The sequence below is a fragment of the Macaca nemestrina genome, chromosome 20 (assembly GCF_043159975.1).
Source record: "Macaca nemestrina isolate mMacNem1 chromosome 20, mMacNem.hap1, whole genome shotgun sequence".
Classification (NCBI taxonomy): domain Eukaryota; kingdom Metazoa; phylum Chordata; class Mammalia; order Primates; family Cercopithecidae; genus Macaca; species Macaca nemestrina.
In genome coordinates, this window is record NC_092144.1 from 59,280,918 (window position 1) to 59,419,273 (window position 138,356).

At 51.6% G+C, this 138,356-nt stretch overlaps 5 protein-coding genes and 1 long non-coding RNA gene across 12 annotated transcripts; 3 read left to right on the top strand and 3 right to left on the bottom strand.

The window, feature by feature from the left end:
• The first annotated feature begins 8,735 nt into the window (after nt 1–8,735).
• On the top strand, nt 8,736–12,804 carry LOC105497218 (lin-7 homolog B, crumbs cell polarity complex component). Of its 2 annotated transcripts, XM_011768167.2 has the most exons (6): nt 8,736–8,819; nt 9,214–9,332; nt 9,625–9,696; nt 10,611–10,820; nt 12,200–12,363; nt 12,696–12,804. In XM_011768167.2, the coding sequence occupies exons 1-6, from the start codon at nt 8,783–8,785 to the stop codon at nt 12,715–12,717; spliced, it is 624 nt and encodes a 207-aa protein (XP_011766469.1). In that variant the 5' UTR covers nt 8,736–8,782; the 3' UTR covers nt 12,718–12,804. The 2 variants fall into 2 exon arrangements, with proteins under 2 accessions (XP_011766469.1, XP_070943521.1); XM_071087420.1 differs by lacking the exon at nt 9,625–9,696.
• C20H19orf73 (chromosome 20 C19orf73 homolog) lies at nt 12,798–13,451 on the bottom strand. Its single transcript, XM_011768169.2, has one exon. It carries the CDS (start codon nt 13,357–13,359, stop codon nt 12,802–12,804), a length of 558 nt encoding a protein of 185 aa, XP_011766471.1. The 5' UTR covers nt 13,360–13,451; the 3' UTR covers nt 12,798–12,801.
• A 427-nt stretch (nt 13,452–13,878) lies between these two features.
• LOC105497217 (PTPRF interacting protein alpha 3) lies at nt 13,879–44,760 on the top strand. 2 transcript variants are annotated; one of them, XM_071087417.1, is made up of 30 exons: nt 13,879–14,058; nt 21,070–21,324; nt 21,561–21,662; nt 22,045–22,209; nt 22,579–22,653; nt 23,188–23,262; nt 23,572–23,793; nt 25,948–26,094; nt 26,184–26,318; nt 26,744–26,827; nt 26,981–27,112; nt 27,586–27,648; nt 27,783–27,862; nt 28,682–28,826; nt 29,634–29,821; nt 31,127–31,349; nt 32,231–32,394; nt 32,524–32,651; nt 33,976–34,069; nt 34,818–34,899; nt 35,604–35,804; nt 39,384–39,446; nt 39,607–39,633; nt 41,824–41,999; nt 42,405–42,502; nt 42,731–42,906; nt 42,995–43,063; nt 43,292–43,463; nt 43,814–43,885; nt 43,970–44,760. In XM_071087417.1, exons 2-29 carry the CDS (start codon nt 21,085–21,087, stop codon nt 43,870–43,872), a joined length of 3,585 nt encoding a protein of 1,194 aa, XP_070943518.1. In that variant the 5' UTR covers nt 13,879–14,058; nt 21,070–21,084; the 3' UTR covers nt 43,873–43,885; nt 43,970–44,760. The 2 variants fall into 2 exon arrangements, with proteins under 2 accessions (XP_070943518.1, XP_070943519.1); XM_071087418.1 differs by lacking the exon at nt 39,607–39,633 and having other exon boundaries at nt 13,882–14,058.
• LOC139360413 (uncharacterized) lies at nt 28,821–29,740 on the bottom strand. The gene is made up of 3 exons (XR_011617771.1): nt 29,603–29,740; nt 29,413–29,482; nt 28,821–29,324 (listed from the first exon to the last, which is right to left on the bottom strand). It is a non-coding gene; the product is annotated as an uncharacterized lncRNA (long non-coding RNA).
• A 161-nt stretch (nt 44,761–44,921) lies between the features above and the next one.
• Nucleotides 44,922–49,593, bottom strand: LOC105497216 (histidine rich calcium binding protein). The gene is made up of 6 exons (XM_011768164.2): nt 47,114–49,593; nt 46,968–47,038; nt 46,062–46,130; nt 45,755–45,809; nt 45,248–45,284; nt 44,922–45,061 (listed from the first exon to the last, which is right to left on the bottom strand). The coding sequence occupies exons 1-6, from the start codon at nt 49,407–49,409 to the stop codon at nt 45,025–45,027; spliced, it is 2,565 nt and encodes an 854-aa protein (XP_011766466.2). The 5' UTR covers nt 49,410–49,593; the 3' UTR covers nt 44,922–45,024.
• A 2,146-nt stretch (nt 49,594–51,739) lies between these two features.
• LOC105497347 (transient receptor potential cation channel subfamily M member 4) lies at nt 51,740–101,664 on the top strand. 5 transcript variants are annotated; one of them, XM_071087413.1, is made up of 25 exons: nt 51,740–51,885; nt 52,177–52,244; nt 60,504–60,678; nt 61,562–61,742; nt 61,908–62,071; nt 62,518–62,701; nt 67,928–67,989; nt 68,142–68,333; nt 68,573–68,672; nt 74,818–74,930; nt 75,567–75,911; nt 76,087–76,221; nt 82,565–82,694; nt 82,868–83,013; nt 84,143–84,255; nt 84,629–84,706; nt 87,174–87,608; nt 91,094–91,226; nt 91,392–91,566; nt 92,662–92,839; nt 100,002–100,198; nt 100,495–100,627; nt 100,793–100,865; nt 100,960–101,065; nt 101,290–101,664. In XM_071087413.1, the coding sequence occupies exons 1-25, from the start codon at nt 51,862–51,864 to the stop codon at nt 101,292–101,294; spliced, it is 3,645 nt and encodes a 1,214-aa protein (XP_070943514.1). In that variant the 5' UTR covers nt 51,740–51,861; the 3' UTR covers nt 101,295–101,664. The 5 variants fall into 5 exon arrangements, 4 of the variants coding, with proteins under 4 accessions (XP_070943514.1, XP_070943516.1, XP_070943515.1 ...); XR_011617770.1 differs by lacking the exon at nt 100,793–100,865; XM_071087416.1 differs by lacking the exon at nt 61,562–61,742 and having other exon boundaries at nt 51,753–51,885; nt 75,567–75,856; nt 101,290–101,663.
• The last annotated feature ends 36,692 nt before the right edge of the window (nt 101,665–138,356 follow it).

The following is a 138,356-nucleotide window of genomic DNA, read 5'->3' on the forward strand; positions in this document are numbered from 1 at the left end:
GGGAGAGCGGCATACATGGTGAAGAAAGGCAGAATGAACGCACTGGGCATGGGTGAGATGGGGCAGAGCAGGAAGGATGAACTCACATCATACTTAGTAGTGACAGGTGTAACGAGCAGAAACACAGAAGAGGTCCTACCAGCAATTGAGATTTCAAGCAAATTCCTGGACAAAAGATTAAAGCCATCGGTGGTGAGAACACTTCAGTCTGGTGAGTGCAGAGAAGGAAGCCAGTCAGCCTTGCAGAACCCTAGAGGGTCAAGGCTGCAGCTCCAGGAGAGCGAGGGTGGGAGGCCAAAGGCAGAGCTTGGTATAGAACAGTTGGCCTCCTTGTTGGCACTCAGGATGCCTGGGAGATGGGCTGGGGGGTGCCTAGGCAAACCAGCTTGTGTTCAGACCTGCTTGTGTCTTTTAGAAGCATCTCAGCCTGAAGGCAAACTTGGCCTGGTAACTCAGAGGGTCTGTGACTGACACTCAGGATTTTGGTCTGCTTTTTAATGGTTTCAGTTTAACCAACTAAGGATACCCAGATATTTGAGGAAAAGCAGACCACAAGATAAACAGAAAATCTGACCCTGGAAGAAATGACTTAGGATTAAAAGAATTTCTTACCTCTAATTAGTATATTTCATAGATACCCCAGATACTGCAACTATAGACTTCTAGTATTGGCTACAAAAAGCCCATTTTGGACTCACATGGCACAAACTGGTTATATAAACGCTGGACAATAGGCAAAAACTTAGGAAAGGCGCCAGAGAGAGGCCAGCTTTGATGAGGCTTGAGGGGGTGTGATCCCTTAAAAGAACACTTACAGGTGTGTTTCGTGCTTAACCTTGCCTTTTCCTTGAGGATGTTTTGCCATTTAGCATGGGGAAGAGACTATCAGGCGGGACTGACTTCCACTGGGCCAAGTTCACAGAGGTTCAGCCAGGCAGCTGGGACTTGACAAAATAGGAGAGGAGGGCACTGAGCTCCCAAATCTATGTGCACCCTCCCTTAGAAGCATCCGCCAATTCAAGCTGCTCACTGTCTATGCAAGACCCCCAAGAAACTCATCAGAATGCAGTAACTGTGAGGCTAAGGAACTGGTGGCCTGGAGACTGCAGCAGCCATGCTGTTTTGGGGCAGAGAGGTGATGGTTCAAGGCCCACCATGGTGGATTGACCCTGCTTGAGATGGCCAGGGTGCCTCAATGTCAGAGTAAGGCCATAACAGAAGAAATCAGACTAAGAGGCTGAGCGCGGTAGCTCACGCCTGTAATCCCAGCGCTTCAGGAAGCGGAGGTGGGTGGATTACTTGAGGTCAGGAGTTCAAGACCACCCTGGCCAACTTGGCAAAACCCCATCTCTACCAAAAATACGAAAAATTAGTCGGGCATGGTAGTGAGCGCCTGTAATCCCAGCTACTTGGGAGGCTGAGGCAGGAGAATCGTTTGAACCTGGGAGGTGGAGGTTGCAGTGAGCCGAGATGGTGCCATTGCACTCCAGCCTGGGCAACAGAGTGAGATTGCATCTCAGAAAGAATAAATAATAATCAGGCTAAGAAAGCCTAAAACCAGACTTTTTCAGGATTTAGGCAATCTTCTAGCCAGAAGAAAAGTCTGAAAGAAGATAACGTTCCGAGTCTCCACATGTACCATTTTTAGTACCCATTACTCAGCATCTACTCAATAGTTACCAGCCTTGCTAGAAAGGACTTAATTTGCTGAAAACCAAGAGGGAAACAAAATAGACAATAGAAAGAGACCCAGGCAGGGGTGATTCAGATGTTGGAGTTATAACTATGAGATATATTCACAAAGGAAGGAAAAGATGGAGAATGTTGAGATATCTGGAATCTAGCTACTTCAGAGGCAGAGGTAGGAGGATTCCTTAAGCCAAGGAGTTTGAAATTACAGTGAGCTATGATCACACCACTGCACTACAGCCTGGGTGACGGGAAGACCCTGCCTCAAAAAAAAAAAAAAAAAAAAATCTGGAATCTAACCAAAAATGGCAATTCTAGAACTAGAAAACAATTGAAATTAAGAATTAAGTAGGTGGTGGCCAGGCATGGTGGCTCTGTAAATGCAACATTTTGGGAGGCCAAGGTAGGAGGACCACCTGAGCCCAGGAGATAGAGACAAGCCTAGGCAACATGGCAAAACCCTTTTCTCTAAAAAAAATACAAAAATTAGCCAGATGGTGGTGGTGTGTGCCTATGGTCCCAGATACTCAGGAGGCAGAGGTGGAAGGATTACCTGAGCCCAGGGAGGTCAAGGCTGCAGTGAGCCCTGATTCCACAACTGCACTTCAGCCTGGGCAACAAAGTGAGACCCTGTAACAACAAGAACAACAAAAAGTACCACACACACACATAAACACCACACACAAACACCACACACATGCCACACACACAACACACATAAAACACCACACATACACAAACACCACACACAACCACACACACACAAACACACAAACCACACACACAAACACCACACACACACCACACAAAAACACACAAACACCACACACACCCCACACACGAACACCAAAACACAAACACCACACACACACACACAAACACACAAGTTTAGTAGACAACCGGGCACAATGGCTCACGCCTGTAATCCCAGCACTTTGGGAGGCCAAGGCAGGTGGATCACCTGAGGTTGGGAGTTCGAGACCAGCCTGGCCAATATGGTGAAACCCCATCTCTACTAAAAATATGAAAGTTAGCTGGGCATGGTAGCGGGTGCCTGTAGTCTCAGCTTCTCAGGAGGCTGAGGCAGGAGAGTTGCTTGAACCTGGGAGGCAGAGGTTGCAATGAGCCGAGATTGTGTCACTGCACTCCAGCCTAGGGGACAGAGCAAGATTCTGTCTCAAAAAAAAAAAAAAAAGTAGTTGGTGAGACACTAGATAATGTGGAGTCCTCCTTATGAATGCTAGAAATACTAGGAAAAATTGACTTGAACAAACTTTTTTTTATTTTTTTGGGGGTGGGCGGACGGAGTCTTGCTTTGTCACCCAGGCTGGAGTGCAGTGGCGTGATCTCAGCTCACTGCAAGCTCCGCCTCCCAGGTTCACGCCATTCTCCTGGCTCAGCACACGAATAGCTGGGACTATGGGCACCCGCCACCATGCCTGGCTAATTGTTTTTTTTTTTTTTTTGAGACGGAGTCTGGCTCTGTCGCCCGGGCTGGAGTGCAGTGGCGTGATCTCAGCTCACTGCAAGCTCCGCCTCCCAGGTTCACGCCATTCTCCTGGCTCAGCACACGAATAGCTGGGACTATGGGCACCCGCCACCATGCCTGGCTAATTGTTTTTTTTTTTTTTTTTTTTTTTTTTTTTTTTTTTGAGACGGAGTCTGGCTCTGTCGCCCGGGCTGGAGTGCAGTGGCCGGATCTCAGCTCACTGCAAGCTCCGCCCCCCGGGTTTACGCCATTCTCCTGCCTCAGCCTCCCGAGTAGCTGGGACTACAGGCGCCCGCCGCCTCGCCCGGCTAGTTTTTTGTATTTTTTAGTAGAGATGGGGTTTCACCGTGTTCACCAGGATGGTCTCGATCTCCTGACCTAGTGATCCGCCCGTCTCGGCCTCCCAAAGTGCTGGGATTACAGGCTTGAGCCACCGCGCCCGGCCTGTTTTTTGTATTTTTAGTAAAGACGGGTTTTCACCATGTTAGCCAGGATGGTCTCGATCTCCTGACCTTGTGATCCGCCCGCCTTGGCCTCCCAAAGTGCTAGGATTACAGGCGTGAGCCACTGCGCCTGGCCACAAACTTTTTTTTTTTTTTTTTTTTTTTTTTTTTTTTTTTGAGAAGGAGTTTCACTCTTGTCCCTCAGGCTGGAGTGTAATGGGCGATCTTGGCTCACTGCAGCCTCCGCCTCCTGGGTTCAAGTGATTCTCCTGCCTCAGCTTCCTGAGTAACTGGGGTTGCACCACCACGCCTGGCTAATTTTTGTGTTTTTAGTAGAGACGGGTTTCACCATGTTGGCCAGGCTGGTCTTGAACTCCTGACCTCAGGTGATCCTCCCGCCTCAGCCTCCCAAAGTGCTGGGATTACAGGCAAGAGCCACCGCGCCCAGCCTCAAACTTTCTTGAAAGAGACATCTGACTACCTCTTTAGGAATAACTGAAGTCATACTTCACTAAAATGAAGGATTTACAAGAGGAAACTGGGTCTAATTCAGGAGATCGGTGGAGGGAAGTTCTAGGATGGCAGTTTCTAGACAGCAATTTGGTTCAGAGTCAGGTAAGAGGACTGAAGTTTCCCAAAAGTTTAGGGAGAAGATGGTAAGAGCAGAAAATCAATCTGTAATCTATTACATCTAAATTGATAAATCAAGGGCCAGGTGCAGTGACTGATGCCTATAATCTCAGCACTTTGGGAGGCTGAAGTGGGCAGATCACTACTAAAAATACACAAATTAGCCAGGTGTGGTGGGGGGCACCTGTAATCCCAGCCACTCAGGAGGCTGGGGTAGGAGAATCGCTTGAACCTGGGAGGCAGAAGTTGCAGTGAGCTGAGATCGTGCCACTGTACTCCAGCCGAGGCAACAGAGCGAGACTTCATCTTAAAAAAAATTAAAAAATAGCCAGGCACGGTGGCTCACGCCTGTAATCCCAGCACTTTGGGAGGCCGAGGAGGGTGGATCACAAGGTCAGGAGTTCAAGACCAGTCTGGCCAATATGGTGAAACCCCGTTTCTACTAAAAATATAAAAAAGTAGCTGGGTGTGGTGGCGCACGCCTGTAGTCCCAGCTGCTTGGGAGGCTAAGACAGAAGAATCACTTGAACCCAGGAGGCAGAGGTTGCAGTGAGTGGAGATCGCAGCCACTGCACTCCAGCCTGGGTGACAGAGAGAGACTCCACCTCAAATAGATAGATGACAGATATATATATAGAGAGAGATAAATAGCATGTTACTTAGACACAGAAGCAGCTCTCAGACTAAACATCTGTAAGTTCCCTCTCGCAGTGAGTAGAGTTAGGAGAGGTACAGAGGCTGGTGCTTTTCACTATTAGCCTGTCTGTGTTATTCGATTTTGTTTTTAATCCCATAAAGACATTACTTTTTGCTAAAGAGAGAACTACAGTAAAGGAGCCAGACCAACCTACTTTAGTCCTCCCACTTGGAACAAGCCTTTTTCTGGACTCCATATCGCCACCCAGCGGAAACAGAAGAGCAGCAGCCAGACTTCTCGAAAGAAAGTCTTGTCCACATCTCAGCCTCTCTAGAGCATGATACCACTGACCACTTCCTTTTATTATTATTTATTTATTTATTTAATTTTCTGAGACGGAGTTTCACTCTTATTTCCCAGGCTGGAGTGTAATGGCGCAATCTCAGCTCACTGCAACCTCCACTCTTGGGTTCAAGCGATTCTCCTGCCTCAGCCTCCCAAGTAGCTGGGATTACAGGCACCCGCCACCATGCCCAGCTAATTTTTTCAGTTTTCAGTAGAGACGGGATTTCATCATGTTGACCAGGCTGGCCTCAAACTCCTGCCTCAAGTGATCCACCCGCTTCAGCCTCCCAAAATGCTTACAGGCGTGAGCACCACGCCTAGCCTTACGTTTTTTTTTATTTTATTTTATTTTATTTTATTTTATTTTTTTTGAGACGGAGTCTCACGCTGTTGCCCAGGCTGGAGTGCAATGGCGCGATCTCGGCTCACTGCAAGCTCCGCCTCCTGGGTTCACGCCATTCTCCTGCCTCAGCCTCCTGAGTAGCTAGGACTACAGGCGCCCGCCACCGCGCCCGGCTAATTTTTTGTATTTTTAGTAGAGACGGGGTTTCACTGTGGTCTCGATCTCCTGACCTTGTGATCCGCCCGCCTCGGCCTCCCAAAGTGCTGGGATTACAGGCTTGAGCCACCGCGCCCGGCTTTTTTTTATTTTTGAGAGGGAGTTTCACTCTTGTTGCCCCAGCTGGAGTGCAATTGCACGATCTCGGCTCACCGCAACCTCCGCCTCCTGGGTTCAAGCAGTTCTCCTGCCTCAGCCTCCCCAGTAGTTGGGATTACAGGCACGCGCCACCACGCCTGGCTAACTTTGTATTTTTAGCAAAGACGGGGTTTCTCCATGTTGGTCAGGCTAGTCTTGAACTCCTGACCTCAGGTGATCCACCCACCTGGGTCCCCCAAAGTGCTGGGATTACAGGCATGAGCCACCACGCCCAGCTACACTTCTTTTTCAGAACGCTCTCAGGCAGGCACAGTGGTTCATGCCTGTAAACTCAACACTTTGGGAGGCTGAGGCAGGAGGATTGTTTGAGCCCAGGAGTTCAAGACCAGCCTGAGCAACAAAGACCCCTCCATCTAAAACAAACAAAAAGATAAAATTTAAAAACCTCTCTTCTCATGGTTTCTCCCACCTGGCTTTCTGCCTACATTTCAGGCCGTTCTCTGCTGTCCTCCTGACTTTTAAGTGTTAGAGAGGTTTGGGGACCAGTCCTAGGCCCTCTTAATATTCGCTTGCCCCTGACATTCTTATCCACTCCTGTGGTTTTATTTACCACCTATGCCCCAATACTCAAACATGCCTGCAGACCAGGTTGCTCTTTTGAGCCCTAGACCTAGATCGATAGTTTCTCCCCATGGATTCTGCATAGGCTCCTCAAATTCAAAATATCCAGTATCGGTCAGGCAAGGTGGCTCACGCCTGTAATCCCAGCACTTTGGGAGGCTGAGGTGGGTGGATCACTTGAGGTCAGGAGTTCGAGACCAGCCTGGCCATCATGGTGAAACCCCGTCTCTACGAAAAATACAAAAATTTGGCAGGCGTGGAGGTGCGCGTCTGTAATCCCAGCTACTCAGGAGGCTGAGGCAGGAGAATCACTTGAACCCGGGAGGCAGAGGTTGCAATGAGCTGAGCTTGCGCCACTGCACTTGAGTCTGGGCAACAGAGGGAAGACTCTGTCTCTGAAAACAGACAAAATATCCAGTATCTCTCCTTCAGTGTAGACCATCTTAAAAATGGCACCAAAGCACCTCAATACTGTCTTCTCCTGCACCTCCCAATCCCCATATATAGCCAAGCACCAAGGCTTGTCCAGACATTTTCCACATCTGCCCACCCATCTTCTATGCCTTGGCCCTGGTGCCAGCTGCCACTGGGATGGCTGTGGTACCCTCCTAAGCTGCCCCGCTGCTTCTCGTCTTGTTCTTGTCCAAACCAGTCTCCATAGTGGCTACAGTGATTTTTTTTTTTTCCAGTAGATATGCAGTCTCACTATATTGCCCATGCTGGTCTTGAATTCCTGGGCTCAAACAGTCCTCTCGCTGCATGCAGCCTCCCAAAGTGCTAGGATTACAGGTGTGAACCACTGCGTTCAGCCCAGTGATTTTATTTTATTTTATTTTTTTTTGAGACAGGGACTCACTCTTTCACCCAGGTATAGTGCAGTGGTGTGATCATAGCTCACTCCTGCCTCGACCTCCTGGGCCCAAGCGATCCTCTCACCTCAGTCTCCAGAGCAGCTAGGACTACAGGCACACGTCACCAGGCCCAGCTAATTTTTGTATTTTTTTGTAGAGATGGGGTTTCATCATGTTGTCCACGCTGGTCTTAAACTCCTGGGCTCAAGTGATCCTCCCACCTCAACCTCCCAAAGTGTTGGGATTATGTGCTGGGATTACAGGCCTGAGACACAGCGCCCGCTCTGCCCAGAGCTCCTTTTTTTTTTTTTTTTTTTTTAAGCGATGGAGTCTCGTTCTGTCAGGCTGGAGTGCAGTTGCCATCTCGGCTCACTGCAACCTCCGCCTCCTGGGCTCAAGCAATTCTCCTGCCTCAGACTCTCGTGTGGCTGGGAGTACCGGCGCACACCACCATGCCGGCTATTTTTTTTGTATTTTCGTAGAGACGGGGTTTCACCATGTTGCCCAAGCTGGTCTCGAACTTCTGAGCTCAGGCTATCCGCCCCCCTCAGCCTCCCAAAGTGCTAGGATTACAGGCGTGAGCCACCGCGTCCAGCCCCAGTGATCTTAAAATACAAATCTGAGACCCAACCTAGGCGACAGAGCGAGGCTCCGTCTCAATAATAATAATAATAATAATAATAATAATAATAATACAAATTTGAGTGTCATATTTTACTCTTAGGAGTTTGCATGAAGCCCCAAATCCTCAAGGCGCATATGCCAACGCAGGAGCCCAGGCATAAACTGTATCCTGCCGGCCTTTTCACCTCATCATCAACCAATCCTAACTCTGCTTCCAGCCCTGTGGACTCTTTCTGCGTGGTGGGGGTGACCCAAGCTCCACCTCTTGTTCATCTTACCTCCCAGGACTGTATGTCAATGTCCCTGCTCTAGGATCTCCTTCGTCTTCTAGATCCTTACCTCCCCACTCTCAGCTCTCATTACAGCCGTGGCTGGTGGTCTACCTCTCCCATAGACTGGAAGCTCCATTCGGGCCGTGGGCTTGGCTGCCCTGCTCACCACAGTGTCCATGCCTTGGGCCCAGATGTTTCACAGGAGTTTGTTGAATGAATGTGGGAAAAGAATGGACAGGGGATAGACAGGTGTGGAGGGCAGGCAGACACTGATCCTGAAAGAGAAACACAGACCGAACCTACAACGGGAGGAGTCGCCAACAGGACCGACTGGCCGGGACGGAGGGCAGGGCCGCGGGTGGCGCGCGGCAGGGGGGTCGGGACAGTCCGGCGCGGGGGAGCTGGGCGCTCTCCAGGCTGCGCCTCCGCAGGGGGCGCCCGTGGCCCGGGGCGTGGCCTCGCGCAGCCCCGCCCTCCTCGCCCGCGCCGGGGCAGGCGGGCCGCTGGCAGCTGTGGCGCCGACATGGCTGCGCTGGTGGAGCCGCTGGGGCTGGAGCGGGGTAAGCGCGCGCCAGGGGGCCCTGCCCACCCGGGCCGCGGCCTGCATACCCAGCCCCCGGTCCCCGCCCTTCCCAGGCCAGGCCAGTGCGGGTGGGCCAGCGGACCCGGCGGGGTGGGCGGGGCGGGCGCCGGGGCCGGGCGGTCGCGGGGTGTGGGAGGCTCCCTGAGCCCAGGCCGGGGCGGGGGGCGTCCGCCTTACACCCCGGCCTGTGGAGGGGTCCTGGGGCTGCAGGGCGCCCGGCTGGTGGCGGTCTCTCCTGCGCCACCCTGGACTCTGCGGGGTGTCCGACTGGGCTTCGGCGGTCCTCCCTGGACTGTGCGCTCGGCCTCACTCCGCCGCTCTCCTTGCTTCTCTGCGTCTCGGGGTCTCTGCGCCCCGCCCCCGCCCCGCAGACGTGTCCCGGGCGGTTGAGCTCCTCGAGCGGCTCCAGCGCAGCGGGGAGCTGCCCCCGCAGAAGCTGCAGGCCCTCCAGCGAGTCCTGCAGAGCCGCTTCTGCTCCGCTATTCGAGAGGTGAGCGGCGCGCGGCGCAAGGGCGCGAGCTGGTGGCCGCCGTCCTCTTCCTCCTCCTCCTGCTAGTCCCGAGCCCGGGGACTACGCCTCCCGGCAGCTCCCGAGGCGGCCAGCCTTGGGGTGCCCACGCTTCAGCTCAGTGGTTCTTCGGGAGTTGTAGTTTCCTCCGGCTCCGGTTGCGGGGGCGGGGCGGATCCTTGCGTGGCAGCGGGAGAGGGTCTAGGGGCCCGGACTCCTGCGTCTAGGGCTGGAGGAACTGGCAGCTCCCTGATGCCGCTGCCTCCTCACCCAGGTGTATGAGCAGCTTTATGACACGCTGGACATCACTGGCAGCGCCGAAATCCGAGCCCATGCCACAGCCAAGGTGGGCCCCGCACCTCATTGCTCCTGGTGTCTATTTAACTGCCTGGTCGAGCTCAGTATCTCCTTCATGCCAGTCATTTCTGTTTCCTCCCTCATGATTTTTGCTAAATCTATGTGCCACTCTTACCATTATTAAATAATCGCACATTTTTAACTTAAAATGTCATACGAAGGCGTCTTTAGCAACTGCAAATGGAAACCAGTGTGGCATGACTGGCTAGAAGATAACCTTCAACATCTGTACAGTGCAAACCAGGGAAGTCATGGCGCTCTGATCTCTCACCGCACAATAGTGAGATGCTACCTCTTGCTGCTGCCCAGAGGCTCGGATCTCCCTCCAAGCCTGGCTTTCCTCTGTTTAAAAGTAAGATTGCGGCCAGGCACGGTGACTCACGCCTATAATCCCAACACCTTGGGAGGCCGAGTCAGGTGGCTCACTTGAGGTCAGGAGTTCGAGACCAGCCTGGCCAACATGGTGAAACCCCATCTCTATAGAAATACAAAAAAAAAAAAAAAAAAGCCGATCGTGGTGGCAGGTGCCTGTAATCCCAGCTACTCGGGAGGCTGAGACAGGAGAATCGCTTGAACTCAGGAGGCCGAGGTTGCAGTGAGCCAAGATCATGCCACTGCACTCCAGCCTGGGCAACAGAGCGAGACTTCATCTCAAAAAAAAAAAAAAAAGATTGGCAAGTATGGGGTATTCAAGACACACACCAAATGGACACTTTCTCTTGCAAGTGAACAGAAAGGGACGCACAGTCATTACAGGGGGATCTTGCATTGTGCCATGGCACGTGTCCCATGTTTGGGGATAGTAACCCAGGCTAAATCGCTGTCCTCGGTTCAGATCCCCCACCCCAGCCTTCCTGCCCACCTGGCAGGGGCCCTCATCTTCAGTCGCTTTCTCTCTCCCAGGCCACAGTGGCTGCCTTCACAGCCAGCGAGGGCCACGCACATCCCAGGGTAGTGGAGCTACCCAAGACGGATGAGGGCCTGGGCTTCAACATCATGGGTGGCAAAGAGCAGAACTCGCCCATCTACATCTCCCGGGTCATCCCGGGGGGTGTGGCTGACCGCCATGGAGGCCTCAAGCGTGGGGACCAACTGTTGTCGGTGAACGGTGTGGTGAGTGGAGGGCTGAGGCAGGACTGCGGGACACAGTCTGTCTAAGGTAGCATAGCCCCTGCTTTTGACATTCACTCAACACACACTGACTGAGCTCTGCCTCTATGGCTAGCCCTGTGCTGGCCAGTGTTACAGACCCTGAGAGATGTTGGTCTCAGCTCCTACACTCAACCTTCCCTCTCTGGGGAGAGCAGTAGGCCTCGGCTGAAATAGTCCTAAGCCAGAGACATAATAATGAGGAACTGCAAAGTACTGTGACAGCCCAGATGTGGCACCAGGCCAACATACATACAGGAAAGTTTTGCAGAGTAAGGAACATTTGGGTTGGGTGTTGAAGGATGAGTAGGAGTTCTCCAGGCAAACAAGGTAAAGGGTGTTCCTGCTGAGGGTACTGTAGATAAGGATAATGACTTGGCATACCTCTGAGCTGAAAAGAAAGGGCTTAGTTCTGAGGGAGATCTGGGGCATGCAGGTAATTAAAATCACTGTGGTTAGGCAGGCTGTGGTGCCTCACACCTGTAATCCCAGCAATTTGGGAGGCCGAGGCAGGTGGATCACTTGAGGTCAGCAGTTCAAGACCAGCCTGGCCAACATCGTGAAACCCCGTCTCTACTAAAAGTACAAAAAATCAGCCGGGCGTGGTGGCAGTCATCTGTAATCCCTGCTACTTGGGAGGCTGAGGCAGGGGAATCACTTGAAACTGGGAGGCAGAGGTTGCAGTGAGCCGAGATAGTGCCACTGCATTCCAGCAAGGGTGACAAGAGTAAGACTCCCTCTCAAAAAAAAAAAAAAAAAAAAAAAAATCACTGTAGTTAGAGTTGAGGAAGGCATAACTGGAGAGGTGGCTGGGGTCAGCCATACAGGACCTGAGTGCCAGCCTGAGAAGCTGGGACTTTGTCCCATGGGTGCTGGGGAGCTATGGGAGGGGTGAGCCAGGGATAAGCTCAGCTTGCAGGTACAGAAGGACCCCTCTGGGACCCTATGGAGATGAACTGAGGGGAGAGACTAGAAGCCAGAAGGCTGGGCTAAGAGTCCAAGGAAAGGGGACAAGGCCTGAGCTGGCCCAGGGCTGTGGGGACAAAGAAGAGAGAGTCAAAGCAGGCAGGCATTAGTGGGCTGTGGGCAGGGAAGCCACAAAGATGGGTCTAGATGTTTGACCAGGGACTGAGGGAACATGGGGCTGTCCCTGACATGGGAAACCTGGGAGGTTTTGGAGGAGGACACTGAACCAGGAGTTAATGACTCTCCCACGAGGAGGACATGAGGTGTTGGCATCTCAGGGCTGGCACCAGGCTCACCAGCAGTGGGTCCCATCTCCCAGTGGGGGCTGGGTGAGGGCAGTGGGCCTCAGGCCCAGCTGTCTGTGTTGGGCCCTGCAGAGCGTTGAGGGTGAGCAGCATGAGAAGGCGGTGGAGCTGCTGAAGGCGGCCCAGGGCTCGGTGAAGCTGGTCGTCCGTTACACGCCGCGAGTGCTGGAGGAGATGGAGGCGCGGTTCGAGAAGATGCGCTCTGCCCGCCGGCGCCAGCAGCACCAAAGCTACTCGTGAGTCCCTGGGTCACCACATCTCTGGGGCCTCCACTGGCTCCCTTTAACCCCAGGCTCCCAAACCAGGCCAATTCTTCCTGGACCTTCCGGCCCTGGCCCCTTCTCTGGGATGCTGACCCTTGACCCCTGGCCCAGCCTCTCACCCCAGGCTATTCTGGCCAAATCCCCTGGGGACCCCTTAGCTTCCTTCCATCCCAAGATATGGAACCTACTGTGGCTGGGATCCCTCAGCCCACTTCCCCGGGCCCTTGACTCTGCAACCCCAGTCCTGCCTCTCTCATGACCCGGAGCCCCCCTGATCCTGGGTCCCTTCTCCACCCTCCTTGCAGGTCCTTGGAGTCTCGAGGCTGAAACCACAGATCTGGACGCTCACACGCATTCTCTCCCTGTACAGTATTTATTGTCCCTAGCACTTTATTTAAAGGTCTTTTACCCTCACTGAGTGTCTGTGTGTCTGTCCTGCATCCCTGGGTTGGTGTCTTGAGATGTGGAGGGAATGCGAGGAGCTGAGGTCAGGCCAAGCCCTTGAGAAGCCCTTTTCAGAGTCTGAGGACAGAGGTTGAGACCTCTCCCTAGGTCTGAAGGCGGAGATAGGCCGGCTTCCAAGGGACTAGTCCGAGGGCGGAGGCCGGGACCCAGTCTGGGTCTGAGTGCAGGGGCAGAACTGAGGACAACGCCGCCTACCCTTAAGAGCGTCTGAGGGTGAAGGCCAAGTCCCTTCCTCCAGAGTCCTGAAACGCAGCCGGAGCCAGTGGGCGGCCTCTGTGTGGGCGGGGCGGAGCGAACCATTAGCCTCGTCCGCCGGGGGAACCCTGCAGGCCGCACTACCGTCTGCGTGGGAGTCGCGGATGGGGGTGCCGCGTGCAGTTCCCGAGGCGGGCGCAGGGGTGCAGAATGAGGTGCCCTCGCCCACCGGGCGCTCACTCCACCTTCCAACCAGAGCGCGTCTTTCCGGAAGCTGCCCCCGCCTTGAAATCCAACCTTTAGCCCCATCCCGCTGCCCGCCCAGCCCTCGTGTCCCGTGCGGCGCCAGGGCTAAGGCGCGCCACAGCCGGGAGCCGAGGTCGCGACTCGCGTTCCACGCCGCGCGCTACTCGCTCCAGGTGACATCATCCCCCTGCCGGGCTCCGCCCCCCGCCCCAGCCGCCGCACGCCGCGCGCCTATTGGTCGACGCGCCTTATGCCCCGCCTCTCGCTCTCCGCCCGCGCGACCCCTCCCGGCCGGTGTGGAGGCGGGGTCTAGTCGCCGGCCGGCGCCGACGCTGCCTCCCATTGGCCGCTCATCGCCGTCTGTCAGTCTCCTGTTAAAGGGGCCACGACCGCCTGGGAGCCGTAGGGGGGAGGGGGAGGGAGGAGGAATTTTTTTGGGGGGAAGGTGGGATTTGGGGGGCGCTGGTGGGCACCCCTGGATCTGGCGGCTGCGGCCTCGCAGGGGGAGGCTGATCAGTGACAGGGGCAGGGGGCTATTTTGGGGGTAGAAGGCAGTGAGACCGTGAGGGGGAGGGGGGTCCCCAGCGCCCGAGCCGGAGCCAGAGACGCGGAGCCCGCGCGAGCGTCGGAGACAGGGCTCCAGGGCTCCGAAGCGACAGAGCCGGGCCCCGGCCGCTGCCAGGGGCCCCGCCCGGCCCCTCCACTCCACCCCACGTCCCTCCTGCAGCCCAGCTCCGCCCGCAGCCGCCGCGGACCAGGCAGGTAAGATCCCGGCCCGGCCCTCCTGGCAGCGCCCACCCCGGGGACCCCTTGGCGAGCCTCCCCCGCCTCCCCGAGATCCCGGATTCCCTTCCTCATCCCAGGGGACCCCCGAGCCCAGATTTCACAGCCCAACCCCGGGGACTCAGGCGTGCCCCTCCCGGCGCCCAGAGTCCGCGACCGAACCCTAGAATCCCGGGCGCACCGCCGCCTCGCGCCTCCTCCAGGGCCCAGGAGCTTGGATTTCCCGGTCCGGCCCCGGGACCCCTCTCGAGCCTAGATCCCCCTTCCTGACCCTGTCCTGGGAGCTCCAGACACCCGCCGCGGCGGTCCCAGACTCCCCAGGCGCGTCCGCATAGTCCCCGCTTCGCGCACCCAGTCTCCCGTCGCCAGCCTCGGGCTTGCACAGCCGGCCACTTCCCTCGGTCCAGGCAGGCTCGGCGGCCGCCCTGGACACAGGCCCGCTCTGGAGCTGTCCATGGTCAGCGCGCTCGGCAGCCTCGCCTCCCCCCACCGCCCGCCGCCGCCACCAGGGAGGGGGTGCAGGCGGCGCGGGGATCTCCCCCGCCGCGCCTTTGACCCGGGAATACCCGGGCCCTCCCCGACCCGGGCGCCCCGGCCTCAGGGTTCCGCCGGCCAGGCTCGTGGCCCGGTCCTCGGCACCCCAGGTTCCTGGGACTCCAGCTGCTCCCTGAGGAGCCAGGGCTTCTGAATTTTTCTGTTCTGGTCGCCGTGGGGACCATGGCACCCGGGCATGCAGCTCCCACCTGTTCGTGCCTACACCTCTGCTGGCCCCAGGTGGTAGCCCTCACCCCGTCAGAACCTAGGAATTCTGTTCCCCAGCGTTTGCTCTGCTTCTCAGCCCCTGTGCCCTGCAGACACACAGACTCAACCTCCTGGCACCCAGCATCTGCTCCCTGAGGGACTCAGGCGCCATGACTCGCTTCCTTTGGGGGACCCGGAATGTGATTCTTAATGCAGTTCTCTGACTTCTGACTTCTGTTCACACTCCCCGCTTGGGGACCTAAATGTCCTGGTCCCAGTCTTGTATACCCTCAGGGTCCCAGGAGTTCAGACCCCAGCTTCTGTACTGCCCACCAGCTTTTGCCGAGGCTGTCTGCCTCAACCCTCTCTCCAAACAAGACCTCAGGCTCTCAGCTTCCAATCCCCCATCATTTACCTCCACATGGATTCAGGAGTTTAGGCTCCCAGCTCTGTCCACTGCCCTCCCCAGCAGTTATCTGGTTCTTCAGCTCTCACTTTTAGGAACCAAGTCTTCACAGCCTCATCACTCTGCCCCATCAACTTCACATCTCCCGTGGCCTTAACAAACCCCTGTCTCATCCTCATGTCACCCCAAGTGGTGGGCTTCAGGACTCTCTCCCCTAAGACGCAGCTTCTTGAGATGTTTCTAGCACTCCATTGCCCCCTGAGGCTCAGATGAGTTCCCATTCTCCAAGTACACTCTCCCAGGCCAATAAGCCGAACACACATCACTTCCTCCAGATATATTCTGTGGCCTGGGCTCATAGAAGTTACCTGCTGCCATACAAATTTCTTTCTTTCTTTTCTTTTTTCTTTTTTTTTTTTTTTTTTTTTTTTTTTGAGACAAGGTCTCCGTTGCCCAGGCTGGAGTGCTGTGGCACAATCACAGCTCACTGCAGCCTCCACCTGCTGGGCTCAGGTGATCCTCCCACCTTAGCCTCCTGAGTAGCTGGGACCGCAGGCATGCACCACCAGGCCTGGCTAATTAAAAAAAAATATTTTTGGCCAGGTGTGGTGGCTCATGCCGGTAATCCCAGCACTTCGGGAGGCTGAAGTGGGCGGATCACCTGAGGTCAGGATTTTGAGACCAGCCTGGACAACATAGAGAAACCCTGTCTCTACCAAAAATACAAAATTAGCCAGGTGTGGTGGCACATGCCTGTAATCCTAGCTACTCAGGAGGCTGAGGCAGGAGAGAGTCGCTTGAACCCAGGGGCTGGAGGTTGCATTGAGCTGAGATCGAGTCATTGCACTCCAGCCTGAGCAACAAGAGTGAAACTCCATCTCATTTTTTTTTTTTTTTTTTGGTAGAGATGGGGGTTTCACCATGTTGCCCAGACTGGTCTGAAACTCCTAGGCTCAAGCGATCCTTCTCCCTCGGCTCCCCAAAGTGCTGGGATTACAGGCATGGCCACCGCGCCCAGCCCGGTCACATTTCTTGTTGCACATGTGCTCTTGCTTTGCTCCATGTTCTAGATTCCTTCTAAACACAAGAACACTCCTGGTTGATGTCTGTTCTGTTCTGTGTTCCATTTTCATTCCAGGCATGGTCTGAGTTCTAGGCCAGATGCCAAATTCTAGGCATGTCTTTTCTTTTTTTTTCTTTTTTTTTTGAGACGGAGTTTTGTTCTTGTCGCCCAGGCTGGAGTGCAATGGCACAATCTTGACTCACCACAACCCCCCCCCTCCCCGTTTCAAGTGATTCTCCTGCTTCAGCCTCCTGAGTAGCTGGGATTACAGGGGCCCGCCACCAAGCCCGGCTAATTTTTTGTATTTTTAGTAGAGACGGGGTTTCTCCATGTTGGTCAGACTGGTCTCAAACTCCCAACCTCAGGTGATCGCCCGCCTCGGCCTCCCGAAGTGCTGGGATTATAGGCGTGAGCCACTGTGCCCAGCCTTTGTTTTTTCAAATGTTTAGATAAGACCCCGAGCCAGATTCTGATCCCACCGTATCCTCAGACCTGCTCCAAAGTTTTAGCAATCAGTCCTTCCTTCTTTGCTAAATGTTCATTTCAAGTGTGTTCCCAGTTTCAGCCACATTGTTCTAGATTCCATTCTCTTCCCAGGGACAATCTAACTTCTAAAATGTGTGTGTTCCAAGTATGTGCTCTAGGCTTCCTAATTCGTGCTATTGATTCTAGAATGCCCTCCCCTGTTTCCCTGTTTTAGGTTCTAAGTTCTATCTAATTGCACATTCTTTTTTGTTGTTGTTTAGCTTTTTTTTTTTTTTTTTTTTTTTGAGACGGAGTCTCGCTCTGTGGCTCAGGCTGGAGTGCAGTGGCTCCATCTCAGCTCACTGCAAGCTCTGCCTCCCAGGTTCACGCCATTCTCCTGCCTCAGCCTCCCGAGTAGCTGGGGCTACAGGCGCCCGCCACCTTGCCCGGCTAATTTTTCATATTTTTAGTAGAGATGGAGTTTCACCGTGTTAGCCAGGATGGTCTCGATCTCCTTATCTCGTGATCCACTGGCCTCAGCCTCCCAAAGTGCTAGGATTACACGCGTAAGCCACTGTGCCCGGCCTGTTGTTTAGTTTTTATTTTATTTTTGAGATGGTGTCTTGCTCTGTGACCCAGGCTGGAGTGCAGTGGTGTGATCTCAGCTCACTGCAACCTCTGCCTCATGGTTCAAGCAATTCTCCTGCCTCAGCCTCCCAAGTAGCTGGGACTACAGGCACATGCCACCACGCCTGGCTAGTTATTTTTGTATTTTTAGTAGAGATAGGGTTTCACTATGTTGGCCAGGCTGGTCTCAAACTCCTGACCTCAAGTGATCCCTCTCCTGCCTCCCAAAGTGCTAGGATTACAGGCGTGAACCACCGTGCCTGGCCTGTTATTGTTGTTTAGACATTGGGTCTCATGTTACTGAGGCTCATCTCGAGTGAAGCGATCCTCCCACCTTGGCCTTCCAAAGTGCTGGAATTACAAGCATGAGCCACTGTGCCTGACCCTAAATTCACTTTTTTTTCTTTTGAGACTGAGTCTCACTTTGTCGCCCAGGCTGGAGTGCAGTGGCGCAATCTCGGCTCACTGCAACCTCCGCCTCCCAGGTTCAAGCAAGTTCTCCTGCCTCAGCCCCCTGAGTAGCTGGGATTACAGGTGTGTACCACCATGTGGTGGTGCACGCCTGGCTAATATTTGTGTTTTTGGTAGAGACGGGGTTTCACCATGTTGGCGAGGCTGGTCTCGAAATCCTGACCTCAAATGATCCACCTGGCTCAGCCTCCCAAAATGCTGGGATTACAGGAGTGAACCACCGCACCCGGCCTCATATTCTTAAATGTAAAAGATTCCCAATGAAATGTTCTACATAATGTTTTCCTTCCCCTGGTTCTAGGTTCTAGGCCCATTCATTTTCTGTCATTTTTTCCCCAGTGCAGCCTTAGTTTAGAACTTGTCCCCTGGTGGATCGTGGGTTTTATCCTCCATCTGCCACTTTGGAATTCTAAGCTTGTTCTAGGCTCTCTCTTATTCTGGAGCCTTCAGCCTGGAAATGTCCTTATTTCCAGAACAACCCCCCTCCTTTGCCAGCTCAGTCTTTATTCCAGGAAATGCTCAATTCTCAACATGCATCCTTTTGATCCCTCCCCCTCCCCACCCCATAGACACTTCTAAGCTCCAAGCAAACTCTTAGACACATGACAAAACCAAGGATGTGACTCCTGCTGCTATATTATTTTTTAAAAATGTAATTAAATTTTAAAAATCCATTTATTTATTTATTTCAAGACCGGGTTATGAGACTGGTTAATTTTTGTATTTTTTTTTTTTTTTTTTTTTTTGTACAAATGGGGTTTCACCATGTTTCCCAGGCTGGTCTCAAACCCCTGGGCTCAAGTGATCCTCCCACCTCGGCCTCCCAAAGTGCTGGGATTACAGCTGTGAACCACTGCGCCCGGGCCCCTGCTGTATTCTGTGTTATACCTTCATCCCTAGCAGGTTCTGAGTTCTAGATTTTATCTGCTGACTATGTTTGCTATGTATTGCATAAGGTATATTCATGGATGCCATTATGTATGTGGGGTTCCGGGGTGACCTGGACACTAAGTTATTGGGTTGCTCTTGGCTGGTTCTAGATTGTAGGTTTCAGAACATAGTTCCAGATTACTCTGCTTAGTCCTATGAGCAGTTCTTACTCCAAGCCAATGAAAGCGTGGAAGCATACTTCTATTCCCCACCCTGTACTGTGTGTAGTAACTTTCTAGGTTCTATGTCCAGCCTTGCTGTGTTTTTTATTTCCTTCTCGGTGAATTTAAGGCTCTGGAACAGCCTCCCTAAAACATCTGTGTTGCATCGTCTGAGTGGGTTGCTGGTTTTAGATACCATATTGGGGCTGCGTGAGGTGGCTCATGCCTTTAATCCCAGCACTTTGGGAGGCCGAGGCAGGCAGGATCACGAGGTCAGGAGATTTAGCCTATCCTGGCTAACACGGTGAAACCCCGTCTCTACTAAAAATAATAATAATAATAATTAGCCGAGCGTGGCAGCACGAGCCTGTAGTCCCAGTTACTCGGGAAGCTGAGGCAGGAGAATCGCTTGAACCCGGGAGGCGGAGGTTGCAGTGAGCCGAGATCGCGCCAGTGCACTCCAGCCTGGGCGATAGAGTGAGACTCCGTCTCAAAAAAAAAAAAAAAAGAACATGTTGGTTTTTGGCCTACGGCTGGCTTGCCCTCTTAGAATCGTTTTCCTGAATCTTTCCTCTGAGTGTGGGATTCGCCTGCCTAGATTCTCAGATGCACCACTTCAAACATCCAAGGAGACAGGAACCCAGCTGCCTCCTCTCCCAGGGCCCACGGCCCTCAGGCCCTCCTCTCCTCACAGGAGTCCAAGGCCCCAGTCCCAGGCTTTGGACATAGTCCGCATACTGGGCGGGGCTGGGAATTATCCACGGTCAGAACCGGTTATGCGCTGCCCGCAGGGGGAGAAGGAAAAGAAGGAACTGAGTGAAAGTCCCTCCTGCTTTCGGCCGGGCCAGCTGGACCCGTCGGACCTGATGTGTGTGGTGGGAGCGGTTCAGTGGGCCTGGCTTCATCTCCGCCCTATCCCAAGTTCCAGGCACCCAAGTCCCGCCTTCCTGCCCCAGAAACCCCGCCCCTTCCTTGTCCCCCGCCCTTGGGTATAGCCCCAAGAGGGCTGGGGCTGGAGTTGGGGGAAGCATCCCGGAACTCCTGGGTCCTGGCGGAGGAGCTGTGCACCCAGGGGCCTGGGGGAGGAGGGGCCTGAAGGAAATTGAAGTAGGCGGAGTTGGGCTGGCTAGTAGGTGAGACCAACTCTGTGACATTATACAGGTAACCACATCCTAGTGACCTAATCCTGGGTCCCTGGCCCTTTGGCATTCTGAAGGCATGGTTCTGGTCTGGGCCTCAGTTTTCCTACCCGTGCAGTGGGTTGAGGGGGATACTTAGTAGAGCCAGACTAGATAGAAACTGATGTTCTCCACATTCACTCACACGACGCCAGGGTCACCCAGCTTTGGTACCTTTGAGTGGGCTAGGCTTAGGTTTACTGCCAATGTCTGATGGAGTCTGACCTCAGTTTTCCCAAATCCTCACCCAGGTAGCCAGGACTGTTTTCCTAAGAGCAATGGCACAGGCATGATGGCATACTTTGGGATGCCGAGGCAGGAGGATCCCTTGAGTCCTGGGCAACATAGTGAGACCTTGTCTCTACCAAAAAAAAAAAAAAAAAAAAAAAAAAGGTCAGGCACGGTGGCTTACGCCTGTTATCCCAGCACTTTGGGAGGCCAAGGCGGGCAGATCACGAGGTCAGGAGTTCAAGACCAGCCTGGCCAACCTGGTGAAACCCTGTCTCTACTAAAAATACAAAAATTAGCTGGGCGTGGTGGCGCGTTCCTGTAATCCCAGCTACTCGGCTACTCGGGAGGCTGAGGGAGAATTGCTTGAACCGGGACCCGGGAGGTGGAGGTTGCAGTGAGCCGAGATCGCATCACCGCACTCCAGTTCAACAACAACAACAACAAAAAAAAAAAAGGAAAAGAAAAAAGAAGAAGAATAGGCCTCAGTTTCCTCTGGCAGCACCTCCCGGCCAATCTTTGGTTTCTCTGGTGGGGTGACAGGGTGACAGTGCCTGTTTCCCTGTGTCATGATCAGAGTGCCTGGGCCTCAGTTTCTTCTGTGCAGTGCTTGGTTTGCCCCAACTGTTTCTCCTACATGGTATCCGAGTGGCCTTGCCTCAGTTTCTCTGTTGTGCCTTGACAAGGCCGGTCTATTCCTTGCCCCTCCCCGCCCCGCAGGCCCGCACCGCCGCCATGATGTGCGAGGTGATGCCCACCATCAGCGAGGATGGCCGGCGGGGCTCGGCGCTGGGCCCGGACGAGGCGGGCGGGGAGCTGGAGCGCCTCATGGTCACGATGCTCACGGAGCGCGAGCGCCTGCTGGAGACGCTGCGCGAGGCACAGGACGGGCTGGCTACAGCGCAGCTGCGGTTGCGCGAGCTTGGCCACGAGAAGGACTCGCTGCAGCGTCAGCTCAGCATCGCGCTGCCCCAGGTCTGGGCGGGGCAGGGGCGGGGCCTCGGGGAAGAAGGCTGTCCGGAAGGGGCCGGGCTTGGCGCCTGGAAGGGAGGAGTCTGGGCGAGGCTTGCTATTAATGGGCGGGGCCTGAGTGGCAAGGGAGAGCGGGACTTAGCAGGGAGGGCGGGACCTTCAAACTTCCAGTCCCAGGGAATGAAGGAGCTAGGGAAAGGATTGAGCTGAATGTCCAGATCCTGCCAATGTCTGGACAGGAGTTTGCAGCTCTGACAAAGGAGCTGAACTTATGTCGGGAGCAGCTGCTGGAGAGGGAGGAAGAGATTGCAGAGCTGAAGGCGGAACGGAACAACACGCGGGTGAGCAGTGTTGAGGGCGGGGCCTAAGTGGGGCGGGGCCTCGTTGTGTTGAAGTGGGGGGCGGGGCCTCGCAGTGTTGCAGCCTGACCTATTTTTTTCCATCTCGCCTTTCTGCCTTCTCCTCTTCCCTGCTCCCACTTCCTGGCTGGTCTCCCACTCTGGTCCCACTCCTTCCTCCCTGTCTCTATAATTTTTCTCCTCTCTTCTGTACCACCCCTTCCTTGACCCCGACCTTCTCTCTTTTCCTGACCTGTCTCTCTCCGTGCTCCTTTATTTGGCTCCATCTTTTCCTCCATGTGTCCGCCCTACCTGTCACCCTTTTTCTCAACTTTGCCCCTTTTCCCTTGCCTCTTTTCCTTGACCCCATGCCGTGTGCCTGTAGCTGCTCCTGGAACACCTGGAGTGCCTGGTGTCCAGGCACGAGAGGTCACTGCGCATGACCGTGGTGAAGCGCCAGGCCCAGTCCCCGGGTGGGGTCTCCTCGGAGGTAGAAGTACTCAAGGCTCTAAAGTCTCTCTTCGAGCACCACAAGGCCCTGGATGAGAAGGTATGAGAATTAGAAGAGCAGGGGTGGAGAATGGAAACCCATAGTTGACTGGGGCTGTTCTGAGTGGGAGAGATTCTGGCCGTGATTGGTTGGGGATGTTCTGAGTTGGAAGAATGTTGACTGTGATTGATTGGGACAGGCTACATAGACTGGGACCTGACTGGCTGATAGCAGAAAAATAAACCAGGATGGGGGCTACCAGTGGATGGGGCAGACTGGATAGCTGGTTGCGGCTGCATACCCGTTATGGAGACAGGAGCCCCAAGGCTGCCCTATCGGATCCGTCCCAGGGGTGTTCTGGGCCAGGGGCAATTGTCCTCAACTCCAGCTGACTATCTCCAGCTGACTATTGCCCTGCCCCATCCCCAGGTCCGGGAGCGGCTGCGGATGGCGCTGGAGCGCGTGGCAGTGCTCGAGGAGGAACTGGAACTGAGCAATCAGGAGGTGTGGGTGTGGCCAAGAAGGGGAGGTTGAATCCAAGCGGAGGGGCTAAGGGGCTGCACATGGGGCGGAGCCGGTTGGGTGGGTTCCAGAAAGAATCTATTGGGGCAGGACTACGGCGGACAACCAATGGGGATGGACTATGGAGAGAAACCAGTGGGGTTCCTAAGTGGGCACACAGCAGTGCTACGGAGGGAACCTCCCAGTGAGAGTGAGATTAAGGGTAGAACCAGGGACTGGGGCTCAGGCTGGGACTAAGGAGGAAGTGATTGGATGGGGAAAGGCGGGGCTAAAGCGGAAACTTTGCCCAGGAGGCTAAGGGGAAGAGTAAGGGTAGACGCCCTCCGTGGTGGCAGCTAAGGAGGGATATAAAGAGGGACGGGGCCTAAGGGTAAACCGTGGGGTAGGCATGGCCGCAGCACGACCGGAGGCATCTCAGATGGGGCCGCCTATCCGCTTAGAGGGCCAGTGCCAGTGAGAAGTAGAGCTGGGGGTTCAGGGAGCCCCTGTGCTCTGATTCCCCTTTCACACTTCCAGACTCTGAACCTTCGAGAGCAGCTGTCTAGGCGGCGGTCAGGGCTGGAAGAGCCGGGCAAGGATGGGGATGGGCAGGTGAGACATGGAAGTCCCTCCCTGTGACCTCCATTCAACTCTCTGACTTTGTTATGGTGTCTGTCATGTTTGGCATAATCCTCATGGACCCTAAGATGGATGCACCTCTAAGACTGTCACAGAGCTTTGACCTCTGATTCAGGTCACCTAGCTAACTTCTGTGACCTCCTTCACTGACCCCTGTGGACTCTGACCAGCATGGTCCATATTGATCTTTGATCTCCTTTCAGCTGATTGACTTTCCCCTTGGATTTCCTCTGTGTCTTCGGAGACACTCTGAGATCTTGTCCCTTGCTTCCCTCACTCCAGACTCTTGCCAATGGCCTGGGTCCTAGCGGGGATTCCAACCGGCGCACAGCAGAGCTGGAGGAGGCCCTGGAGCGGCAACGCGCCGAGGTGTGCCAGTTGCGGGAGCGCCTGGCGGTGCTGTGCCGTCAGATGAGCCAGCTGGAGGAGGAGTTGGGCACTGCGCACCGCGAGCTGGGCAAGGCGGAGGAAGCCAACTCCAAGCTGCAGCGCGACCTCAAGGAGGTGAGGCCCCAGGGAGGTGGGCTGCCCTCCGCCCCTCACCTTTCCGTAGCGCTCTCCCTCGCGCATTGCTCATGAATGGCAGAACCTCGATTCAGTCCACAGGCTGGGTGACTCCTCCTCTCTGAGATTCAGTTTCCTTACCTGTGAAAGGAGATGTATGATTCTCATCAGAGGGTGAGCCTGTGGCGCAGAGTACACACTCCATAACTGTTCGTAATTACTTTGTTACCTAACTTTGGGTCCTTCTCTGGTGCCTCTAAATGGATTTTTTTTTTTTTCCTTTTGTGAGACAGAGTCTGGCTGTGTCGTCCAGGCTGGAGTGCAGTGGCATGATCTCGGCTCACTGCCACCTCTGCTTCCCGGGTTCAAGTGGTTCTCCTGCCTCAGGCTCCCAAGTAGCTAGAACTACAGGTGCCCGCCACCACGCCTGGCTAATTTATTTTTTATTTTTTATTTTTAGTAGAGATGGGGTTTCACTATGTTGGCCAGGCTGGTCTTGAACTCCTGACCTCAGGTGATCCACCGGCCTCGGCCTCCCAAAGTGTTGGGATTACAGGTGTGAGCCACCACACCCAGCCTTTTTTTTTTTTTTTTTTTTTTTTTTTGAGATGGAATCTCGCTCTGTCACCCAGGCTGGAGTGCAGTGGTGCAATCTCGGCTCACTGCAACCTCTGCCTCCTGGTTCAAGCGATTCTCTTGCCTCAGTCTCCCGAGTAGCTGGGACTACAGACGTGCGCTGCCATACCTGGCTTTTTTTTTTTTTTTAATCTTTAGTAGAAATGGGGTTTCACCATATTGGCCAGGCTAGTCTCGAACCCCTGACCTCAAGTGATCCGCTCACCTTGGCTTCCCAAAGTGCTGGGATTATGAGCGTGAGCCACTGCGCCGAGCCTCTAAATGGCATCTTTTGTGGGTATTTCACCCCTTCCTGGCTTAGGCCACTTTATCCTAATCCCGGTGACCCCAGGGTGCTGCTGGGAAATGTGGACCTGGATTCTTGAAGGCAGTGGATGAGAAAGAAGAGTGAGCACTAGGATTAGCCTGGGCAACATAGTGACACCCCGTCTCTACTTTAAAAAATAAATAGCCGGGAGTGGTGGCGGGTGCCTTTAGTCCCAGCTACCAGAAAGGCTGAGGCATAAGAATCACTTGAGCTTGGGAGGTGGAGGTTGCAGTAAGCCGAGATCCGTACCACTGTACTCCAGCCAGGGTGCTAGAGTGAAACTCCGCCAAAAAAAGAAAAAGAAAAAAATAGAAAAAGAAAAAGAGACCGGGCGCGGTTGCTCATGCCTGTAATCTCAGCACTTTGGGAGGCTGAGGCAGGCAGATTACCTGAGGTCAGGAGTTCAAGACTAGCCTGGCCAACATGGTGAAATTCCCATCTCTCCTGAAAATACAAAAATTAGCCAGGCGTGGTAGCGGGTGCCTGTAATCCCAGCTACTCGAGAGGCGGAGGCAGGAGAATCGCTTGAACCCAGGAGGTGGAGGTTGCAGTGAGCCGAGATCACACCACTGCACTCCAGCCTGGGTGACAGAGCAAGACTCTCTCTCAAAAAAAAAAAAAAAAAAAAAAAAAGGAAAGAGAGAGAGAGTCTTCATCTGGGATTTTTTTTTAAAGCCTGAATAGCCACGGGGGCTACTGGGAAATGTAGCCCCACCACGTGGGCTACCAGAGGGTCCATCTCCCATGAGACCTTGGAGCACCTCTTTTGGGGTTCTAAGCCTCTGGTACCGTGGTAGTTCTTGGGAGGTGTTGTCTTCTAGGTAGAAGGGATCCTTATTTCCCATGAGACCACAGGACACTTGCTCTTTGATTCTAAGTCTGCTCTATGCCAGAAATTAGTGAAAAATCCAAGCCCTGGGTTTTGAGGAAAGGGCTGGAGTGGAGACTTCACATCCCACAGGCCTCAGATCCTCTGCACCTAGAGGATCTGAGCCTGCAGCGGCCTAGAAGCTCATGGGAGGTGTAGCACCACCATTTTAACTCGCAGGTGGCAGGGACTTAAGATGGGCTAGTCCTGGGAGCTCTTAGCAGGTGTGATACCACCATTCTGACTCCTGTGTCAGGGCACTTTGTTTACCAGGAAACAAGGGGATGCCCCATCGGCTCCCCCAGGGGCTCGCAGTCCACGGGGCCCTTTGCCACCTCCGCAGGCACTGGCGCAGCGGGAAGATATGGAGGAGCGGATTACGACGCTGGAGAAGCGCTACCTGAGCGCCCAGCGCGAGGCCACGTCTCTGCACGACGCCAACGACAAACTGGAGAACGAGTTAGCTAGCAAGGAGTCACTGTATCGGCAGGTGGGGGCGCAGCCCGGGAGGGGCGATGGGGCGGCGCCGGGGCCCAGGTGACGCAGCCGGTCCCCTCCGCTTGCCTCTCCCTCCCCCAGAGTGAAGAGAAGAGCCGTCAGCTGGCCGAGTGGTTGGACGACGCCAAGCAGAAGCTGCAGCAGACGCTGCAGAAGGCGGAGACTTTGCCCGAGATAGAGGCGCAGCTAGCGCAGCGCGTGGCGGCACTCAACAAGGTGCGGGGAGGACTTGGGTCGCGACCTTGTGTGGGGGAAGGAGTGGGGCCTAGAAGAGGCAGGGTCGCGAATCTGGAGGGGTAGGAGCGAGGTCAGAACCCTGGATTTGGGGGAAAGTGTGGGGCCTAGGGGCTGGGAAAGGGTCAGGACTTGGAATGAGGAGGGCCTGGAGGTTTGCACGCGGGACGGATGGGAGCGGGGTTCTCTAGCCTGGACTGAAAGGCCGGGTGGCCTGGAACCTGAGAGGGAAGGAATAGGTCCTGAAAAAGTGGACTAGGCGCAGGGGCGGGGCCTGACTCATAGCTGCAGGGGAGGAGCCTGGCGCTGTGGGGGCGGGACCTGGCGCTCCACCTTGGAGGAGGTGGGGCTCGGAGCCTGACTGATCCTGGAAGGGTAAGTCACACGCCCTGAGTTCCATCCTTTAGGCTGAGGAACGTCATGGGAATTTCGAGGAGCGGCTTCGGCAGCTGGAGGCCCAACTGGAAGAGAAGAATCAAGAGCTGCAACGGGTGAGAGGGCGGAAGACAGCGCAGAGGGTGGGGCTTCGAGGCAGGGGCGGAGCTTAATGAGGAGGCTGGGGACCCGGGGGCGGGGCTTAGAGCAAGGGCGGTGGTCTGGGCAGGGTGGGCTTGAGCACGCCCGCCCCGCTCTGCTTTGCACAGGCCCGGCAGCGGGAGAAGATGAACGATGACCACAATAAGCGGCTGTCCGAGACGGTGGACAAGCTGCTGAGCGAGTCCAACGAGCGCTTACAGCTTCACCTCAAGGAGCGCATGGGGGCGCTGGAGGAGAAGGTGCGCCCCCCATCCAGGACTGCGGGACGGGGAAATCTGGGACTACCTCTTGCTGGAATCCTGAGGCCCCAGGCCTTTCTCTCAGATCTGTTATCGGAGGCCTCCCTAAATCCCGGCATCCTGAGTTGGGCAGCCTTCTCTGCTGTATTGCCCAGACCCGCTTTTTCACCTATTCTAGACGTTCCAAGAGCCGAATTCTGGGGCACCCATGCCTCAAGTCCTTGACTTTTCCCAAAGCCTCCAACCCCATGGACCCCCAAACCCTGAACCCTCTGAGATTGCACAGGGTGTTGCATCCCGGGGCTTCTATCCCCAGAAACATCGTTGTCCCTGCTCCCCCGAAACTCACCATTTGTCCATCTCAGTCCTCCTGGGTCCCCTCAGGCCTGTCTGTGTGCATTGGGAGCTGCCTGCAGCCCCAGGGGCGTGCCCCTCTCAGGTCCCACTCCCTCACTTCACCTCTGTCTCCACAGAACTCCCTGAGCGAGGAGATAGCCAACATGAAGAAGCTTCAGGATGAGCTGCTGCTAAACAAGGTAGGGGGCCCTGAGGGGACAGGAGGAGGAAGTTGGGGCAGTGTTTGCCGAGGCTAGGGTCTGCAAGTCTGGCAGGGGCTGTGCCTCCTGGGCGGAGCAGATTCTAACCCGACACCTCCAACACCGGCCCCCAGGAGCAGCTCTTGGCCGAAATGGAGCGAATGCAGATGGAGATCGACCAGCTGCGGGGGAGGCCACCATCCTCCTACTCCAGGTGACAGCAGCCCTCCTGCCCTGCCTCCACCTAATCCCCACTTCCTATCCTCCCGAGATTTCTACTGATCCCTCTGGGTTTTTTTTTTTTTTTTTTTTTTTGAGACAGAGTCTTACTCTGTTGCCCAGGCTGGAATGCAGTGGCACGATTCCGGCTCACTGCAACCTCCACCTCCTGAGTTCAAGCGATTCTCGTCCCTCAACCACCCGAGTAGCTGGGACTACAGGCGAGCACCACCCCAGCCGGCTAATTTTTGTAGTTTTAGTGGAGACGGGGTTTTGCCATGTTGGCCAGGCTGGTCTGGAACCCCAGACCTGAAGTGATCCTCCCGCCTTGGCCTCCCAAAGTGCTGGAATTACAGATGTGAGCCACCGCGCTTAGCCCCCTCTGTTTTTTTATCCTGACTTTATTTATTTACTTTTTCTTTCTTTTGAGACAGAGTCTCGCTCTGTTGCCCGGGCTAGAGTGCACTGGCACGATCTCAGCTCACTGCAACCTCTGCCTCCCCGGTTCAAGTGATTTTCCTGCCTCAGCCTCTAGAGTGGCAGGGACTACAGGAACCCACCACCATGTCCAGCTAATTTTTTAATTTTTAGTAGAGACGGGGCTTCACCATGTTGGCCTGGTCTCGAACTCCTGACCTTAAGTGATCTGCCTACCTCGGCCTCCCAAAGTGCTGGGATTACAGGCCTGAGTCACCAGGCCTGGCCCCTTGACCCTGACTTCAGGGCCCTGGCCCTAGGTCTGTCTCTGTGACCCCTTGCCTCTGTGCCCTTTTCCTGACCCCTTGGTCCCTGACTGCTTTCCTCACGCCCACAGGTCTCTTCCTGGCAGTGCCCTGGAGCTCCGTTACTCTCAGGCACCCACATTACCTTCTGGTGCCCACCTGGATCCCTATGTGGCTGGCAGTGGTCGGGCAGGCAAGAGGGGCCGCTGGTCGGGGGTCAAGGAGGAGCCCTCCAAGGTCAGCAGCTGCCTCTGGAGCCTGGACTGAGCAGGGCTTGGGTGGGCAGCGGTAGGAAGTGGAGCTAAATCCGTGGGACTCCGGGAGGAAGCTGAGTTGAGAGGCAGGATCTCCTGGACTCACCCACTCACCCTTTCTTCTCTCCTTCCCTGCAACCCTCTTGCCTGGATGTCTCCTCCTGTGGATGTCCTGCCACCTGGTGAGAACCCGAGAGTAATGATGGGACTGGGAGGGGCGTATGGAATCCCAGAGTAGGTGGGGTTAGGTGAGGAACAGGAGCCAGCTGAGTCATGGGAATCAGGGGCAGGAGTGGAGTCATGGGTGTGGGCGTGGCTTGGAAAGGGTTTGGGGAGGGATCAAGGACAGGGGCCTGTCAAGAGAAGAAGTCGGAGGCTGGGCAGGGTGGTCCATGCCTGTAATCCCAACACTTGCTGGCGCCAAGGCAGGCAGATCACTTGAGGTCAGGAGTTCGAGAGCAGCCTTGCCAAAATGGCGTCTCTAGGAAAAATGCAAAAATTAGCCGGGCATGGTAGCGGGCACCTGTAATCCCAGCTACTGAGGAGACAGGCAGAAGAATCATTCGAACCTGGGAGGCAGAGGTTGCAGTAACCTGAGATTGCGCCACCGCACTCCAGCCTGGGCGACAGAGAGAGACACTGTCTCAAGAAAAAAGAAAAAGAAAAAGAAATAAAGGTGGGCTGGGAAAAGCATCAGTGAGGTCAGGAAAGGTCAGGATCATGAGCCAAGACCCAGCACCAACCTCGGCCCCCACCCACCTGATGTCGCTCTGTCCCCACACAGGGACAGGATTGGGAGCGGTCTGCCCCTGCGGGCTCCATACCACCCCCATTCCCTGGGGAGCTGGACGGCTCAGATGAGGAGGAGGCAGAGGGGATGTTTGGGGCTGAGCTGCTGTCCCCCAGTGGGCAGGCTGATGTGCAGACGCTGGCCATCATGCTTCAGGAGCAGCTGGAGGCCATCAACAAGGAGATCAAGTGAGCCCTGGCCCCGCCCTGGCCCACCCTGCCCTACCTGAGCTGACTCCACAGCCCTTTTGGCTCCGGAGGCCTGAAAGCCTGAGTCCATCTCCTCTTACACCATCCACAGGAATTCTTCCAGCCCAACACTCACTCCACTGTCCAGGCATCCCCTAAGATACACTCAGAAGTCTTCTATGTGCTACCTACACATATACCCCCAGCCAGTACTCACCATTCCCCGACACACCAGACTGTACCCCAAAATACCCCAGTTCCTCTCAATGCATCAAGAATCTTCCATTACGCCATCAATTTTGTGGTTTCACATAACAAGTGCCCAGAGTCTCCCACTACTCTAAGAATCTCAAGACAACACAAGGTTCCCAACCTCAAACACCAAGAATCTCCTCCTAATGCCCTAATCAAAAACTTCACCTCCAGGCCGGGCGCGGTGGCTCACGCCTGTAATCCCAGCACTTTGGGAGGCCGAGGCAGGCGGATCACGAAGTCAGGAGATCGAGACCCTCCTGGCTAACATGGTGAAACCCCATCTCTACTAAAATACAAAAAATTAACTGGGCATGTTGGCAGGCACCTGTAGTCCCAGCTACTGGGGAGGCTGAGGCAGGAGAATGGCGTGAACCCGGGAGGCGGAGCTTGCAGTGAGCCGAGATTGTGCCACTGCACTCCAGCCTGGGCGACAGAGCGAGACTCTGTCTCAAAAAACAAACAAATAAAAACTTCAACTCTATATACTAAGAATTTCTAATATAAAAAACGTCCCCAACTTATTAAGAAGCCCCCAATGATGTAACGTCTACCCCGATTCACCAGCAATGACCATATTCAGCAATTCTGCTATAACGCACTCCCCATGAGCCTTCAGCAAATATACCGTGACCACCACCTTCCATACTGAATGACTCCGTGCCCTTCCCAGATCCTAGAGTGACCTGAGTCCCTGATCTCACACTGCTCCTGTTATGACCTTGCTCTTACAGTCCACCTTGAACTTGTCCTTTTGTCCATAGTAATCCCTTCATGATTTTCCAAACCACTATCATCAGGGCCACCCTGATGCAGACCTTGATCACCTTGACAGCCCTAATCCTGCAATGACTTCCTGAGACTATCAGGACTCCTTGACTCTCCTTGAGCCCGGGAGTCCTTCAGAAACCCACCAAAGCCCTCTGATGTCATTGCACCTTCCCCAGAATTCCCCTTGTCCCACCAAGCCTTTCTGGCCCCTTGGGCTACCAGATTCCCTGTCCCACTGTCTGCTGCGGCCGCTTACCCAGTTTCCCCTATTTCCCTCCTCAGGCTGATCCAAGAGGAGAAGGAGACAACAGAACAGAGGGCAGAGGAGCTGGAGAGCCGGGTGTCCAGCTCTGGCTTGGACTCGTTGGGCCGCTACCGCAGCAGCTGCTCCCTGCCCCCCTCCCTCACCACCTCTACACTTGCCAGCCCCTCCCCTCCCAGCTCTGGCCACTCAACTCCCCGCCTGGCACCCCCTAGCCCTGCCCGTGAGGGCACCGACAAGGCTGTGAGTGTTCTGAAGTCTCCCCAGCCTAGTAGGGGGATGGGGAGAGGTCAGAAGCAGGGCTCCACAGTGAACAACAGTAACCCCTCATAGCAGTGGTTTTCCAAAGCAACCTTAGCTTTCCCTAAAGGTTCAAACTCAAAGAGCAAAGGGGAGGCGGAGTCACTGGGTTCTTGAACCCTAACTTTCACTTTAGTCAGATCTGGTCTACTTTTATTTCTCACGCATCAAGTTTCTGCATAGGATTTTAAAAAGTTTCTGGGCCGGGCGTGGTGGCTCACGCCTGTAATCCCAGCACTTTGGGAGGCCGAGGCAGGTGGATCGCAAGGTCAGGAGATCGAGACCATCCTGGCTAACACGGTGAAACACCGTCTCTACTAAAAATACAAAAAATCAGCTCAGCGTGGTGGCGGGCCTCTGTAGTCCCAGCTACTCGGGAGGCTGAGGCAGGAGAATGGCGTGAACCCAGGAGGCAGTGTTTGCAGTGAGCCGAGATCGCGCCACTGCACTCTAGCCTGGGCGACAGAGCGAGACTCTGTCTCAAAAAAAAAAAAAAAAAAAAAAAAAATTAGCCAGGCGTGGTGGCACATGCCTTTAATCTCAGCTACTTGGGAGGCTGAGGCAGGAGAATCTCTTGAACCTGGGAGGCAGAGGTTGCAGTGAGCCGAGATCGTGCCATTGCACTGCAGCCTGGGTGACAGAGTGAAACTCCATCTCAAAAAAAAAAAGTTTCTGCAACTCACCCTCACTTGAGCTAGACTACCTTTGGATACTGTTCTAAACCAGGGTCACCCCACACACCCCTCAGTAGACATCTCAGTTACTAAAGCGCCCCCGACATGACTCCTTGAACTCAGTCCAGCATCTGTGCCCTCTGTCCTCAGAATCATGTCCCTAAGGAGGAAGCTGGAGCTCCACGAGGGGAGGGGCCGGCCATCCCAGGAGACACCCCACCACCCACTCCCCGCTCTGCCCGTCTTGAAAGAATGACCCAGGCCTTGGCACTGCAGGCAGGGTCCCTGGAAGATGGGGGACCCTCACGGGGAAGGTCAGCAGGGACAAGGGATGGGGACAGGGAGAGGCTGGTTTGGGAAGATGAGAAGGGGGTGGACAAGGACTTGGGAGGAGAGGAGGCATCCCAGCCAGTATATGCTTTCATTCTCTCCTTCTTTCCCAGTGAGGGCACCCCAGACTCCCTACACAAAGCCCCCAAGAAGAAGAGCATCAAGTCATCCATAGGCCGTCTCTTTGGCAAGAAAGAGAAGGGACGAATGGGACCCCCAGGCCGGGACAGCTCTTCTCTGGGTGAGTACCTCACTCTAACCCTTCCCTCCTTTGTTCCTTCCTCCCTTCCTTTCTTTCTCCTTCTTTGTATGTTCACTTGACATTCATTCATGTCTTCATTCATTTGGTGATTTATTTAGAATTTGGAAGGAACACAGCTTGCCAAGGTAGGCAGGAGGAGGAGGGAAAAGGAAAGGGCACTCTGGGGCCTGCTTGGGTGACTGAGTGGGTAAATGAATTGATTTCCTGTACCTATTTTTTTGGTGGTTGTTTTTTTTTTGGGTTTTGTTGTTGTTGTTTTGAGACGGAGATTCGCTCTGTCACCCAGGCTGGAGTGCAGTGGCACGATCTTGGTTCACTGGAACTTCCACCTCCTGGGTTCAAGCAATTCTTCTGCCTCAGCCTCTTGAGCAGCTGGGACTACAGGCACCCACCACCATGCCTGACTACCTTTTTTTTTTTTTGTATTTTTAGTAGAGATAGGGTTTCACCATGTTGGCCAGACTGGTCTTGAACTCCTGACCTTCGGTGATCCACCAGCCTCGGCCTCCCAAAGTGCTGGGATTACAGACTCATTTACTTTTTTTTTTTTTTTTTTGAGACGGAGTCTCTCTTCATCGCTCAGGCTGGAGTATAGTGGCGCAATCTCGTCTCACTGCAAGTTCTGCCTCCCGTGTTCATGCCATTCTCCTGCCTCAGCCTCCCGAGTAGCTGGGACTACAGGCGCCTGCCACCACGCCCGGCTAGTTTTTTGTATTTTTAGTAGAGATGGGGTTTCACCATGTTAGCCAGGATGGTCTTGATCTCCCGACCTAGTGATCCACCCGCCTCAGCCTCCCAAAGCACTGGGATTACAGGTGTGAGCCACCGCGCCTGGTCACCTATTTTTTAAACAGAGGAAGAGGGTGGGGCATCCTCAAGGCAGGGCACCTTCCTGTGGTGTGCTGGAGCCTGCTCTCACTGGCTCAGGAGATCCGCTATTTCAGGAATTGGCTGATATCACACTGGTAGCTTGAAATTGGCCATGGTGGGATTATTTACACCACGGAAATGGACAAATGCTACAAATCAGGGATTCCCTTCTGCCTTCCCAAGGAGCCAGTTGTTAGGCATTTACCAGCACACCACTGCCACCTTACCAAGGACAGCCCAGTGCATCCAGCCGTATTTTGGGGATGACTCCGATTCATGGGCGCTTGTCTGGCTTTATCACTTCCTCGATGTGGCCTCACTCACTACTCCCTCAGGGCCTCTGCCTTTCCTGCATTTTCCTCATCACCTCCAGCATAAAAGATTCTGCCTCCCCCTTGAGATTTTCCAAATTTCAACCCCTCCCTGCCCCCAGCTGGAACACCCTCAGATGAGACACTGGCCACTGACCCTCTGGGACTAGCCAAGCTGACAGGCCCAGGAGACAAGGACCGAAGGAACAAGAGGAAGTGAGTGTGTGTGTGTGAATGTGTGAGTGTGAGAGTGTGTGTGAGTGTGGTGTAAGTGACGACTGTGTGTGTGTGGTATGTGTGTTAGTGAGAGTATGTGTGTGAGTGTATGAGTGTGTGTATGAGAGTGTGTGAGTGTGAGTATGAGAGTGTGTGAGTGTGGTGTGAGTGACGACAGTGTGTGTGGTGTGTGTGTTAGAGTGTGTGTGAGTGTGTGTGATTGTGCGTGTGAGTGTGCACGAGTGTGTCCCCGCATGTGAGAGTGTGTGTGAGTGTATGTGTGTGTATGAGTGTGTGTGTGTGATTGTGCGTGTGTGTGAGTGTGCATGAGTGTGTGCCCACGAGTGTGAGTGTGTGTGTGAGAGAGTGTGGGTGTGCAGCAGTGGTGGTGAACAGAAATGAGAATTCAATGCTGGGAGGGGGTGTCCGTGACCCTGAACTTGCTTTCCTGGAAACCCAGGAGCTCCCAGAGTTTTTATTTTTTCTTTCTTAATTTTTGTGTTTTTTTAATTTATATTTTTTGTTTTTCTTTTTTCTCTCTTTTGATAGGGGTTGGGGGGAGAGGATTTAGATTCACATGTATTTTTTGACCTTCTGCCGTGTTTTATACATTCATAAAAGGTGCGTGAGTGTGTGTGTGTGTGTGTGTGTGTGTGTGTGTGTGTGTGTGTGTGGTGATGGGGACCATCCACAGAGCAGGGGGTCTCCACCCCTGACAGCTTCTATCCTGGCCCCTTCACCCCTGCAGGCATGAACTCCTGGAGGAGGCCTGCCGCCAGGGCCTGCCTTTTGCTGCCTGGGACGGGCCCACCGTGGTGTCCTGGCTGGAGGTACTGGGGCCCAGAAATGCCCTGTTGGTCCTCAACCCCTGTGACAGCCCTACTGGTAGGGGCTGCCTGGTCCTCCTGGCGCCACCCTGCTTCTAGCCCAGAGGTGGGGGTGGCCATGGGCCGGGCAGGTGAGGACCCAGGAGGGCCCAGCCTTCCCCTTCATCTAAACAGCTTCTTTCTCCTTCTTCTTCCCCTTCCCCCCCTGCCGCTCTGGCCTTGCCCACCTGGGTCATGGTCTCCTGTCGTTCTCTCTACTCTCTCTTTCTGGATTCTCTGTCTCTATTTTTCGGCACGATTACCATCTCTGACCATGCTTTTGTCATCCCCCATATTTCTCATGTCTCCGATCGCCCTGCCGATGTCTCCCTGTCTCTCACTTCCTGTTTCTCCCCACCCTCTTTCTTTTCTTTTCTTTCCTTCTTTTTCTTTCTTCTTTCTTTCTTTCTCTTTCTTTTTCTTTTCTTTCTCTTTCTTTTTTTTGTCTTTTCTCTCTCTTTTCCCCCGCCGCCCCGCCATTTGTCTCCTTGGACTCTTCCTCATCTCGTCCACGTCTCTTTTCCTTGTCCTATTTCTTCTCCCTGCGAACTTTCCCACGTCACTGTTTCACCCCCCACCCCCGCTTGCCTGTCCCCACCTCCCTGTCCCCCCATCTCTCCGGTTTTCTCCTCCTCTGTCCCCTCTGTCCATCTGTCCTTCCGCTGCAGCTGTGGGTAGGCATGCCTGCCTGGTACGTGGCCGCCTGCCGGGCCAATGTCAAGAGCGGTGCCATCATGGCCAACCTGTCAGACACAGAGATCCAGCGCGAGATCGGCATCAGCAACCCGCTGCACAGACTTAAGCTTCGCCTCGCCATCCAGGAGATGGTCTCGCTCACCTCGCCCTCGGCCCCCGCCTCCTCTCGCACTGTGAGTGTCCGGCGGCCAATTCCAGCCGTTGCTTCCTCAGGGCCCTGCCTCTTGCCCTCAGTCTAGCCAATCCTGGGATTGCTCACCCCTCTGTCCCACGACCCTGCTTCTCATTGGCTCTCACCCCCTCAGCCTCCCCTCTGCTCCCTACTTGGCCTGTGGTCCATGTGGTACTCCAGGAGGGGCCCAGGCCACCTCCTTCCCTGACTCTCTCCCTCTCCTCAGCATTTGCTGTCCCACTCAAATGTCACCACCTCCAAGAAGCTTTCCTTGTCAGCTAAACTAGTTTCCCCCATCATTCCAGCATATCAGCACCTTCTAATTTTCCCCATAGCATTTATTGCCTTCTAATTATTTTATCTTTTCATTCCAACTTTTTTTTTTTTTTTTTTTTTTTTGAGACAAAGTTTTGCTCTTGTTGTCCAGGCTGGAGTGCAATGGCGCGATCTTGGCTCACTGCAATCCCCCACTCCCGGGTTCAAGCCATTCTCCTGTCTCAGCCTCCTGAGTAGCTGAGATTACAGGTGCCTGCCACCATGCCCGGCTAATTTTTGTATTTTTAGTAGAGACAGGGTTTTGATATGTTGGCCAGGCTGGTCTTGAACTCCCGACCTCAGGTGATCCGCCCGCCTCGGCTTCCCAAAGTGCTGAGATTACAGGCGTGAGCCCCCGCGCCCGGCCCTCGTTTCAACTTTTTATTACGAGAAATTTCAAACATACAGGATATCATGTGTACCCAGTTCAGCAATTCTCAACCTTTTGCTGTACTTGCTCTGTTGTGTGTGTGGGGTGGCGGGAGGGGGAAGTACAAGTTGAATATCCCTTACCTGAAATACCTGGGACCAGAAGGGTTTAGAATTTCTGATTTTAAAAAGTTTTTTTTTTAAATATTTGCATAGAAATGAAATATCTTGGGGATGAGAGCCAAGCCTAAACATGAAATTCATTTATGTTTCATATGCATCTCATACACATGCCTACAAAGAATTTTATACAATATTTTAAATAACTTCGTGCATGAAACAAAGTATTGACTGCATTTTGATTGTGATCTGTCACATGAGGTCAGATGGGGGATTTTCCTCTTGTGGCTTCATGTCAGCACTTAAGAAGTTTAGGGCCAAGTGCCGTGGCTCACACCTGTAATTCCAGCATTTTGGGAGGACTTGGGTGGCTGATCTCTTGAGCCCGGGAGTTCGAAACCAGCCTGGGCAACATGGCGAAAGCCCGTCTCTACTAAAAATACAAAAATTAGTCGGGTGTGGTGGCGCATACCTGTAGTCCCAGCTACTCAGGAGGCTGAGGTGGGAGGATCCTATGAGCCCAGGAGATGGAGGATGCGGTGGGCTGTGATTGTCCCACTGTACTGCAGCCTGGGTGACAGAGAGAGACTGCATCCAAAAAAAAAAAAAAAGGCCGGGCGCGGTGGCTCACGCCTGTAATCCCAGCACTTTGGGAGGCGGAGGCGGGTGGATCACGAGGTCAGGAGATCGAGACCATCCTGGCTAACACGGTGAAACCCCGTCTCTACTAAAAACACAAAAAATTAGCCGGGTATGGTGGCGGGCGCCTGTAGTCCCAGCTACTTGGGAGGCTGAGGCAGGAGAATGGTGTGAACCCGGGAGGCGGAGCTTGCAGTGAGCTGAGATTCGACCACTGCACTCCAGTCTGGGCGACAGAGCGAGACTCCGTCTAAAAACAAACAAACAAACAAACAAAACAAAACAAAACAAAAAGTTTAGAATTTTGGAGCATTTTGGATTTTTAGATTTTCAGGTTGGGGATGCTCAGAGACCTGTATTTGAATGTCATTTGAGGACATCATAACAGCTTAGCCTCCAAAATTACTTTAGTGGGTCTTTTTCTCTTTTTGAGATGGAGTCTCGCTCTGCTGCCCAGGTTGGAGTGCAGTCGCGTGATCTCGGCTCACTGCAAGCTCCACCTCCTGGGTTCACGCCATTCTCCTGCCTCAACCTCCAGAGTAGCTGGAACTACAGGCGCCCGTCACTACACCCGGCTAATTTTTGGTATTTTTTTAGTAGAGACGGGGTTTCACCATGTTAGCCAGGATGGTCTCGATTTCCTGATCTCGTGATCTGCCCGCCTCGGCCTCCCAAAGTGCTGGGATTACAGGCGTGAGCCACTGCGCCCGGCCTAGTGGGTCTTTTTCTTCCTTGTAAACACCACATCCTTTATCATACCTAAGGGCATTCACATTGTTGTTAATTTCTTTTTCTTTTCCTTTTTTTTTTTTTTTTTTTTGTTTGAGATGGAGTCTCACTCTGTTGCCCAGGCTGGAGTGCGGTGGTGAGATCTCAGCTCACTGCAACCTCCACCTCCCTGGTTCAAGCGATTCTCCTGCCTCAGCTTCCTGAGTAGCTGAGATTAAAGGCACAGGCCACTATGCCCAGCAAATTTTTGTATTTTTAGTAGAGATGGGGTTTCACCAGTGTTGACCAGGCTGGTCTTGAACTCCTGAACTCAGGTGATGCACCTGCCTCTGCCTCCCAAAGTGCCAGGATTACCGGCCTGGGCAACATGGCAAAACCCCATCTCTCATCCTAATTTTTGTATTTTTAGTAGAGACGGGGTTTCTCCATGTTGGCCAGGCTAATCTCAAACTCCAAAAGTGATGTGCCCCGCCTCAGCCTCCCAAAGTGCTGGGACTACAGGCGTGAGCCACCGCAACTGGCTACAGTTGTTAATTTCATTGACTATTCAATCTGTATTCAAATTTCCCCAACATACTTAAAATATGTTGATTATTTCTTCCCCAGTTCGACGAAAAGGGTCTGTTGTGTCCCTTGCCATATCCCACACCCTAGGACGGTGACTGGTGCCTGACAATCACCAGGAGATACATAAATGTTTTTATCCTTGTATGGATTCCTAACTTGTGGGGTTGTTGGGAGCAGAAGATCAATAAATGTGAAACCCCCCACACCCCCTAAACATTTGCCCCATGGCTGTGTCTGCTCCCCACTTTTTTTTTTTCTGGAGACGGAGTCTCGCTCTGTCGCCCAGGCTGGAGTGCAGTGGCGCAATCTCGGCTCACTGCAAGCTCCGCCTCCCGGGTTCACGCCATTCTCCTGCCTCAGCCTCCTGAGTAGCTGGGACTACAGGCGCCCGCCACCGCGCCCGGCTAATTTTTTGTATTTTTAGTAGAGACGGGGTTTCACCGTGGTCTCGATCTCCTGACCTTGTGATCCGCCCGCCTCGGCCTCCCAAAGTGCTGGGATTACAGGCGTGAGCCACCGCGCCCGGCTGCCCCCCACTTTTGAATCTTCATTCTGTACCTCTGTGTGAGGTCAGCGAGGTGACGTCATTTGCACGGGGCCACACAGCAAAATGCATGGCAGGGTCGCAATTCCAACCTGAATTTGTTCAACTCCAAAGTCACATTGCCCGGTACGTGGCAGGTGCCCGATAACAAGGATCATTCCTTTTCTCTGTTACTGCTTGTCCCAGAAAGCAGGAGGGACATAAACATATGGCCCAGGGCCTTCAGGAGGACACCTTCCTTCCTCTCCCCCACGGGAAGCCCTCTCCCACCATCCATTAATACTCCCTGCCCCTCAGTCCACAGGAAACGTGTGGATGACACACGAGGAGATGGAGTCCCTTACAGCCACGACCAAGCCCGTGAGTGCCCCCTGCCGGCCGCCTGGGGGGTGGCACTAACCCTCTTTGGGGGTGGGGACAGGGACCGAGTCTGTGGCCATCCCTAAGTCCGCTCCTTGCGTCCTCCTCTGCCTGCCCCTTAACTCACCCCTTCTCTCCCCTCTTCCTACTAACGGGTCAGGAGACCAAGGAGATCAGCTGGGAGCAGGTAGGGGACGCGGGGCGGGGCGTGAGCGCATGAACAGGCTGTGCACGACGCATGGATGCTCCTCCTCCGAGCCCTGCCCCTGTCCTCACCAGAACATGCCATCATCCCCATGGGGGGGCGCTGTGCCAAGCTTGGCTCTGGACTGTTCCATTATGGCTTGGTGGTGGGGAGGGTAGAGGGGATGCGATGTGAAAGCCCAGACTGTTGCATAGTCAGCCTTATGCATGGACCATTTCATCATCGTGGATTGTGGGGGCTCTAAGGGGCTTCAATTCTGTAGCTTAGGAGAGACGCTGAGCAGCCGGTGTCCCTATAGTGGAGGGGGCCGGGCCTACAATGGACTGCTCAGTGTACCAGGGCCAAAGAGGAAGCATTGGCTGTGATGGCGGTGAGGTAGCCAGGCTGAATAAGAAACTGGGGAGGAAGAGCTACACTTTGTTCTCAAGAAACAAGAGGCGGCCAGGCGCAGTGGTTCACGCCTGTAATCACAGCACTTTTGGAGGCTGAGGTGGGCAGATCACCTGAGGTCAGGAGTTTGAGACCAGCCTGGCCAACATGGTGAAACCCTGTGTCTACTAAAAATACAAAAATTAGCCGGGCACAGTGGCTAGCGCCTGTAATCCCAGCTACTTGGGAGGCTGAGGCAGGAGAATCGCTTGAACCCAGGAGGTGGAGGTTGCAGTGAGCCGAGATTGCACCACTGCACTCCAGCATGGGTGACAGAGTGAGACTCCATCTCATAAAAACCAAACAAATAGGCCGGGCGCGGTGGCTCAAGCCTGTAATCCCAGCACTTTGGGAGGCCGAGGCGGGCGGATCACAAGGTCAGGAGATCGAGACCACAGTGAAACCCCGTCTCTACTAAAAATACAAAAAAAATTAGCCGGGCGCGGTGGCGGGCGCCTGTAGTCCCAGCTACTCAGGAGGCTGAGGCAGGAGAATGGCGGGAACCCGGGAGGCGGAGCTTGCAGTGAGCCGAGATCGCGCCACTGCACTCCAGCCTGGGCAACAGCGTGAGACTCCGTCTCAAAAAAAAAAAACCAAACAAATAAACAAACAAAAAAATCAAGAGGTATGAGCTGACTGTCCACGGAGGAATGATGTTTGACTGTGGTCATAGATCACATATTTCCAGCCAGGGGGAGGTGTGGATTTTGTGCCGATGCTGAAAGGTGTGAGGGACTTGGGGCTCATCTGGAATATTGTCCTGGGCCAGATATAACATTAGACAAGTATTTTCAGGACATTGCAAGAGTGATGGCCCTTTCTTAGTGGGAGAGCTGCCTTGAAAGAATCCATTGTCCTGACTTGGGTGTGTGGTGACGTTGGACTGCAGTGAGACAGAGTTAAAGCAGTGCTTCCCCAAATTTAATGGGTAGTGGGGTGGCACGCACCTGTAGTCCCAGCTACTTGGAATACTGAGGCAGGAGGATCGCTTGAGCCCAAGAAGCCAAGGTCAACCTGGGCAACATAGTAAGACCCTGTCTCTAAAAAATAAACAAATATGGCTGGGCGCAGTGGCTCATGCCTGTAATCCCAGCACTTTGGGAGGCTGAGGTGGGCAGATCTCTTGAGGTCAGGAGTTCGAGACTAGCCTGGCCAACATGGTGAAACCCCGTTTATACTAAAAAATACAAAAACCAGCCGGGTGTGGTGGCATGTACCTGTAATCCCAGCTACTCGAAGTTTGAGGCAAGAGAATTGCTTGAACCTGGGACGGGGAGGTTGCAGTGACACGAGCTCATGCCTCTGCACTCCAGTCTGGGTGACATAGCAGACTCTGTCAGAAAGAGAAAGATAAATAAAATAAAATAAAATTAAAAGAAGAAAGAAAGAAATTAAAAAATAAATATAATGTATATTTCAAATCACCCGAGGGTCTTGTGAAAATGCAGATACCGACTTCAGTAGGCCTGGCATAAGGTCTGAGATTCTGCAATTCCAGGAAGTCCACAGGTGATGGTGATGCTCTAGGTCTCAGGACCACTGTTTGAGTAGCCAAGAGTATATGTAGTCATGAAGAACTAGGAGACAGCTCTGGATTGGTCCATTATCCTGAGCAGAGATTGGTCATTGTGCTACTATGGGGTGGGAAAAACCTTGGATTGGGAGGTTGGACTGTACCCCTCTCATGCACAGTGGGAAGGGGCCAGAGGGCCTGATTCCTCCCTCACCTGCCCATGGCCCCAGATCCTGGCATATGGCGACATGAACCACGAGTGGGTGGGGAACGACTGGCTGCCCAGCCTGGGGCTGCCCCAATACCGCAGCTACTTCATGGAGTCGCTGGTGGATGCCCGAATGTTAGATCACCTTAACAAGAAGGAGCTCCGGGGCCAACTCAAGATGGTGGACAGCTTTCACAGGTGGGGGCTGCCTGGCCAATGGGTACAGTCCAAAGGGAAGCCCCACCCCAGAGTCTTTGGCCAATGGGATTGGCCATGGGAGATTCCTAGGCTTATCTTGGCCTTTTTAGCCTGAGTTCTCAGGAAATCCTCACTCTGTGCCCTTTTCACCAATGAGATGGTCCACAGGAAAAGTTCAGATCCTGAGATGGCTTGGCTAGTTAACCCTGTATCCCCTCCAGGCTGGCCAATAGGAAGTGCCTATTGTTGAAAATGCCTCACCTCCTGAGGGGGTCAACAGTCAATAGAACAGATCAGCTCCCCACCTTTTCCAAGAAGAGCACAGCCAGTGGGGAGGGACCCGTAGGAGCAGCAGCCAGGGGGATTGGAAGGCTCATCCGTGACTCCACTTCTCCTGCTGCTCAGGGTGAGTCTACATTATGGGATTATGTGCCTGAAACGGCTCAACTATGACCGGAAGGACCTGGAGCGGAGGCGGGAAGAAAGTCAGACCCAGATCCGAGGTAAGTCGAGTGTAAGAGCCCCTTTGGGAGCCAGGTGGAGGGTGTAAAGCTGGATGGGGAGGAGAGGGGGTGGGGAGAGGCCCGAGAAGAAGATTGGCACCATAACCGAGGGGTGGGGCCAGCGTGAGGGGCATGGCCCGAAGAGAGGAAATGGAGGTGTAGGTATGGGCTAAACTGAACTCTCCAGGCCACGGGAGGGGCACGGCTGAGGGTCCTTTCCGTCCCCAGACGTGATGGTGTGGTCCAATGAGCGGGTCATGGGTTGGGTGTCCGGGCTGGGCCTGAAAGAATTTGCCACGAACCTCACGGAGAGCGGGGTACACGGGGCACTGCTCGCCCTGGACGAGACCTTCGACTACTCCGACCTGGCCTTGCTCCTGCAGATCCCCACGCAGAATGCACAGGTGAGCTGCCGCTGGGCCCGGAGCATGCTGGGCGTCCCCACCTCGCAGACTGCACGCTCCAACCGCCCCCTCCACCTCCTCTTTCCAGGCCCGGCAGCTCCTGGAGAAGGAATTCAGCAACCTTATCTCCTTAGGCACAGACAGGCGGCTGGACGAGGTGAGCGCGGCAGCAGCTCAGAGGGCTCTGCTCCCAGCGGCTCCTCGAGAGGCGGCGCTGAGAGGGCGGGGCCTGACTTTAATTATTAAAGAGTTACGGTTGGAGGCGGGGCCAGGAGGGGGGCGGGGTTAAGGGCGAGGTGATCCCCGGAGAGGGGTGGAGTCAAAGGAAGGGGCGGAGTCAGGCGAGGCCCGAGTCCCTCACCGGCTGCCCGGCTCCTATACCTAGGACAGCGCCAAGTCTTTCAGCCGCTCCCCATCCTGGCGGAAGATGTTCCGGGAGAAGGACCTCCGAGGCGTAACTCCCGACTCAGCTGAGATGTTGCCCCCCAACTTTCGTTCGGCTGCAGCTGGAGCCCTGGGCTCTCCGGGGCTCCCTCTCCGCAAGCTGCAGCCAGAAGGTGGGGGGCTCCCAAATGCGACATCCCCTCCTCGCTTCCCTTGGGTTGGACATGGACCACCTCAGTAGTCCAGGTTCTGGAATGGCCTAGTCCTTTCTCGCCCACCCCTGAAGAATGGACTGCTCCAACGTTCCGCACTCCCCCCTCAGGATGAAATGGATAAATCCCACTCCCCCTTCCCAATGCGGGAGTGAACTCGCCCAATGCGAGTTTGAGTCGGAAGGGAGGGAAACCCATGTGGAGCCCGGCGATCGTTGTGACATCGGGAAGGGAAGTCCAAAGGGAGGAATCCTGGACAGGAACAGGGAGGAGGGTGCTCCAGGCTGAACCGCTGCTCGCTCTCCCTCCAGGCCAGACTTCTGGGAGTTCCCGGGCAGACGGCGTTTCGGTCCGGACCTATTCCTGCTAGTGCAGGCCTCCAGGTGAGGACCGTACTGGGCGACCTTGGGGGTGCGGGGCGGCACGGTGGATATTCACTGCTCCACGCGCTGCCCGGCGTCATGCAGGTGACCTCACTCGGACGGAAGAATCTTCCCGAGGCTGGGCTGTTCCCTCTCCTGCCTGGACTGTGGCCTCGCCGGGGAGAGCGGGCGGGGGAACTCGCGCCTAGGACTGGACCATCTGTACAGACCAGCGGGAGTGCGCGCGCCCGCCTCGCACAGGGCCGGGGCCTGGACCAAACCACATGAACTGGACTGAGAGGGGGAAGAAGCGGGCAGGAAGAAATCCCGCCCCAAACGTCCGCCTTCCTTTTCTCTACTTTGTAATTTATTGATCAGTTTCTGTTGGGAGACGGGTGTCCTTTACCCGCGGGAAGGGGGCGGGGCTTCCCTTCCGGGCCGCATGCGGGGAGAGGCTGCCCCTCCCCTTTTTCCTGCCCAGTTGCGGGGCCCAAGTCTTCCTTCTTCGTCCGAAAGGAGGGGAGGGGAGACTCGCTGCTACAAGCCTCGCCCCCTGTGCCACTCAGCTCCGCCCCGCCGCGTCCGGTCGCCGGTCCCCCGGGTCATCTGCGGGCGGGGTCCCCTCTCCCTCCCCCGTGTCTCGTGTCCCCGGGGCCTCACCGCCCCCCGTGCTGTGGCCGTGTCCGTGCCCCGGGGGTAGGGGGCGCAGAATGGCGCTCCCCCTTCCCCTCTGGCTCCGGGGTTTGCATGGGAGAATCCTCTTTCCACGATGCCGCTGGGCGACGTGGCGTGGGGGCAGGGGGGCAGTGGGGGAGCCCTCGCCCCCAACTCTCGGTCGGCCTCCCCGCCCCAGGCGTCACTCAGTGATCACGGGTAAAGAGAACTGTTTCAAAAAGCTCCTTTGTTGACTGATTTTTTTTTTTGGTAGGGGGGCGTGTTCAACCAACCTCCTGGAGCCAGGAGTCCAGGCCCCTCATCCCTCAAGTCTAGGTCCAGGTCCCTAGAGCCTACGCGCATTCCCTGATGCCCTGAGATTCCCAGACCCCACGTCTGACAATGAGGTTTCGGGGAGCACGTTTATTCAGAGAAATAAATATGGCTCATGGAAAGGGGTTGGAAGGCAAGGGGAGGTACACCTGTGTCGCAGTCGAGCGGCTGGGTCAGGGTTCCGGCGTTTCCAGCATGTCCGCCAGGGCTCTGGAGAGGAGGACGCCAGAAGTTAAACAGCTGGTGTTCAAAGCTCACCCCAGGACGCTTAGAGATCATTAATCTGCCCATTTCATGGACGAGGAAATGGAGTCCCAGAGTCATCCGATAACTCATAGCGAGACAACCACTTCTCTAAACGGGGTTTCACACACTCTTCTCCCCCAATACACTTACTGATATAGGGAGGAGGAGAAATAGTCCACGTAGCTTCCTGTGGGAGAGCAGAGAAAAGAGGCTTGAGGGGTACTGCACGAGCAAAATTAGGTGGTTACTCAGTATAGCGTGCGAGATTAGTGCTACCGCCACCTCCTTTTCCCTAATTCCCTAATTCCTTCTTCAAACTGAATCCCTTCTACTGGACCCTTTTTCGTTCTGGGTGATTCCGTTCTCCAGCAGCCCCGCCCCTTCGATTCCTACTTGAGTTGACCTCGCCAATTAGGCTCTAGGCCTGCACCTCAGCCCTCCACTCATTTCTGTCCCTTGACTTCAGCAACTCCACCTGGTGTTCCTCGAGCCAGGTCCCGGCCCACGTGCTCACAGCCTTGGCCACGCCTCCTCTCTTAACCCCGCCCCACCAGCCTCCCGGGCCAGTCCCTCAGGTTTGGCTCCGCCCCCACCAGGATTCACCACGCTGGGCCTGACACCTTCCTCAGGTTTTTCCAGGGCCCCGCCGATGCTCACCTGGAGTGCAGACCGTTTCGCAGACCAGCGGGCAGAGATAGCAGAACTGACAGTGCTGGGGGTGGGGACGGGGAGAGAGAGTGAGCGTGGGGCGTGGCCGGGGGGGGGGAGTTAGGATGGGGCCAGGACCAGACCCGGACCAGAGGCTAGGTCTAGGTTAAGGCTGGAGTCAGGATTGCTTGTGGAGTCAAGGTTGCATCGGGGTAAGGGGTTGGGTCAGAGGCCAGGATTTAGGGGTGGGGGTCCTCAGAGGGTCCCGGTGCATCCTAAGGCCCAGTGGAGCCTTGAGTGTGAGGTGAGGTCTCACCTGGCACTGGTCGCAGTGCTCACCCATGTTCTCCTCATCACAGTGACAGTTCTCACATTCAGTGCATCGCTGGGGACCAGGGGAGCCTGGTTAGACGGAAACTCTAACCCCACTTGGGAGACACCTGCCCCTGGTCCACCCCTGCACCCTGGACGCTTCCCCAGACTCTACCCTCTTTATCTCTAACACTGAGCTCTGTATCTGCCCCCGCAAATCAGCCTCTCTCCCCTCCCCTGCCCCTGGTTTGTTTCCTTTCTTCCTTCCTTCCTTTCCTTTTTTTTTTTTTTTTTTGAAAGAGAGTCTCTCTCTGTTGCCCAGGCTGTAGTGCAGTGGCACAACCTCGGCTCACTGCAACCTCTGTCTCCCGGGTTCAAGCAATTCTCCTGCCTCAGCCTCCTGAGTAGCTGGGATTACAGGTGCATGCAACTACGTCCGGCTAATTTTTTGTATTTTTTAGTAGAGATGGGGTTTCACCGTGTTAGCCCGGATGGTCTCGATCTCCTGACCCCGTGTTCCACCTGCCCTGGCCTCCCAAAGTGCTGGGATTACAGGGGTGAGCCACCATGCCCGGCCCTGCCCTGGTTTTCTATCTCATGGCGACCCCATGTCCCCCACTCAGGGTGGGCTCAGGTGCTCTCTCTACCCCCTTTCTCCCTATTCTCCCCCTAGACTATCAGCCCCTGTGCCGTCCCTCCTTTCCCCAACTCTCTTTGCCACAGACCCCTGTCTCTGTCCCCACACCCCAGCCTTCAGTCTGTCCTCACCTCACATGCCTACATAAGGATCTCTTCATTCAGAACTGACCCTGGCCTGACCTTGCTCTGAGCCCTCCCACAGCACCACCCCAGGGCCCCTGGGACAGATTCTGGGGACACCTTGGTGGGTGGATCTGGGCTGGGGACATACATTGCAGAAGGAGCAGTAGCCACACAGGGACCCTGGCTGGTAGTTCCCGTACTCCTGAGCGTCCTGTGGACCTGCGGGGACAGAAGGGCAGCCGTGACCCAGGCTGACTTGGTTTCTCCACACCCACACCAGCCCAGGCCACTTACCTGTGTCCTCACCGCTTTCCTCCTCACTGGAGGCACCTCCAGCCTCCTCTCTCCCGTCCAGTGGGTTGGGGATGATGGTGAAGTGGGGCTCATCTTCCTCCAGCCCCTCCTCTTCCTCCTCGCTGTGGTCTCGACTCAGTGGGGCCCCAACTTCAGCCCTCTCTTCTCTCCTCTCCTCCTCTTCTTCCTCCTCCTCCTCCTTGTTTTCCTTTTCTTCCTCTTCCTGATTCAGGCTGAGGCCATGACCTTCCTCCTCATCCTCCTCATCTTCCTGGTCCGGGCTGCCATGGTGGGTACCTTTTGCTCCCTGCTGTGAACTTTCATCATCTTCCTCATGGGAGCCGGGATCCTCTTCCTTCTCCTTTTCCTCCTCAGAATCATCCTCCCTCAAATGGCTTCTATCCTTGACCACTGTGTGTCCTGGGGGGTGATGACTCATCTCTTTGATGGACCCTCTTTGACCATGGCCAGTTTCTTCATCTTGGTGGCTTTGCCTGTGGTTGGGGACCTGGTGGGCAAGCTCAGCGGAGACCTCCTCATCTTCCTCCCTGGGGACTCTGTGGTGGTGATGGTGAGGGACGTCTGTTTTATACTCATCTTGGAAGTCCTCTTCCTCACTCTTGTGGCCTTGAGGTTGGTGGCTTGCAACACGGTGGCTGAACTGGACTGTGATCTCCTCTTCTTCCTCTTCCTCATCTACAAGGCCATGGTGGACACGTTGGGGACCCTGGTGCCAATGTTCAGTGGACACATCCTCATCTTCTTCCTCGTCTCTGTGGCCTTGGTGCCTGTGGTCAGGGACATGATTGTTGTGTTCACCTGAGACAGGCTCATCCTTTTCCTTTCTGTGGTCTTGGTGCCTGTGGGCCTGGTGTCCATACTCAGTGGAGACATCATCATCATCATCATCTTCTTCTTTGTGGCCTCGGTGTCTGTGGCTGGGGCCGTGATGGTGGTGTTCATCTGAGACATCTTCATCCTCTTCACTCCCGTGGCCTCGGTGCCTGTGAGCCTGGTGTCCATACTCATTGGAGACATCATCATCATCATCATCATCATCATCATCATCATCACCATCATCATCATCATCATCATCATCATCATTGTCATCTTCTTCGTGGCCTTGGTGCCTGTGGCTGGGGCCATGATGGTGGTGTCCATCTGAGACATCCCCATCCTCTTCACTCCCGTGGCCTCGGTGCCTGTGGGCCTGGTGTCCATACTCAGTGGTGACATCATCATCATCATCGTCATCTTCTTCGTGGCCTTGGTACCTGTGGCTTGGGCCATGATGATGGTGTCCATCTGAGACATCCTCATCCTCTTCACTCCCGTGGCCTTGGTGCCTGTGGGCCTGGTGCCTATACTCAGTGGAGACATCATCATCATCATCATCATCATCATCATCATCATCGTCATCTTCTTCGTGGCCTTGGTGCCTGTGGCTGGGGCCATGATGGTGGTGTCCATCTGAGACATCCTCATCCTCTTCACTCCTGTGGCCTCGGTGCCTGTGGGCCTGGTGTCCATACTCAGTGGAGACATCATCATCATCATCTTCTTCTTCTTTGTGGCCTTGGTGCCTGTGGCTGGGGCCATGATGGTGGTGTCCATCTGAGACATCCTCATCCTCTTCACTCCTGTGGTCTCGGTGCCTGTAGGCCTGGTGCCTATACTCAGTGGAGACCTCCTCTTCCTCCTCCTCCTCCTCGTCCTCTTCTCCTTCATCATCTTCCCCATCATGGCCTCGGTGTCCATGCCTGAGGATATGATGGCGATGCTCACTGGACACAACTTCGTCCTCATCCTCGTCTTGATGGCTGTGGCTCCTGTGGCTGGGGAGGTGGTGCCTGTGCTCAGCTGAGTCTTCCGTGTCTTCACTCCCGTGGCCTCTGTGCCCACGGGCCTGCCCACCATGCTGTGCAAAGACCTCCTCACCTGAGACATCCTCGTCTCCAACCTCATGGTCTTGGGACCTGTGGCCTGGGAGTAGGTGCTCATATTCCTTGGGGACGTCTTCATCCTCCTTGTCACGGTCTGGGTGGCTCCAGAAATGATGTCCATTCTCTGTGGAAACATCCTTGTTCCCATCTGGATGGTTTCTCGGGCTGTGGAGGTGGTGGCCAAGCTCTGCCGATGCCTCCTGGGAGAGCCCGGTGACTCCGGCGTTGTTGTTCCAGTTGCTGAAGCCCAGCCCGGCCCCTCTCAGCTGCTGGGTCATGGCCGGGGGGAGGAGCAGGCTGGCCACCCCAGCCCAGAGGACAGCAGTGTGCAGCCATGGCCTACGGTGGCCCATGGGGACGGACAGGCAGCACTGACTCCAGTTGCCTCTGCGGCGGGGTGGACGAATGTTGGGGTCTTTGTCCCTTTGGGGTCAGTCTCTTTTTTTCTCTGTGTCTCTCCTTTGCTTTGTCCTTTCGGTCTCTGTCCACCTTCCTCTGGTCCTTGCTGCCTGGCTCTGGACACCCCTCTGAGGCTGTTCCCGGAGCCCCCTGACCCCCCTCTGGGGCCCTCCCTCCCCATTCCACAGCCAATAGGGTCTTTCCCCTCCCCTCTCTCCGGCTAAATTTACTCTCAGCCCTGAGTTATTCTGGGTCAGTCCCCGCCTGCCGCCTCCTGCTCCTCCTCCTCCCAGCTGGGGAGGCGACCAGTGAGGGGTCTCTCCCTGGCCAGGAGATGGGGGCCAAGGGACTTGACTTTGACCTACCAACAAGCTCATGTTTGGCAGCTGCAAAGAAAAAGGCTAGACTTTTAGCAGGTTTTTGGGGGAGCCTGGGGCACCTGGGGGAGGCAGAAGAGACTTATCAGAGGGGAGAGACCCCTCGCATGGAAGGACTGGGGGTTTGACTGTGGGGTGCTTCCAGCCAGAATGACACGCGCTGGTGAGAGAGTGATGCCAATGTTGAGGCCCTGGAAGGGGGGGAAAGGAACATGGCCCCCAACACACGTGCCCATGACCTCCTGTCCCTGGAACTCAGATTTGGGGGCAGGAACTGGGCTAGGCCAGGGCTATAAATACAGCTGGGAGGGGTAGGGGGACTCAGGTTACGGAGGCCACAGCTGTCCCCGTCACAGAGGGCTGGCAGGAGACAAGTGGCCTTGCCCGTCTCTGTGTTTCAGTATCTCCTGCTCCTCACCGGTCATGACTGCCCCCACTACCATCTCCCTTCCTGTTCACAGGTCCTCCTCTCTCTTCCATTCTGTCATCTGCTCTCTCAGGGTCCCTGTCCCTCCTCCGTGGCATTGCCTCTCCCTCTCCCTCTGGGCTTCCGTCCCGCTCTCATCTGAGTGTCTGTCCTCCACCCAAGTCTGTGTCCCTCTCTCTCCCCTGTGCCCTCTCCCCTAAATCTCTGGCCCCTCCTTTCTGAGTTCCTGCCCTTTGCCCAATTCTTTGGTTTTTCATCCTCCTCTGCCCCTTGCCTCAGTCAAGGTGTCTCCTCCCCATCTCTGGCATCCACCTCTCTGGGTCTCTGTCCCCCACTCTCTCGGAGTCTCTGTCCCCTTCTCCTTGGATCTCTGCCCCTTTCTCTGGATCTCAGTTCCCCCCTCTCTCTGGGTCTCTGTCACCCTCTCTCTTGGAGTCTCTGTCCACCTTTCCCTGGGTCTCCATCCCCCTCTATCTCTGGGTATCAGTCCCCCTCTCTCTGGGTCTCTATCCCCTTCTCCCTCTGGGTATCTCTCTCCCTCTCCCTGGGTCTCTGTCCCCTCTATCCAGGTATCTGTCCCCCTCTCCCTGGGTCTCTGTCCCCCCCCCTCTGGATATCTGTCCCCCTCTCTCTGGGTCGCTGTCCCCCTCTCTCTCCCTGGGTCTCTGTCCCCTCTCCCTGGGTCTCTGTCCTCCTCTTTCTCTGGGTCTCTGTCCCCCTCTCTCTGGGTCTCTGTCCCCCTCTCCCTGGGTCTCTGTCCCCCTCTCTCTGGGTCGCTGTCCCCCTCTCCCTGGGTCTCAGTCCTCCTCTTTCTCTGGGTCTCTGTCCCCCTCTCCCTGGGTCTCTGTCCCCCTCTCTCTCTCTGGATATCTGTCCGCCTCTCTCTGGGTCGCTGTCCCCCTCTCCCTGGGTCTCTGTCCCCCTCTCTCTGGGTCTCTCTCCCCCTCTCCCTGGGTCTCTGTCTCCCTTTCTCTGGGTCTCTGTCCCCTCTCCCTGGGTCTCTGTCTCCATCTCTCTCTGTGGGTCTCTCTCCCCCTCTCCCTGGGTCTCTGTCCCCCACTCTCTGGGTCTCTGTACACCCCTCCCTGGGTCTCTGTCCCCGTCTCTGTCCGGCTCTCTCTTCCCCTCTCCCTGGGTCTCTCTCCCTCTCTGTCTATCCCTGGGTCCTTGCTGCCCCACCTTCTGGTTCTCTGTCCCCTAAGTCTTTGTCTCCCTCTTTTTGGGTTAAATTGTCCCCTCCCTGTCTGGCATCCTCCGAGTCTCTGTTCCCTCTCCGCCACTGGCCCCCAACTCCTTCTGTCCCCATCTCGCTCTTGCCCTCAGAGTCTCCCCTACCTGTCTCTGGCCCCCCACAGCCCCTGGCCCGGGCCTCTGCACCCCCTAGGTCGCTGTCCCTCTGTCCCCTTATCGCGGCCTGGGACCCGCCCTCTCCCCGCCTCCCGCTTTGGCGTCTCCAAGACTCCCCGCCCCCCAGACCTCGCCCCGCCCTAGGCTGGGCTGGAAAGTGGAGGATCCGGTTTGCCCTGGGCGGGTCTGGAAGCAGAGCAGGCCGAAGGAGCGCCGGGGCCCTGGGCTGCTGGAGGTTGCGGCGGCCGCGGCAGCATGGTGGTGTCAGAGAAGGAGCAGGTGAGCGCCGGACCCGGGTCTGCGGGAGCGTGGAGCTGGGGACCTCGCCTCCAGGCTCCCAGCGCTGGACACCCAGATTCCTGGGTCAGACGAAGGAGGGGGATGGGAGGGTCCGGGTTCCAGGGTCCCTGGCATGGGGGTCGAGATTCCTGAGTCTGGAGCAGGAGGGCTCTGGGGGCCCGGACTCCTGTGTCCGTGGGGAGCGCACAGGGTGGGTGGCTCTGTGTCCCATAGGACAGAACTGGGTGCCCCCCACCCCACTTCCACCCCTACACTTGTTTCTGTCCCCAGAGCTGGATCCCCAAGATCTTCAAGAAGAAGACCTGTACGACGTTCATAGTTGACTCCACAGATCCGGGGTGAGGAGTTCGCCCCTGGACTGACCCCAGAGGGTCCGCAGCCCGCTGACCCCGCCCGCGGATGGCCACGCCCCGGCCACGCCCCTTCCCCATTCCAGGACTCGGGGACCTTCCCAAGGGCGTTCGCTGCCGGCTCTCTCCCTCTAGGAGCGTTTGGGTCTGTGTAGACACCCCCCACTCCCCGTTCGCTATTCTCCAGCTCAGGGTCAGTGTAGACGCTCAAGGGCTCGGTTCTGCTTCTTTCCTCCCCGATGTCTCTTCCGTGTGCCTTTGTCTCTTCGTGTCACTTTCTGTGTCTCTGTCTTTCCCTTTTGGGTATTTCTGTTTCATTCATTAATTTATTCGTTCATTCATTCATCCATCCATGCAAGAAACTCTCACTCAGCGCTCCCAAGGGAGGAGGTCCCTTTAGCCTAATTCAGCGGCCCTGCCAGGGTTCAAATTTCCCAGGGACACGTGCTGCGTGGCTTTGGGCAAATCATTTCACCTCTCTGGGTCCCGTTTCTCATGTGGGCAGGAAAAGAGGCTTGATCTCCTGGGGTTATTATGAGGATTAAACAAGTTAATGCTTGTGATATTCCTGACACAGTGCTCAGCAAGAACGCTGGCAAGTATCTGCAGCTCCCACTGGGAGGTGGCAATTATTACCGCGGGCAGGCGCTGTGCTTGGTGGCCGGGGACACCACTTGAGCTAGATAGGGTGTATGCGTCGGTGAGGAGCTCCTGCCTTTCAGTCATGGCCTCTCAAGCGGATCCAGGCTTTCTAGTTTTTTTCTTTTTTTATTTTTTTGAGACGGAGTCTCGCTCTGTCGCCCAGGCTGGAGCGCAGTGGCGCATCTCTGTTCACTGCAAGCTCCGCCTCCCGGGTTCACGCCATTCTCCTGCTTCAGCCTTCCGAGTGGTTGGGACTACAGGCGCCCACCACCACGCCCGGCTAATTTTTTTGTATTTTAGTAGAGACGGGGTTTCACCGTGTTAGCCAGGATGGTCTCGATCTCCTAACCTCGTGATCCGCCCACCTCGACCTCCCAAAGTGCTGGAATTACAGGCGTGAGCCACTGCGTCCGGCCACATTTTTTTTTTTTTTTTTTAGTAGAGACGAGGTTTCACCGTGTTAGCCAGGATAGTCTCGATCCCCTGACCTCATGATCTGCCCGCCTCGGCCTCCCAAGGTGCTGGGATTACAGGCGTGAGCCACCGCACCTGGCCCAGGCTTTCTAGTTTTTTTTTTTTTTTTTTTGAGACAGAGTCTGGCTCTGTCACCCAGGCTGGAGTGCAGTGGCGCGATCTCGGCTCACTGCAACATCCACCTTCTGGGTTCAAGCAGTTCTCGTGCCTCAGCCTCCCGAATAGCTGGGATTACAGGTGCCCACCACCACACCCAGCTAATTTTTTGTATTTTAGTAGAGATGGGGTTTCACCCTGTTGCCCAGGTTGGTCTTGAACTCTTGACCTCAGGCAATCCACCTGCCTTGGCTTCCCAAAGTACTGGGATTACAGGTGTAAGCCACTGCGCCCAGCCCTCTAGTTGTTTTTCAAGACAGTTTTTGGGGTAGGGGAAGTATCCACATTCCTACTTCAGTGTGTATTTTGTTAGGATTATATATTAGTGCAGTATTGCTTGTCAATTGTGGATAAATAAACAGATATGCGCTTGTTGGATGTGAGTGCTCAAAACCTTTCTACTGATGGGGCAGTGTGGTCAAGACAATTTAGGAAACTCTGGTCTGGCCTGAGGAGGAAGAAATGCAGAGGATAATTATAGTAAGGCAAGGGGTGCAGCTCCCGAGGACGAGCCACTGGGCTCTGTGGGAGCCGGAAGGAGGTGTCTGTTTAAGACTGGGAGGGGACACAGGGTGTCACTAATGGTTTCTGGAGGAGGAAGAGTGGCTAGTGAGGTGACATTTGAAAGTGGGCTGGAGAGAGGCCCATGGAAAGCGATTTGGGGCCGGGCGTGGTGGCTCACACCTGTCATCCCAACAATTTGGGAGGCCGAGGCAGGTGGATCACCTGAGGTCAGGAGTTTGAGACCAACTTGGCTAACATGGTGCAATCCCGTCTCTACTAAAAATACAAAAATTAGCTGGGCGTGTTGGCGCACACCTGTAATCTCAGCTACTTAGGAGGCAGGAGAATTGCTTAAACCTGGGAGACGGGGGCTATAGGGAGCTGAGATCATGTCACTGTACTCCAGCCTGGGTGACAGAGCAAGACTCCATCTCAAAAAAAATAAAAATAAAAAAAAAGAAAGAAAGAAAGTGATTTGAACAGCATGTGCAAAGTCCTTGCTAAGGACCATATGGTTCAGCTTGAATATGAATCAAAGTTCAGGGTGCAGGGAGCACTGTCAAGAGAGAAGAGGCTGCAGACGAGGGCATGGCCAGAGCTTGCAGGGTGTCAGAGGCCACCCTAAGGGGCTAGGACCTTGTCCTGGGGAGCTGGGGCATCACTGCAGTGGTGGGGTTGGCTCTGGGTATGGAAAAACCTTCTGGGACTGGGAGAGGATGAACAGGAGCTCTGGAGGAGTCTGGATAGAGGGTCTGAGTGGGAGGCATAGTGGCCTAAGCCAGGTCAGGGCTTTTGGGACACAGAGAGGAGGGGATGGGGCAAAGATTCAGGGAGCGGGAAGGCAGAGCTTGGGGACTGATGAATATGGGGAGAGAGGGGGTGCCCCCATCGGTGGATGGCTACCGGACATATGGTCTGCTGACTGGGACACAGTGGGGCTGTCCCCGAGATGGAGCTCAGGAGGGCGAGCAGGTTTGGGAAATGCCGCTAAGTGTGATGTGGGACTCTGTGCATATGAGTGGCCTAGGGGGAGCCAGGGGCATGTGGAGACTGAGACTTGGGAAAGGTCTGGACTAATGTCCAGGATCTGAGAGGTCCGAGTTGTAGATGGTAATTGAAACTGGAAGTAGGTAAGACATCACAGGGAAAACAACGTGTAAAGTCAGGGGAGTTGCAAACTGGCAATTCTATAGCCAATTTTGTGTGTGTGTGTGTTTAGAATAGCATTTAAAAATATCTGTCTTCTGTCTCTCTTTTTTTTTTTTTTGAGACAGGATCTCGCTCTGTTGTCCATGCTGGTTTGGCACAATCATGGTTCACTGCAGCCTTGACCTGCTGGGCTCAAGCAATCCTCCCACATGAGCCTCCTGAGTAGCTGGGACCACAGGCTTGCACCACCATGCTTGGCTAATTTAAAAAATTGTTTTTGTAGAGACCGGGTCTCCTGTTAATATCAGACCAGGCTGGTATCGAACTGTTAGACTCAAGTGATCCTCCTGCCTCATCCCGCCTGCCAAAGTGCTGGAATTACAGGCGAGACCCACCATACCCGGCTACCTCTTTTTTTTTTTTTTTTTTTTTTTTTTTGAGACCGAGTCTCCCTCTGTCACACAGGCTGGAGTGCAGTGGTGCAATCTCAGCTCACTGCAACCTCCACCTCCTGGGTTCAAGCGATTTTCCTGCCTCAGCCTCCCGAGTAACTGAGATTACAGGCGCCCACCACCATGCCTGGCTAATTTTTGTAGTTTTAATAGAGATAATGTTTCACCATGTTGACCAGGCTGATCTCAAACTCCTGACCTCAAGTGATCCACCTACCTGGGCCTCCTAACGTGCTGGGATTACAGGCATGAGCCACCGTACCTGGCCCTGGCTACTTCTTTCTGTTGAGTTACTTGCCTGGCCTCTGCACGCATTGAGTTTGAGAATCATGTAGGGAAGGCTTGCACTGGGAACATCTACACTAAAGGGAAGTGAAAAGGAAGGAAAAGCCACAAACAAGCCAGGCATGAAGGAGCTGGGGCTGGGAGGAAGGCCAGAGGGGCACGCATATCCTGCCAAGGAAAAGGTTTTCCAGAATGAGAGCCTTTCAGCTGTGGCCAGGGCCACTTGTGATACAGTCAGATGAAACCTGAATAAGGGCCGTTGTATATGGAGCCAGGCAGGTAATTGATGATTTTAATCAAGAATAATTTCAGGCCAGGCACGGTGGCTCACAGCTATAATCGCACTACTTTGGGAGGCCAAGGTGGGCTGATCACTTGAGGTCAGGAGTTGGAGACCAGCCTGGCCAACGTGGTAAAACCCCATCACCACTAAAAATACAAAAACTACCCAGGCACTGTGGCACATGCCTGTAATCCCAGCTGCTTAGGAGGCTGAGGCACGAGAATCGCTTGAGCCCAGGTGGCAGAGGTTGCAGTGAGCCGAGATCGTACCACTGCATTCTAGCCTGGGAGACAGAGTGAGACTCCATCTCAAAAAATAAAAATAAAAAAAAAAGAACAATTTATTTCAGTTTCTGTGGCTCCACCGAGGAAAGAGGGCAGGAGGCAAGGTGTGCAGAAGGAATAGCTCATAGCACTGAACATCAGAATTTTCCACGATTTTGGAAACGTTCTATATCCACATCCAGTACAGCAGTCCTGGCCACAGCGGGGCTACTGGGCACTTGGAATATGGTAATTGTTCCTGAAGAACTGATTTTTTTTTTTTTTTTTTTTTTTGAGACGGAGTCTCGCTCTGTCGCCCAGGCTGGAGTGCAGTGGCGCGATCTTGGCTCACTGCAACCTCCACCTCCCGGGTTCACACCATTCTCCTGCCTCAGCCTCCCAAGTAGCTGGGACTACAGGCTCCTGCCACCACGCCGAGCTGATTTTTTGTATTTTAGTAGAGACAGGGTTTCACCATGTTGGCCAGGCTGGTCTCAAACTCCTGACCTCAGGTGATCCACCCTCCTTGGCCTCCCAAAGTGCTGGGATTACAGGCACGAACCACTGCACCTGGCCTGAATTTTTTATTTGATTTAATTTTAACTTATTAGAACAGAAAGAGCTCCATGGCTATAAAGAACCCCATGCAGCCATCATATTGGACAGCACAGGCTCTGGATTATTCCTTGAAGACCTTTTATTTTATTATTATTTTTTTTTTGAGGCAGAGTCTCGCTCTGTTGCCCAGGCTAGAGTGCAGTGGCACAATCTTTGCTCACCACAACCTCTGCCTCCCGGGTTCAAGTGATTCCCCTGCCTCAGCCTCCTGAGCAGCTGGGTCTATAGGTGCGCACCACCATGCCCAGCTAATTTTTGTATTTTTAGTAGAGACAGGGTTTCACTATGTTGGCCAGGCTGGTCTCGAACTCCTGATCTTGTGATTTGCCCTCCTTGGCCTCCCAAAGTGCTAGGATTAGTGCGAGCCACCGCGTCCAGCCTTATTTCTTTTTTTTTTGTTTTGTTTTTTGTTTTTTGAGACGGAGTCTCGCTCTGTCGCCCAGGCTGGAATGCAGTGGCGCAATCTCGGCTCACTGCAAGCTCCGCCTCCTGGGTTTACGCCATTCTCCTGCCTCAGCCTCCTGAGTAGCTGGGACTACAGGCGCCCGCCACCGCGCCCGGCTAATTTTTTGTATTTTTAGTAGAGACGGGGTTTCACCGTGGTCTCGATCTCCTGACCTTGTGATCCGCCCGCCTCGGCCTCCCAAAGTGCTGGGATTACAGGCGTGAGCCACCGCGCCCGGCCCAGCCTTATTTCTTATTTTTAGTGACATGGTCTTGCTCTGTCGCCCAGGCTGGGCTGCAGTGGTATGATCATGGCTTATTGCAGCCTTGAACTCTCAGGTGTTCCTCCTGCTACAGCCCCCTAAGTAGCTGGAACCACAGGCATGCACCACCACACCTGGCTAATTTTTAAATTTTGTTTTTTAGGGATGGGGTCTCGCTCTATTGCCCAGGCTGTTCTCAAACTCCTGGGCTCAAGCAATCCTTCAGCCTTGACTTCCCAAAGTGCTGGGATTGTGCCCAGCGTCCTTGAAGTTTTGCTCAGAAGAGCAAACTTCCCCGGAAGTAGCTGCAGGGGAACTAGGGACTCCAAGGATGGAGCTGAAATGGGTGAATGGACAAAGTGGGTAAACTGAGGCATGCCAGGGCCCTGGAGGTAGACTCAGGAAGGAAGAGGACACTTTATTGTAGTTCTCACTGTGCCAGGACCTGGCCTAAGCATGTTTGGTTCATCCCATGTGTGGATCAGTTAGCCGTTCTTTTAGTGTTTTTACGGCTTTGCCAAATCCTTGTAGCATCTCTGCTATCCCTTCTGTAAAATTGCTCTTAAATCTGCTCACTAGGTTTGTGTAAATATCTCCCCTGATATCTGAACTCCTTCTGGAATCTGGAACAAAATAATTTAGATACATTTTTCTCTTTCTTCTCTTCCTTTCCTTTCTTCTTTTCTTCTTTCTTTTCTTTCCTCCTTCCTTCTGTCCCTCCCTTCCTTCCTTTCCTTCCTTTCTGACTCTCTCCCTCCTTCCCTCCTTTCTTTCCTTAGTTTTTTTTTTTTTTTTTTTTTTTTTGAGATGGAGTTTCGCTCTTGTCGCCCAGGCTGGAGGGCAATGGTGTGATGGCTCACTGCAGCTTCTGCCTCCTGGGTTCAACCGATTCTCCTGCCTCAGCCTTCTGAGTAGCTGGGATTACAGGCACCCGCCACCATGCCCAGCTAATTTTTGTATTTTTTTTTTTTTTTTTTTTAGTAGAGACGGTGTTTCACCATGTTGGCCAGTCTGGTCTTGAACTCCTGACCTCAGGTGATCCACTTCAGCCTCCCAAAGTGCTGGGATTACAGGCATGAGCCACTGCACCCAGCCTCTTTCTTGCTTGCTTGCTTTTTTCTTTTTTTTTTTTTTTTTTTTTGAGACGGAGTCTCGCTCTGTCACCCAGGCTGGAGTGCAGTGGCCGGATCTCAGCTCACTGCAAGCTCCGCCTCCCGGGTTCACGCCATTCTCCTGCCTCAGCCTCCTGAGTAGCTGGGACTACAGGCGCCCGCCACCTCGCCCGGCTAGTTTTTTGTATTTTTTAGTAGAGACGGGGTTTCACCGTGTTAACCAGGATGGTCTTGATCTCCTGACCTCGTGATCCGCCCGTCTCGGCCTCCCAAAGTGCTGGGATTACAGGCTTGAGCCACCGTGCCCGGCCGCTTTTTTCTTTTTTCTTTTTTCTTTTTGAGACAGGATCTCACTCTGTTGTCCAGGTTGGAGTGCAGTGGCGTGGTCACAACCCTCTGCATCACTGCAGCCTTGATCTCCCAGGCTGAAGTGATCCTCCTGCCTCAGCCTCCTAAGCACATACTGCCACGCCTGGCTAATTTTTTTTTTTTTTTTTAGAGATAGGGTGGTCCCACTATATTGCATAGCTGGTCTCGAACTCCTGGGTTCAGGCGATCCTCTGGCCTCAGCCTCCCAAAGTGCTAGGATTACAGGCATGAGCCATAGCACCCGACCCTACATTTTCAAATGAAATTCTCATTCTCTAAACCTGTTATTTACTCTGGTGCCAATCACCTTCAGATAGCAAGAGAGACTTGTGCATTTTTTTAGGTGGGGGAAAGTTTTATGTGTGATCACCATAAATGGAAAACCTGCCCCATTTGGCACAGAGAGGAATAAACAAGCCACACAGAAGCCAAATACAATGAAAAGCAAACAAAGGTGTTTCCCTACTTGCTAGATGGCTGTTGCCAGCTCCACTTTTTGAGCCCAAGGCCTGCTTTTCTCGTTCAAAAGAGTAGCAAAGGGTTAGGCATTCAAAAATATTCTAGCACCCAGCTGAGCCTCTCTCCTTGACAGTCGTCAGGAGAACTGAAAAAGGAATGACTTTCTCACTGCGTTATTCAAGGTTATTTTAAGCTCCGTGTGAAGTTCGTGTCGCGTTGCCTCTGGCTGGGACTGGTATGCGAGCCCCATTTCAGGAAACACTGCGTTCTTTCCCTGGCTCCTCATAGCTCCCTGGAGTAGGCTGCGCTATTATTGTCTTTTCATTAGAGGAGGAAATTTAGGCTCAGAGAGGTGAAGCCGCTCGCCCAAAGTCACACAGCCACGTCAGCCCCTAGCACGTGGGCTGTCCCTAAGTTACCCTCTGGATGTTCTTTCTCTTGGTGAACATCTTGTGTTTGGATGGGGGCACAGCGAGGATACCCCCAGTGGCCCTCTGCCTTTGCACTTGAGGCTCCGCAGATGACGGTGACCCACCTCTTCCTGCTCAGGCTTTCTGGACTCACTGGCTTCCTTCTCATGGGGAAGGGGGACTGTCCTCGGCTCCAGTCTCTCCCTGAGGCGGTCAGAGCCAGGGCCAGGGGCAGCGTGGACTCTGACTGCCTCTGCGGGTGCGGGGTCAGTGTCAACAGCCCCTCTACAGAAGCATGAACACACCGACCGGATGCTGGGGTCGGGGGGCAGCCCTGGGTTCACGCTCCGCCCTGCACCCCCAGAGGGACCTTGTGCCAGTGTGGGCGCCCCCGGACCGCCCACCCTGCAGTGGCCATGGAGGATGCCTTCGGGGCAGCCGTGGTGACCGTGTGGGACAGCGATGCACACACCACGGAGAAGCCCACCGATGCCTACGGAGAGCTGGACTTCATGGGGGCCGGCCGCAAGCACAGCAATGTGAGGCAGGCCTGTGTGGGCAGGGCCCGGGCACCAGGGGGCTGCATGCTCGGGGCTCCATAGTGGAGCCGGGATGCCCGCGCTGAACGCTGGCCCCCTCCGCCCATCCTTGTCTTTGCTCTCTGTGTCCCCTCCGCCCCACCTGTCTTCTCTCTGAGGTGGTCTCCTTCTCTCTGTGTCTCTGGGTCTCTGTCCCCCTCTGTCTCTGGGTCTCTGTGTCCCTCTGTCTCTGGGTCTCTGTCCCCCTCTCTCTGGGTCTCTGTCCCCCTCTCTCTGGGTCTCTGTCCCCCTCTCTCTCTGGGTCTCTGTCCCCCTCTCTCTCTGGGTCTCTGTGTCCCTCTCTCTGGGTCTCTGTCCCCCTCTCTCTCTGGGTCTCTGTCCCCCTCTCTCTGGGTCTCTGTCCCCCTCTCTCTGGGTCTCTGTCTCTCTCTCTCTCTGGGTCTCTGTCCCTTTCTCTCTTGAGTCTCTGTCCCTCTCTCTCTGGGTCTCTGTCCCCATCTCTCTGGGTCTCTGTTTCCCCTTTTCTCTGGGTCTCTGTCCCATCTCTCTGGGTCTGTGTCCCCATCTCTCTGGGTCTCTCTCCCTCTCTCTCTGGGTCTCTGTCCCTTTCTCTCTTGAGTCTCTGTCCCTCTCTCTCTGGGTCTCTGTCCCCATCTCTCTGGGTCTCTGTCTCCCTCTCTCTCGGGTCTCTATCCCTGTCTCTCTGGGTCTCTGTCCTGTCTCTCTGGGTTTCTGTCCCCATCTCTCTGGGTCTCTCTCCCCCTCTCTCTGGGTCTCTGTCTCCCTCTCTCTGGGTCTCTCTCCCCCTCTCTCTGGGTCTCTGTCCCCATCTCTCTGGGTCTCCGTCCCCCTCCCTGTGTCCCCCGCTTCCATGTGTCCACAGTTCCTCCGGCTCTCTGACCGAACGGATCCAGCTACAGTTTATAGTCTGGTCACACGCACGTGGGGCTTCCGTGCCCCGAACCTGGTGGTGTCAGTGCTGGGGGGGTCGGGGGGCCCCGTCCTCCAGACCTGGCTGCAGGACCTGCTGCGTCGTGGGCTGGTGCGGGCTGCCCAGAGCACAGGTGACCGAGGGTGGGTGGGGGCTGTCTCCCGGGCCTTGGCCTGCCTGCCGTCTCCCCCACGACTCTGGGTGGCCTCCCCCGCCACCCAGTCTCCGTGTGTGTGTTCTCTGTCTTACTCTTGGTTTTTCTCCCTTTGTCTCTGCGTGTTCCTCGGCGTCTGCGTAGGAGCCTGGATTGTCACTGGGGGTCTGCACACGGGCATCGGCCGGCACGTTGGTGTGGCTGTGCGGGACCATCAGACGGCCAGCACTGGGGGCACCAAGGTGGTGGCCATGGGCGTGGCCCCCTGGGGTGTGGTCCGGAATAGAGACACCCTCACCAACCCCAAGGTACGACCCAGGGACTTGGAGAAAAGGGACTGGAGGCCTGGACTCCTGAAGTCTGAGGGAGGAGGGGCCGGGGTCTGGACTCCTGGGTCTGAGGGAGGAGGAGGGGCCCGGACTCCTGGGTCTGAGGGAGGAGGGGCTGGGGGCCTGGACTCCTGGGTCTGAGGGAGGAGGAGGGGCCCGGACTCCTGGGTCTGAGGGAGGAGGGAGCTGGGGGCCTGCACTCCTGGGTCTGAGGGAGGAGGGGCTGGGGGCCTGGACTCCGGGGTCTGAGGGAGGAGGGGCTGGGGGCCTGGACTCCGGGGTCTGAGGGAGGAGGGGCCTGGACTCCCGGGTCTGAGGGAGGAGAGGCTGGGGGCCCGGACTCCGGGGTCTGAGGGAGGAGGAGGGGCTTGTGTCTGTCCGGGCCCTGATGAGGAGACGCCCTGGTCTGGCCATTTTTCCCGTAGGGCTCGTTCCCTGCGAGGTACCGGTGGCACGGCGACCCGGAGGACGGCGTCCAGTTTCCCCTGGACTACAACTACTCGGCCTTCTTCCTGGTGGACGACGGCACGCACTGCCGCCTGGGGGGCGAGAGCCGCTTCCGCTTGCGCCTGGAGTCCTACATCTCGCAGCAGAAGACGGGCGTGGGAGGTGCGTGGCTTCTTGAACCCATGACCCACAACCCACGACCCCAGTGCTCAAGATCCCAGTAGTTTGGTCTGGCCGAAATTTGGGGAATTGCCTATGGTTAAGTGTCTTTCTCCATCATTATTCATGTTTTTAAAAACCTCTGAGGCCGGGCGCGGTGGCTCACGTCTGTAATCCCAGCACTTTGGGAAGCCGAGGCGGGTGGATCACAAGGTCAGGAGATCGAGACCATCCTGGCTAACACGGTGAAACCCCGTCTCTACTAAAAATACAAAAAATTAGCCAGGCGTGGCGGCGGGCGCCTGTGGTCCCAGCTACTCGGGAGGCTGAGGCAGGAGAATGGCGTGAACCCGGGAGGCGGAGCTTGCAGTGAGCCGAGATCGCGCCACTGTACTCCAGCCTGAGCGACAGAGCGAGACTCCATCTCAAAAAAAATTAATTAATTAAAAACAAACAAACAAAAAATAAATTAAAAACAAAAACAAAAACAAAACCTCTGTCTGGGAGTGAGGTAACTCACATCAGTAATCCCAACACTTTGGGAGGCCGAGGCAGAAGGATTGCTTGAGGCCAGGAATTCAAGACCAGCCTGGGTAACAGAGCAAGACCTTGTCTCTACCAAATAATAATAATAATAATAAAGAATAAAAAATTTCAAAAAATTAGCCAGTTGTGGTGGTGTGTGCCTGTAATCCCAGCTACTTGGGAGGCTGAGGTGAGAGAATTGCTTGAACCCGGGAGGTGGAGGTTGCAGTGAACCACGATCAAGCCACTGGGTGAGAGAGCAAGACTCCATCTCAAACGAACAAACAAACAAACAGACTTTATTTTGAAATCTCTCATGCATACAGAAAAATGCACGAAGGGGGAGAGCTTGATGCATTTTTTATCTTGAGATGGAGTCTCGCTCTGTTGTCCAGGCTGGAGTGTAGTGGCGCGACCTTGGCTCACTGCAGCCTCTGCCTCCTGGGTTCAAGCAATTCTCCTGCCTCAGCTTCCCGAGTAGCTGGGATTACAGATGCCTGCTACCACACCAGGTAATTTTTGTATTTTTAATAGAGATGGGATTTCACCATGTTGGCCAGGCTGGTCTCGAACTCCTGACTTCAGGTGATCTGCCTACCTTGGCATCCCAAAGTGCTATGATTACAGGCATGAGCCATTGCACCTGGCTTACACATTTTTCATGACCATCCTTTTAGGTTTAAACTTCTCTATCTTGCTGCTTCTCCTAATTGCTGCATGATCTTCCTTAGTAAGGATGTATCCTTTGCTTTTTCTTTGTTTGAGACTGGGCCTCACTGTCACCCAGGCTGTGTGCAATGGCACAATCATGGCTCACTGTAATCTCAACCTCCCCAGGCTCAGGTGATCCTCCCACCTCAGCCTCCCGAGTAACTGGGACAACAGGCACATGCCATCACACTGAGCTAATTTTTGTATTCTTTGTAGAGGTGAGGTCTCTCTATGTAGCCCAGGCCAGTCTTGAACTCCTAGGCTAAAGTGGTCCACCAACCTTGGCCTCCCAAGGTACTAGGATTACAGGCATGAGCCACCGTGCCTGTCCCCATCTGTTAATTTAAAAATTTCCCCAATCTAAGGCCAGGTGCAGTGGCTCACGCCTGTGATCCCAGCACTTTGGGAGACTTAGGCAGGCAGATCACCTGAGGTCAGGGGTTCGAGACCAGCCTGGCCAACATGGTGAAACCCCATCTCTACTAAAAATACAAACAATTAACCAGGCATGGTGCCGCGCGTCTGTTATCCCAGCTACTCGGGAAGCTGAGGCAGGAGAATCACTTGAACCTGGGAGGCGGAGGTTACAGTGAGCGGAGATCATGCCACTGCACTCCAGCCTGGGCGACAGAGCGAGACTTCCTCTAAAAAAAAAAAAAAAAAAAAAAAAAAAATTCCCCAATTGAATCTTTCATGGGATTACAGTTTAAAAAAATAAAAAAAATTCCCAGTTTATGGATATCTAAGGTTTACTAATGTTTGACACTACAAATGATGCTAAACAAAAGGTCTTTTTTTTTTTTTTTTTTTTTTTTTTGTTGAGACGGAGTCTCCCTCTGTGGCCCAGGCTGGAGTGCAGTGGCTGGATCTCAGCTCACTGCAAGCTCCGCCTCCTGGGTTTACGCCATTCTCCTGCCTCAGCCTCCCAAGTAGCTGGGACTACAGGCGCCCACCACCTCGCCCGGCTAGTTTTTTGTATTTTTTTTTAGTAGAGACGGGGTTTCACCGTGTTAGCCAGGATGGTCTCGATCTCCTGACCTTGTGATCCGCCCGTCTCGGCCTCCCAAAGTGCTGGGATTACAGGCTTGAGCCACCGCAGCCGGCCTTTTTTTTTTTTTTGAGGTAGGGTCTCACTCTGTCACCCAGGCTGAAGTGCAGTGTGCAGTGGTGTGATCTTGGCTCACTGCAATCTCCGCCTCCTGGGCTCAAGGAATCCTTCCACCTCAGCCTCCTGAGTAGCTAGAACCACGGGTGCACATCATCACACCACGCCCAGCTAATTTTTTGTGTTTTCGGTAGAAGCGGGATTTTGCCATGTTGCCCAAGCTGGTCTCGAACTCCTGAGCTCAAGCAATCCACCCACCTTGGCCTCCCAGAATGCTGGGATTACAGGCATAAGCCATTGCGCCCAGCAACAAAATGTAAAAAGCGACTTTTATATGGTGTCTATTGCTATAAAAAAATCCTATCGTTTTCATGGGGTTAGATATAGCTTTTGTCTCTTTTATAACCCCTTGGCTGCCTGTCTTAGAAAGGCTCATCCCACTCCAAGACAAATATTCTCCTAAGTCGTCTTTTAATATCTCATAGTTTTATATTTAAACCTTTAATCCATCTGGAAATGATTTTTTACATATTTTGAGGTCACGAGTCTATATTTCTGTTCATCCAAATGAGAAGCTATGTTTTCTTTATGACCATTTAATAAATAAACCATCCTTTCCTAGCTGAATAGAAATTCTTGTGGTTGCGTATTCAGATCCTTTATCTGTTGAAATCCGTTTTGAAAACTTTTTTTTCCTCTACTTATATATTCCTGGGGCCAAACTATGCTTTGATTACAGCAGTTTAAAGATGTTTTAAGGCCAGGTGTGGTGGCTCACGCCTGTAATCCAGCACTTTAGGAGGCCGAGGCGGGTGGATCACTTGAACTCAGGAATTCAAGACCAGCCTGGCAACATAATGAAACCCCATCTCTACAAAAATAAAAATAAAAATAAATTGCCAGGCATGGTGGCACATGCCTGTAGTCCCAGCTACTGGGGAGGCTGAGGTGGGAGGATCACTTGAGCTCAGGAAGTGGAGGCTGCAGTGAGCCGAGATGGTATCACTGCACTCCAGCCTGGGAGACAGAGTGAGACCCTGTCTCAATCATAAAAATAAATAAATAAATAAATAAATAAATAAATAAATAAATAAAGATGCTTTAATATATGTTAATGAAAGCTCCTTCTCACTGTCCTTTCTGAACAATTTCTTGGCTCTTCTCTGACACTTATTTTTCCATATGAAGTTTAAAATGATTCTGTTCCATTCAAAATGGGGTAAACACCTCCAAACTTCCTCTTAACCTCCCTTTTTCTCCAGGCCGTATTGAATTTATATGTTAATTTGTGACAAGTTGACTTACTGTTAGTTTTTCCACTTATTAGACCTGTCCTTAAATAAAATTTGTAAGATTCCTCATAAATATCCTGTGCCTTTCTGGATGAATTAATTCCCAGGTATCTCATAATTTTCTTTCTTTCTTTCTTTCTTTTTGAAAAAGGGTCTCTCTCTGTTGCCCAGGCTGGAGTGCAGTGGTGCAATCACAGCTCACTACAACCTCTGCCTCCTGGGCTCAAGTGATTCTCCTGCCTCAGCCTCCTGAGTATCTGGGACCACAGGCATGTGGCACAATGCCCGGCAAATTTTCGTGTTTTTTTGAGACGGAGCCTCGCTTTGTCACCCAGGCTGGAGTGCAGTGGCATGATCTTGGCTCACTGCAACCTCCGCCTCCTGGGTTCAAGCGATTCTCCTGCCTCAAACTCCTGAGTAGCTGGGATACAGGCATGTGCCACCATGCCCGGCTAATTTTTGTATGTTTAGTAGAGACGGGGTTTCACCATGTTGGTCAGGCTGATCTCGAACTCCTGACCTCGTGATCTGCCCGCCTCGGCTTCCCAAAGTGCTGGGATTACAGGCGTGAGCCACCGCACCTGGCCTAATGTTTGTATTTTTAGCAGAGATGAGGTTTCACCATGTTGGTCATGCTGGTTTTGAACTCCTGACCTCAGGTAATCCACCCGCCTCGGCCTTCCAAAGTGGTGGGATTACAGGCGCGAGCCACCTCGCCTGGCCTAGTTTCTAATTTTAATGGGAATAGAGTTAGTATAATCTTATCTTTATGGTGCATTTGGATTTTAGTACATACCTATATTGTGTTTGGATAGCCATTTCTATTCCCATTTCCTTTACTTTCTCTTTGAACTTTCACTCCCTCTGGCTCCTGATGGTTAATCAATTACAGGATTGACTCATGCAAGAAACACCTGCCTCATTCAGAGACTCAGGAGTCCAGGTCCTCAGCCCCCTCCTCCCTGGGGAAGTTAAGCATTACTGTCTTCAAAATCTAGCTCCCTCCTGAAGTGTTCAAAGACATGACAATTCTGGCCGGGCACGCTGGCTCACAGCTGTAATTCCAGCACTTTGGGAGGCCAAGGTGGGAGGATCCCTTGAGTCCAGGAGTTCGAGACCAGCCTGGGCAAGATGGCAAGACCTCCGTCTCTACCAAAAATTAAAAAGTTAGCTGGGCACGGTGGTGCATGCCTGTGGTCCCAGCTACTTAGGAGGCTAAAGTAGGAGGATCAAGACTGCAGTGAGGTGTGATCATGCCCCTGCACTCCAGCCTGGGTGATAGAGTGACACCCTGTTTCAAAAGTTAGGCTGGTGCGGTGGCTCATGCCTGTAATCCCAGCACTTTGGGAGGCTAAGTTGGGAGGATTGCTTGAGGCCAGGAGTTCGAGACCACCCTGGCCAACACAGCAAGACCCTCATTTCTAAAATAAATACATAATTAATTAAAAAAAGAAATGACAATTCCAATGAGCCTCTGAACAGAAGATTAGGACAAGGCTGATATTTGCCCCAGGGACTCCTGGGATATGTGGTTTTCTCCTATCTCCAGCAAAGGCTGATGGGAGGTAATCAAGCCCCCTTCTCTTCTTGCCTCAGGGACTGGAATTGACATCCCTGTCCTGCTTCTCCTGATCGATGGTGATGAGAAGATGTTGACGGTACAGGGGCCTGGATGCCTGGATCTAAGGGGGAAGGAGAGTTGGGGGCTAGGACTCCTGGGTCCTGAGTCTTAGGGAGGGTCTGGGGGTCTGACTCCGGGTAGGGTGAATATCCTGCCTTCTCTGACGTGACTCTCCCCTTTATCCTGTAGCAAATAGAGAACGCCACCCAGGCTCAGCTCCCCTGTCTCCTCGTGGCCGGCTCTGGGGGAGCTGCGGACTGCCTGGCGGAGACCCTGGAAGACACTCTGGCCCCAGGGAGTGGGGGAGCCAGGCAAGGTGAAGCCCGGGATCGAATCAGGCGTTTCTTTCCCAAAGGGGACCCTGAGGTCCTGCAGGCCCAGGTATGACACTGGGGGCCCAACTCTGGATCCTGAGATGGGAGGGAACTGGGGACTTGGGCTCCTGGGTCTGAAGGAGGAGGGGCTGGGGGCCTGGACTTCCAGGTTCCAGGAGTAGAGGGTTCTGGGCACCTGGACTATTAGGTCCTGGCAGGGAGTGGCCTCCTCTATCCCTTTGGACAGGGCCCAGCAGGAGCTGGGGATGGAGCTGGGCTAGGGATCCAGAACTGGCTGTTCCACAGGTGGAGAGGATTATGACCCGGAAGGAGCTCCTGACAGTCTATTCTTCTGAGGATGGGTCTGAGGAATTCGAGACCATAGTTTTGAAGGCCCTTGTGAAGGGTAAAAGTTGTACCCTCCAGTCCTCCCCCTCTCTCAGTTCAACCTTGGACACCTTTCCTGGCCTGGGCACTTCATCCACCCTCTATAATCCAAGGCCCCCTTTACCCCTCTTAATATCTCTCCCCTTTGGGGCTTTGCATGGTGCTATTTGGGTAGTTTTCCCGGATGCTTCCATTATGTTCCAGCGTCTGCTTTCCTCTATTGGATCCATCCAGCCATTCTTTCATCTTTCCAGCCATCCATCCATATGTACAGGTCGATCTTTCCATCTCTTTACCTACCCATCCTTCCAGTCATCTGTCATTCTTTCATCCATCCATCCTTTCACCTGTCCATCCACACATCCACCGACAATTCCTGAGAATTCCATCCACTCATTCCTCCATCCATCCATCTTCTCACCTGTCTGTCCACACATGCATGGACAATTCCATCCACTCATTCCTCCATCCATCCATCTTCTCACCTGTCCATCCACACATCCACTGACAATTCCTGAGAATTCCATCCACTCATTCCTCCGTCCATCCATCTTCTCACCTGTCCATCCACACATCCACTGACAATTTCATCCACTCATTCTTCCATCCATCCATCTTCTCACCTGTCCGTCCACACATCCATGGACAATTCCATCCACTCATTCCTTCATCCATCCATCTTCTCACCTGTCCGTCCACACATCCACTGACAATTTCATCCACTCATTCCTCCATTCATTAATCTTTCATCCATTTACCCATCTACCCCTCCATCTTTTCATTCATCCATCCAACTGTTCTTCCATCTATCCATCCACCCACCCATTCTTCCTTCCCTAGATGCTTCCAGTATGCGTGAAGCACTCTGTCTAGACATGAACCAAAACACTGTCTCCCTGTGAGGAAGTCCAGATATTTCACTAGAAATGGCAGCTTGGAGGACAGAATGATGAAAACCAAGGCGGGGAAGCCCACCTGGAAGAGGCTGGGGTGGGGCTTATTTATTTATTTATTGAGACAGGGTCTTGCTCTGTAGGCCAGTCTGGAGTACAGTGGTGTGATCACGGCTCATTGCAGCCTCAACCTCCCAGGCTCAAGTGATCCTCCTACCTCAGCCTTCTGAGTAGCTGGGAACACACCTGCCCGCCACTACACCTGGTAAATTTAAAAATTTTTTTTTTTTTTTTTTTTTTTGGTACAGACGAGGTCTTGCTCTGTTGCCCACGCTGGTCGTGAACTCCTGGTCTCAACTGATCCTCCCGCCTCAGTCTCCCAAAGTGCTGGGGTTACCACTGCATTTCAGCCTGGGCGACAGAGCGAGACTCTGTCTCAAAAAGAAACAAACAAACAATCAAAAAGAAACAAACCAGCTTGGCCTCTTTCTTGCTGTGTGGTCTTGAGAAAGCAGCTTCCCCTCTCTGAGCCCCAGTTTCTCCCTGTGGAAAGTGGTGATAATATCTTGCAGGAGTGTTATAAGCCTCCAAGGCAAGGTATGAGTTGTGCCCGGTCCCTGGTGGGGGCCCAGTAAGAGGAATCTCGTCTTAATATGATTCCATTTCCTCTGGGGGCACATCCTTCAGCATAAGGTGACTCTCAGTGGGCAAGTCTGATTCACTCTGCGGAATTTAACTCAGCAGCCTCCTGAGAGAAAATCAGGCAGCTCTGTAAGATGTGGTTTGAGGGGGTGGTGGTGTAAGCCCAGCAGGAGCGTGTAAGTGATCGCAGTCCACTGGGGGAACTGTAGATGGCTGATAGGCCTGGGGATAGCAGAGTTGAATGGATGGAATTTCAGCAAGAAAGAAGGGGCAAGGTCTTTTTTTTTTTTTTTTGAGACGGTGTCTCGCTCTGTCGCCCAGGCTGGAGTGCAGTGGCGCCATCTCGGCTCACTGCAAGCTCCACCTCCAGGGTTCAAGTGACTCTCCTGCCTCAGCCGCCGGAGAAGCTGGGACTACAGGTGCAAACTACGCCTGGCTAATGTTTGTATTTTTAGTAGAGATGGGGTTTTACCATGTTGGCCAGGATGGTTTTGACCTCCTGACCTCGTGATCTGCCCACCTTGGCCTCCCAAAGTGCTGGGATTACAGGCATGAGCCACTGCCCCCGGCCCATGAATGCTTCTTAAGAGTCTAGCATAGGCGGCCGGGCACGGTGGCTCAAGCCTGTAATCCCAGCACTTTGGGAGGCCGAGACGGGCGCATCACGAGGTCAGGAGATCGAGACCAGCCTGGCTAACACGGTGAAACCCCGTCTCTACTAAAAATACAAAAAACTAGCCGGGCGAGGTGGCGGGCGCCTGTAGTCCCAGCTATTTGGGAGGCTGAGGCAGGAGAATGGGGTAAACCTGGGAGGCAGAGCTTGTAGTGAGCTGAGATCCAGCCACTCCACTCCAGCCTGGGTGACAGAGCGAGACTCTGTCTCAAAAAAAAAAAAAAAAAAAGAGTCTAGCATAGGCAAGCCTAGTGCTGGGCAGTTGGTGTATTCTTTTGCCCTTCATCTCCCTTCCCTGCCTGCAAGGATTATCACTCCATTTTGCAGATGAAGAGACTGAGGCTCAGAGAGAGGAAAAATGACTTGCCCAAGGTCATCTGGCTAGTAGCAGGGGTCAGGCTTTTCATGTGAGTCTGTATAATTCTCAAGCCCATAGGAAGGGGCATGTTTGGAGAGAGGTCAGAGGCTGGCAGGGTTGGTATGTATCATTGGCATGAAGGGAGTGTTGGAGACAAGGCCAGTAAGGCGGGTAGGGCCAAACCACCCAGGACCTCAGATGCCAGGCAGAGGGTCTAAAGGCTGTCCTTGAGAGGCAGCAGAGGACCAGGGTCGGTTGTGTGGATAAAAAAGACTCTCTGGCCAAGTGTGAAGGCTCATGCCTGTAATTACAGCACTTTGGAAGGCCAAGGAAGGAGGTTCACTTGAGCCCAGGAGTTTGAGACGAGCCTGGGCAGCATAATGAGACCCCCATTTCTGTAAAAAATTAGCTGGGCACGGCACTATGTCCCTGTAGTTCCAGCTACTTGGGAGGCTGAGGCAGGAGGATCGCTTGAGCCCAGGATGTCTCAAAGCTGAAGTGAGCTGTGATGGCGCCACTGCACTCCAGCCTGGGTGACAGAGGAAGACCCTGTCACAAAAAACAACAACAAAAACAGAGCCTCTGGGAGTGGGTGGGGGCAGAGTGGGGAGGAGAGAAGAGACTGAAGTGACAGTGGTTGCGGGGGGCCGAAGCTTGAGCTGCCGCTGGGGCCAGGGGGACAGAAGGGGAGGCTCAGCAGAGAGTCAGGAGGCTGGACATGGGACATGGAGCTTGGGGGCTGATGGCCTGTGAGATGGGAGGGGCAGGAAGGGACAAGGACAGTACCTGGGGGTCTGCCTTATTGACTGGGTAGATGGAGGGGCCGTTCCTGAGATGAGGATGTAGGGAAGATGAGTTGGAAGGCTAGACACTGAGTTGAGTATGGAACATGGTGAGTATGAAGGGACAAGGTGGGGACAGGGTCGGGTGTCCAGGTGACAAATGGTGCCAGATTAAGGCAGAATATAAAGCAAGGTATTATTATTTCTTTTTTTTTTTTTTTTTTTTTTTTTGAGACAGAGTCTTGCTCTGTTGCCCAGGCTGGGGTGCAGTGGCCGGATCTCAGCTCACTGCAAGCTCCGCCTTCCGGGTTTAGACCATTCTCCTGCCTCAGCCTCCCGAGTAGCTGGGACTACAGGCGCCCGCCACCTCGCCCGGCTAGTTTTTTGTATTTTTTAGTAGAGACGGGGTTTCACCGTGTTAGCCAGGATGGTCTCGATCTCCTGACCTAGTGATCCGCCCGTCTCGGCCTCCCAAAGTGCTGGGATTACAGGCTTGAGCCACCGCGCCCGGCCGGTATTATTATTTCTGAGACAGAGTTTCACTCTTGTTGCCCAGGCTGGAGTGCAATGATGTGATCTTGGCTCACCACAACCTCCACCTCCTGGGTTCAAGTGATTCTCCTGCCTCAGTGTCCCAAGTAGCCGGGATTACAGGCATGCACCACCACACCCAGCTAATTTTGTATTTTTAGTAGACGTGGGGTTTCTCCATGTTGGTCAGGCTGGTCTCGAACTCCTGACCTCAGGTGATTTGCCCACCTCGGCCTCCCAAAGTGCTGGGATTACAGGCATGAGCCACTGCGCCCAGCCTATTATTATTATTATTATTATTATTTAAGATGGAGTCTTGCTCTGTCACCCAGGCTGGAATGCAGTGATGCGATCTCGGCTCGCTGCAACCTCTGTCTCCCAGGTTCAAGCGATTCTCCTGCCTTAGCCTCCTGAGTAGCTGGGACTACAGACGCGTGCCACCATGCCCGGCTAATTTTTTGTATTTTAGCAGAGACGGGGTTTCACTGTGCTACCCAGGCTGGTCTCGAACTCCTGAGCTCAGGCAATCCGCCCACCTTGGCCTCCCAAAGTGCTAGGATTGCAGGCATGAGCCACCGCACCCGGCCTATAAAGCAAAATGTTACAAATGATTTTGGGCCGGGCGCGGTGGCTCACATCTATAATCCCAGCACTTTGGGAGGCTGAGGCGGGCAGATCACGAGGTCAGGAGTTCAAGACAAGCCTGGCCAACATAGTGAAACCCCGTCTCTACTAAAAATACAAAAAAAATTAGCCGGGCTGGGCATGGCGGCCAGCGCCTGTTATCATTTGAACCCGGGAGGCAGAGGTTGCAGTGAGCCGAGATTGTGCCACTGCACACCAGCCCCTGCGACAGTGTAAGACTCCGTCTCAAAAAATAAATAAATAAACGATTTTGTTTGCTTCTTTTGAAACCATGGGGGAAGTAGGAGAGCTTCCTAGAATTGTAGAAAATCACGGAAAAGCCCGCTCTGAATGGACGTCTGGGTTTTGAAAGAGCACAGAAAGCCATGTGGTCCTAGACATGTGACTGCCTTTCTGGGCCTCTGTTTCCTCAACTACAACCTTAGAGGCTACACTGATCAAGCTGCAGAGTCACCACAGCGTGGAACTTCCTCCCACAGTTACTGTCATTGATTACAGTGCTCTGAAGGGGGTGCCACTATTTCCCATTTCATAGATGAGGAAACCGAGGCTCCCAAGGTCCAATGGCTTGCCTGAAGTCACTCAGCTGGCACTGGTGGACCGGGGACTAGAACCCACGTCTGCCTGCCCCAGAGCCCATTGCTCATCTCCACTGCATGAGATTCTCTCTTTCTGTGGTACCAGTTTTTGGAGCAACCAGAATGACATGAATTTGTTTTGGAGATAGATACAGAGCAAGTGGAGGCAGAAGGAAACCTAACTCCATGTCACAACAAATGCCCTTCGGGACTTTTCATGCCCCTGTTGACTGTACATGTTTGGATCCACTAAATAGCTGGATCAAATTTTTAAGGGTTTCTTGTTCTCTCTTGCTGTTTTAGACCTCCAGGGTCTCTCCGAGTCCCTCTCACGTTCAGATTTTTTCCAATCTCATTTTGTGCTGTTGTCACCTCTTTCCCCTCACAACATACCCCAAGTTTCAGAAATCAGTGTGACTCACATTTGACATCATCTGCTGTGTGTTTTTTTTTGTTGTTGTTTTGTTTTGTTTTGTTTTTGCACCCAGGCCTTTGCTTCTACTGTGCCTGCTGCTTTGAACACCCTTTTCCCATCTTAAATGCACACCTCCCAATCCTGGTTGTCTTTCAAAGCACTACCTCAACACCCATTCTCTGGGAGCTGTCTTGGGCCACTCTATACCTCTGTGACAATATCCTCCTCTGGGTTCTAATCATATTATATGCCCACCTCTGAGGGCACCAAGCACTCTAAAGGTAGTTATGTGTTGGGGGGACATATTTTCCCCAATAGAACCAGCTTCTTCAGGGTAGGAACTGTATCCAATTTCTCTCTCCACTGCTTGGTCCATAACATACCTCAATAAATATTAAATGAATAAGTGATTCCTTTTCTTTCTTCTTGGGGGCTGTAAACCAGTGAGTGGTCTGTGCTCTGGCCCTGAGCCAAATGACCTTGTGCTTATCATAACCTGACTGCTTAAAGACCCCCACACTCTGCCCAGTAGCACCCCCTTTATGCAGAGTTTAAAAGCCAGGCATGCAAAATAGAAGCAAAATACGCATTCATAAGATGTCCCTCCTCCCCTGACTTCTTGCCCCCTCTCCCTCTAATCCTTCCAGCCTGTGGGAGCTCGGAGGCCTCAGCCTACCTGGATGAGCTGCGTTTGGCTGTAGCTTGGAACCGCGTGGACATTGCCCAGAGTGAACTCTTTCGGGGGGACATCCAATGGCGGGTGAGGGGTCAGGGCCTGGGGGTTGGGCATCCTGACAAAGGGACTGTGCTCTCCTCCCTCTCTGCCTTCTTAGACACCTTTCCACCCTGCCTCCTTCCATTATGGCCTGTCCAGCCTTCCCTTAATTGCCCATCCATCTCTGATTGTCCATCTGCCCCAACTTGTTTCCTCTCTCCCCATCCATCCGTCTGTCCATCTATCCATCTATCCACCCTGTACATCCATCTATCCATTCATCTGTTCATTCATCCATCTATTCATCCATCCATTTGTCCATCCATCCATTTGTCCATCCATCCATCCGTCCATCCATCCATCCATCCATCCATCCATCCATCCATCCATCCATCCATCCGTTTGTCCATCCATCCGTTTGTCCATCCATCCGTCCGTCCGTCCATCCATCCGTCTGTCCATCCATCCATCCATCCATCCATCCATCCATCCATCCATCCGTTTGTCCATCCATCCGTTTGTCCATCCATCCGTCCGTCCGTCCATCCATCCGTCTGTCCATCCATCCATCCATCCATCCATCCATCCATCCATCCATCCGTCCCTCATACCCTTGTACTCCCGTCTCTTGTCCTTAACCTTTGAGCTAATCTCTTCCCCCATTCATCCCACCCCCGCCAGTCCTTCCATCTCGAAGCCTCCCTCATGGACGCCCTGCTGAATGACCGGCCCGAGTTCGTGCGCTTGCTCATCTCCCACGGCCTCAGCCTGGGCCGCTTTCTGACCCCGATGCGCCTGGCCCAACTCTACGGCGCGGCGCCCCCCCACTCCCTCATCCGCAACCTTTTGGACCAGGCGTCCCACAGCGCAGGCACCAAAGCCCTAGCCCAAAAAGGGGGAGCTGCAGAGCCCCGGCCCCCTGACGTGGGGCATGTGCTGAGGATGCTGCTGGGGAAGATGTGCGCGCCGAGGTACCCCTCCGGGGGCGCCTGGGACCCTCACCCAGGCCAGGGCTTCGGGGAGAGCGTAAGGACCGGGCAAAGCTGGGGGGGCCCCCACTCCGCGGGAAGGACCTGGGGGCGGGATTACATCAGGAATGGGGCGTGGCCAGAGCAGGGGTGTGGCCAAACCAGGGACAGGGCTGGTGGTGGCCAGTGTTAGGGAGGGGGCCAGTCCTCACCACCCCTCGTTTTGCTGGCAGATGTGTCTGCTCTCGGACAAGGCCACCTCGCTGCTCTCGCTGGATGCTGACCTTGGGCAGGCCCCCTGGAGTGACCTGCTTATTTGGGCACTGCTGCTGAACAGGGCACAGATGGCCATGTACTTCTGGGAGATGGTGAGTGCTGATTTGGCGCTCCTGCATCCCTGTCCTTTAGGCCACTGGATGCTAGCGTTCACCATACAATTACCATACATTCCCTGACCCCTGACATCACCTGACAGGTGCCCCATCCTCCATCCCTGATATATGCCTCCAACTGCTTCCTCTTTCTTTTCTCTCTCTCATATCAAGCATTATTTTATATTTTTACTTTTCGAGACAGTCTCGCTCTGTTGCCCAGGCTGCAGTGCAGTGGCATGATCTTGGCTCACTGCAACCTCAGTCTCCCACGTTCAAGTAATTCTCCTGCCTCAGCCTCCCAAGTAGCTGGGATTACAGGCACTTGCCACCATGCCTGGCTAATTTTTTTTTTTTTTTTTTAAGTAGAGATAGGGTTTCACCATGTTAGCCAGGCTGGACTCCTGACCTCAAGTGATCCGCCTGCTTCAGCTTCGGAAAATGCTGGGATTACAGGCATGTGCCACCATGCTTGGCCAAGATTCTCTCTTTGTTTTGGCCTTTGATAACATATCTCAGTGTGGATCTTTCTGAATTTCTTCTACTTGGAGTTCCTTGAGCTTCCTGGATATGTAGACTTATGTCTTTCATCAAATTTTGGAACTTTTTAGGACATTGTATCTTCAAATATTCTTTCTTTCCCTTTCTCTCTTTTCCTTTTGGACTCTCATTATGTGTATATTAGTATTCTGTATGGTGTCTTGCAAGTCCCTTAGGCTCTACTTATTTTCCTTCATTTGTTTTTCTTTTTTCTCCTCCAGCTGGATAATCTCAATGAACTTAGCTTCAAATTCACTGATCTTTATTTTGCCTTTTTTATGAATCTACTGTTGAGTCCCTCTAGTGGTTTTTATGTTTCAGTTATTGTGCTTTTTAGCTTCAGAGTTTCTATTTGGTTCCTTTCTGTAATTTCTATCTCTGTATTCTTTTTTTTTTCTCCCCTGGTCCCACTACAAAACTTTATTTTTGATTAGAGTACCATTCTCAATCTCTTCTATAAAAAGCAGGAAAAAAAGGCAGCCACTTCACTCAAGACCTATGTACATATAAGATGTTTTCTGGTTTTCTATTTTTATTTTTTTTAAATTTTTATTTTTATTATTATTTATTTTTATTTTTATTTTATTTTTTTTTGAGGCGGAGTTTCGCTCTGTCTCCCAGGCTGGAGTGCAGTGGCCAGATCTCAGCTCACTGCAAGCTCCGCCTCCTGGGTTTACGCCATTCTCCTGCCTCAGCCTCCCGAGTAGCTGGGACTACAGGCGCCCGCCACCTCGCCCGGCTAGTTTTTTTTTTATTTTTTAGTAGAGACGGGGTTTCACCATGTTAGCCAGGATGGTCTCGATCTCCTGACCTCGTGATCCGCCCATCTCAGCCTCCCAAAGTGCTGGGATTACAGGCTTGAGCCACTGCGCCCGGCCAATTTTTATTATTTTTTAAAAAATAAATTCAGTGTTCACATTTCTATAAAGAATTAACCCAGTTTCAGGTAACACTGCCTCTATCTCTGTATTCTTATTCTCTAGGTGGTGAGACATCATTTTCCTGGCTACCTTTAGTTCTTTTTTCATGATTTCCTTTAGCTCTTTGAGCATATTTAAGACAGTTTAATAAAGTCTTTGTCTAGTAAGTTCAATGTCTGAGTTTCCACAGGGATAGTTTCTATTCATTTATGTATTTTTCCTACTCATTTCTATTCATTTCATTTCTTTTCCTTTCTTTTCTTTTTTTTTGTTGTTGTCGAGACAGAGTCTCATTCTGTCACTCAGGCTGGACTGCAGTGGTGTGACCAGAGTTCACTGCAACCTTGACCTTCTTGGACTCAAGAGATCTTTCCATCTCAGCCTCCTGAGTAGTTGGGTCTACTGGCCACATGCCAAGCTAATTTTAAAAAAATATGCAGCCGGGCGCGGTGGCTCAAGCCTGTAATCCCAGCACTTTGGGAGGCCGAGGCGGGCGGATCACAAGGTCAGGAGATCGAGACCACAGTGAAACCCCGTCTCTACTAAAAATACAAAAAATTAGCCGGGCGCGGTGGCGGGCGCCTGTAGTCCCAGCTACTCAGGAGGCTGAGGCAGGAGAATGGCGTGAACCCAGGAGGCGGAGCTTGCAGTGAGCCGAGATCGCGCCACTGCACTCCAGCCTGGGCAACAGAGTGAGACTCCGTCTCAAAAAAAAAAAAAAAAAAAATATGCAGAGATGGGGTCTTACTATGTTGCCCAAGCTGGTCTTGAATTCTTGGGCTCAAGCAATTCTCCTGCCTTGGCTTCCCAAAGTGCTGGGATTACAGGTGTGAGCCACCATGGCTGGTCTCTATTAATTTCTTTTTTTTCCAGTATATGAACCATATTGTCTTGTTTCTTTGCATGCCTCATATTTTTTTTGTTGAAAAGTGGAACATTTTGAATATGATGATGTGGCAACTCTGGAAATCAGCTTATGCCCTCCCTCCAGGGTTTGTTGTGGCTGCTGCTTGCTGTGGGTCATTGTTTGTTTAGTGACTTTTCTTTTTTCTTTTTTTTGTTGTTGTTTTGGGGTGGAGTCTTGCTCTGTGGCCCAGGCTAGAGTGTGGTGGTGAAATCTCAGGTCACTGCAAGCTCCACCTCCCAGGTTTAAGTGATTCTCCTGCCTCAGCCTCCCAAGTAGCTGGGATTACAGGTGTGCACCACCACACCCAGCTAATTTTTGTATTTTTCGTAGAGATAGGGTTTCACTATGCTAGCCAAGCTGGTCTCAAACTCCTGACCTCAGGTGATCCACCTGCTTTGGCCTCCCAAAGTGCAGGGATTACAGGTGTGAGCCACCACGCCCACCCTGTTTAGTGACTTCTCTAAACTTTTTTTAGAAGGAAAGTCTGTATTCTTTGTCATGTGTGGCCATGGAAGCCCCTCTTCTGTTAGCTTAGTGGTCTGCTAGTGACTTGACAGAGATATCCTTAAATGCCTGGAACCATAGAAGCAAACACAAGGCCGGGCGCGGTGGCTCAAGCCTGTAATCCCAGCACTTTGGGAGGCTGAGACGGGCGGATCACGAGGTCAGGAGATCGAGACCATCCTGGCTGACACGGTGAAACCCCGTCTCTACTAAAAAATACAAAAAACTAGCCGGGCAAGGTGGCGGGCGCCTGTAGTCCCAGCTACTCGGGAGGCTGAGGCAGGAGAATGGCGTGAACCCAGGAGGCGGAGCTTGCAGTGAGCTGAGATCCGGCCACTGCACTCCAGCCTGGGCCACAGAGCAAGACTCCGTCTCAAAAAAAAAAAAAAAAAAAAAAAGAAGCAAACACAAGAAACTCCCTGTAAGTGTGTAAGTGCTGGGATTACAGGCTTGAGCCACGGCGCCTGGCCCACCATGGCTGTGTATTGAAGCAGTCTTTCAATACTTAGCCAAGCTGTTTACAATTCTGCTTTAGTTTTCACTTCCTGCTTGTGCAGAGCCTAAAGTTCAGGCAGAGATAAGAGCGTCAGGTTTTCTCTGGTATTTTCTGAGTCCGCCTCTAGCCCTAGTCATGCATCTAGCCTTCTGAATGTCCTGGCACACAAGGAAGCTTTTCAAAGCCCTTATTCCCTCCAAGTGTTTCCTTTCATGGCCTCTTTCTTTCCAAGCCGCTTAGTGTATCTATTGCTGCCTCTACTGTGATTCCTTGACTCAGGTGGCTGTGGAGAATTCATTTGCCTTTGAAAGATTTTAACAAGCCGGCGCGGTGACTGCCGCTGTCATCCCAGCACTTTGGGAGGCCGAAGCAGGCAGATCACCTGAGGTCAGGAATTTGTGACCAGCCTGACCAACATGGAGAAACTCTATCTCTACTAAAAATACCAAAAATTAGCCAGGCATGGTGGCGCATACCTCTAATCCCAGCTACTTGGGAGGCTGAGCAGGAGAACTGCTTGAACCCAGGAGGCAGAGGTTGTGGTGAGCTGAGATCTTACCATTGTACTCCAGCCTGGGCAACAAGAGTGAAACTCCGTCTCAAAAAAAAAAAAAAAAGATTTTAACACACACTGCTGGAAAGCCACTTTTTCTCTGGTGAAAGCTCTAAGGCAGGTGAAGCAAAGTCAAGCCCTTGAGCTGTTGCCTCAGGAAGCCACCAGATAGGGCCCCACACGACCACAATTCTGGAGGGTAAGGTCTGAATTGCTCCCTCTAGTACCAGCGGCCCACACCAGGAATGTGTGTCTTTGTCTTCAAGGCTGCCACTGAGCTGGGGAGCTGGGGATAGTAAGTGGGTAGGTTAAAATATCACAGCGCCCTCTTACTGCAATTTAGTAGTCTCTTCATTAAGCATTTTGTTGGTTTTTTTGGTAAGTTTTGGATTAGATTCCAGAATTCTAGAAAAGTTGATTCTGACAGTTTTTGCTAGCTATTGATTGCTTTTGTGGAGGGATGAAGTTTTGAAGTTCCCTACACTGGCATTTTTGGTCACCTCTCCAAGTGCTTTTAAAACTTTTATTGTTAGAGACAGGGTCTCCTCAGTCATGCAAGCTGGAATGCAGTGGCATGATCATGGCTCACTGCAGCCTCAACTTCCTGGGCTCATTTGATCCTCCTACCTCAGCTTCCCTAGTAGCTGGGACTACAGGAGCAAACCACCACACCTGGCTAACTAAAAAAAAAATTTTTTTGAGACGGAGTCTCGCTCTGTCGCCCAGGCTGGAGTGCAGTGGCATGATCTCAGCTCACTGCAAGTTCCACCTCCCGGGTTCATGCCAGTCTTCTGCCTCAGCCTCCCGAGTAGCTGGGACTACAGGCGCCCGCCACCACGCCCGGCTAATTTTTTTTTTTTTTTTTTAGTAGAGACAGGGTTTCACCATTTTAGCCAGGATGGTCTCAATCTCCTGACCTTGTGATCCTCCTGCCTCGGCCTCCCAAAGTGCTGGGATTACAGGCATGAGCCACCGCGCCCGGCCAAAAAAATTTTTTTTTGTAGAGATGGAGTCTACTATGTTGCCTAGGCTGGTCTTGAATTCCTGGGCTCAAGCAATCCTCCTGCATCTGTAACCCCCCAATGGGTTCACCTCGCCTGCTGCCTAGACAGAGCCGACTTATCAAAACAGGGAAATTGTAATGGAGAAAGAGTAATTCACGCAGAGCCGGATGTGCGGGAGGCCTCAGTTTTATTATTACTCAAATCAGTCTCCTTGAGGATTCAGGGATGAGAGTTTTTAAAGATAATTTGGTGGGTAGGGGCTTGGGAAGTGGGGAGTGCTGATTGGTCAGGTAGGAGATGGACTCACAGGGAGCCCAAGTGAGTTTTTCTTGCTGTCTTTTGTTCCTGAGTGGGAAGGCAGAACTCGCTGAGCCAGATTACCGTCTGGGTGATGTCAGCTGATCCATTCAGTGCAAGGTCTGCAAACTATCTCAAGCACTCATCTTAGGTTTTACAATAGTAATGTTATCCCCACGAGCAATCTGGGGAGCCAGAGGCTGCATGACCTCCTAACCATAATTTCTAATTTTTTTTTTTTTTTGAGACAGAGTCTCGCTCTGTTGCCCAGGCTGGAGTGCAGTGGCACAATCTTGGCTCACTGCAAGCGCCGCCTCCCAGGTTCACACCATTCTCCTGCCTCAGCCTCCCAAGTAACTGGGACTACAGGCGCCCGCCAACACGCCTGGCTAATCTTTTGTATTTTTAGTAGAGACGAGGTTTCACCGTGTTAGCCAGGATGGTTTCGATCTCCTGACCTCATGATCCGCCCGCCTCAGCCTCCCAAAGTGCTGGGATTACAGGCGTGAGCCACCACGCCCGGCCCCTAATTTCTAATCTTGTAGCTAATTTGTTAGTCATCAAAGGCAGACTGGTCCCCAGGCAAGAAGGGCGTCTTTTGGGAAAGGGCTATTATCGGTTTTGTTTCAGAGTCAAACCATGAACTGAATTCCTTCCCAAAGTTAGTTCAGCCTATGCCCAGGAATGAGCAAGGACAGCTTAAGGGTTAGAAGCAAGATGGAGTCAGTTAGGTCTGATTTCTTTCATTGTTATAATTTCCTCAGTTGTAATTTTTGCAAAGGTGGTTTCACTTCAGCCTCCCAACGTGCTGGGATTACCGTCATGAGCCACTTTACCCAGTCTCCAACTGTTTCTTGACCTGACTGTGACTGCTGAATTCATTCTAACCCCTGACTTGCATCCGTGACTTGCATCTCTGGTCTCTGAACCACCTGACTTCTGGTATTTTCAACTGACGTTCAGTTTCTTCCAGATCCGTCTCCAAACATTACTTCTTCCTTGGCCTCTGATGACCCCAGTTAGTTTCTGACCTCTGACTCTATCCCTTCCCTTGACTTCAGGCTTTCTCCCCCTCTATGAACCCTCTTTGAGGCATCCATGCCCTCTTTGTCTCTCCAGGGTTCCAATGCAGTTTCCTCAGCTCTTGGGGCCTGTTTGCTGCTCCGGGTGATGGCACGTTTGGAGCCTGATGCTGAGGAGGCAGCACGGAGGAAAGACCTGGCGATCAAGTTTGAGGGGATGGGCGTTGGTGCGTGGAGCATGGTGCCTGGGAGCAGGGACGGGGGCTGCCGCCAGGGGGGAATGTGCATGCCCGCACTCCTCACATATCCCTGCACCATCCCCTTAAATTCCCTTTCCTCTCCCTTCACACCCTCACCCTACTTCCCATCCCTGTCACATAACTAACTCCTCTGCCTCTAGACCTCTTTGGTGAGTGCTATCACAGCAGTGAGGTAAGGGCTGCCCGCCTCCTCCTCCGTCGCTGCCCGCTCTGGGGGGATGCCACTTGCCTGCAGCTGGCCATGCAAGCTGACGCCCGTGCCTTCTTTGCCCAGGATGGAGTACAGGTGAGTATCTGCGACATCAACATCCCAAACAGTCTCCAAGTGGACTCTGGGAAGTTCAGGGATGAGCCCCTGCCATTGGGAACATCTATGGTCTTGACCAGCCCCTCTCCCTGGAGACTACGCAGCAAGTCTCTCTTCTCTCTCAGAAAGGCTGCTCTTCCCATAAGAAGCCTCACTCCCTTCCACTAAAAGCCAACCTTCCCACGGCAAAGCCCATCCTCCTAAAAAGTTCCACTCCAGATAGAGAAACTCCTGGTGACCCTATCAGGAAGTTACACCTTTAACCTAAGAAGTCCTTCCCCCTTTCACGGAAGAGCCCATTTCTTTCAAAGGAAGTCCTGAGTCATCCACAGGAAGTCCCACGTCATCCACAGGAAGTCCCATGTCATCCACAGGAAACCCTTTCCACGTCTTTTAGAGGTCCCTAGTTTCAGTTCTCAGCAATTAGAATGGCCTCACTGAACAATTACCTTTTATTTTTGGACTTAAACTTTGGCCTAGGAAATCCCACCCTTTCTATAGGAAATCGTCTGCCTTGGGAAGCCCCACTTGCTCCCACAGTCTCTCCGATCCTGACAAGTTGACATTTTGGAAACATTATCAGTATTTTTAGTTCAAATCTGACAGGGGCTCAGAATCTCACTTCAGTACAGGAAGTTGTGCCCACCCAACAGGAAGTCCCATCCTCATCTGTTGGAATGGTTTGGCCCACATTTCAAACAGCTACCCAGAGTCCCTTGCTGTGGGTAGTGGTTAAACTCATCCAGCTCTACCATATACAGGCTGTGTTTCTTTGGGCCATTTCCTTAACCTCTCTGTGCCTCATGTGTGCCAAGGAGGAGATACTAGTACCCACCCCCTTATGTGTCAAGGATTCAGTGGACTACTCTACATAAAATGCTTAGCCCTGTATCTGCCATATAGTGTCAATTTAAGTGTTGGTTGTTTACTGTCAAAACCTGGCCCAAGTTGTCTTTGCCTTTCACCACTGTTTCCCTACCTCAATAGTTGTGACTGTGACACTGGGCACTTGCTCTGTACTTTGGAGCTGTGGTCCAACCCTTGCTGGGCGTCTTAGGGAGGGGGCTGTGGGGGATATTTGGATCCTAATCCTGCCCACACCCCACAGTCTCTGCTGACACAGAAGTGGTGGGGAGATATGGCCAGCACTACACACATCTGGGCCCTGGTTCTTGCCTTCTTTTGCCCCCCACTCATCTACACCCGCCTCATCACCTTCAGGTCAGTACCCTGGGGTAAGAGTGGTGGGGATGGGGGCGGGGTGCTCAGTTTCTCCTTCCTGCTCACTCTGCCCACCTTTCTTCCCTCATCTGCCCATTGTGTCCCTTCCCTGGGAATGGGACACTCTCTCTCCATCCACTAAGGGAGTGCTGTGGGAGGTGAGTTTTGGGGGGATCCTCCCTGTGTCTCTAGTGGCAGTTACTCTCCCTTTCTGGCCATGGCTCTGGGGGAAGGTCCCTTTGGGGTGACTTTAGGAGACCACCTCTCTGTCTCTCTGCCACGTCTCCAGGTGAAGAAGTTTGAGTTTTGCTGGAGAATGCCTCTCCACCTCCTCTTCCCCTTATTTCTCACTCTGTGCTTCCCTCCTTGCCAGGAAATCAGAAGAGGAGCACACACGGGAGGAGCTAGAGTTCGACATGGATAGTGCTGTTAACGGAGAAGGGCCTGTTGGGTGAGTGGAGCCCCCAGCACTGTGTGAGGTGGGGACATCCTGGGCAGTTCAGGACATGTGGCACTTCCACATTGTGTTAGTCCCTTCTTGAGTTGCTACAAAGGAATACCTGAGACTGAGTAATTTATAAAGAAAAGAGATTTCATTGGCTCATGGTTCTGCAGGTTGTACAGGAAGCATAGTGCTGGCATCTGCTGCTGGTGAGCCCTCAGGAAGCTTCCACTCATGGCAGAAAGTGAGGGAGGAGCCAGTGTATCACATGGCAAGAGCAGAAGCAGGAGTAGGGGGTGCCACATAGATCTCATGTGAAGTAACTGAGCAAAAAGTCACCAAAGGGATGGTGCTAAGCCATTTATGACGGACGCACCACCAGGACCCAAACACCTTCCCCAGGCCCAACCTCCAACATTAGGGATTACATTTTTTTTCTTTCTTTCTTTCTTTCTTTCTTTCTTTCTTTCTTTCTTTCTTTCTTTCTTTCTTTCTTTCTTTCTTTCTTTCTTTCTTTCTTTCTCTTTCTTTCCTCTCTTTCTCTCTTTCTCTCTCTTTCTGTCTCTCTCTCTCCTTCCTTCCTTCCTTCCTTCCTTCCTTCCTTCCTTCCTTCCTTCCTTCCTTCCTTCCTTCTTGTCTTGTCTTGTCTTGTCTTTTTTTTCTTTTCTTTATTTTTTTTGATATGGAGTCTCCCTCAGTTGCCCAGGCTGGAGTGCAATGGTGCAGTCTTGGCTTACTGCAGCCTCTGTTTCCTGGGTTCCTGATCCGCCTGTCTCAGCCTTCCAAGTAGGTGGGAGTAGAGGTGCATGCCACTATGCCCAGCTAATTTTTGTATTTTTAAAGTAGAATCAGGATTTCACCATGTTGGCCAGGCTGGTGTTGACCTCCTGACCTCAAGTGATCCGCCCACTTTGGCCTCCCAAAGTGCTAGGATTACAGGTGTGAGCCAGCGTGCCCAGCCAGGGATTACATTTCTTCCTTTTTAATTTTTTTTGAAATGGATTCTCGATCCATCGTCCAGGCTGGAGTGCAGTGGTGCAATCTCGGCTCACTGCAACCTCCGCCTCCTGGGTTCAAGCGATTCTCCTGCCTCAGCCTCCTGAATAGCTGGGACTACAGGCACCTACCACCACGCCCAGCTAACTTTTGTACTTTTAATAGTGACAGGGTTTCACCATATTGGCCAGGCTGGTCTTGAACTCCTGACCTTGTGATCCTCCCGCCTCAGCCTCCCAAAGTACTGGGATTACAGGTGTAAGTCACCGCACCCGGCCCAGGGATTACATTTCAATGTGAGATTTGGAAGGGACGAACATCCAAACTATATCACACATCCCATCAGGGGCTGAGATACTGAGGAAGCTTCCCAAATGCCTAGCTCAAGGTTTGGCTCAAGATTTGGTTCTGCCATCAAGGAGGCCGTCACTAGAAATTGATTTGCTTCATGCTACACATACCTCCATCCCTCTGTAGCAAGTGGAATCAGTTCATTGAGGGATTTTTCACCTATTTTGCCCCAAGGCCCCTGCTTTTAATCACTATGCTATGGTCACCATAAAGGTATTTTAAAAAGCAGGTCTAAGTGAATGAAATAGAATATTTATCAAACTTTTTTTTTTTTGAGACGGAGTCTCGCTCTTGTTGCCCAGGCTGGAGTGCAGTGGCATGATCTTAGCTCACTGCAACCTCCGCCTTCCAGGTTTAAGCGATTCTCCTGCCTCAGCCTCCCTAGTAGCTGGGATTACAGGCGCACACCACACCAGGCTAATTTTTGTATTTTTAGTAGAGACGGGGTTTCGCCATGTTGGCCAGGCTGGTCTCAAACTCATGACCTCGGATGATCCGCCTGTCTCAGCCTCCCAAAGTACTAGGATTACACCGCTGGCCTCCCCTCCCCTCCCCTCCCCTCCCCTCCCCTCCCCTCCCCTCCCCTCCCCTCCCCTCCCCTCCCCTCCCCTCCCCTCCCCTCCCCTCCCCTCCCCTCCCCTCCCCTCCCCTCCCCTCTCCTCTCCTTTCCTTTTTCTTTCTTGACAGGGTCTCACTCTGTCACCCAGGCTGGAGTGCAGTGGCGGGATCTCAGCTCACTGCAAGCTCCACCTCCCGGGTTCACGCCATTCTCCTGCCTCAGCCTCCGGAGTAGCTGAAACTACAGGCGCCCGCCACCTCGACCGGCTAGTTTTTTGTATTTTTTTTAGTAGAGAGCTAAATTTTTAAAATATTTTTTGTAGAGACGAGGTTTTGCCATGTTGGCCAGGCTGGTTTCCAACTCCTCGGCTCAAGCGATCAGTCCACCTCTTGACGGGAGATTTCAGAGGTCAGAGGTTAGATACAAGAGTTAAAACCCAAGAAGGTAGCGCTGGGCAGACTGAGTTTCAGGTCAGCAGGGTCAGATGTGCCAGGCCAAAAGTCTCCATGATGGTGGAGATCAGGACTCTCGTCGTTTGCGACACGGTCTCTTCTCTTCTCTCCCCAACAGGACGGCGGACCCCGCGGAGAAGACGCCGCTGGGGGTCCCGCGCCAGCCCGGCCGCCGGGATTGCTGCGGGGGCTACTGCGGGGGCCACTGGTGCCTACGCCGCTGGTTCCACTTCTGGGGAGCGCCGGTGACCGTCTTCATGGGCAACGTGGTCAGCTACCTGCTGTTCCTGCTGCTGTTCGCGCGGGTGCTGCTCGTGGATTTCCAGCCGGCGCCACCCGGCGCCCTGGAGCTGCTGCTCTACTTCTGGGCGTTCACACTGCTGTGCGAGGAGCTGCGCCAGGGCCTGAGCGGAGGCGGGGGCAGCTTGGCCAGCGGGGGCCCTGGGCCCGGCCATGCCTCACTGAGCCAGCGCCTGCGCCTCTACCTCGCCGACAGCTGGAACCAGTGCGACCTAGTGGCCCTCACCTGCTTCCTCCTGGGCGTGGGCTGCCGGTGAGTGCCCCGGGGCCTTGGAACCCCGGCCCCTGGCCACCTCTCATCCTTCCTGCCCACTCCCCGGGTCTCCACTCCTGGCTTCCCCGCAGCTGGGCAGCAGGTCAAGCCATCCTTGCTGACTGCAGAAAAAGAAACAAAACCCCTCTTAGGAAAGTCAGGCATGACGATTGCCCCAGGGTAATTGACTGGCACCTGGAGATCTGGCTTCAGAGAAGGCAGGATTCAGGAGAAAACCCCACGGTCCACCACTCAGCCTCTGTGGCTATTTATTGCTAGGTGTGAAGGTTAACACATATTTCTGGGAACGCCCCGACCTGGGTGCCAACCTCACCTCCTCACTCCTGTTCCTCCACACAGCTCGTTGGTCCCAGGCCCCTTGCCCTCCTGCCCCCGACTTACTCTTTTCCTTTCTTCCTTCCTTCCTTCCTTCCTTCCTTCCTTCCTTCCTTCCTTCCTTCCTTCCTTCATCTTCCTTCCTTCCTTCGTTTTCCTTCCTTCTGTTTTCTTTCTTTCATTCTTTCTTTTCGTTCTTTCATTCTCTTTCTCTCTTCTTTCTTTCTCTTTTTCTCTTTCTTTTCTCTCTCTCTCTCTCCCTGTCTCCTCTGCCCCTCTCCCTCCCTCCCCCTTCCTTCCTTCCTTCATTTCTTTCTTCCTTCCATCCTTCCATCCCTCCACACTAAGGGTTTAACCCTTGCCCTGCCACATTAGGATACTCTTGCTTTTGAGGAGAGCAAACAGAAAACTTTGTGGACACAACCTGGTGACTGGTTTTTTGTTTGTTTTTGTTTTTTTTTTTCTTTCTTTTCTTTCTTTTTTTTTTTTTTTTTTTTTGCCAGAGTTCCGCTGTGTTGCCCAGGCTGGAGTACAGTGGTACGATCTTGGCTCACTGCCACTTCCACCTCCTGGGTTCAAGCGAGTCTCCTGCCTCAGCCTTGCGAGTAGCTGGGATTACAGTCATGCACCACTATACCCAGCTAAATTTTTTTTTGTATTTTTTTGTAGAGATGGGGTTTTGCCATATTGGCCAGGCTGGTCTTGAACTCCTGGCCTCAAGTGATCCACTCGCCTTAGCCTTCAGAAGTGCTGGGATTACAGATGTGGGCCACCGTGCCTGGCCAACAACCTGGTGACTGTTTACAAGGGACCTGACACATCCTGAATGGTTGACAGTGATGACAGTGATGATCCCTACTCAAGCTTTTCTCAGTAGCCACGCTGAAAGTCAGGCTTCCTCTAAGCTGTGTTAGCAGTGTTACAAAGTGATTCAACATAAATAATTTATTCAAGCAGGGAGCAAGATATGAGAGTTTTGTAAAACACTAATACTTCTGTTTATCATTCGTTGTATTTTGTATAAAGTGACTTTTGAGATGAAAGGGCTAAGGCCATATGCTACCATGCTCTAGGATTGCCAGCAATATTTTGGACAATTTATCAAACCCACCACTTTCCAGGTGAAGGAAGAATTACTACATGAGAAAAATGGAAAGATCTCAGCTTAAAAGGGAGAAGTGGGCAGGCACGGTGGCTCGCGCCTATAATCCCAGCACTTTGGGAGGCCGAGGCGGGTGGATCACTTGAGGTCAGGAGTTCGAGATCAGCCTGCCCAACATGGTGAAACCCCATATCTAATAAAAATACAAAAGTTAGCTGGGCATGGTGGCGGGCACCTGTAACCCCAGCTACTCGGGAGGCTGAGGCAGGAGAATTGCTTGAACCTGGAGGCGGAAGTTGCTGTGAGCCAAGATCAAGCCACTGCACTCCAGCCTGGGTGAAAAGAGTGAAACTCGGTCTCAAACAAACAAACAAAAAGGGAGAAATGTCTAATCATCTCCAGAATGGAATGGATGAATCATCCTTTGTTTTGCCAGTTCCTTCTAGATGGACATTTAGGTTCTCTCTCTCTCGTTTTAAATAGAGATGGGGTCTCACTGTGTTGCCCAGGCTGGTCTCAAACTCCTGGGGTCAAACAATCCTCCCACCTTGGCTTCCCAAAGTGCTGGGATTACAGGTGTGAGCCACCATGCCCAGCCTTATGTTTTTTTTATTATTCCAAAATAATAAAAGTTTACATCCCAGATGTAAAGTGTATGGGTCAAAGCATACATATGTTCTTGAGATGGATAGATTCCGTTCTAAGTAGCTTCACCCATTTCCACCCCTGCCATCAGGGTAAGAGAGTGCCCTCTTGAGGCCATGCTTGACAATGCCTGATACTTTGACTCTAAAATGTAGCTCTCAATTTAGCTGAAAAAAAAAATTGCCAATTTAATGGGCAAACATGACTTCTCCTTGTTTTAATTTATGTACTATTGACTACCAGGTAAGTTGGACCTCTTTTCCTAAGCTTAATGGCCACATGTGCTTGTGTCAATTGTCTTCTTTGCCCCCCCCATTTTTAAAATTGGGGTTCATTGATTTTTTTTTTTTAGAGTCAGAGTCTTGCTCTGTCTCCCAGGCTGGAGTGCAGTGGTGTGATCTCGGCTCACTGCAACCTCCACCTCCCAGGTTCACGCCATTCTCCTGCCTCAGCCTCCCAAGTAGCTGGGACTACAGGCGCCCACCACCATGCCCGGCTAATTTTTTGTATTTTTAGTAGAGACGGGGTTTCACCGTGTTCGCCAGGATGGTCTCGATCTCCTGACCTCATGATCCGCCCGCCTCAGCCTCCCAAAGTGCTGGGATTACACGCGTGAGCCACCACGCCTGGCCCATTGATTTTATATATATATATATCTCGCTCTTCTCCTTATACTCTGGATCCTAATCCTTGGTAGTTTTGTTGGTCTTAATATCTTCATGAATTCTGTGACTTGTCTTTTCACTTTCATTTTATATGTTTCTTTTCTTTCTCTTTCTTTCTACCTTTCTCCCTTTCTTTCTTTCTTTCCTTTTTTTTTTTTTTTTGAGCCCGCTTCGGCCTCCCGAAGTGCTGGGATTACAGGCGTGAGCCACTGCACCTGTCCATACACTAGGTTTTTAATCCATCCAAAATTTAAGTACATGAGGATGCAAAATAGGGGTAGCATTTTTATTTTCCCCATAGGAATTTCTGATGTTTACTGGCCTTTTGAACTTCCTCTGTGAATTGTACATGGTGTCCTTTATCAGGCTTCCTTCCTATTCCTTCCTTTTGCTTATTGGTTTGTAGGGACTCTATATGTTTTGCCTTTTATAGGTTGGACAGATATTCCAACAGTTTTTCCCAGCTTGATTCTTACAGGGGCCAGCTCTTTGCTAAGGCCATGGTTCATTCAGTTATTAGTTAATAGGCGCAGCCATTTTTCAAATGGGTGCCAGTGCCCTGCGTGGACCAGCTTGGCACTGAGTAAATTTGAGTAAACCCCGGGTGACAGGGAGGGTCCTGGTCCTGCCCGGTGGAGGCTGCAGCTTCATCTGAAGCATGACATTGGGAAGACTCCCATTTTCCTTGGCGTCTTGTGACACTTGAGTAACCCTTGCGGCATCTCCCCACACCACAGGCTGACCCCGGGTTTGTACCACCTGGGCCGCACCGTCCTCTGCATTGACTTCATGGTTTTTACGGTGCGGCTGCTGCACATCTTCACGGTCAACAAACAGCTGGGGCCCAAGATCGTCATCGTGAACAAGATGGTGAGGGAGGGGTGGGGTGGAAGTGGGCGGGGCCATAGGAAAAGGGGTGGGGCTGGAGAGGGAGTGGTCTGTGGAGAAAGGGTGTGACTTTGGGGAGCAAGGGGCGTGGTTTTGGGATAAGGGGTGGGGAAGGGCGGGGCCGGATTCAGCCACATCTCCCCACAGATGAAGGACGTGTTCTTCTTCCTCTTCTTCCTCGGCGTGTGGCTGGTGGCCTATGGCGTGGCCACGGAGGGGCTCCTAAGGCCACGGAACAGTGACCTCCCAAGTATCCTGCGCCGCGTCTTCTACCGTCCTTACCTGCAGATCTTCGGGCAGATCCCCCAGGAGGACATGGACGGTAGGTGGGGATGACAGGGCCTCACAGCCTCCCTCTGAGTCTCTGTCTCCCTCTTTCTCTGGATCTCTGGATCCCTATATTCCCCGTCACCTTCTCTCTGGGTCTCTGCCCACCCCATCCCCTGTCTTTCTGTCTGTCTTTTTTTTTTTTTTTTTTTAGATGGATGTTAGAAATGTTTGTTTTTTGGTGTCGTAAAGAAATAGTACTTGAACATAAATTTAATTTTTTTAGTAAGGCCATTTTAATTTTTTGTAGAAAGTGTACACTCGCCAGCAGTTCTGCCACGAGAATACACGGAACAAAGGAGATAGGGTCATTTATAACCTGACGCGTCTATCTTGCTGCTGTGTCTGGTTTTTATTGGCTGGAACCGGACTTTACATTTTGTATTTGTCTTGATTGGCTGGTAACTTAGAACTTTTTAAAAGAAGCAAAGGCAGAGGAGAACAAAGGAAGGAGGAGGTAACTTGTGGAATGCTGAGAAAGGTAAAAACGCCTTCAAATAAGGAAGAGGAACAGGCTATGACCTAATGCTTGCTTGGACCGGTATAAGCATGCCAGGGCAAATATTTAGGCTAAATTGTGGGAGCTAAGAATGTAGAGTACACTGATTTCTTTATTACGGCTAACAGATATTTAAGCATGTTAGCAGGTCTGTGAATACATTTTGTTTCTAAGAGAAGTTACTATTTATTCTTAATTAGATAGGGAGGAAAGTCTTTAAAGAGGAACCTCTACTTTACTTTTTACATGGAGTTTTGCTCCTGTTGCCCAGGCTGGAGTGCAACGGCACGATCTCAGCTCACTGCAACCTCTGCCTCCCAGGTTGAAGTGATTCTCCTGTCTCAGCCTCCCGAGTAGCTGGGACTACAGGCTCGTGCCACCACACCTGGCTAACATTTTTGTATTTTTAGTAGAGATGGGGTTTCATCATATTGGTTAGGCTGGTCTCGAACTCCCGACCTCAGGTGATCCGGCCATCTCTGCCTCCCAAAGTGCTGGGATTACAGACATGAGCCACCACACCTGGCAGTCTTTCTGTCTTTCTTAGGTCTCTGTCCCCCTCCCCCGATCTCTGAATGTCTCTCTTCACAGTGGCCCTCATGGAGCACAGCAACTGCTCGTCGGAGCCCGGCTTCTGGGCACACCCTCCCCGGACCCAGGCGGGTGTCTGTGTCTCCCAGTATGCCAACTGGCTGGTGGTGCTGCTCCTCGTCATCTTCCTGCTCGTGGCCAACATCCTGCTGGTCAATTTGCTCATCGCCATGTTCAGGTGAGGCCTGACTGCTCTCTGATCCGACCTCACCCAGCATGACCCATGGCCCCCTCATGACTCTTGAACGCCGTCTAATGAATTCTGTCTTTAGTCCCTGAACTCTGATCCAATCTAATGCTGCCTTCTCCCCAGACCCAAGCAGACCCTGCTTGTGACTTGTACTTTGGACTGATCCTCTTCCTGAGCCCAGTTTGAACTTCCTTATTTTTATTTTTTTGAGACAGGGTCTCACTCTGTCGCCAAGACTAGAGTGTGGTGGTGTGATCATAGCTTACTATAGCCTCGACCTCCTGGACTCAAGCAATCCTCCTGCCTTAGCCCCATAAGTAGCTGGGACTACTTTAAATTAGCCAGGCCAGCATGCCTGCCTAATTAAAAAAATTTTTTGGAGCGGGGGGGTCTCACTATGTTGTCTAGGCTGGTCTCGAGCTCCTGGACTCAAGTGATCCTCCCTCCTCAGCCTCCCAGAGTGCTGGGATAATCTGTTGCCCAGGCTGGAGTGCAGTGGCAAGTTCTCGGCTCACTGCAACCTCCACTTCCCACTCCCCAACACCCGGTTAATTTTTTGTATTTTTAGTAGAGACAAGGTTTCACCATGTTGGCCTCGAACTCTTGACCTCAAGTGAGTGGCCCACCTCGGCCTCCCAAAGTGTTGGAATTACAGGTGTGAGCCATCACGCCCAGCCGACTTTGTTTTTTATTATGGTAAAATTACATAAAATTTCCCATTTTTCCTCTTTTTTTTTTTTTTTTTTTTGAGACAGAGTCTCGCTCTGTTGCCCAGGCTGGAGTGCAGTGGCCGGATCTCAGCTCACTGCAAGCTCCGCCTCCTGGGTTTACGCCATTCTCCTGCCTCAGCCTCCCGAGTAGCTGGGACTACAGGCGCTCGCCATCTCGCCCGGCTAGTTTTTTGTATTTTTTAGTAGAGACGGGGTTTCACCGTGTTAGCCAGGATGGTCTCGATCTCCTGACTTCGTGATCCGCCCGTCTCGGCCTCCCAAAGTGCTGGGATTACAGGCTTGAGCCACCGCGCCCGGCCTCTCTTTTTTTGTTTTTGATGGAGTCTTGCTCTGTTGCCCAGGCTGGAGTGCAGTGGCACGATCTCAGCTCACTGCAAGCTCCGCCTCCTGGGTTCATGCCATTCTCCTACCTCAGCCTCCTGAGTAGCTGGGACTACAGGCGCCCGCCACCTCGCTTGGCTAGTTTTTTGTATTTTTTAGTAAAGACGGGGTTTCACCGTGTTAGCCAGGATGGTCTCGATCTCCTGACTTCATGATCCGCCCGTCTCAGCCTCTGAAAGTGCTGGGATTACAGGCTTGAGCCACCGCACCTGGCCATATTTTTTTTAAAAATTTTATTTGTTTATTTATTTTTAGTAGAAACGGGGTTTCACCATGTAAGCCAGGATGGTCTCCATCTCCTGACCTTGTGATCCACCCGTTTCGGCTGGATCTCAAAGTGCTGGGATTATAGGCGTGAGCCATCGTGCCCAGTGGCTATTTTTATTTATTTATTGTTTGTTTGTTTGTTTGTTTGTTTGAGACAGAGTCTCACTCTGTCTCCTGGACTGGAGTGCAGTGGCGTGATCTCGGCTCACTGCAAGCTCTGCCTCCTGGGTTCACGCTGTTCTCCTGCCTCAGCCTCCCAAGTAGCTGGGATTACAGGCGCCCACCACCATGCCCGGCTAATTTTTTGTATTTTTAGTAGAGACGGAGTTTCACCGTGTTAGCCAGGATGGTCTCGATCTCCTGACCTCGTGATCCGACAGCCTCGGCCTCCCAAAGTGCTGGGATTACAGGCGTGAGCCACTGCGCCCGGCCTATTTTTTTTAGAAATGAAACTCCTTTTTAATCCTATGTTGGGTCCCTCTGTTTGCTTCCTTTCTTACTGGCATGATTTTTGCCGAGAAAATATAAAATTTCATTGACTTTCTTTTTTTTTTAGAGATGGGGTCTTGCCATGTTGCCCAGGCTGATCTTGAACTCCTGGGCTCAAGCAGTCCTCTTGCCTTGCCTCAGCCTTCCAAAGTGCTGGGATTACAGGCATGAGCCCCTGTGCTGGACCTATTGTATTAGTTTCCTAGGGCTGCCAAAGTACCAAAAACTGTGTGGCTTTAAATCACAGAAATTTCTTGTCTCACAGTTAGAGATCCAAAATCAAGACATCAACCAAGTCATTTTCTTCTGAGGGCTGTGGGGGAGAGCCTGTTCCATGTCTGTCCTGTCACGTCTAGTATTTTGCTGGCCATCTTTGGCTTTTAGTTGTATCATTGAAACCTCTGCTTTCATCTTCCAAATTTCCCTTTTTAATAAAACATTGCTTAAATTGGATTAGGGACCACCCTAATAACTTCATTTTAACTTAATCACATCTGTAAACTCTATTTCTGAATAAAGCCATGTATTTCATAAATAAAAAAAAATTTTAAAGGTCACATTCTGAGGCACTATGGGTTATGACTTCAACATATCTTTTTTTTTACTTACTTTTTTTTTTTTTTTTGAGACAGAGTCTTGCTCTGTTACCCAGGCTGGAGTTCAGTGGCGCGATCTCGGCTCATTGTAGCCTCCGCCTCCTGGGTTCAAGGGATTCTCCTGCCTCAGCCTCCTGAGTAGCTGGGATCACAGGTGCCTGCCACTATGCCCAGCTAATTTTTGTATTTTTAAGTAGAGACGGAGTTTCACCATGTTGCCCAAGCTGATCTCAAACTCCTGACCTCAGGCGATCCACCTGCCTCGGCCTCCCAAAGTGCTGGGATTACAGCCATGAGCCACTGCGCCTGACCAGACTTCAGTATATCTTTAGCAGGCTACAATGAAATGCATGACACTCATAGATGTATGAGTATATTTCTGGACTTTCAATTCTATTCCACTCATCTGTGTCTATCCCTATGCCAGTACCACACAGGTTTTTGGGTTTTTTTTGAGACGGAGTCTCACTGTTGTCACCCAGGCGGGAGTGCAGTGGCGCGATCTCTGCTCACTGCAACATCCACATCCCAGACTCAAGCGATTCTCCTGACTCAGCCTCCTGAGTAGCTGGGATTACAGGCACCTGCCACCAGGCCTGGCTTTTTTTTTTTTTTTTTTTTTTGTAGTTTTAGTAGAGATGGGGTTTCACCATGTTGGCCAGGCTAGTCTCGAACTCATGACCTCAGGTGATCCACCCACCTCAGCTTCCCAAGGTGCTGGGATTACAGGCATGAGCCACCACGTCTAGCCCACACAGTTTTTATCACTGTAGGTTTGTAGCAAATTTTGACATTGGAAGTATGAGTCTCCTTTATTTTTCAAGATTGTTTTGGCTATTCAGGGCCTCCTGCAATTCCATATGAACTTGCAGATCAGTTTCCATGTCTGTCAAAAAGGTTGTTGGAATTTTCTTTTCTTTTCTTTTTTTTTTTTTTTTTGAGACAGAGTTTCACTCTTGTTGCCCAGGCTGGAGTGCAATGGCGCGATCTCAGCTCACCACAATCTCTGCCTCCCAGGCTCAAGCAATTCTCCTGCTTCAACCTCCTGAATAGCTGGGATTACAGGCGTGCACCACCACGCTCAGCTAATTTTGTATTTTTAGTAGAGATGGGGTTTCTCCATGTTGGTCAGGCTGGTCTCGAACTCCCGACCTCAGGTGATCCACCCGCCTTGGCCTCCCAAAGTGCTCGGATTACAGGCATGAGCCACTGCACCCGGCCAGTTGTTGGAATTTTCATTGGGATTGCGTTGAATCTGTAGATTGTTTCAGGTAGTATTGACATTTCATCTAGGTGTTCTTTTTAATGTTTTTCCAGCAATATTTGGTAGTTTTCAGGCTACAGGTTTTTTACCCTTTTGGTTAACTTTATTCCTAGGTGCTTAACCTTTAGATGCTGCTGTAAGTGGAATTGCTTTCTTAATTTCGTTTTTGGATTGTTCATTGCAGGTGTGTGGAAACACAACTGATTTTTGTGTGATCTTGTACCCTGTAACTTTGCTGAATCTGCAGCTCTAGAAGCTTTCTTGTGAGTCTCTGGCATTTCCTATATATAGGATCATGTCATCTGTGAATAGAGATATTTTTACTTCTTCCTTTCCAATTTGGATGCCTTTTATATATTTTTTTCTTGTTTAATTGTTCTAGCCAGAACTTCCAGTACAATGTTGAATAGCAGTGGTAAAAGTGGATGTCCTTGTCTTGTTCCTGATCTTAGGCAGAAAGCTTTCAGTCTTTCACCATTAGGTATGATGTTAGCTGTGCGTTTTTCAGAAGTACCTTTTCTCATGTTGAGAAAGTTTATTTCTATTCCTAGTTTATGATTTTTAAAAATTATGATGCCTGGGCATGGTGGCTTATGCCTGTAATCCCAATACTTTAGGAAGCCAAAGTGTGAGGATCACTTGAGGCCAGGGGTTCAAGACCGACCTGGACAACATAGTGAGACCCTATCTCAATAAAAAAAAAATTTTGCCAGGCATGGTGGTGCATGCCTGTAGTCCCACCTACTCAAGAGGCTGAGGCAGGAGGATGGCTTGAGCCCAGGAGGGCAAGTCTGTGGCTGCAGTAAGCCATGATTTCACCACTGCCATGATCATGCCAGCAACAGAGTGAAACCTTGTCTCAAAAAAAAAAAAAAAAAAAAAAAGCCGGGCTTGGTAGCTCACGCCTGTCATCCCAGCACTTTGGGAGGCCAAGGTGGGCAGATCACGAGGTCAGGAGATCAAGACCATCCTAGCTAACATAGTTGTAGGGGCCCGCCCTACAGGGTCTGTGGGTTTTTCTCCCTGTGTGTGGAGATGAGAGATCATAGAAATAAAGACACAAGACAAAGAGATAAAAGAAAAGACAGCTGGGCCCAGGGGACCACTACCACCAAGACAGGGAGACCAGTAGTGGCCCTGAACACCTGGCTGCGTTGTTATTTTTTGGATACAAAGCAAAAGGGGCAGGGTAAAGAGCGTGAGTCATCTCCAATGATTGATAAGGTCATGTGAGTCACGTGTCCACCAGACAGGGGCCCTTCCCTGTTAGATAGCCCAGGCGGAGACAGAGAGGACAGCTTACGTCATTATTTCTTCTATGCTCTTTTCAGAAAGATCAAAGACTTTAATACTTTCACTAATTTTCCTACTGCTATCTAGAGGGCAGAGCCAGGTGTACAGGATGGAACATGAAAGTGAAACAGGAGTGTGACCACTGAAGCACAGCATCACAGGGAGATGGTTAGGCCTCTGGATAACTGTGGGCAGGCCTGACTGATGTCAGGCCCTCCATGAGAGGTGATGGAGCAGAGTCTTCTCTAAACTCACCTGGGGAAAGAGAGACTCCCTTTTCCGGTCTGCTAAGTAGCTGGTGCTTTTCCTTGGCACTGACGCTACCGCTACACCACGGTCCGCTTGGTAACGGGCGTCTTCCCAAACGCTGGTGTTACCGCTAGACCAAGGAGCCCTCTAGTGGCCCTGTCTGGGCGTGACAAAGGGCTCACACTTGTCTTCTAGTCACTTCTCACTATGTCGCTTCAGCTCCTATCTCCATATGGCCTGGTTTTTCCTAGGTTATAATTGTAGAGCAAGGATTATTATAATATTGGAATAAAGAGTAATTGCTACAAACTAATGATTAATGATATTCATATATAATCATATCTACGATCTATATCTAGTGTAACTCTTGTTATTTTATGTATTTTATTACACTGGAACAGCTCGTGCCCTTGGTCTCTTGCCTCGGCACCTGGGTGGCTTGCCGCCCACACACGGTGAAACCCCGTCTCTACTAAAAATACAAAAAATTAGCCGGGCGTGGGGGTGGGTGCCTGTAGTCCCAGCTACTCGGGAGGCTGAGGCAAGAGAATGGCATGAACCCAGGAGGGGGAGCTTGCAGTGAGCCAAGGTTGCGCCACTGCACTCCAGCCTGGGTGACAGAGCGAGACTCTGTCTTAAAAAAAAAAAAAAAAAAAAATCATGAAGTGTTGTTGAATTTTGTCAAATGCCTTTTCTGTGTTGGTTGAGATCATGTGGTTTCCCCCACACCTTGTTCTATTAATGTGGTATTTGCACTGATTTTTGTATGTTTAACTACCCTTACTTTCCTAGGATAAATCCCATTTTGTTATGGTGTAAAATCCACTTAATATGCTGCTGAATTAGATTTGCCAGTATTTTTTCAGGATGTTTATATGTATATTCATAAGGGCTACTGGTCTGTAATTTTCTTGTGATATCTTTATCTGGCTTTGGTATTACGGTAATGCTGGCCTCATGGAATGAGTTAGGAAATGTTCTCTCCTTTTCAGTCTTTTGGATGAATTTGAGGAACATCCTTGTTATTATGATTCTTTTTTAAATGTTTGATAGAATTCACCAGCACAACCATCTGGTTTTGGGCTTTTCTTTATTGAAAGGTTTTTGATTAAATCTCTTATGATAAGTCTATTGAGATTTTCTATTTTTTCTTGAGTCAGCTTAGGTAATTTGTGTGTTCCTAGGAATTTGTCCATTTCACTTATCTAGTTTGTTGACATCTCTTACAATCCTTTTTATTTCGGTAAGGTCGGTAGTAATGTCTCCATTTTCATTTCTGATGTCAGTTATTTGTGTCCTAGCTAATTTTTGAGCCCAACTTTAACATGACTTCAACCTCTACCTTAAGCCTTGATACCACGTCCAACTTGACCTCTGACATCTGACCCTTGGCCCTTCTAACTTGACTTTTTTTTTTTTTTTTTGAGACGGAGTCTCACTCTGTCTCCCAGGCTGGAGTGCAGTGGCACGATCTCAGCTCACTGCAACCTCCACCTCCTGGGTTCAAGCGATTCTCCTGCCTCAGCCTCAGCCTCAGCCTCCCCAGTAGCTGGGATTACAGGTACCCGCCACCATGCCTGGCTAATTTTTGTATTTTTAGTAGAGATGGGGCTTCACCATGTTAGCCAGGCTGGTCTCGAACTCCTGACCTCAGGTGATCCACCCACCTCGGTCTCCCAAAGTGCAGGGACTACAGGCGTGAGCAAATGGGCCCGGCCCTAACCTGACTTCTAATCGCATCCTGTAACCTCTTACTTTAGTGATCTTGACTTCTGTCTGCTGCCGTAGACTTTGAAAAATTATTGCCTGGCATCTAACCTTTGTCTTTGCCCTTGGCTGGGCCCTGACCTCAAGTGACCTTTGACCTCTGGCCTCTGCAGCTACACGTTCGGCAAAGTACAGGGCAACAGCGATCTCTACTGGAAGGCGCAGCGCTACCGCCTCATCCGGGAATTCCACTCTCGGCCCACGCTGGCCCCGCCCTTTATCGTCATCTCCCACTTGCGCCTCCTGCTCAGGCAATTGTGCAGGCGCCCCCGGAGCCCCCAGCCGTCCTCCCCGACCCTCGAGCATTTCCGTGAGAACAGAGCTTGGCTTAAAAAGAAGAATAGGGGACCGGCAGCCTGGAAGGCGAGGGGAAGGGGCATGCCCCAAATAACTAACGGGCGTGGCTTAGGCAGCGAGGGGCGGGGTTTAAACAACAAGGGGCGCGGCTTAAGCACTGAGGGGCAGGGCTTAGGGGTGAGGGGCGGGGCATGTTCTCGAATCACCAGGGGCCGGGTCTGAGATAGCGTGTTCTGAGGGTGTCGGAAGGGGCTGCTGGGCTTGGGAAGGGGCGTGGCCTTAGCCCTTTGACTCCGCCCGCCCCTGCAGTGGTCTGCCTTTCTAAGGAAGGCGAGCGGAAGCTGCTAACGTGGGAATCGGTGCATAAGGAGAACTTCCTGCTGGCACGCGCTAGGGACAAGCGGGAGAGCGACTCCGAGCGTCTGAAGCGCACGTCCCAGAAGTGAGAGCGGGGCCTGGTCAGGGATGGGGCTTCTGGCCTGGGGCGGATCCTGACTTCGGTTGAAGTCAGGGTCCTGGGAGGGAGGGAGGAGGCCCAGGAAGCAGGCGAGCCCCCGGGGGGTGGGTGGGCTACGGGTGCCCCCGGTAAGAGGCCCTCCCTTCTCAGGGTGGACATGGCACTGAAACAGCTGGGACACATCCGCGAGTACGAACAGCGCCTGAAAGTGCTGGAGCGGGAGGTGAGGGCTTGGGGTTTGGCTGGGGAACTGCGGCAGGGGTCGGGCAGGGGTTTCCATCTCCATCTCCTGCTCTGACATTCCTCCCTTTCCCCAGATCCAGCACTGTAGCCGCGTCCTCGGGTGGGTGGCCGAGGCCCTGAGCCGCTCTGCCTTGCTGCCCCCAGGTGGGCCGCCACCCCCTGACCTCCCTGGGCCCAAAGGTTAGTGTGTATCATCAGCCTGTGCATCTCCAGCCTCTGTTCCTGTATGTTTGCGTGTTTTTCTCTCTTGGCGCCTTTCCAGTGTCCCTGGGTCACTCTCTTGGTCTCCTTTGAGCATTTTGTACTCAGGTCTTCGTGTTGCTTCTTTTATGCCAGTCTCCCAGCTTTTCTGTCTCTCCCCTTCCCTGCCAATCCCCAGCTCTCTCTTTTCTCTCTTCCCCCAGACTGAGCCCTGCTGGCAGACTTCAAGGAGAAGCCCCCACAGGGGATTTTGCTCCTAGAGTAAGGCTCATCTGGGCCTCGGCCCCCGCACCTGGTGGCCTTGTCCTTGAGGTGAGCCCCGTGCCCATCTGGGCCACTGTTGGGACCACCTTTGGGAGTGTCATCCGTACAAACCACAGCATGCCCGGTTCCTCCCAGAACCAGCCCCAGCCTGGGAGGATCAAGTCCTGGAGCCCGGGCCATTATCCCTCTGGGGACTCCGCCACAACAGGGGAGAATGGAGGGTCCTTGGGGTAACAGGGACCACAGACCCCTCACCACTCACAGATTCCTCACACTGGGGAAATAAAGCCATTTGAGAGGAATTGTGTCCAGAGGCTTGATTCTTGGGGGAACTGGTGGGTGTCTAGATCCTTCCAGGGTGGGAGCTGGAGCTGGAGTGTTGGGTTTGGGGTTCTTGGTGGATTTGCTGCTGTAATTCAGATATTTCAGAGTCCGTTTCCTCCCCTCAGCCCCATTGTTCTTGCCTGAGACCCAGCACCTTCTGTCTGCGGTGTGCTACTTCAGTAGGACAAGACCCCATCTGTACCCCTCCTACCCAGTTTCAACTTTCCAGTGGAAAAATAACTCCGTGATAATAAGCAAAGTATTTCCTGGAGTGGGGGTGGGTGGGTGTTGTGTACATCTGCTTTGGCAATAGGGAAACGGATGATGCAAATTTGAGTAGATAAATGCATACGTGTCTTTAAAAAGTCTAATTAGTGGGAAATTGCAGGCCAGGCGCACACAGGGTTGAGGCAAATATGCATGATTATACATGCAGTTTAACTAAATAACGCGTAACAAGCTAAACTGGTAATGACAAGGTTGAACTGACAGCAATTATTAGTTAAATAGCATGAAAGCCACCAACAACCAACACGTCCAAAAATCAAAACCAAAACATCCTTCCTCCAAATTGGAGGAGATCCAAGTATCTGTCACTGTGGGTGCAGAGTAGCGCTGAAACATAGCCAAGTGTTGTGTGGCAACCGCGACTTCTCTGGAGGATGCTGAGTTAGTTTTCACCAACCCAAGTAGTAATAATCACTGTAATGTAACTTCCTTCCTTCCTTCCTTCCTCCCTCCCTCTCTTCCTTCCTTCCTCCCTTCTTCCTTCCTTCCCTCCCTTCCTGCCTGCCTGCCTGCCTTCCTTCCTGCCTTCCTTCCTCCCTCCCTCTCTTCTTTCCTTCCTCCCTTCTTCCTTCCTTCCTTCCTTCCTCCCTGCCTCCCTCCCTCCCTCCCTCTCTTCCTTTCTCCCTTCTTTCCTCCTTCCCTCCCTTCCTTCTTCCTTCCTTCCTCCCTCCCTCCCTTCCTTCCTCACTTCTTCCCTCCATCCCTCCCTTCCTTCTTCCTTCCTTCCTTCCTTTTCTTCTTCTTCTTTTTTTTTTTTTTTTTTTTTTTTTTTTTGAGACGGAGTCTCGCTCTGTCGCCCAGGCTGGAGTGCAGTGGCCGGATCTCAGCTCACTGCAAGCTCCGCCTCCCGGGTTCATGCCATTCTCCTGCCTCAGCCTCCCGAGTAGCTGGGACAACAGGCGCCCGCCACCGCACCCGTCTAGTTTTTTGTATTTTTTAGTAGAGACGGGGTTTCACCGTGTTAACCAGGATGGTCTTGATCTCCTGACCTCGTGATCCGCCCGTCTCGGCCTCCCAAAGTGCTGGGATTACAGGCTTGAGCCACCGCGCCCGGCCTCTCCTTTTTTTTTTTCTTTGAGACAAAGTCTCGCTCTGTCACCCAGGCTGGAGTGCAGTGGCACGATCTCAGCTCACTGCAAGCTCCACCTCCTGAGTTCAAGCAATTCTATCTCAGCCCCTGGAGTAGCTGGGATTACAGGTGCCCGCCACCACACCCGGATAATTTTTGTACTTTTGGTACAGATGGGGTTTCACCATGTTGGCCAGGCTGGTCTCAAACTTCTCACCTCAGGTGATCTGCCTGCCTCGGCCTCCCAAAGTGTTGGAATTACAGGCGTGAGCCACTGCACCTGGCCACTTTTTATTCTTTTCTTTCAACAAGATCTCACTCTCACCCACACAGAAATGCAGTGACTCAATCACAGCTCACTGCAACCTCACCTGCTGGGCTCAAGCAGTTCTCCCACTCAGTCTCCTAAGTAGCTGGGACTACAGGCTCGCACCACCATGCCCGGCTAATTTTTTGGATTTTTGATAGAGATGGGGTCTCACCATATTTCCCTGGTTGGTCTCAAACTCCTGGGGTCAAGCGATCCACTCACCTCGGCCTCTCAAAGTGCTGGGATTACAGGTGTGAGCCTCCATGCCCAGCCTCCAGTACTTTCTATATATATCTGTCCAGCATTGTTTTAAGTGCTTCATGTGCACTAAATCAGTGAATCCGATGATAACCATATAAGGTAGGTACTATAATTTTCTCCATTTTGCAGATGAGAAAAGTGAGACACAGAAAAGTGGCTCTAATAAAGTCACACAGAAAGTGGCTGAGTTGGATGCTGGGCGTGGTGGCTCATGCCTGTAAAACAGCACTTTGGGAGGTCAAGCAGATGGATCACTTGAGGCCAGGAGTTCGAGACCAGCCTGGCCAATATAGCAAAACCCTGTCACTACTAAAAATACAAAAATTAGCTGGGTGTGGTAATGGACACCTGTAGTCCCAGCTACTCAGGAGGCTGAGGCAGGAGAACCGCTTGAACCTAGGAGGCGGAGGTTGCAGTGAACCGAAATTGCGCCACTGCACTCCAGCCTGGGTGACAGAGCAAGACTCTGTTTCAAAAATAATAATAATAAAATAAAAATTGAAAGTGGCTGAGTTGGAACAGAAATGTGAGCAATCCAGAGAGCATCTGTAATGCACGATTTTATATTTGGAAATGTCAGCTGCTGCGAAGCCACAGGAACTCACTCCGTCCATGTGCGAGTTTGAGCTTTTGTCTCTCAGCTGCAAATCCACCCTTGTCTCAGCTCTGTGATGCTGGGGCGGGGCCTCTGCAAGCCTTGTTTTTGCTTTCCCAGTCGGTTGCTATAAGCCCCGGCCTAAAGAGGGCGCTAGACGGAGACGAGCGATTGGAGGAGGAAGCAGGGATTTGCTTCATCTATTTGCTCCAGGCTTTCAAGCAAGCATCGTCCCAGAACAACGCTCCCTCTGACAGCAGCAGTTGCTTCCAGGTTTTTTGTTTTTTGTTTTTGACGGAGTCTTGCTCTGCTGCCCAGGCTGGAGTGCAGTGGCACGATCTCAGCTCACTGCAACCTCCGCCTCCTGGGTTTAAGCAATTCTCCTGCTTCAGCCTTCTGAGTAGCTGGGATTACAGGCATCTGCCACCACGCCCAGCTAATTTTTGTATTTTTAGTAGAGACGGGATTTCACCATGTTGGTCAGGCTGGCCTTGAACTCCACTTCAGGTGATCCACCTGCCTCAGCCTCTGAAAGTGCTGGGATTACAGGTGTGAGTCACCGCGCCCGGCCCTCTTCCAGGTTTTAAGTTTTATTTTTTGGCATCTCCATAACCTGTTTCTTTTTCTGTTTCTTTTTCTATCTCTGTTGCCCAGGATGGAGTGCAGTGGTCGAGGCTCACTGTAGCCTCGACCTCCCAGACTCAAGCCATCCTCCCGCCTCAGCCTCCAGAATAGCTGGGACCACAGGTACACGCCACCACACCCAGCTAAATTTTTTGTTTTCAAATTGTTTTGTAGAGATGGGGGTCTCGCCATGTTGCCGAGGTTTGTCTCAAACTCGTGGGATCAAGAGGTCCTCCCACCTCAGCCTCCCAAAGTGCTGTGATTACAGGCATGAGCCACCGCGCCCGACGCCATAACCAACGTCATTGTCAGCCTTCTGTCACACCAGCGCCACCCCGGTAGGCCCTGGCTCTAGTCTGGGTTTCGGTTCTGCAGGGCTGCTGCCTCAACATTTTAGATCCTGATAATTCTAGCTCAGTCCTGGAGTGATAGGTGTGGCCTGCAGTTACTATTTTTATATGGTGCAGTTACTATTTCTGCGCTGTTTCTTCTCATTCCTTTCAAGGTTTCCTGAGACCTGTTTAATTTATCTAAGACCCGTGTATTAATTCATCTCTGTTGAAATATCTGTATAACAGGAAGACTCCAGGTCGTGTGTGTAGAAATCCGACATGAGTCATCAAGATGGAGAATTTGCACGAATTCCACATGTAAACCGATTTGGAGACCAAAAGTTCCTTAATTGAAGAGGAGGCTGGTACTCTTGAGGAATTACCCTAAAATAACTGCTGCAAGCTTATATTTTGCATTTTCCATTCAAATGGGACTTGTCTCCATTTATGCAGTAACTGTGTATTGGGAAAAGGAAAATACTCAGACCTTTTAGGGATTAGCAGACACTGGCCCGGCCTATTTATTCATTTTTGAGATGCAGTCTCTCTCTCTCGCCCAAGCTCTAGTGCAGTGGTGTGATCACAGCTCACTGTAGCCTGGCTCAAGTGATCCTCCTGCCTCGGCCTCCCAAGTAGCTGGAATCACAGGTGCACGCCACCATGCCCATATAATTAAAAAAATTTTTTTAGGTTAGTGCGGTGGCTCATGCCTGTAATCATAGCACTTTGGGAGGTCGAGGCTGGTAGATCACCTGAGGTCAGGAGTTCGAGACCACACTGGCCAACATGGCGAAACCCTGTCTCTACTAAAAATACAAAAATTAACTGGGCATGGTGGTGTGTGCCTGTAGTCCCAGCTACTAGGGGGGCTGGGGAAGGAGGATCGCTTGAACCTGGGAGGTGGAGGTTGCAGTGAGCAGAGATCATACTTCACTGCAGCCTGGGCAACAGAGCGAGACTCTGTCTCAAAACAAACCAAACAATTGGTCTTTAATTTTTTTTTTTTTTTTTGAGACAGAGTCTTGCTCTGTCACCCAGGCTGGAGTGCACTGGCGCAATTTCAGCTTAATGCAACCTCCACCTCCTGGGTTCAAGCAATTCTCCTGCCTCAGCCTCCTGAGTAGCTGGGATGACAGGCGTGCACCACCACGTCTGACTAATTTTGGTATTTTTCGTAGAGACGTGGTTTCACCATGTTGGCCAGGCTAATAAAGTTTAAAAATACAAATAAAATAAAAAAGGAAAAATATACCATATTTGAGGTATTTTCCAACCCATTTAGTGAGTAACCTACAAAAATGCCAACTTGGAGTGTGGTCCAAGTCCTTGAGAAGGCTCCGCATCCGGCCCATGCTGAGCTTAAGCTCAGTCTTATGACTCAGCAGATCACATGATACTCAGAAAAGAATGTGGCAAATCAAGATGCTGTATGATCTCCAGAAAGTGCCAATAGGAGCATTTTCTGGCATAAACTCGTAGGGTTTTGGCCCAAAGCCATGCCATCTTCTGCACACAACCCATCTCTGTGAAGAAACAGTTCCTTCTCTCGGTTAGAGATAGATACCTGGCCATGGTGCACAGAGCAATGATAAAACCTGACCTGACCATCAGGAACTCAGTGTAATCTGACCCACAAATCCAGAAGATTGAGCGTAGACAATGGCAGTGCATCAGGTGGAAATAAGAAATAAAGTGTTGGCTGGGTGTGGTGGCTCACACCTGTGATTCCAGCACTTTGGGAGGCCGAGGCATGCGGATCACCTGAGGTCAGGAGTTCGAGACCAGCCTGACCAAAATGGAGAAACCCCATCTCTACTAAAAGTACAAAATTAGCCAGGCATGGTGGCGCATTCCTGTAATCCCAGCTACTCGGAAGGCTGAGGCAGGAGAATTGCTTGAACCCAGGAGGCGGAGGTTGTGGTGAGCCGAGATGGCGCCATTGCACTCCAGCCTGGGCAACAAGGGCGAAATTTTGTCTCAAAAAAAAAAAAAAACAAAAAAAAACTAAGGTGTTGCCATAAGCAATGACACAAGCAAAACAAGCAAATTGCTTGAGTGGACAGCACAAACCGTTCTGCCATCTATACCCACTGTTTTGTCTTCTCTCTATCTATATCCATGGCTTCATGGACAACTCCTCATGATTTCTTTCTTTTTTTTTTTTTTTTTTTTTTGATGGAGTCTTGCTGTGTTCCTCAGGCTGGAGTGCAGTAGTGCGATCTCGGCTCACTGCAACCTCTGCCTCCCAGGTTCAAGCGATTCTCCTGCCAGAGCCACCTGAGTAGCTGGGACCACAGGTGTGTACCATCGCGCCCAGCTGATTTTTGTATTTTTAGTAGAGACGGGGTTTCCCCATGCTGGCCAGGCTCGTCTCAAACTCCTGACCTCAGGTGATCTGCCCTCCTCGGCTTCCCAAAGTGCTGGGATTACAGGTGTGAGCACCAGGCCGCTCCTCATGATTAATTGAACTGGGGAGGATACAACTTTGGGCTGATTTTTAGATGGCTCAGCGTGATATACTAGGGTTCCCAGAATCAGCCGCATTGCAGCCCTCAGAGGAACCAGCACTAGCCTGGCAGTCTCCTTGCCCAGAAATCTGAGCCCCAGCTCAGCAATGCCCACTTCTGAGCTGGGCAGCAATCCTGAGCGACCAATCTCAAGAGCCCTGAGGCTCATCTGATCCTCTCTTTGGTAACATAGCAGAATTGGCTCAGCAAGCCTGCGCTGACATCACAGGTACAGAAGAACAGGCTGATACCAGCTGCTCTGTCCCAGAGGCTGCCCCTTTCTAGCCAGAACATTTTTCCTGACCAGGAAGCTGTCATTGCCACATAGATGTTTCCTGTTCCCTGATTCTATAAATATAAGGACACAGTCCCTCTTTACTGGGATGCTGCTGGCCATGGTGCAGGCAGACCGTTCTTGTCCAGCCGGAGTCATGGGATGGAGGGACGCTCCCTCCTCTACCTGCGCATCTTCCCTCCAAGAATCTATTTGACATCTCTATCACACAGGCCTAGTGGTGTGTATGACAGTTGGTAACCACAAAGGAAAATTCTCCATCTGTCCTGGTGCCGTGTTCTTTTTGTTTGATTTTAGACAAAGTCTTGCTGTATTGCCCAGGCTGGAGCGCAGTGGCGCAATCTCGGCTCACTGCAACCTCCACCTCCCCAGTTCAAGCGATTCTCCTGCCTCAGCCTCCTGAGTAGCTGGGATTACAGGTGCCCACCACCATGCCTGGCTAATTTTTGTACACACACACACACACACACACACGTGTATATATGTGTGTGTATATATATATACTTTTTTTTTTTATACTGAGTCTTGGTGTGTCGTACAGGCTGGAGTGCAGTGGCACGATCTTGGCTCACTGCAACTTCTGCCTCCCTGGTTAAAGCCATTCTCCTGCCTCAGCCTCCCGAGTAGGACTACAGGTACATGCCACCACACCTGGCTAATTTTTGTATTTTTAGTAGAGACGGGGTTTCACCATGTTGGCCAGGCTGGTCCTCGAACTCCTGACCTCAAGTGATCTGCCCACCTCAGCCTCCGAAAATGCTGGGATTACACATGGGAGCCACCGCGCCCGGCCTGGTGCTGTTTTGACAAGCAGCATGGAGTTTGTGTGGCCCTCTACGGAGGTGGAAGACATTCACTCCTAACGGTGATGGCAGGTCACCTGTAAGGCCAGTGAATAAACTGGATGTCTGTGAAGCAAGGGTGGGCAGCATAGCTGTGGTCAGCTAGTGCAGTGTCCTCTGGAGAGGCGGCCGAGGGGGTGGGATGGCTGTGGTGTCCCCTCACCTGGGACCCGGCGAGGCCCCCTAAGATGCTGTCTGTTCCAGGTCTCAGGTGCAGGGAAAGACAGGTGACTGTAAACAGAATGCGTAAGACACTAAAGGCCCCCAGACAAGCAGGTCATTTGAAAGAAATGGTTCGGCCGGGCGCGGTGGCTCAAGCCTGTAATCCCAGCACTTTGGGAGGCCGAGATGGGCGGATCACAAGGTCAGGAGATTGAGACCATCCTGGCTAACACGGTGAAACCCCGTCTCTACTAAAAATACAAAAAATTAGCCGGGCGAGGTGGCGGGCGCCTGTAGTCCCAGCTACTCGGGAGGCTGAGGCCGGAGAATGGCGTGAACCCGGGAGGCGGAGCTTGCAGTGAGCTGAGATCCGGCCACTGCACTCCAGCCTGGGCTACAGAGCGAGACTCCGTCTCAAAAAAAAAAAAAAAAGGTTCATTGTATACAAAAAGAAATCTCTAGGTAGCGAGGCCGCAGGTTGTCAGAGGAAAGGAGGCAGGAGGCTGGGATGAGGACTTAAGAATGCAGATGCCAATTACAAAATTAGCCGGGTGTGGGGGTGGGCGCCTGTGGTCCCAGCTACTCGGGAGGCTGAGGTGGGAAGATCACTAGAGCCTGGGAGGTCGAGACTACGGTGAGCCATCATCGCGCCACTGTACTCCAGCCTGGGTGACAGATGGAGACCCTGTTTCAGAAAAGAAAAAGACTGGGGCCAAGGAACTGGTAATATCAAAAGGACGACGAGTGTGGCTAGAGGGAACAGAGTGGTAACGTTGGCTCAAAACTGCACCCAAGCAAATGGACTGCGGCCAAAACGGGGATGGGTTTGCCTTTTTATTTTTTATTTTTTGAGACGGAGTCTCACTTTGTTGCCCAGGCTGGAATGCAGTGGTGCAATCTTGGCTCACCGCAACCTCCACCTCCCAGGTTCAAGCGATTCTCCTGCCTCAGCCTCCCAAGTAGCTGGGACTACAGGAGCTCGCCACCACGCCCGGCTAATTTTTTTTTTTTTTTTGTATTTTTAGTAGAGACAGGATTTCACCATGTTAGCCAGGATGGTCTCAATCTCCTGACCTTGTGATCCACCCTCCTCGGCCTCCCAAAGTGCTGGGATTACAGGTGTGAGCCACTGCACCTGGCCAGATTTACCTTTTTAGAACAAAGACGTAGGCAAGCCAAGGGGCCGATACACAAACTCAGATTGGATTTGGAAAAATTGTGGGTGTTGGACACACGTTTTTGCTTCTCTTGAATATCTAGGATTGGGATGGCTGGATGGTATAGAAAGTGTATGTATGACTTTATAAGAAATTGCCAAAATCTTTTCCTAAGTAGTTGCACCGTTTGAATTTTGAATTACCACCAGCAATGCGTGAGGGCGTTCTAGTGGCCCTGATCCTTACCAGGACCTGCTATTATCAGCGCTTATAATTTTTTTCTCCTTTTTGAGACAGAGTCTCTCTCTGGCACCCAGGCTGGAGGGTAGTGGCGTGATCTCGGCTCACTGCAACCTTCACCTACCGGATTCAAGCAATTCTTCTGCTTCAGCCTACTGAGTAGCCGAGATTACAGGTGCACACCACCACACCCAGCTAATTTTTTTGTATTTTTAGTAGAGATGGGGTTTCACCATGTTGGTCAAGCTGGTCTCGAACTCCTGACCCCAAATGATCCACCTGCCTCGCCCTCCCAAAGTGCTGGGATTACAGGAGTGAGCCACCGCTCCCAGCAATTTTTTTTTTTTTTTCCTCCAGCACAAAGTATTGACTGGGCACAGTGGCTCATACATGTAATCCCAGCACTTTGGGAGGCCAAGGTGAGAGGATCACTTGTGGCCAGGAGTTCAAGACCAGGCTCGGGCAATATAGTGGGACCTCATGCCTACAAAAAATTTTTAAAAATTAGCTGGGTGGGGTGGTGTGTGCACCTGTAATCCCAGCTACACGGGAGGCTGAGGTAGAAGGATCACTTGAGCTCGGGAGTTTGAGGCTGCAGTGAACTATGATTGCACCACTGCACTCCAGCCTAGGTGACAGAGCAAGCCTCTGTCCCCCTCCCCACAAAAAAGTATCAGGTAATGTGTACAAGTTTTTGTTTGAAGACCTGTCTTCAGTTCTTTTGGGTAGGTACCTAAGGGTGGAATGACTGGGTCATATAAAGGCTAATTCCGTGCTTAACTTTTTGAGGAACTGCCAAACCGTCATGGTGGCTGGACCATTGTACATTCTCACCAGCCATGTACGACGGTTCCCATTTCTTCACCTCCACGCCAAACACATGCTATTTGCATTTCTTCTCTTTTCTTTTTTTTGAGAAGGAGTTTTGCTCTTGTTGCCCAGGCTGGAATGCAATGGCACAATCTTGGCTCACTGCAACCTCTGCCTCCTGGGTCCAAGCGATTCTCCTGCCTCAGCCTCCTGAGTAGCTGGGATTACAGGAACCCGCCACCACGCCTGGCTAATTTTTTGTATTTTTAGTAGAGACGGGGTTTCACCATGTTGGTCAGGCTGGTCTTGAACTCCTGACCTCAGGTGATCCTCCCACCGCGGCCTCTCAAAGTGCTGGGATTACAGGCGTGAGCCACCGCGCCCTGCCCAGTTTGTTTTCTTGACTGTAGCCATCCTAGTGGGTGTGGAGTGGTGCTCCATTGTGGTTTGGTTTGCATTTCCCTAAGGACTAGTTATGCTGAGCATCTGTTCATGTGTTTTTACCAGTCTTACATGCTTTTTTTTTTTTTTGAGATGGGGTCTCACTCTGTCACCCAGGCTGGAGTACAGTGGCGTGATCATAGCTCACTGCATCCTGAATTCCTGGGCTCAAGCGATTCTCCCACCTCAGCCTACTGAGTAGCTGGGACTACAGTTGCATGCCACCATGCCCAGTTAATTTATATATATATATATATATATTTTTTTTTTTTTTGAGATGGCATCTTGTTCTGTCACCCAGGCTGGAGTGCTGTGGTGCGATCTTGGCTCACTGCAAGCTCCGCCTCCCGGGTTCACATCATTCTCCTGCCTCAGCCTTCCAAGTAGCTGGGACTACAGGCGCCCGCTACCACACCTGGCTAATTTTTTGTATTTTTAATAGAGACAGGGTTTCACTGTGTTAGCCAGGATGGTCTCGATCTCCTGACTTCGTGATCTGCCCACCTCAGCCTCCCAGAGTGCTGGGATTACAGGCGTGAGCCACTGCACCTGGCCAATATAAAAAAATTTTTTAGTAGAGACAAGATTTCACTATGTTGCCCAGGCTGGTCTCAAACTCCTGAGCTCAAATGATCCTCCTGCCTTGGCCTCCTGAGTAGCTGGGATTACAGGTGCACACCACTATACTCGGCTAAGTTTTACTTTTTTGTTTGTTTGTTTTATAGAGATGGGGTTTCATTATGTTGCTCAGGCTGGTCTGGAACTCTTGGGCTCAAGCGATTCTCCTGCCTTGGCCTCCCAGAGTGCTGGGATTACAGGTGTGAGCCACTGCGCCTGGCCTTACGTATTCTTTGGAAGAAATGGCTTTTGGGTAATGGCTTGCATTGTTGTGTTGTATCAGCTGCCGTCCAGTCGAAGCTAACTAAGGGCAGGTGGGTGTTGAATGAGGACAATGCCCACCTGCCCTTAGTTAGCTGTGACTGCGATAACAAAGACCCTGTTATCCCAATCATCATCACAAGGACTAGCTGCGCCGCAGCTTAAAGGGACATTTCATAGCTTAAAAAAGACAAACTGTTGGTCCTGCCACCTCCGACTACAAAGGTGTCGCTACTGATAAGCTTTTTTGGATCTTGAAGATGCCACATCTCACGTGTGGAAATTTCACTAATGTGGCTGTAGCAAGTGACCAGACAGATGGCCGCATTTGAGTGGGAGCCTCTTTAGCAAGAGCTTTTTAAAATCTAGCTCCACCCAGGAGCTCTTTATCTTCTTCAGAACCCACGGAATTACAGACGTCTGCACCAACCTCCGTGGGACCTCGGAGTCCAGGAGAACGACTACGAAGGCGCTGATGCTCATGCTGCCTGCTGGCTGGTGAGTAATAAAGTTATTTGTCTCTGGCCCAGGAGTCTTGTGTCTTCTGGCAACATTTGTGAAACAGTAATGGGGTAGCTTGTTTTCTGTTTTTTATTTTATTGATTGATTGACTGAATTAGGGACAGGGTCTCATTCTGTCACCCAGGCTGGAGTGCAATGGTGCACTCCAACCTGGGCTCAAGTGATTCCCCCACCTCAGCCTCCCGAGTAGCTGGGACTACAGGTGCATGCCACTGTGCCCAGCTAATTTTTTATTTTTTGTAGAGACAGGGTATGGCTACATTGCCCAGAGATGGGCTTTCATTATGTTGCTCAGGCTGGTCTGGAACTCTTGGGCTCAAGCGATTCTCCTGCCTTGGCCTCCCAGAGTGCTGGGATTACAGGTGTGAGCCACTGCGCCCGGCCTTACGTATTCTTTGGAAGAAATGGCTTTTGGGTAATGGCTTGCATTGTTGTGTTGTATCAGCTGCCGTCCAGTCGAAGCTAACTAAGGGCAGGTGGGTGTTGAATAAGGACAATGCTCACCTGCCCTTAGTTAGCTGTGACTGCAATAACAAAGACCCTGTTATCCCAATCATCATCACGAGGACTAGCTGGGCCGCAGCTTAAAGGGACATCTCATAGCTTAAAAAAGACAAACTATTGGTCCTCCTGGGCTCAAGAGATTCTCCTGCTTCAGCCTCTCAAGGTGCTGGGATTATAGGCATGAGGCCACCGCACCCGGCCCAGGCTGGCTTGTAAGTAGGACAAAATGAAAGTCCGGACCTGGTAGTGTTGAAGAGGATGGGATGTTGACAAAGGTGTGGCTTTCTGGAATTGGAAGGACAGGGCCTCCATGGGCCTGGTTCAAAAATATGAGAAGAGCCGGGCGCGGTGGCTCAAGCCTGTAATCCCAGCACTTTGGGAGGCCGAGACGGGCGGATCACGAGGTCAGGAGATCGAGACCATCCTGGCCAACACGGTGAAACTCCGTCTCTACTAAAAAATACAAAAAACTAGCCGGGCGAGGTGGCGGGCGCCTGTAGTCCCAGCTACTCGGGAGGCTGAGGCAGGAGAACGGCGTGAACCCGGGAGGCGGAGCTTGCAGTGAGCTGAGATCTGGCCACTGCACTCCAGCCTGGGCGGCAGAGCGAGACTCCGTCTCAGGAAAAAAAAAAAAAAAAAAAAAAAAAATGAGAAGAATCCCTAGGATCCAGTAGGGAATTCTCTCATCCAAGTAGAGGAGGATGGCCAGCAATAGGGGTCCCCACTGTCCTATTTTTGAGATGGAATTTTGCTCTCGTCCCCCAAGCTGGAGTGCAGTGGTGAGATCTCGGCTCACTGCAACCTCCACCTCCTGGGTTCAAGCAATTCTCCTGCCTCAGCCTCCCGAGTAGCTGGGATTACAGGCATGCGCCACCACGCCTGACTAATTTTGTATTTTTAGTAGAGACGGGGTTTCTCCATGTTGGCCAGGCTGGTCTCGAACTCCCGACCTCAGGTGATCCACCTACTTCAGCCTCCCAAAGTGCTGGGATTACAGGCGTGAGCCACCGCACCCGGCCTTTTGTTTGCTTGTTTTTTTGAGATGGAGTTTCACTCTTGTTGCTCAGGCTGGAGTGCAATGGCATGATCTCCGCTCACTGCAACCTCCGCCTCCCAGGTTCAAGCAATTCTCCTGCCTCAGTCTCCCGAGTAGCTGGGACTACAGGTGTGCACCACCACGCCTGGCTAATTTTGTATTTTTGGTAGAGACGGAGTTTCTCCATGTTGGTCAGTCTGGTCTTGAACTCCTGACCTCAAGTGATTCGCCCGCCTTGGCCTCCCAAAGTGCTGGGACTACAGGTGTGAGTCACCACGCCAGACCAACAGTGAGTTTTTTTCCCCTGCCTTTGCTGTCCCCCTAGGCTACTCCCCAGCCCCAAGTTGCTCCAGGGCTGAGGCTGTGGTCCCTGACCCACAGACTTCTCGGTTCAAGCGCCTGAATTCAACGAATCAGGCTGGCAGTGGGAAGGGAAGCTGAAGTGCTCTAGTTGGGTGTGGCGCTTTGGGCCAATTTAACGTCCTGCTGTGTGGTTTCCACGACTGAGCGGGTATAATTGGTACTGATGTCTTACATGCTCGAACAACGAACGCCCCGTTATCAGGGGATTCTATCGGTCAGGGGCTGTGGCATGTGCTGCCCTCTTCCCCTTTACCGGGAACGATGTGGGATCCCGGTAGAAAAGGAAACACAGCTTTAATGACTAAATGGCTGCTGGAGTGCTCCGGGAAGCCGTTTCCCAGTGCCACAGCGCCACCTGCCTGACACGGCCACCAAGTACACCCCTTTTAAAAAGAAAAGGCAGCTAGGCTGAGTGCCGCGGCTCACACTGGGAGGTGGGCGGATCGCTTGAGTCCAGGAGTTCAAGACCAGCCTGGGCGATATAGTGAAACCCCATCTCTATTTTTTACATTTAATTTTTATTTATCTATTTTTAGACAGAGTCTCTCTCACCAGGCTGGAGTGCAGCGGTGCCATCTCGGCTGCAACCTCCACCTCCTGGGTTCAAGCAAGTCTCCTGCCTCAGCCTCCCGAGTAGCTGGGATAACAGGCGTCTGCCACCACCCCAGCTAACTTTTGTATTTTTAGTAGAGACGGGGTTTCACCATGTTGGCTAGGATGGTCTCAATTTCTTGACCTCGGGATCCACCCCTTCAGCCTCCCAAAGTGCTGGGATTACAGGCGTGAGCCACCGTGCCCGGCCCTGTCTCTCTTTTAATAATAACAATTAAAAAAAAAAAAAAAACCACTATGAATCGCTATTAAGCTCTCATTGAAAGCAAATACCTGGCCTGTGAAGGCCTTTAACTCCCCAGCCTCACGCCCTCATTCTCAGGTAGGTTAACTGGAACTTCACTAGTAATACTGGAAATGGCCAAAGGTAAAGGGTACATCCAAGAGCACAGCCGGTCTGGTCCTCAGGTCATCTGAGTTTTACATACAAGTCACAGCTACCCCTGTTTCTTTCATTTTCTGTTTTGAGACAGTCTTGCTGTGTTGCCCAGGCTGGAGTGCAGTGGCATGATCGTGGCTCACTGCAGCCTGGAACTCCTGGGCTCAAGTGATCCTCCCACCTCAACCTCCTGAGTAACTGGGACTCTAGGCGTGCACCAGCACACCTGGTTAATTAAAAATTTTTTTTTTCAGAGACAGAGTCTCACTGTGTTGCCCAGGCTGGTCTTCAACTCCTGGGCTCAAGCGATCCTCCTGCCTCGGCCTCCCAAAGTGCTGGAATTACAAGTGTGAGGCACCGCACCCAGCAGCAGCTACCCCATTTGGAGAAAACTCGCCTCCATTCCCCTGCCTGAGGCAATTTCTCTGACTCATGGGGCCCTCTATTCACAAGGGTTCCCTTAAACGGCTGGGCGCGTTCCACTATGTTAAACCTAAAGATGTCCACTAGGGGGCAGCAACCACCTAACCCCAACACTAACTCCGGAAGACATTGATTGCAGTTTAGTTGATATTTAAGGTATTCAATGGGACTTTGTAACTTCTTCACTATCTGCGGGTGTCTAGTATTATTGATTGTTGGATCATCTTCCTCAAGAATCGGCTCAAAAAGGTTTCTGGTTTCCCCTTCCCACCTCTTCCTGATCCACACACTTTATTTATTTTTTGAAACAGACACTGTGTCACCCAGGTTGGAGTGCAGTGGTGCCATCTCGGCTCACTGCAACCTCCGCCTCCTGGGTTCAAGCGATTCTCTTGCCTCAGCCTCCCAAGTACCTGGGATTACAGGTGTGCACCATCACGCCCGGCTGATTTTTGTATTTTTGGTAGAGACGGGGTTTCGCCATGTTGGCCAGGCTGGTCTCGCACCCCTGACCTCAACTGATCCGCCTGCCTCAGCCTCCCAAAGTGCTGGGATTACAGGCGTGAGTCACCGCACCTGTCCACACACACTTTACTCAGGCTGTTTGGTCACTGAATGTGGCAGTTCCAGAAGAGGCTTCATTTCTCCTTGGCTGCATGTTGGATGGTCACTGAGAAGGAAGTGTTGGAGGAGTTACAGAGGCCTATTCTGAAAATGTACGATTCTGCCCACTGACCATCGTCAGAATGAGGCATCTGTCTTTCCGCTGGACAGATGGTGGTCACACTCTCCAGATGGCAGTTTAGCCCTGAGGGGGCCAAGTAGGGGATTCAAACTAATGCTGGTTTAGGCACCAGAATCCGCTTGTTGGACCAACATGGTGCTAGATCAGGAGTTGACACACTACACAGCCTGTGGGATACATCTGGCCCGTGACCTGTGTCTGTATGGTCCATAAGCTAACAAAGGTTTTTACATATTTTAAAAAATTTGTGGTTTTTTGTTTTTTGGAGACAGAGTCTCACTTTGTTGCCCAGGCTGGAGTGCAGTGGTGTGATCTTGGCTCACTGCAACCTCCGCCTCCTGGGTTCAAGCGAGTCTCCTGCCTCAGTTTCCCAAGTAGCTGGCATTAAAGGCGCCTGCCACCACGCCCGGCTAACTTTTGTATTTTTAGTAGTGGCGTGGTTTCTCCATGTTGGCCATCCTGGTCTCAAACTCCTGACCTCAAGTGATCCACCTGCCTCAGCCTCCCAAAGTGCTAGAATTACAGGCAGGAGCCACTGCCAGGCCAAAAAATAAAATAAAAGCCAGGTGTGTTGGTTCACCCCTGTAATCCTAGCACTTGGGGAGGCTAAGGCAGAAGGATCACTTGAGCCCAGGAGTTCAAGACTAGCCTGGGCTACATGGTGAAAGCCTGTCTCTACAAAAAATTAAAAATTGGCTGGGTGTGCTGGTGCGTGCCTGCAGTCCCAGCTACTCAGGAGGCTAAGGTGGGAGGATCACTTGACTGGGAGGTTGTGGCTACAGTGAGCTATTATTGTACCACTGCACTTCAGGCTGGGCGACAGAGCAAGATCTTGTTTCAAAAAGAAAAAATAAAAGATGACGATGCCACAGAAAACAAACGCCCCACAGAACCCAAAATGTGATTACCTGGTTCTTTACAGAAGAAGTTGGCTGACCCCTGCGTTAGCTGAAACAACCTGCTGATATTACTCATGAGGCTTAACTGAGACAATGTAACGGTAATTCCAGTCAGGCTTAACAACAAAACCCAATGACTGAATCTTCTCAGGTTGGGGAGGTAAGCTGTGGCATGCTCACTGTGGACGGGGGTTGCTTTTAGGCCCATCTGTTGTCACCCTGTAATTATTTGTAAAGACATCAAAGATCAGATCAGTTTATCTTTTTATTTTTAAATTTCTTTTTTTGGTATGTTAGCAGATCAGTCTAAAGTTCTCTGCTTTGCTTATAATGGATAATAGAGTAGCCTTAGACTGTATGCTGGTTGTCCAAAATAAGAGGTACTTGTCCTCTGAGACCAGTTTTTACTTTTTTTTTTTTTTGAGATGGAGTTTCACTCTTGTTGCCCAGGCTGGAGTGCAATGGCACGATCTTGGCTCGTTGCAACCTCTGCCTCCCGGGTTCAAGCGATTCTCCTGACTCAGCCTCCCGAGTAGCTGTGATTACAGGCCTGTGGCACCATGCCCGGCTAATTTTGTATTTTTAGTAGAGATTTGGTTTCTCCATGTTGATCAAGCTGGTCTCGAACTCCTGACCTGAGGTGATCCACCCTCCTTGGCCTCCCAAAGTGCTGGGATTGTAGACATGAGTCACCGTGCCCGGTCTTTTAAAAAATTTTTTATTTTAATTTTTTTATTGTATTAGAGACAGATCTTGCTCTGTCACCTAGGCTGGAGTACATTGGTGTGATCTTGGCTCACTGCAACCTCAACCTTCCAGGTTCAGGGGATCCTCCCGCCTCAGCCTCCCAAGTAGCTAGAATTACAGGTGTGCCACCACTTCTGGATAATATTGTTTTTGTATTTTTTGTAGAGATGGGCCTTCATCATGTTGCCCAGGCTGATCTTGAACTCCTGAGATTAAATGATATGCCAGTCTCAGCCTCCCAAAGTGCAGGGATTACAGGCATGAGCCACCTTGAGACTTATTCACAGTTGGCTGAGTCTAGGACCCTGGGGGGCATAGTTGAGAGTTGAGGTCAATACTCAAGGTTGGCCTGATCCTGCTGATGGGAGTCACATTGAAAGTAGCCTTAATTGGCCGGGCGCGGTGGCTCAAGCCTGTAATCCCAGCACTTTGGGAGGCCGAGACGGGCGGATCACAAGGTCGGGAGATTGAGACCATCCTGGCTAACACGGTGAAATCCCGTCTCTACTAAAAAGTACAAAAAACTAGCCGGGCGAGGTGGCGGGCGCCTGTAGTCCCAGCTACTCGGGAGGCTGAGGCAGGAGAATGGCGTGAACCTGGGAGGCGGAGCTTGCAGTGAGCTGAGATCCGGCCACTGCACTCCAGCCTGGGCGACAGAGTGAGACTCCGTCTCAAAAAGAAAAAAAAAAAAAAAAAAAAAAAGCCTTAATTAAAGGCTGAATGAGACAAATTAAAGTGACTTTTTTTTTTTTTGAGATGGAGTCTCAGTGGCCCAGGCTGGAGTACAGTGGCACGATCTTGGCTCACTGCAACCTCTAGCTCCCAGGTTTAAACGATGCTTCTGCCTCAGCCTCCCAAGTAGCTGAGATTACAGGTGCCCACTATGATGCCTGGCTATTTTATTTATAGTAGAGACAGGTTTCCCCATGTTGGCCAGGCTGGTTTCAAACTCCTGACCTCAAGTGCTCTCAGCCTCCCAAAATGCTGGGGTTACAGGCGTGAGCCACCACACCTGGCCTGAAGTGATTTTATTCCAGCCTGTTAGTCAGATGAATCAGAGTGGCTGATGGGTGGCAGAGTCATGTGAAAGCCTGCCAGAAGCTAAGATGATGCGGGTCCGGGGGTGGGTATTGCTGCTGGGAGACTGTCCTCCACAGTTGTCTTGTGTTCCTGCATGTTGTGTGGGGTGTGCATGGCTGCAAGGCCCTGGTCACTGTTGCTTCAGGGTGGTTGATGCAGCTGGCAACCTTGAGTAATGAGGCAACCCCTCCCCTCACACAAAGAGAGGCTTGTTGATGGCTATAAAGCAGAGGGGGTTCCCTAAGCTCAGTGCTCCTCTCCTGTAATACAACCCTCTGTACGTGCAGGCATCTACCTGGGCCCTGGCATTGCCCTTACAGAGTTTGGAGAGAAAGGGGAACTAATGAAAATATGCTGTGTTTATGCTGCTGGCTGTACTGGAAGGAATATGGTCCTTTGTCTCTGACCCAGGAGTTGCATGTCTTCTGCCAATATACATAGATAGATACATTAGATATAGATAGATACATAGATACATAGACAGATACATAGATACATAGATAGATACATAGATACATAGACACATAGATACATAGACAGATACATAGATACATAGATAGATACATAGATACATAGATAGATACATAGATACATAGATACATAGATAGATACATAGATACATAGATACATAGATACATAGATACATAGATACATAGATAGATACATAGATACATAGACAGATAGATACATAGATAGATACATAGATAGATACATAGATAGATACATAGATAGATACATAGATAGATACATAGATACATAGACAGATAGATACATAGATAGATACATAGATACATAGACAGATAGATACATAGACAGATAGATACATAGACAGATAGATACATAGACAGACAGATACATAGATAGATACATAGATAGATAGATAGATAGATTCATTTATTTATTGAGACGGAGTCTTGCTCTGTCACCCAGGCTGGAGGGCAGTGGCTTGTTCTTGGTTCACTGCAACCTCTGCCTCCTGGGTTCAGGTGATTCTCCTGCCTCAGCCTCCCGAGCAGCTAGGATTACAGGTGCCCGCCACCATGCCCAGCTAATTTTCGTATTTTTAGTAGAGACAGGGTTTCACCATGTTGCCCAGGCTGGTCTCGAACTCCTGACTTCAGGTGATCCTCCCACCTCGGCCTCTCAAAGTGCTGGGATTACAGGCGTGCGCCACCGCACCCGGCCAGATGCCACTGCTAAGTGCTTTTTTGGGAAGAGGTTGCTCACGCCTGCATTTGCACAAGGGATACTTGCATCCTATTAGATGGAAGCACGATGTTTTCTTGTTGTATGAAAGTTTACATAAGGGTAGACTGGTGTGAACGGATACTGAGTAGCAAAATGGTGGCCCATGTTGGACACTGTTGCCTCTCAGTTCCATATTCTTCTTTCTTCTCTTTTCTATGGATGGCCAGGCTAGGAAGCCTGCAAAACATATTCCCCAGACTCTTGTGGTGTTCGGTCAGTGAGGCATGTTGCTTTCTGCTGCTTTAAATGCTTTACACACAGTCCTAACCTCTTGCACTCAATTCTAGCACTTACGTCATCTCTGTTGTCTTTTTCTCATGTGAGTTGCAATTTTTATTCTTTGCATGCTGAGCAATTCTGGGTTGTATTCTGGACATCTTAAATATTATGTGATAAGGTGCTGGGTCTTGTTTAAATTCTGTGTAGATTGTGGATACTTTTTGTGGGGGGGGTTGTTTTGTTTTTGAGACAAGGTCTCGTTCTGTCGCCCAGGCTGGAGTGCAGTGGTGTGATCTTGGCTCACTGCAACCTCCGCCTTCTGGGTTCAAGAGATTCTCCCACCTCAGCTTCCTGAGTAGCTGAGATTACAGGCATGTGCCACCACAGCCCGGCTAATTTTTTTTTTTTTTTTTTTTTTTTTGAGACGGAGTCTCGCTCTGTCGCCCAGGCTGGAGTGCAGTGGCCGGGTCTCAGCTCACTGCAAGCTCCGCCTCCCGGGTTCACGCCATTCTCCTGCCTCAGCCTCCGGAGTAGCTGGGACTACAGGCGCCTGACACCTCGCCCGGCTAGTTTTTTGTATTTTTTTTTTTTAGTAGAGACGGGGTTTCACCATGTTAGCCAGGATGGTCTCGATCTCCTGACCTTGTGATCCGCCTGTCTCGGCCTCCCAAAGTGCTGGGATTACAGGCTTGAGCCACCGCGCCCGGCCAATTTTTGTATTTTTATTAGAGATGGGGTTTCATCATATTGCTCAAGCTGGTCTTGAACTTCTGACCCCAGGTGATCCACCCGCCTCGGCCTGCCGAAGTACTGGGATTACAGGCATGAGCCACCACGCCCGGCCTGTTTTTGTTTTGTTGAGACAGGTCTTGCTCTGTTGCTCAGGCTGGAGTGCAGTGGCGTGACCTCCACCTCCCAGGCTCAAGTGATCCTTTTACCTCAGCCTCCCGCGTACCTGGTATTACAGGCATGTGCCACCATGCCCGGCTAATTTTTGGTATTTTTTGGTATAGATGGGGTTTCACCATATTGGCCAGGCTGGTCTTGAACTCCTGACCGCAAGTGGTCCTCCTGCCTCGGCCTCCCAAAGTGCTGTGATTACAGGCGTGAGCCACCACACCCGGTAATGCTTTTGTTTTGACAGGTCATTGACTAGTTTGGTTCAGCGCAGGGCTTCTGAGCAGCCTGCTGTGGGTTGTGGTTTCAGGTGAGTTCTGACTTCAAAGTCATTACAATGACTTTCTAATCTGTCTTCCCCATGGACCACCCACTGGCCAGACTGGAACCCGGAGGGGGTCGAATCCCTTCACTGTGTCTTCAACATCTTTGGAATGCTGTTTAGGCTCAGATCCACGTGCATCTTGGGGGCAAACACAAATTCATAAAAACAACTTTATTAGTTTTTATTCATAGAACAACTTTTTTTTTTTTTTTTTTTTTTGAGACAGAGTCTTGCTCTGTCACCCAGGCTGGAGTGCAGTGGTGTGATCTCGGCTCACTGCAAGCTCTGCCTCCCGGGTTCACGCCATTCTCCTGCCTCAGCCTCCCGAGTAGCTGGGACTACAGGCGCCCGCCACCGCGCCCGGCTAATTTTTTTTGTATTTTTCGTAGAGACGGGGTTTCACCGTGGTCTCGATCTCCTGACCTTGTGATCCGCCCACCTCGGCCTCCCAAAGTGCTGGGATTACAGGCGTGAACAACCGTGCCCAGCTGGCCCTTATTATAATAAATATGATAATATATTCATTGAACTTAAGGCCTTAGGACTTTTTTTAGAGTCTTACAATCTTGCTGTGTTGCCCAGGCTGGAGTGCAGTGGTGTGATCATAGCTCACTGCAGCCTTGACCTGCCAGGCTCAGGCGCCACTCCCACCTCAGCTTCTCAAGTAGCTGGGACCCCAGGCACATGCCACCACACTGGGATAATCTTAAATTTTTTTTTTTCCAGAGATGAGGGATCTTGCTATGTTGCCCAGGCTGGTCTTCAATTCCTGGGCTCAAGCAATCCTCCCACCTTAGCCTCCCAAAGAGCTGGGATTACAGATGTGAGCCATCACGCCTGGCCCTGAAAATTTTGTTTACAATGAACAATTTTAAAAGATTGAGTGTTGTTTTCAAAGTGGAATAACAGCAAATAGTCCTTTCTTTGCTCAAGAGCCCTATTTGGACATTCAGAAGCTCTTATTAATGTGTTTCCCTTCCTCCTGCTTCTCTGCACAACTCTCCCTCCTCTGCCTCTTCTACACCAATGCATCTGGACTTAGATAGTTCGGGGCGTTGGGCTGAGCCCACAACTGGAAGGACCTGAGGCTGGGAACAGTGGGCTGTGGGCAGGTGAAGGGGGAAGAAAAGGCTGGAAAATTTCTGGGCCCTCTGTGGGAGGGAAGACTCCCTGGGACTCTCACTCACCAGGGGTTTGCTGAGTGTTGCTGAGGCTGCTTTGGTGTGGCCTTTCTGCCTTTGAGAGCAGGAGGAACTGGGGTGAGAAGAACCAAAGCTATTGGCAAAGGAGAAATGGTTACAGATCCAGGAATCAGGCCTCTGCCCCTTCTCCTTCAGCCTCTCCATTGCTTTGCTTTGCTTTTTTCTTTTTCTTTTTTCTTTTCTTTTTTTTTTTTTTTTTGAGATGGAGATTCCACTCTTGTTGCCCAGGCTGAAGTGCAATGGTGCAATCTCAGCTCACTGCAACCTCCGCCTCGCGGATTCAAGTGATTCTCCTGCCTCAGTCTCCTGAGTAGCTGGGATTACAGGCAGGCGCCACCACGCCTGGCTAATTTTTGTATTTTTAGTAGAAAAGGGGATTTCGCCATGTTGGCCAGGCTGGTCTCGAACTCCTGGGCTCAGGTGATCTGTCTGCCTCACCCTCCCAAAGTGCTGGGATTGCAGGCGTGAGCCACCACACCCGGCCTCCACTGCTTTCTGTTCCCAGTCTCCGACACACACATCTAGAAACGCAAGCTCGACGAGAGCTGGGATTACCTGTCCCGTTTCTGGTTGTATCCCTGACACCTAGAACAGATGAGAGTTCTTGACACAGAGTATGCGCTCCATAAATATTTTTAGGTCGAGCATGGTGGTTCACGCCTGTAGTCCCAGCACTTTGGGAGGCCAAGGAGGGAGGATTGCTTGACCCCAGGAATTTAAGACCCGTCTGGGCAACATAGGAGATGCTGTCTCTACAAAATAACAAATAACAAAATAGCTGTGCATGGTGGTGTCCCCCATCATCCCAGCTACTTGGGAGGCTGAGGGAGGAGAATTGTTTGAGCCCAGGAGTTGGAGCCTGCTGTGAGACATTATTGCACCACTGGACTTCAGGCTAGGCAAGAGAACGAGACCCTGTCTCTAAAAGAAAGAAATAAAACATTTAAAAATTAGATCAATGAATGAATGAATGAAATGGTGTTTGGGGCCGGGTGCCGTGGCTCATGCCTGTTATCCCAGCACTTTGGGAGGCTGAGTTGGGCAGATCACTTGAGGTCAGGAGTTCAAGACCAGCCTGCCCAACATGGTGAAACCCTGTCTTTACTAAAAATACAAAATTTAGCCGGGCATGGTGGCGGGCGCCTGTAATCCCAACTACCCAGGAGGCTGAAGCAGGAGAATCGCTTGAACCTGGGAGGCAGAGGTTGCAGTGAGCTGAGATCACGCCACTGCACTCCAGCCTGGGCAACAGAGCGAGACTCCATCTCAAAAAAAAAAAAAAAGGCAGCCCTGGGAAGGAAGAGGTTAACTGTCTTCTGGCAGACCCTAGAAGGGAGGACTTTTTACTTTTTATCTACCCCTAAGGATGAGCTGGGAATTGAGCAGATGGAGAAAGGTGGGAAGATTATCCCAGGCAGAGGGAACTGCGTGTGTGTGGAGGACTGAGGCAGGGAGCTGCAGGTGGAGCCTGGCTCGTAAGTCCCTGTGGCTGTGGTGCAGAGCGTGATTGGCAAGTAACTCAAGATGAAGCTGGACAGACTTGATGAGGTTATCAAAGTAGAGAAGCTGGGAATTTTTCCTGGTACACTGGGGAGCCATGGGAGGGCTATGAGCAGAGAAGCAGGCTCCTCTCTCCCCGGCCATTTGGGGAGTGGGCTGGAGGGAAAAGAGTGAAGGCTGGGAGGCCAGGAGGGAGGCCGGGTCGATGGTCCAGGCAGGAGAGGGTGAGGTATGAATGAGCTGGGGTCTGGGTGTGGAGATGAAGAAGGTAGAATTGGACAGAGAAAGTCAGGGGGCCGCAGGGATGGGGCTGGGGGCTGTTGGGCTGTGGGAAGGTGAAGGGGAGGGAAGGAGAGAGGAAGGTGCCTGGGGCGTGGCCTGGCGATTGCGTAGAAAGTGGCTGCACTCCTGAGAGGTACAGAATCTGGGAGAATGGGGTCTGGGAGGCAGCTGCTGAGTGTGAGAGAGTGTGGGGAGAGGAGGTGGGCCAAGAGGCTTTTCAATTTAATTTAAAAATTCTGCACATAACATTTTATGATGAGGCCAGGAGCGATGGCTCACGCCTGTAATCCCAGCACTTTGGGAGGCTGAGGCGGGCGGATCGCTTGAGGTAGGGAGTTCAAGACCAGCCTGGGCAACATGGAGAAACCCCGTCTCTACTAAAAATACAAAAATTAGCCAGGCGTGGTGGCAGATGCCTGTAATCCCAGCTACTTGGGAGACCGAGGCAGGAGAATTACTTGAACCCGGGAGGCGGAGGTTGCAGTGAGCTGAGATCTGCGTCACTGCACCCCAGCCTGGGCGACAAAACAAAACAAAAAATATCCCCAAACAACAACAACAACAAAACATTTGATTATGGAAAAAGTGAAAACATACAGAAAAGTAGAATCATATAACAAAAACCCACGTACTCATCATTCAGCTTCAGTGTGAAATATTTTTGCCTTTCCTCTTTTGTTTACGATTCCATCCACACTTAATTATATTTTGCTGCAGTACTTAATAGCACATCTGGTGCTTCTTAAAAATGGAAACGATTTTTTTTTTTGGCTGCAGTAATGGTCTCATGTTCTCTAAAGAATTGATACTGTGCTGAAAATACACACACACACAAAAAAAAGCATAAATGGGTTGGGCGCAGTGGCTCATACCTGTAATCTCAGTACTTTGGGAGGCTGAGGCAGGAGGATTGCTTGAGCCCAGGAGTTTGAGACCAGCCTGGGCAACACGGCAAAATCCCATCTCTACAAAAAATAGAAAAAGTTAGCCAGGTATGGTGATGTGTGCCTGAGGTTCCAGTTACTGGAGAGGCTTGGGCAGGAGGATTGCTTGAACCCTGGAGTCCGAGGCTGCAGTGAGCTACGATTGTGCCACTGCACTCCAGCCTGGGCAACAAAGCAAGAACTCCATCTCAAACAAAACAACATAAATGTCATTCATCATTGCAATTCTCATGCAACTGATGTTAAAGTTTGGTTCTATATCCTCCTAGACACTTTACACAGATATTTTTGCAAAAGTAGGAGTATACCATTGTAGCAGGAATGCCACACCAAAGGTTGCTGCCTAGCCATGAGAACACCTCACCCGAGTGGTCCAAGCTGGTGGTCAGAGATGAGCCCCTAGAGGCATCTTTGTCACCCAGCAGACTGGGCTCTCTGCTTTCCCTCGCTTCCTTTAAATGGACCATTCAGACATTTGCCTGTGAATTTAAAGTGACCCACACCCTTTTCCCCTGTATACCTACTCTGCTAGCTGTGTTGCATACCCCACGCCTGCCTCTCTCTCTCTCTCTCCCTCTCTCTCCCTCTCTCTCTCTCTCTCTCTCTCTCTCTCTCTCTCTCTCTCCCTCTCTCTCCCTCTCTCCCTCTCTCCCTCTCTCCCTCTCTCCCTCTCTCCCCCCCTCTCCCTCCCCCTCCCTCCCTCCCTCCCTCTCCCTCCCTCCCTCTCCCTCCCTCCCTCTCCCTCCCTTTCTCCCTCTCCCCTCTTCATCCCTATCTCCCTCTCCCCTCTTCATCCCTGCCTTGCAGGACCCAGGGATGGAGCAGTGTCTTCACTCATTGTACCCACCCTGCCCAGGATCTGTAAGTGACACATCTTTGACCTTATTTATTTTAATTTGGTGTCCATCGGTTATTGGGAAATAGGTAGTGTTTGGTTACATGAGTAAGTTCTTTAGTGGTGATTTGTGAGATTTTAGTGCGACCATCTCCTGAACAGTAAACACTGAGCCTAATTTGTAGTCTTTTATTCCTTACCTGCTTCCCACCCTTCCCACTGTGAGTCCCCAAAGTCCATTGCGTCATTCTTTTTTTTTTTTTTTTTTTTTGAGACGGAGTCTTGCTCTGTCGCCCAGGCTGGAGTGCAGTGGCGCAATCTCGGCTCACTGCAAACTCCGCCTCCTGGGTTCAGGCCATTCTCCTGCCTCAGCCTCCCGAGTAGCTGGGACTACAGGCGCCCGCCACCACGCCCGGCTAATTTTTTGTAGTTTTTAGTAGAGACGGGGTTTCACCGTGTTAGCCAGGATGGTCTCGATCGCCTGACCTCGTGATCCTCCCTCCTCGGCCTCCCAAAGTGCTGGGATTACAGGCGTGAGCCATCGTGCCTGGCCCAGTGTGTCATTCTTATGTCTTTGCAGCCTCATAGCTTAGCTCCCACTTATAAGTAAGAACATACGATATTTGGTTTTCCATTCCTGAGTTACTTCACTTAGAATAATAGTCTCTAATCCCATCTAGGTTGCTCTGAATGCCATTAATTCATTCCTTTTATGGGTAGGTAGTATTTCATCATATATATTATGTATATATATTTCATCATATATATTATGTATATATATTCCATCATATATATACATATATACATACATACATATATACATACATACATATATACATATACACACATATATACATATACGCGTATATATATATATATTGCAGTTTCCTTATCCATTTGTTGATTGATGGTGGGTATTGTGTTGGTTCCACATTTTTGCAATTGCAAATTGTGCTGCTATAAATGTATGTGCAAGTATCTTTTTCATATAACTTCTTTTCCTCTGGGTACATACCCAGGAGTGTTTTTTTTTTTTCGAAGTCTCGCTTTGTTGCCAGGCTGGAGGGCAGTGGTGTGATCTCGGCTCACTGCAGCCTCCGCCTCCCGGGTTCAAACAATTCTGCTTCAGCCTCCTGAGTAGCTGGGACTACAGGCGCACACCACCGCGCCCAACTAATTTTTGTATTTTTAGCAGAGACAGGGTTTCACCATGTTGGCCAGGCTGGTCTCAAACTCCTGACCTCGGATGATCCACCCACCTCAGCCTCCCAAAGTGGTGGGATTACAGGCATGAGCCACTGCGCCTGGTCCCCTGTGAAGTATTAAGAAGGGTACTGGGGCTTCCTGTAGCACTTGGAACAGTGTTCTCAGCGCCCATACGTGTCGCCACTCTAATCTCACACAAGAAGGACCCTGCAGCTGGAGCTCCAAGTGACTCTGGAAGCATCTCCCATGTTGCATCTCCCACGTTGGGTTTTACCTTCCACCACAGTCCAGGTAATTCGCAGTTCCTGGTGGCTGGTGGTCTGTCCTGGCTCTGAGCGGGGAATAAAGGGGTGGAGGGGAGGGTGGGGAGGGGGGTCCCAGCCTCTTCTCTCCCTGCTAGAGTTTGGCCCCATCCCCATTCTACCCAGCCATTCCCCAGGCTGGGACATCCCAGACCCAGAGTCCCTGGAGAGCGAGGGAGGAGGGAGGAGGCGGGAAGGGGACTGGGGCCTTTGCCTCTAAGCTCTCAGGCCTCTCAAAATTGGGTTGTAGAAGCCATTACGCTGGGGAGGCAGGAAGAAAAACTGACGACTTCTGCTTCTATTTTTTTAAACAAAAATAAGCAAAACAAGCTTCGCTGATATTGTATGCAGAATGACAGTGGATCACACGTACATTTTCTATGCCTGCAATGTTTTTTCAGAAAGTGGTTACTGACAGGGGAGTGTGATCAATGTTTAGGGACTTCTAAGGTAAATAAAAAGGGGTGGGGGGCAGGTGAAGATTTGGGAATTGGTGGGGAACCAGGGAGCTGGCATTGATTTGGGTTTTCCAAGGCCATGAACTTTGTGGAGATGAAGGGGTCTGTGCCCAGGAAGTCACTGAGGAGTATGGCTTCTAGAAGATGCCTCCACGCCCCTGAGCTGCCTTAACTCCGTTTGACATTCAAGTCTTTGAATGTCACTGACAGCACAGTAAGGTCCGAGTTCTGTGAGGCTTCTTGGGCCGTGGCCCAGGGAAAGCAGGTGACCCACGTCCCAGTGCCCGAGTGGGCCAGTAACCCTACCCCGAGCAAGAACCAAGCACGATGGTGAGCTAGAGAGGACCTACGTGCCAGGCTCTGTGCTGGGCCCATTACCCTCTGTTTATTTTCTTATTTATTTAGAGAGAGAGTCTCACTCTGTTGCCCAGGCTGGAGTACAGTGGTGTGATCTCGGCTCACCACAACCTCCACCTCCCAGGTTCAAGCGATTCTCCTGCCTCAGCCTCCCGAGTAGCTGGGACTACAGGCGTGCACCACCACATCTGGCAAATTTTGAAATTTTTAGTAAAGATGGGGTTTCGCCATATTGGCCAGATTGGTCTTGAACTCCTGACCTCAGGTGAGCTGCCTGCCTCGGTCTCCCAAAGTGCTGGGATGATACTGTGCCTGGCCTTGTTTTATATGTAGGGAGATGAGGTCTCACTATGTTGCCCAGGCTGCAGAGCAGTGGCTATTCATAGGCATGGTCCTCGTGTGCTATAGCCTCAGACTCAAACCAACCTCAGCCTGAGTAGCTGGGACTCCATGCGTGCACTGCGCCGGGCTCACGCCACCCTCTTGGTAGCAGTGGGGAGAGTCGTTCTGGTGATCTAGTGTGGCCATCAGTTACCCAGTTAGACTTGGTTTGTTGTCCTTGACTGCTGCGCCGTCCTCCACAGTCTGCATTTAAAATCCACATTTTATATTTGATTCCCTAAATAATGAGACAGCTCCTTGTAATCACAAACATGATCACGATGAACCATCTGTTTCTAGGGTTTCTGTGAGAAGTTTTCTAAGTCGTCACTGGCCCATAAATCTGTGCTTAATTTTTTTTTTTTTTGAGTCAGAGTCTCTCTCTGTTGCCCAGACTGGAGTGCAGTGGCACGGTCTCAGCTCGCTGCAACCTCTGTCTCCTGGGTTCAGGCAATTCTCCTGCCCCAGCCTCCTGAGTAGCTGGGATTACAGGTGCCTGTCACCACACCCGGCTAATGTTTTGGTATTTTTTGTAGAGACGGGGTTTTACCATGTTGGTCAGGCTGGTCACGAACTCCGGACCTCATGATCCGCCTGCCTCAGCCTCCTAAAGTGCTGGGATTGCAGGCGTGAACCACCGCGCCCGGCCTACTTCGCTTAATTAAATGCTGCAGAGTTCTCAGCTGTCTTCTGTTCTGACTGGAAGCCATCTCAATCAAAACATGGCGAAACCCCATCTCTACTAAAAATTAAAAAATACCCTGGCTCATTTTGTATTTTTAGTAGAGATGAGGTTTCACTATGTAGGTGAGGCTGGCCTTAAACTCCTGACCTCAGGTGATCTGCCTGCCTCGGCCCTCCCAAAGTGCTGGGATTACAGGTGTGAGCCACTGCGCCTGGCCCCCACTGCAGTTTGAGAGGCTCTGTATAATAAAGGGCAGAGCGCTCACAGGGCTGCTCTTCTAGGCCTGCAGTGTCCAGTATGATAGCTATTAGGCACATGTGGCTATCTTTTTTTTTTTTTTTTTTTTTTTGAGACCGTCTTGCTCTGTCACCCCAGACTGTAGTGCAGAGGTGTGATGACAGCTCGCTACAGCCTTGGCCTCCCGGACCCAAGCAATCTTCATGCCCAGCATCTTGAGTAGCTGGAACCACAGGCATGTGCCACCATGACCAACTAATTTAAATTTTTTTTTTTTGGCCGGGCGCGGTGGCTCAAGCCTGTAATCCCAGCACTTTGGGAGGCCGAGACGGGCGGATCACGAGGTCAGGAGATGGAGACCATCCTGGGTAACACAGTGAAACCCCGTCTCTACTGAAAATACAAAAACTTAGCCGGGCGAGGTGGCGGGCGCCTGTAGTCCCAGCTACTCGGGAGGCTGAGGCAGGAGAATGGCGTGAACCCGGGAGGCAGAGCTTGCAGTGAGCTGAGATCCGGCCACTGCACTCCAGCCTGGGTGACAGAGCGAGACTCCGTCTCAAAAAAAAAAAAAAAAAATTTCTTTTTTTTGTAGAGACAGGGTCTCCCTGTGTTGCCTAGGCTAGTCTCAAACCCCTGAGCTCAAGTAATCCTGTCTTGGCCTCCAACGTGTTGGGATTACAGGCGTGAGCCACCACACCTGGCCAAAACTCAGTTTTTATTGAGCTATAATTTTCAGACAAAAAGCACAGATGCTAAGTGTATATTTTAATGAGTTTTGACAAATGATCCATGTCACCAACGCCCCAATTTCCATCACCCCAGAGAGTTACGTTGGGTTCCTTTCTCTTCACCACACAAGCAATGACTGATTTCCATCACTACATATTAGTCTGACCTGTTCTTGGGTTTTGTAGGAATAGATTCATACAATATAGGCATTTGTGTCTGGCCTGTTACATTTAATATAGAACATCTCTGCTAACCCCGAGGTCATAAAGATATTCTATGTTTTCTTCCAGAAGTTTCTAGTTTTGGCTTTTGAATTTAGGTCTTTGGCTCCTATTAATTTGTGGTGGGGGTATGGTATGTGGCAGGAATAAGTTTATTTTTTTCTATATGGCTATACAGTAGTTCCAGCACTGTTAAAGACTTTCCTTTACCCATTGAATTGCTGTGGTATCTTTATTGAAAATCAATTGATCATATGTGTATAGGTTTATTTCTCTTCTATGGGTCTTTTTGGTTTATCTTTAGGCTAATACAACACTGCCCTGACTCCTGTAGCTTCATAGGAAATCTTGAAATTAGCATGAGTCTCCAACTTGTTCTTTCTCAAGATTGTTTCTACTTTAGGACTTTTGCGTTTTCTCTCTTTTTGAGATGGAGTCTTGCTCCATCACCCAGGCTGGAGTGCAGTGGTGTGATCTCAGGTCATTGCAAACTCCCTGTCTAGTTCAAGCAATTCTCCTGCCTCAGCCTCCTGAGTAGGTGAAATTACAGGCACCCGATACCACATCTGGCTAATTATTTTTTAGTAGAGATGGGGTTTTGCCATGTTGACTGGGCTGGTCTCAGACTCCTGACCTCAGATGATCCTCCTGCCCTGGCCTCCCAAAGTGCTGGGATGACAGGTATGAGCCACTACACCTGGCCAGTCCTTTGTATTTTCATATACATTTTAGAATCAGCTTGTCAATTCCTCAACAAAGCTGGCTGGGATTTGAATTGCCACTGTGTTGAATCTGTAGATCAATTCAGGGGGAACTGATATCTTGTTTTTTGAGACAGAGTCTCTGTTACCCATTCAGGAGTGCAGTGGTACAATCTCGGCTCACTACAGCCTCTGCCTTGTAGGCTCAAGCGATTCTCCTACCTCAGCCTCCTGAGTAGCTGGGATTACAGGTGTGCACCACCATGCCCAGCTAATTTTTTTGTATTTTTAGTAGAGACGGGGTTTCACCATGTTGGTCAGGCTGGTCTCAAACTGCTGAGCTCAAGTAATCCACCCACCTCGGCCTCCTGAAGTGCTGGGATTACAGGCGTGAGCCACCACACCCGGCCTACACTAATGATTCTTTGAATTCATAAACAAGTATTTCCATTTATTTAGGTTTTCCTCTCAAACATATCTTGTAGTTTTCAGTATAGAGATTTTGAACATCTTTTGTTAAATATAGTCTTAGCATTTGATTTTTGAGGCTATTGTAAATGGTTTTGTTTTTAAAATTTCATGTAACTTTGGTTTGTTAGTATGCAGGAATATTTTTGTATATCAGCTTTTATTTTTGTGACTTTCCTAAGTGCACTTATTCTAGTAGCTTTTTATTTTTGTAGATTCCTTAGGATTTTTCTAATTACATGCTTATGACATCTGTGAATAAAGACAGTTTTACTTCTTCCTAGACAGTTTCTATGCTTTTTATATCTTTTTCTTGCCTTTTTTCACTGGCTAGGAACTTCACTATAGTGTTGAACAGAAGTGGTGCAAAGGGATTTCCCTTCCCTGTTTTCAATATTAGGGGAAAGTGTTCAGTATTTCACCATTTCGTATGATGTTAGCTGTAGTTTTTTGTCGTTGTTGTTAATATCCTTAACACAATGAATGGTTCTCAACTGAGGGTGATTTCCCACCTCTTCCAGGCACATTTGGCAATGTCACGTGACATTTTTCATTGTCACAAACAGCTGAGTGGGGAGCGTTGATGCTGGCATTTTGAGGGTGAAGGTTAGGGATACTGCCACACATTCTATGATGCACAGCCTCTCCCCACCCCAACAAAGAATTTTCTGGACAAAAATCTCAAGAATATTCAGGTAGAGAATCTCTGCCTAGCAGCTGGAGGAAGTTCTGTTGTGTTTCTAGTTTGTTGCAGGGTTTTTTCCCCCATTAATAGCTGTTGAATTTTGTCAAATGGTTCTTCCCTTTAATCTCTTAATAAGTTATATTAATTTCTGGGATAAAACCATTTGCTTATACTGTATCCACTTTGTAGATTAAATTTGCTAATATACTTTTATTGAGAGTCTCTCATTCTGTCACCCAGGCTGGAATGCGGTGGCACGATCTCCGCTCACTGCAACCTCTGCCTCCCGGGTTCAAGCGATTCTCCTGCCTCAGCCTCCTGAGTAGCTGGGATTACAGGTGCCTGCCACCACGCCCAGCTAATTTTTGTATTTTTAGTAGAGACGGGGTTTCACCATGTTGACCAGGCTGGTTGCAAACTCCTGACCTCACGTGATCTGCCCGCCTCTCAAAGTGCTGCGATTACAGGCACAAGCCACTGCGCCGGGCCAAATTTAACTTTTAAACTCAGAAATGGGGCTATTTAGATGTTTCTACTTGCATCAGTCTTTGTAATTTGGACCTTGCAAGGCGTTTAAGTTGAACTTATTGGTATAATGTCGATCATATTTCATTATTATTTTGATGTCATCAGGATCTATAATGATGCTTTTATTTTAGAGTCTCACTCTGTTTTACAGGCTGGTTCACTGCAGCCTCCTGCCTCCCCGGTTCAAGCGATCCTCTTGCCTCAGCCTCCTGAGTAGCTGGGATTACAGGCACATGCCACCACACCTGGCTAATTTTTGTATTTTTAGTAGAGATGAGATTTTGCCATGTTGGCCAGGCTGGTCTTGAACTCCTGACCTCAGGTGATCCGCCTGCCTTGGTCTCCCAAAATGCTGGGATTACAAGTGTACACCACTGTGCCTGGCCAATTCCCTATATTTTAAATGTTTTTTTTTTTCTATCTTTTCCACCAGCTGAGAGAGTAGTGTTATCCAACTATGATTATGAATTTATGTATTTCTTGCTGGAGTTCTGAAAATTTTTATCTAGTTTGAAACTGTTATGAGCTATATAAACATTACTGTAATTCAGGCTTCCTGCTGAATTGGCCCATTTATCATTATGAAATCCTCTTCCTAATCTCTAGTGTTACTCGCTTGACTTTGATATTAATGTTACTACAGTAGCTTTCTCATTGGTTTGCATGGTATGTTTTTCCATTCCCTTTTTTCTTTTTTTTTTGAGATGGAGTTTCGCTCTTGTTGCCTAGGCTGGAGTGCAATGGCACAATCTCGGCTCACTGCAACCTCAGCCTCCCAAGTAGCTGGGATTACAGGCACGCACCACCACACCTGGCTAATTTTTTGTATTTTCAGTAGAGACGGGTTTCATCATGTTAACCAGGCTGCTCTCGAACTCCTGACCTCAGGTGATCCATCTGCCTTGGCCCCCAAAGTGCTGGGATTACAGGCGTGAGCCACCGTGCCTGGCCCCATTCTTACTTTAAACCTGTGTCTTTATAAAGGGTATCTCTTGCAAACAGCATACGGTTGAGTCCTACATTATTTAGGTTGATAATTGCTGCCCTGATTCTCTCCCCTCTCCCTCTGAAATTCCAATTATATATATATTAGTCTCAGAGGTCGCTGATATGTTGAGCTTTTCTCAATTCTTTTTCTCTTTCTGCTTCACTTTCTGTAATTTCTATGTAGCTATCTTCAAGCTAACTGATCTTCTCTTCCACTGGTTCCAGTCCATATTAAACCCATCCAGTGAAACTTTCATCTTTTTTAGAATTACCATAGGGCCCTTTAGAATTTCAGTGTCTTTCCTAATATACCATTGTTTTCTATTAAATTCCTTAATATATTTGTAAGTTGTTTTAAAGCTCTTCTCTGCTAATTCTAATGTCTGGATGATCTGTGGGTCATTTTTCTCTTGGTCATGGGTTACATTTTCTTGGTTTAAATTTTATGCTGGATATTGTATGTAGAAAAAAATGCATGTTATTTGTTTAGTTTCAATGAGTTCATGCCTCTTATTCCAAAAGTCAGCTACGATGAGGGCTATTTAGATTTTTCTAAGAGTTGAGTGGAGCTGGGGCCGGGTAACAGTCTTAAATTTTTCTCCACTTTCACATGGAATTAAGAGCTCACTTCACCTTTGATGCCCCAACTTTCTGCACCTGCCATCAGACTAGTTCCTTGGATGTTGTCATTGAGTTTGAGTTGGGTTGTGGCTTTAGATGTTTATGGTTTTTGTTTGTATTCAACTCCAGTGGGGCCTAGGAATCTGAACATCATAAGACTTACACTTCCTCAGCAGAATTTCTGGGAATAATGTGAGGATAACTGTTGGATCAAGCAATTGACTTCTGTGTTGGGGATTCTTCAAGACTATACTACCTATTGGTAGCCCATGCTGTTATTAAATGCTTGGTTGGTTTCTGCTTAGCTGTGCAAACAGTCTGTCCACCTGTGAAAACTCTTCCACTCATATTACCCAGATTAAGCACTCACCCACACATATAAAAACATTCATGGCCGGGCACTGTGGCTCGTACCTGTAATCCCAGCACTTTGGGAGGCCAAAGCGGGCGGATTGCAAGGTCCGGAGATCGAGACCATCCTGGCTAACAAGGTGAAATCCCATCTCTACTAAAAATACAAAAAATTAGCCGGGTGTGGTGGCGGGCACCTGTAGTCCCAGCTACTCGGGAGGCTGAGGAAGGAGAATGGCGTGAACCCGGGAGGCGGAGCTTGCAGTGAGCTAAGATTGCGCCACTGCGCTCCAGCCTGGGCGAGAAGCAAGACTCGGTCTCAAAAAAAAAAAAAAAAAAAAAATGATGTTGTGCCCACTGCTCTTCAGTAACTTTATAAGAAAGTGTGGTTTTTATTTATTTAAAAAGCTGCTACTACCGTCAAAGCAGGGATGTTTGTATCCTACAACATTCTGACTAGAAGAAAAATTCTGTGAAGCATTTATGAATCCCAATGCCTGGACGCAGTAAGTCAGAATCTCTGGAGGAGGAACTCAGGAGTGTTTTCTGATGTTCCCCAAATGATTCAAATATCCAGCCCTGGTCTATAAGCACTGACTGTGGCCCCAAGAGCTGCAACAGCCTTCTTTTGTGAGTTCTAGAACTGATTTTAGAATCTCCATTTGCAATTTATGGAAAGCTTAGAACAGTTGCATCTCTGAGACTATTTTCTTATCTATAAAGCGGTGGATATTATATTAGAGCATTCCTTTGAGTCGCAGTCTCCCTCTACCATGTGGGCTGGAGCACAGTGGCGTGATCTCGGCTCACTGCAGCCTCTAGAGTAGCTGGGACCACAGGTGTGCACCACCATGCCTGGCTAATTTTTGTATTTTTTAATGGGGATGGGGTTTCACCATGTTACCCAGGCTGGGTTCAAACTCCTGACCTAAGGTGATCCGCCCACCTTGGCCTCCCAAAGTGCTGGGTTAGAGGCGTGAGCCACTGCGTCTGGCCGCATTCCTTCTTTTTAATGGCTTTCTGTGAGAAGAAAGGATGTTATTATGAATGGAAAGGTCTTGAGTCTGAAGGGTTATGAAGCTGGCGGATTGCTAAGGTAAAGGGAGGGGCCTTTCCTTGTACCTGCGAGGCTCTGATTACTCACTTCTCAACGCAGGCGTGGCCACTGGTGGTGGCCCAGAATCCCCGCACTAGAAAGATGGATGTGGTCCGCATCGAGGTTATCAGGTTGACCAGGGCTGCAATGGCCACCTTGACATAATCATCACGTCCAGCCTTGTAGGAAGTGAAGGTGATGATGGTACCCATGCCCAGGCTCAGGGGCCCCTGCTTGATGCCACAGGTTCAGGGAGGGCAAGGCAGGGAGCTGTGGGTGACTGAGAAGTGTTTAGGAGTGGGCTTGGAAGGGTAGGACTACCAGTAAATAAGTAGGCTAAGGAGTCGGCTAAGGTAGAGAGCAAAGGGATAAAGGGGAGGCTGGGGGCAGAAGGAAAGGAGATGTGGGGGAAGGAGACTCGGAGGTCTTGAGAGTCGAGGGAGGGAGAAAGTTTGGAGTCCCAGGCCTCACCTCTGTGGTGGTCATACGTCTGAGGCTGGTGACCGCACCTTCCAGGAAAGGACCTTGGATGAAGAGGCAGAGGAGGATGACAGAGGGGAGGAGAGGAAGACGGAGGTTAGCATCAGCGGGGGCCTCCCGGTCAGGAGTAGAAATATGAGCGATGTCAAGGTGGCCCAGAGGTACCACGATGGAATTACAGGAGGACGATTCTAAGGAGATGATACTGTGGTTTGGAGCAGACAATAAGCTTCCCAGGAGTCGGGGTGAGACTGCAAGTAAAGATGGCTTTGAAAGGGTGGGTAGCTGGACACTTAATTCCCAGGCCTTGGTGTTACGGCTTATGTGTGAGTTTAGGGACAGGAGCCAGTGAGGCTAAAGACTGTGTGGAAGAACTTTATAAGTGAAAGGAGAGGAAAACTGAGAAGAGACTTCGAAGAGGAATTTTAATGATTTGCCCGGGAGGGAGTAGTTGATGCCACAGGTGCAGGGAGGACAAGGTGACAAAGCTGTGGGTGACTGAGAAGTGTTTAGGAGTGGGCCCCTCTCTGTATATCCCTATCAAACCTTTAGGAAAGTCTACTTTTGTAGGAGTGGTTTATTTTTGGAGGCTGTGAAGAGATGGTAAGCTGAGTC

What these genes read in the sequence shown, in the direction of transcription:
- LOC105497218 (XM_011768167.2), top strand. Translation starts at nt 8,783, where the DNA reads ATGGCTGCGCTGGTGGAGCCGCTGGGGCTGGAGCGGG. An exon ending in TCTGCTCCGCTATTCGAGAG is followed by an intron (nt 9,333 to 9,624) that starts GTGAGCGGCGCG and finishes CTCCTCACCCAG; the next exon opens with GTGTATGAGCAGCTTTATGA. An exon ending in CAGCAGCACCAAAGCTACTC is followed by an intron (nt 12,364 to 12,695) that starts GTGAGTCCCTGG and finishes CCCTCCTTGCAG; the next exon opens with GTCCTTGGAGTCTCGAGGCT.
- C20H19orf73 (XM_011768169.2), bottom strand. Translation starts at nt 13,359, where the DNA reads ATGGGGCTAAAGGTTGGATTTCAAGGCGGGGGCAGCTTCCGGAAAGAC.
- LOC105497217 (XM_071087417.1), top strand. Translation starts at nt 21,085, where the DNA reads ATGATGTGCGAGGTGATGCCCACCATCAGCGAGGATGGCCGGCGGGGC. An exon ending in CCGTGGTGTCCTGGCTGGAG is followed by an intron (nt 34,900 to 35,603) that starts GTACTGGGGCCC and finishes CTTCCGCTGCAG; the next exon opens with CTGTGGGTAGGCATGCCTGC. An exon ending in CAGACAGGCGGCTGGACGAG is followed by an intron (nt 43,064 to 43,291) that starts GTGAGCGCGGCA and finishes TCCTATACCTAG; the next exon opens with GACAGCGCCAAGTCTTTCAG.
- LOC105497216 (XM_011768164.2), bottom strand. Translation starts at nt 49,409, where the DNA reads ATGGGCCACCGTAGGCCATGGCTGCACACTGCTGTCCTCTGGGCTGGG. An exon ending in GCTACTGCTCCTTCTGCAAT is followed by an intron (nt 46,131 to 46,967) that starts GTATGTCCCCAG and finishes CCTGGTCCCCAG; the next exon opens with CGATGCACTGAATGTGAGAA. An exon ending in AGCACTGCGACCAGTGCCAG is followed by an intron (nt 45,810 to 46,061) that starts GTGAGACCTCAC and finishes CCCCACCCCCAG; the next exon opens with CACTGTCAGTTCTGCTATCT.
- LOC105497347 (XM_071087413.1), top strand. Translation starts at nt 51,862, where the DNA reads ATGGTGGTGTCAGAGAAGGAGCAG. An exon ending in GTTGACTCCACAGATCCGGG is followed by an intron (nt 52,245 to 60,503) that starts GTGAGGAGTTCG and finishes CTGCACCCCCAG; the next exon opens with AGGGACCTTGTGCCAGTGTG. An exon ending in CTCCTGGGCGTGGGCTGCCG is followed by an intron (nt 87,609 to 91,093) that starts GTGAGTGCCCCG and finishes CCCACACCACAG; the next exon opens with GCTGACCCCGGGTTTGTACC.